Raw genomic sequence first — 144,179 nt, forward strand, 5'->3', positions numbered from 1 at the left:
AAATATAATAACTAACGAAAATATTTTCATTAACTACGTTTTGCCCAGAGTGATTAAGGACAAAAAAAATAGGAATTCTTGTTGCTTTATTATCTGATAAACTGCTAATAAGCTCCCGTTAGAAGTTCTTTAGACATTACACCAAGTCGTCTTGGTCTTCTGATCATATATATATTCACATATATATATGCATTTTTTCAAGTAAAGAAATGTTTAACAGATGTAAACTATTTATTGAATATTTGCCACCAAATATTGTTAAATACATTATCTTGCAGCATATCGCTTTCAAGTTAAAATGTCAGAAACAAACACCAATATTTACAATTCTTTTAAGGAATGTTATATAATGACACATTAAGGCGTAAATTCTTTTGGCTTATAATTCTTAAAAGAATGATAATAGCAAAAGTGATGCAAAATCTTCAGTGTGAGATTATGATTAAGCTACATTTTACAAAAATATGGTGTAAGATGGCAATAATCCCATTCAACATCCTGGATTATTAGATCCCTTCAGGAGGGACTGATAATTTATACAGTCAAACTTTAAAATTTACAGATAAAGGCAGTCCAATACTGCCACTGAGAAGTACATCTCTTAACATATACAACTTTCAGGCCACAGTTTTGAAGGTCTGAAGTATCAAGTTGGTTTGATGAATTAGTCGGTTGGCACTTATGAACACATTTATTGCCCTGTTTCAAAAAAAAAAAAAAAAAAAAGAACAATTAATTTTATCCCCCAAAAAATCATCCTTTAAAAATATTTTATACTTAAAATGCCCTACTAGCAGTAGCAATAAAATCAATTTAGGGGGAAAAAAAGGCAAGTTAGTACTGAGTATCATAAATTTTATCCCAGCTTGGAACTGAAGGGTCCTACATCATTTGAAACTATCTAGGAATTACTGCCCCCTAGTGGTTCTGGCTGGCAATAAGGTGTTGGTGGGCTGCTAATGATGGGTGGCACCTCAACAACCAGAGTTCACTTATAGGTCGAAAAAATAACTGGCCAAAGAGGATTCAAACATAGTCTCCAGCTGCAGTTTCACAGAAGTTACCAAAATAAGATCTGCTAAAACATTATACTCAGTCTCAAAATCTGTATATCAATGGGCATGATAAATACTTAAGAAAAAGCTCATTACTTTGAATCTGATTCATCCCAATCTCTCTTACCTTCTTTCAAAAAAAAAAAACTGAGAATTTTAAATTACTTTTAGAATATACTTTTAAAACAAAATAATCATGTGGTTTCAATATTTATGAGTCGACAATATATAAAAATATGCTCTTAAAAATTACTTCACGTGCACCGTATTTCCTGTCAGTCCATCTTCATATGATCTGGAGCACAGACGTGACGCCCTAGTCCCCTTGCGGGGCCTTATCAGTTTCTCAGCAGCAAAGCTAAGTTTGTACAACTGTCCCTTGGTATCCAAGAGGGACTGGTTCCAGGACCCCCCCACAGGTACCAACATCTGTGGATGCTCAATGCCCTTACATAAAATGGTGTAGTATTTGCACATAACCTATGCACATCCTCCAGTACACTTTAAATCATCTCTAGATTCTAACCTGTAATACCTAATACAATGTAAACGCAATGTAAATAGCTGTAAATACAATATAAATGCTATGGAACTTTCTGGAATTTTTTTCCCCAAATATTTTCAATCCGCAATTGGTTGAATCCAGGGATGCGGAACCTGCAGATACTAAGGGCTGACTGTATCTTCATCCTAGACATTCCTCAAAAAAGGGGGACTAGGAAGAATTAGACAACGAATCAATGTAAATTCATCCTCCTACTGAAAAATGGCTCAAAGATCAGCCTCTATTAATAATTTTCAATTTTGAGGAAACAGGGACAAAACTTGTGGCACATTATTCATACGCAAATAATGGTAATTTAAACAAGCTGCTGAATGGAGAAAAAGTAGTAGAGAGCTTGAATAATCCACATGCCTGTTTAAACTGTTAAAAATCAATATGGCACCAAGGCACCAGGATTTTTAAAAACTGAACCCAAGTGATTCTAACGTACAAACAGGAACGAGAGTGAATAATTTCAGATTAATGAAAATGATGCTCCAAATGAATTTCTACCTTTCAATGTGCTTATTCCAGGATAGTTCTCGATTAATCAGTATCATAAATAATTTTCTTAATGCAAATTATTCTTTTAATGTGTTTTCTGGTTATTTGGGCTTAGCAGGGGAGACCAAGGAAAAATAGATGTAAGTTTATTTTCAGAACACACCTGCTAGCTTATTAAACTAAGTCAACAAGGTACATTTCCCCTAGACAACCTGAATAGTAGTATGAAACAACACAAAACCATTAATAATATTTAGCTCAATATCTTTTAATGTAGAATAAAATGTAAATATTTCAACCTGTTTGAACTATTTAAAATAACTATGAAAATCAATATACCATTCTAATGTATTTTTATTATTTTTTAATATTACTACAGTAATATTGTAATAGTTTGACATGGATATTTGGATCTTAAAATGTCAATGGTGGTATAGGATGTTAGAGGTCCCTGCCAATTAGAGCTGAAATAATCACCATTTATTCTTCTGCTTCAAGCACTGTAGGAAATTGGTCTTGTCCACAAATCTCTACTTGAGGTACAAAGAATTCTTGATAAGGTATGAGGCTGCAGAAGACATAGCCTCTGCATCAGTTTATACATTATAGGTACATGTGTATCATACATAAATCACATAAGATTACTCGGCTTTCTAGAATGTTCTACAGCCAAGTGTATGTAAATTTTAAAATAATGTCCTATTTACCTTTTTAGTATACTTCCTGTCTTACAGAAAGTCCTCCCTATTTCAGGACAGTGGATCACAACCGTTTACAGCATTTTAAAAACATGTGAAGCACTTTTACAAAAACACACCTGAACCCTGACCCCACTCCAAACCAATGGAGTCAGAATCTCTGAAGGTAGGGCCAAGGCACTGGGATTTTAACACACTGAACCCAAGTGACTGTAATGTGCAAACAGTATTGAGAAACACTGTTTTAACAATTGAGCAGCAGTTCTTAACAGACCTGCAGGATCCATGACATCTGGAAATTTCTCAGAAATGTAAATTCTTGGGCCCACCCTAGACCTACAGAATCAGAAACTCTGGGTGGGACCCAAAAGCAATCTGTCTTTAACAAGCCCTCCAGGTGATTCTGAGGCTATTAAAGTTTGAGAATCACTGCTTCAGGGGTTGGTAAAGTAGGCCAGTAAGCCAAATCTCACTCACTGTATGGTCTGCGAGCTAGGAATACTTTTACATTTGAAACAGTAAAAAATTTTTTAAAAATCAAAATATTATGATGTGACAGTTGAATTATATAATTCAGTGTCTATAAGTAAGGTTTTGTTAGAACACAGCCACAAAAATGCCACTTGTTTCCACACTGTCTACAGCTGCTTCTGCACTACAAAAGCAGAGGTGAAGTGCTGCAGCTGCAACAAGCCCACCAAGTCAAAATATCTGCCATCTGGCCCTTTTCAGAAAAAGTCTGCATGCAACTCTTGCTCCAGACTAGAGTTACGGCTGGATTATCAACCATTCCCTTTCTATTTTTAACAGTCTATCTTAGTAAGTTGGTGTAAGTATTAATAATATAGTAAAAGGGTTTAATTTATATGGTTTTAGTATCATATAAAACCACACAGTTTTCTAATTTTTAAAAGAAAAGGATGATAAATGACAATACTTACTTGCCATCTTTAAAATAGGTTTTCAGAGTATCACTGAAACTTTTGGAGTACTTTACAAATTCTTTCTTTTGGTGTTCAAGTGCCTGCAGACATCAAAAATAATTTTAAAAAATACTAAATAAGAAAAGAGAAGTAACACAAAAGCCAAAGTCAAAGAAAGGAGATTACACAGAATACGAACGTACCTTATATTACAGATAAGCATTTTTAGGAGTATTTACTTAAATATATGTAACAGCATATTTAAATGCAAGGACAAACCCAGTCATTAATGATACAAAACCATTTCCAATAGTTCAACAGTCTTATTATTTAATTCAGTAGAACGACTAGGTGTAAACCAGTATCTAGGGTGGCAGCTTGCAAGGCTTCTACTAAACTTACCCTGCGGTTCTGGTATTGATATTTCTTGAAGACACTGTTCACTGTATCAAGAAGTTCTTTTATTGCACTAGCTATATCCCTGTTGGGTGAGGAAAAAAGAATCTTCTTAAAATCAGTTTCATTTGAAAGAAGTCTACATTTTTTTTTAAGAATCACTGCACTGTTAACCACCATATGAACACTGCATCAAGCACAAATACTTGACTGGCTAGCTGAATGGGGGTTTTAGCCTGTACCCTCCTGTGATCCCAACTACTCTTGCACTGCTGACAAAACACTGCACAGCTAACATCAGCTTTCCCAAGTCAGTAACATTTCATTCAGCATTACTCACTCAGATTTATAAGAAAATACCTCTGCCTCTCACCTTTTCCGGTTACAATTCTTCCTTTCTCTGGCCCATGTAGGTGAATTCAAGCAACCATATCATCCACTTTTGCTATTTCATGAACAATTATATGAAATTTTGCTATTACATGTAACTCATTTCTGTACTTAAAACACCAAGTTACAGACCTGATGTAGTTTTGAAACATAGTTTCAAACATAGTTCTGATGTTTAAAATATTTCCTCCTCAGATGTAGCTCTTCTCTCTTAAGACACATCTGTTCTCTTCCAAACCTTTGCTGACACTATTTCCTTTAGAAAATATATTTAAATTTCTGGGAGACAAGATCAGAATATTCTTCTACCTTAACCTTTTCAGCAATCATCCTTTGAGTATATATGTATCAGCACTTTTCTCCCCTTTCTAAAGAGAGAAGAAATCAATAATTCTCATTTGACTTGACTATTCTTCCTATCCATGTACCATTTTTTAAAAAGTCTTCTTATCTTTTGTATCTATGCCCTTTTCAATTTCCATGTTCTAACTTCATAGTAATATTTTGGCAAACTGAACTTAACTGTAATTCTGCATTCTCAAATAGCCTCTCGGTCTCTAAGGCAAACCTTCTTCTTTTCACATCCATTCTCTTAGCTGTTAATTGCTACAAAAACTTTCACTGTTCAAATGCAATGCAAGCGTGAAGATATGAATTAGTAAAACATCAACCTAGACCACCACAAACATAACCTTTTACTACCTACTTTTTAATCACAAATCTCAGATTTCAGTTATTTCACACCTAAAACATTTCAGCTATACTATTTAAAGAAAACCAAAAAGCTCCGCGTCCAGATTTTTGTGTGTACGTGTGTGTTTCATAGCTTATTTCTAGTAAATAAGCATATGGAAATTCTAAAAATTACAAATATACAGAATTTTGGTATAAAAAAGTATTTTAGCCTATTCTGAAGGAGTAATGATATTTTTATTAAATATTTCAATAACTATTTCCTTATTACCTCTTTCTTGTATTTCAAATATCGGCATCAGGCTGAAACATTAAAACATTAGATATTCAAACAGGATAATGAATTTACATAATTACATCTGTCCACTCTTTTTTGGTTTTTGGCCTCTAGTAATAACAATTTTAAGTTACATTAACTGTTCCTTTCATTTATGTTTTCGAGAAAGTTGAATCCTTCTGTATTGCTGTGATGGGCGTAAGCCCCCTACTGCTTAATAAAACAGTGTCATATGACCATCCCATTATGTGAGAAAAATTAGTTTCAACAAATAAAAAATGTCAAATCTCTGAATATGGAAGATTCTTCAAACCCACAGTAAGCTTACTCAAAAGGAATACAACGAAGCAAATTATAGTGATCAGACAGCTGTTTATACACAACCATACCTTGTTGTGTACTTTAATGAATATTGGGAGTCTGTATGTACTTTAAAAGAAAAGGGAAAAAAAAACTCCCCAGGTGATTCTGCTGATGAACCAGGTTTGGAAACCACTGCTTGGAAACCCAGAACCTAGAGCTAATCCTTGATCCACTATTTGCCACAGAGCTTTATAAAGACCAAGGCTGTTTATCCCTAGGCCTGGCCTTTTCTAAAACAATCTGCAGCAATTTATGTCAAATATTATGTCATCTGTATGTACACGGAACAGCATTTTCATTTATGGCACTAAGGTTTGCACCAGGAAAGCTAAATTATTTTAGTTAACTACCCGAGGGTTTGTTTCCTATAAGAGAAAATACCGGCACACACACAAAAAATACTTCAGACAATTAAACAAAATAAAGAACTGTGGAAAAACTGAGGATAAAATAATTATAATGCAATTATATGCAGTTTGGAGTTAATGGATTCTGTGATACGGGACATATAGTATGTGTAAGTAGAAAGGAATTTTAGCAACTTGCAGGTTGCTGAAGGGGTTAAGTGGGCAACTCTGGGGAACATATACGCTGAAAGAGAGGACCACAGGCATCAGAAGAAATGTAATACGTCTTATTAGAAAAACTGCATGGAATAGCAGAGCTTCTAACTGTATCAAGCAAATTTGTATAATTATGTTTATACAAACACTCTAAAGGAAGGAAATTCCTACACTGTATGTTTAGTTTGGTCTAGACTGGACACCTCTGGAAAAGCTATTTTGAGGCCAGCATCAAAACCAAACGCTGGTTTTTCACCTCTGAATATGCAAATGTAGATTATAAAGAGTAAATAGATAAATGCATAGCTTTCTGGACTATTAAATCACCAGTTTCCACTAGTCATCCATTAATTGGAATGTATCCTAAGAATTAATTTTATAAAATATTTGCATAAGCTCAAATGTAGTCAAACAGACACATTCATTAATCAAAAGTACTTTTAAAATAATTTGTTTGCTGGATCATTTTTCCTAATCAACTTCATAGAGAGAGGGAAAAAAAATCTTATTTCACAATGTTTTAGGTGCTGTGAGTGTATGCTAGGTTCTGTACTAGGTACCATGTATATCATTTCAGTTCTCACAACTATTACCCTCATCTTCACAGGCAGAAACTAGAATCACAGAAGCTAAGCAAATTATCCAAGGTCACACAGCAAAATGCTGGAATGGGGAGTCAAACCTAAGTCTGCTGATATATACAAAAATATATGAATATTTGTTAGCTGACAGGAATCTTTTCTCCTATAACATTTTGTACAGTACTTGGTATAGTAGGTATTTGATCCATGCTTATTGAAAAATATTGTTAAAATATTTTGAAAGAAGAGGATATCCACCTTAAATATGAGAAAGTAAAATATTTTAAAGAAAAATAATAACTGTACAATATGTTGTGCTTGAAGGATAAACCATTTTATATTTTGGTACAATTTTATCCACTAATTTGTCAAACAATTAACACTGGTAACAATATATATCAGAAGTTATCAATATATGTATCAGTGATACAAATATACCTTAGCCATCCATGCTAATGCACACATGGTTGAATTTCAGTCTCGGAAACAATATGTATTAACAACAAACTTTCCATGGCAAATTATCCCTCCTAAAATGGATACGAAATAAATTTTAATTGCCAATCATCTTAATTCAGTTGGCTGAGTACACTCCAGAGAACAGAACGGAAATATTACTACTGCCCCATAAATGAGAGACAAGACCCTAATTCAGCCTTTGTCAAGACTCTTAGGCTCTTGACCTCAACTCCCTTTTGATCAAAATGCGGCTATTAATAAATTGGTTTTCAAACTGTATCTCTTTAGAGCCACACTGGGTTTAGCAGAGACGTCTCCAGGACTTCCTAAGATGGAAAGAGGGTATCAAAATAGCAGGATGAGGGCTCCAGACCTACCATCTCTATCTGAGCTTCAACTACAACACCGTTCTGCCTCTTTCCTACTGACACCCTAGATAGGATGTCCTTCACCACACCTCTTCCAAACAGCAGAAACATTCTTTTTTTCAATCACCAGATTAGATCAACATTATGAATCTATGATTGGGAAGCAGCAGAGAAGTCCCTGGAGTCAGTCTGCTTAGGTTCAAACCAAGTTATAGAAATGTAGCATATGATCACCAAAATAAATTAAACCTTAAATTATCTGAAAATTTTAGAACTAAGTGTTTAAACAGCTGTGTTTGAGATCACTGATCAATTTATCCTTTTATGGGCCAAACATGTTCACTTTATACCAAACTGAAAATAAAAAGCTGTATTAAAAACTGTTAAAGTTGGGGCTTTCCAATAAAGGTAAAATATTTACCTTAGGGTTTATCCCCTGTGACATGGATTTTGGCTAGTCAGTGAAGTCTTTTGTACTTTCTGATCCTCAATTAGAGGACCAAAAAGAAGAGGGTCACTCCTTGATAGCTGGGTTGGTACCTATCACCGTTATTTTCTAAAATGGGTCATACTCCTCCCTCTAACCCACTCAAAATAGGTGGCCAAATAGCTAAAATAGAAGTTTGCAATGTGAATTACAAGGAATACTCTTCCCCTGAGATGTATGCTAATATTTATTCCAAGGCGGCCTCCTTCAGTTCTTTAAAGATACAGTGTATGATGCAGCTTCTTCCAGAAAAAGATCTGTGCTAAGTTCTTCCTTTCTAGCAATTTCTACTTGTGGTTTCACCAAAAGGTTGCATTGATAGTGCCACTACAGTTATTCCCGGCTTTCTCTGTTTTCTACCCATTGAGGCTGAAGAAAATTACCTGACTCTTTAGTTTGAAAATAGTTATCTACAAATTATGCTTGGAGCTTCCCCCTCATTCCTCCGCCCTCTCACCCCCGAGGAGAGTGCCCCTGGGTTGAGGCACTCGTGCCCCTGCTCGATAATGACCCTTTTTGCTGCTGCCCATCAACCAGCCTCCTGGCCTCACACAGTTCTCAGTCTTTTTTAACCTATATCCCAAAGGCAAGGATTTTTGGAGGTTCACCATTTGGTCAACATTAGAAAGTGCTATTCATCACTAAGGGTACATTATTATGCTAATGACTTGTACCATTTCTGAAATAAAAACAATATTGGTATCCTTCGTTATCAATCTCTATAATCTATCCAACTCCTCTCTTCACTTTAATCTAACATTTACATTTTTCCATTTCTCACGAAGTTCAAACTGCATTCCAGTTTATGCACATTTCACTCTGTTTTTAAACATTCTAAAAAATGTTACTGTACTCAGAAGCCAAAGGGACAGTTTAGAAATTAATAATAAAAATGTAGCAATTAAAATTTTCAAATATTTTATTTCAAATTAATATTTCAATTTAATATTAATATCATACCAAAGTAAAACATACAGAATGAGTGGTTCCTTTGAAGTACTTAAAAAAAAATAAGAACCAAACAAAAAGTTGCTTACTTGATTGTCTGCAGAAACCTCACTCTGTCATTGATCTCATCTGGGATCTTACTGAGAATTTGTTTAAGTGCTCGTGCCTTTTCGTTTAGGTCCTGGAATTCTGGCTCCGGTCGTTCAATCATATACTCTGATAAAATACATAATAAAAAAAAAATCATGCAACTTGCTGCCAAATTCAAGTCTAAGAATTCCCAATGTGTTGGTCAAGGAGGTGGGGTGGGGGGTAGATAAAGGCCAGATAATTAGGGAAGACAAGGTTGCAAAGCAGAAGTCATTACAGTTCAACTTAGTTCTGTAATTATATTAGGGCTCCCTCCAAATAAAATATCAGAAAATGAAAGACTGAACATCTTCAATTTGGGGTAAGTGGAAACCCATGAAACCTTAAAAATTAAAAAAATTAAAAAATAAATAAATAAATACAATTTAAAAGGGAGGCTTAATCAAGTTTTTCAGGCCTCTCAAGCTACATTTCACAAGGAAACCTTAAAGTAAGTAACATTTGTAACAAATACAATGGCAATGGGGAATATGAGTTTAATAAAAACCTCTATACTGAATGTACTACCAGATTCATTATAGACTTGGAAACATTACAACTCTACCAACTCTTCAATACAACCCAGCCTAACAGGCTACAGATGCTCAAATCTAGAATAATGATGAGGACTTTCTCATAATTTATGGAATCAGTTGAAAACATCTACATCTACTTTTCTTCTCCCTTAATAAACATGGGAAATTATACCTCTATGTTTTTCTAAATTAGTGGGAACTGAATTTAATTCAGTTAAGCTAAATTTAACTGAAACACATTTCCAATTATTTAAAAAAGCAAAAATGTGAAAAGAGGCCAAAAGGATGATTATTACATTGTTCTCTCAAATCTGTGTTTGAAAAAAAAAAAAACGCAATACTAAAGTTTAAAAAGAAGAAACTCATTACTTTCAAACTGGTATTTGCATAAAGTCAACACAAAATAAAATAACCATTCCAAACAGCTTGTCTCTTGGTGAAACTAGAACTCATCAAACGTATTAATTAGTAGGGGAAAAAATTAAAGCATGCAGCATAAACAAATGCTTTACTTCAAGTAATTAAATCTGACAAATATAAAGTAAGAACTACATTTCTATTGTACATGGGTTTATTTTTTCCCACTTTCAAAACAATAATAATAACAATAACAATAAGAGGGAAGGGAGAAGGGGAGGAAGTCCCTTTTATCAAATAAGAAAGATCTGGAGGAAGAGCTTTTCAACAACTGTAAGGAACTAAACAAGACTCCTTCTGATTACCTTCTACATCATCAGCTGCCATTCGAAGAAGGGACTCTGTGAAGTTGACTTCTACACTTTTTTTCTCTAAAATTTTCATAATGATGTCTTGTGTGAGTCCTGGATTTTCTTTTTCAGCCTATAAGAAAGAGAAAGCTAGTTTTGAAATATAGAAACTAAATTAGCCATTTCAAAGCCAAAACCTAATTGTTTAGAACCTGTTGGGACCTCCTTAAACTGATCAACTTATAAATAAGAGCAGAAATCTTTGCAAAGCAGGTGTCGTGATGGCACTCACTTATGTTTGGGTAGAGCTTGTGCATCCGTAACTTCTTCTTACAGCCATGGTCCCATTTTCCATTTCAACATAAAGTATTTAACATTTCCTACTTCTCATTTACACTCTCTTGCAATCAAACTAATAACAAACGTGGAAATAAAGATTATATATATACTGGTAGTTCTTCAATTACTTTTTTCAATAGATTAAAGACACTGAAGATTTTTAGCTTTTTTTTCATTACGTAAATATTTCGACTTGAGGATCAAGCAGTAACTCATCTCACCAAAATTTTGCAGATTCTTTGCATTTAAATTAACAGAATGTCAGGAAAAACAAACCAAAACAAAAAAAATAACCCTTCCTTTGGAGGATTTATTGAAGCTATGTGATCCCTTAACTACATTCCCACACAACGATTTTCATTTCCTATTTTTGCAGCAAGAGTATTTCCTTCACTAGCTTTCAGAACATCATTAATCCTTTTACTACCTCCTGAGCTTGTTTCACTAATGAGTTTGCATTGATTCATGTTACTTAACACTCCCTTCGGTACTAAAATCTTCTCGTCATTTCAAGATTGAGCATAAAGACTTCTGAGTTTACCAAAGTTAATTTTCGAGATTTTGGTTTTCCTTTGTAATTCTGTCCCATTTTATTATTTTGGAAAATTTTATAATCACATTCAGTTTCTTTTAGGATGCCTGCCAATTTTAATCATTATGCTGATGATTTCCTATCTTTTTTGCCCGGATATTAAATAGCAAACACAAACACAACTTATGATCTATCAGATAGCAATCTATTTGCTTCCTGATGTGCCTAACCTCTGCCTCCTCCATTCCATTCTGGTATCACTGCAGATTCAGCTTTATTTGGTTCCTATTGCTCTTCACATGGTAACACCTTGCTTCTCATTAATTTCAAGTACCAAAAACCGAAAGCTTATGGAATGAAAGGAGAAAAAATATACACATTTATCTCAGTCCTGGGATCATTTTAACTGCTGTCAAATGCTACACAGGAAAATCATTTTGATAGTTGATTAATAATAATAAAATACGTCCTACTGAATTCCATTTCTTTTATAACCTGTTTTGATTTTTCCTCTCATGAATATATTTAAGGAAGAATCTACTTTAATAAATAAGATTTGCCATTAAAAGAAAAGCTGTACAAATATGGCTTAAGACGGTATCAACATTACTGATCTGGTAAACTGCCACAAAATAACATAGAGTATACTAATTAAATAAGCCACTATTTGATAACAGTGGTTTATCTTCTCTAAGTAGCATTAAATCTACCTACATAATGAATTATCTTGGAAAGCAGGGGAGCATTCTCTATGTGCTTCCAGAGAATGGAAACAGAAACAGAAAAATAATGCCTCTCTGATTAAGTTATAATAAGCTACTGAAAGAATTAAATGCTGAAAGCCTGAGAACAAAGTTTTCAATACCAAGTTCATCTGCAGTCCCCAAATGCCAAAGCTGGAGCGTTACAGAGTTCTTACAGAGGTCCCTAACTTTCTTAGTTCACAGTGTTCTTAGTACCAAAAGAAATACCTGACAGTTTTGTGTATTAAGTAAAGTACAAACAACTTAATAAATACTTACATCCTAACAACTTAATAACCTTTAAAATTACATGAATTGAAAGAAAAGTATTTTATTTTATTCTTAAATAACCACAATCCCTAACGAGATGTGTGCACCTGTTGGGCACTGCACAATTTCTCAAATGTTGGAATTAGACCCGTCTACCCTCATTTCCTGTTGTACATTGATTTTCTTGTGATACTTGCATTCTGTCAATAGCAGTGGCCAAAAGTCCAGTTTCACAAAGATATGACATCATTGAAAGGAATGTAGCCCAATCAAATATGCTGAAACTGCAAACTATTTCAAGATAGTCATTCATACAGTGTCAACCTAATGTTGAGTATCACTGTGTTCCTTCAAATTTTTAAAATATCTCACGACACCACTGAGTTTGCTGCGTGGTCCTGGAGTGCCTCGGCACATACTTTGGGAACAGTAGTCTAGCATCTTAGCTATTTTTTTATCTTAAAAGCCTTAAATTTAATCAGTGACTCTAGTTGACAAAACAAATGTATCTACCCTTAAATCAGAGACTCTATCTATACCTTCAAGATTTCCCTCAGAATACAACCTTAAACTCTGCTGTCCAACTTTTCTGAAAAATCCAAGAGTGAGAGAAAACTATCCCAAAGGCAGTAACATCCACTCTTGTGGAGCAATGATTCTCAACACTATCAGAACCTCCCAGAGGGCAAAGGAATCAACAGCAGGATAGATATCATAAAAGACAATATTAACTAGTATTGTTTTATCTTTGGAAGAATTATTTTAATCCTTTTTCTCCAGATAAGAAAACTAGATATTAAAGCTTGATAAATATCACTGTTGTTGTGGACCAAGAACTGGAAACATGAATATATATATATATATAGATATATAGATATAAATATGGATATATGGCTGGGCAAGAAACATGAAACAAGGTTTTTTTAATCTTTTTCAAATAAGTTATAGTGTAAAAATTACAAAAATCTTAATCTTTTTAATGCATGTCCTCCTTTAAAGTCATTTGAAATTCTAACAAATATAGTAATTAAGAATAAATCAATGCAAAACTAATATATTTTCTTCCAAATAACTTCCACTATCCCCAATTAAGAATCAGTGCCGTGGATAAAATTATCCATGTATTAAACCAGATCTATAATAACCACATACTTTAAACACAGTTTGCTTTTTAACTGTACTTTAGAGTTAAAACATCAGCTTATATATAAGGATATTATAAGAAAGAGCTTAATGAAATTCATTATTTTATCTCTTTTATGAATGTCATTGAGTATATACCATATACTACTTCAGAGAGGGTCTTCTTTATGAGGACACACAGGAGAAATTTCTCTCTGTTCCTGATATCAGAAAAGCTAAAAAACTGACTTTTGCCTTATCGATACTACAGTGTGCAACAGATCACTTTTCCTTCTTTTCTTCGGCCACAAAGATGCTTAAAATAGTCCCCCTCCTGCCTCCCTAATGACCAAATATACCCTTCCAAACCACACTGATACTTAATGGAAAGAAGAAAAAAACACTCAGGATGGTGCTGCTTCACTGATTCTCTTCATTAACCCAATGATTTGGCAGGATGTATTTTAATGAAATTAGTATGTATGTGTACACAGGCACTGCATTTTAGAGTATTAAACACATCAAAATAGCTCTAATCCAACACACACAATGTAATTTCTTCTAGTGAAATACGTAGATGTCTAATGACATTATTTATGCTATCAGTTAAGAGTGGTATCTATAAACTAATCTTTGCCATAAAAAGAAATCAAGCTGGATGGATTTATAGTTTCAACTCCAATGAGGCTCAACTATAAACTTTTTCTAGATTTAAACATTACAATACTTTCCTTGAAATATAAGTTGTTTTAGCTATTGATGGGAGCAAACACACAAAAAGTAAATAAAAATTAAGACTTTGGGTATCTTGATATGCATTTAGGTTGGGATGGATTAAGTTTTATATGAAAGACTGTACCCAATATGTACAGTAGGGTTGTCCAATAAATATAATGCAAGAAACAATGAGGAGCCTATGTAATTTTAAATTTTCTAGTAGCCACATTAAAAAAGTAAAAAGAAAAAACATGTGAAGTTATTTTAAGAGTACATCCAAAGGGCTTCCCTGGTGGCGCAGTGGTTGAGAATCTGCCTGCTAATGCAGGGGACACGGGTTCGAGCCCTGGTCTGGGAAGATCCCACATGCCACGGAGCAACTGGGCCCGTGAGCCACAATTGCTGAGCCTGCGCGTCTGGAGCCTGTGCCCCGCGACGGGAGGGGCCGCGATAGAGAAAGGCCCGCGCACCGCGATGAAGAGCGGTCCCCGCACCGCGATGAAGAGTGGCCCCCACTTGCCGCAACTGGAGAAAGCCCTCGCACGAACCGAAGACCCAATACAGACAAAAATAATAAACAAATAAATAAATAAATAAAAGAAAATCCTTTAAAAAAAAAAAAAAAAAAAAAAAAAAAAAAAAAAAAGAGTACATCCAAAATAGTACCATTTCAACATGTAATCAACATAATATACTTATTACTGAGCTATATACATTCGTTTTTTTGGTATTCACCTTCAAAAATCTGGTGTGTATTTTATACTTGGAGTACAACTCAATTTGAACTCGCTATATTTTAAGTGCTCAACAGCAACACGTAGCTAGTGATTATCAAATGAACATCTCAGGTCTAGAGACAATGAAAAAATTCATTCAAGTGACTCAGCTGTATATTCTCAAAATATCCTTAATCTGACATACACAGAGGTCTTATTTTCCCACTCAAAAATACTGTTTTATACTTATGTTCTATAGGTAAACAATACAAAGAAAATCTTTGAGTTGTAACTTTATAAAAGTTTTAATAAGTCAAATAAAACAGAATTTAAAAATATACTCTAAAGCTAAACAGAGAACACTCTGAAGAAGTCAGTTTCAAAAGCACGAAGTGACAAAAGCTGAATGCTAAGGAAACAGCGCCTGTTCCAGCTCACTCTTTAGAAGTGTTTTAAGCTTTAAAGAGTACACTAAAACAAGCACAAGATAACTGAAAAGGTTTTCACTAAAAAACAAAACAAAACAGGTTTTCACTAAAAAAATAAAGAAATAAACTGGCAATTATCACATGGTATTTAGATTTATATATAACATACATTTTAATCATCATAATAAATTATCTGCATCTCACCTTAATGAAAGCCGCTCTCAGTGTCTGAGCTGCAGACAGATTTACTCGTTCTAGCTGCAATAAAAATTTTAAATCATTATTAACATCGATTTTCTTGGAAAAAGCACATTTCTGATATTTCATTCTGTAGTAATCACATTGATACGTTCATCGATTAACAAAATACTTGCTAATGATTCTAAATCACCGTAATTCTTCAAATAGACAGGCCATCTAAAATTTTCATTAAAATCATGAAAAATTAAGGCATGTATGTCAGTCTCTTAATTTATTCCTTTTAAAAAATACTCTACCTTATAGATAGATTTATTTTAAGATAAGCACAGAATACAAAATAACATTAAGTCCCTATAGAAAGAATAAACATATTCACTTAAATTTCTGAAAATAGGGAGTGTTCAAGATTAACTCTCAGTGTTCTGTTGCAAATACATGGCAAATTATGTGTGTACTGACTATAAAATGACCAAAACAAAGAAAATATCTATTACTTAAGATTCTTTGTATTTACTACCTTATTCTTTTAAAATTGCTTTTCAATCCCCTCAGTCAGGCATTAAACTGAGATTAATCTTTTTTATTAATTAGCAAACAGCACTGATAAAAGGTTTGACAGTTAAATTGAAGACCGTGGATCATGTGGATTTCAGAGATGCTTTCATCTGTCCTCTATTTTTTTTTTTTAACCAGGATTAAAAAATGGTTACCTAAAATCATGAGTCAAAAGCTCAAATGCTTTTAATTCTTATATCGAATGTGTAAGGTTTACAATTCTGAAAGATAAATGTCCTTATTAGACACTATATAAGTTGCTTTTCAGTAAGCTGAAGGCGGCATGCAATTTCATTAGAAAACTCTATTTTTTGAAGAGTTAACTGCCAGGCTTAAAATAACTAGCTTCAGTTAAAATCAGATTTCCTTAGTCCCAAAGAATTAGGCCAGTTAACTCAATAAAACTCAACATAAATATTTTTTATTTGGGACAATATTAAATGTTCAAAAACAATGTAACCTTTGTAGATTTTTATGCAAGTAGAATATTTCTACAAAAATCTTATGATTATATATCACATCATACAATAAATATTCCTTTCAATTCCTTAAGGCAATGAAAATGTTTTCCTTTATAAATGACATACACACACACACACACAAACACACACACCCCTAATGAATCTCCAACAGTTTAAATCAATTTATTTTCTAAACAAGACAGAAATGCCAAAAACCTTATCTCCTTACGAGTTATCACCTTAAGCAAAAGGCAAAAACAACAAAATCTGCCAAGATAAATAATTTATCTCCAAAAATAAACAATGGGCCATTTAATTTAGTATTTAACTTGGCTTCTACAAATCTTGTAAAATCTAACATTGCCCTGGTAGGTCAAAGGAAAGACACAAGGGGACCCAGGTAGGCAAAAACAGCAAATAAGCAACTAAATAAGGTAGGTATATTAATTAATGAAGGTATATTTCCCAAAATTAAAATTTTCTTCTTCGACCAAATTCATTTAATCACAATAAGTCCCAATGAATAGTAAAATAACAATACAGCTCTTCTGATCTCAAGTTCATGTTGTGCAAGGGAGGCAGGGGCCGACAGCAGGATGAGTGTTTCCTCCCAGATAGGAACCCATTTCCTTGTTCGGGTTACACCACCCTCTGACCTCTTCTGACAAGTCAAAGGTCTGAGTCAGATGTGTGCCTTCAAGTATCGGCATTATTAACTCATTCTGTACTGCCCTGACTGGTATGTGAAATGGTCAAGGGAAGTAAAAGAGGCCCCAAAAGTCAGTGAAGAACTATAAAATTGGTCAAGATAGACATCTACATCTCTAGATTTCTAGATTAAGTTTACATATATATATACCTTAGGAAAGACAGAAAGGTCAGACTTAACGTACTGAATCAAATCTGTGAGCTGTGAAGCACCTGACCAGAACTCTGCTAGGAGTCATTTGGGGATACATTATTTACCCACACATCTTGCAATAAACCCACCAGGCTTTATTACTCATATGATATCAACATTGCCCAAGAAGTACCAGGCACAGAGGCACATACATACATTCAAAAAATACTCTGAATGAAACTTAATCTTTCATCCGTAAATCTATCTAAATTGTTCTTGAATCTATTTATAATTTCAGCCTGTAATACTCAGGTAGCAAGATATGCTTATACATGCCCTATTAAAAAGTGCTTCTATTTTAGGCCTCTTACATGTGATAGATGATTTCATAATAAAATCATGTTCATCTTACCTGTACCTTTCATGACAGTATCAGGTTCTGGTAATATACTAATAACAGCTACCATTTACTCAGCACATATTATGGACTATTATATAGAGTATTTTTATAGAGAGTATCTCTAACCCTCATAATAAATCTGTAACTAGCTATCAGCAGCCCCATTTTACAGAGAAAGAAACTCAGTTTGCATAAATTTACCCAGCATAAAACAGCTAATAAGTACAGAGACAGGATTCACACCAGATCTGTCTGGTTGCAAAACCCATACACAAGCCACTAATGCTATCCTGCCTCCTGGTACTCACCCTTTCTGGACTGGAGTCTAACCTATTACTGAATCTCTTCAGCTACTTAAGAACGAACAAAGTCCTGAGTTTCTACCATGTGAGAGAAGTCAGTGTGAGAGATACAAAGAAATAGACTATAGTCCTGGAACCCCATAAGATTAATTTAAGTAAGTAGCTACATGGAAACTGATGGGATCACTGTCAGCTAAAGTACAAAGGAAAGTATGAAGGTGAGATCTGAACTGGTCCTTGAAGAATGTGGTCCCTTAAAATCATCTTCCTTAGTGTTTCTTCAGGGTAACACATGGGGGCGTAATGATGCTATGTCAGTTTGGAACAGACAATAATATCCACTTTGCTTCCAGTACTTTTACTAATGGGTCCAGTATTTTTCTAACTTTTAGGATAACGGTCTTTGACTAGGGTATATTTAAAGAGCCAATGCAATCATTTTTCAGTGGTACCTGAGAGTGCATACACCGTGTTTTAAGTCCAAAGAAAGAGGGGACATATGATGACACTCTGCATTAATGGATACTGGGACATGGAGAGGCACTCCTGGGTCTCTGCCATGTAGAACTTCTACATCACAAGTAAAAAGAGGTAAAAAAAAAAAAAAAGAGAGAGAATCAGGGCGAGAGAAAAGGGCGCATAACATTTCCCCTCACCTAAAGAGAGGGAAGTGCAACTGGAGGGAAATGACAGGCTGGGTGAGCCCAACATTAAGGTCTCACCCCAACCTCACGTTCTGCCTACTATCAGTTGTGTGAACTCCTCCTGCAACTGACTCTTCATAGATTTTGAGTGCACTGAACTATTAACTAATTGCAAACTTGTCAAATTTAACATTCTGGGTCATTTATAAAAATATTTTAAAAGCTTATAACTAATTTTAATTCCACAAAGAGCTCATTTATTATATTGCTCCCTCCAGAAATATCAGTTCATTCCTATACTTTATTTTCTAGTATCAAGTTGGTTTCTTAAACCGTAATTATAAAAAATATATCCACTTAACCCTTTGGTTGCTCAAGTTTTAAACAGTCTTGCATAAAATCTTTCAGAAGTTTTTTGGTTGTTTTTTTTTTTTTAGGTCAAAATAATTAGATTAGTTGGTTCCAAATAGTCTATAAATCTTGCTTCCTCAAAATTAGGTATATTTTCCACATGCTGATATCCCTTACCCTTCTTCCCACCCTCCCCTCCACCCCGACGAAGATTATTGATCATATTCTTTAAAAAGAGTTAAACTGAGCCAAGAATAAAAAGAATAAAAACTCCACATACATCTCTTGTGATTCAAATGATAATGAGGTGAGTTAGGTCAAAAAAAGGAAAAAAAAAAAAAAAAAGCCAGAAGAAAAACAGAAGTAGATGGAATCAAGAGGCCACCCGTTAAATTTTATGAGTCCACAGAGAAGGCAAAATGCAACCATCTGTTTTGTACAGATTGATATTAAGTCCAGTAACTGGTTCTAAAAGAATAAGTTCCTGGCGTTGCCAAGTTGTCTGGCAAAAAGGTAACCAGAGTCATCTAACTAGTATAAAAATATTCCACTAAAACATTGCCTACGAATGTGCAAAACTCTAGGGTATGATCCCAATTTTGTCAGAAAATTATGTGGAAGACTCCTTAATAATAAGAGCTAATACTTACTACTAATAGTACATGCCTGGTACTATTCTAAGCACTACAAAACATCAACTTATTTATTTCCCAGAGTTGTGAGTATTAAGTAAAATATTGTTTATCCTCATTTTGCAGATTAGGAAACTAAGACAAGATTATATAGCATAGTAAGTGGCAGAGGAGTAAATCAAATGCAATGCAAAATATTAACTATGATGGCTTCTCGATGGTGGGATTGCAGGTGAAACCCATGCCTTCATTGTGGAGAAGTGTATTTACTATGCTCAAAATTTGAGGTTTGATTTTTTCAATAGGAAAAATTATATTTATAATTATATTTCACCTTAGAAAGTTCCTTTAAAGTCATAGGAAAAGAAGATACATGATATGTCTTTTCCTGGAATGAAGAACTGAACCATATATCTTTCCTCCTCCATATACAAAGAATCAACAAAAGATAATACAGTACATAAATACCTGATCTAAGACTTGGCATGAGGTTTCTATAAACTTATTATTCCATCATGCAACCAGGAGACCTATTTCACAGTACATTTACAACACATGCAATATACTTGGACTCTGAACTCTGCAGCAGCTGATTAAACGAGAAGCTTACTCCTCAGCTGTGCTGGCATAGCTTGATTAAGTTTAGCAAGCATCTAGGTCCCAGAATGCCATAAATAACTTTCCCCTGTGAGCTGCAGTAACAGTACTAAAATTTCCCCAGGTGTAAGGATGTCCTACTACCTAAAAATCTGTTCTGCAAAATGACTTCTGGGCTACCATTGTTACTATTATGAATGTAATGTTAAGGTGAAAATGCAAGCTTTTTAACTCTCACAATACACTGTGGCTAAAACTGAGTGAATCAATTTCACTTCAGAGTAAAACTTTACCCCTACTGTGGTGCTATTTTCTGTAAAATTAACTTGACATCCATTTTATCTTTAAATCTGCAAAGCAGAGAAAAACAGAGCCAAACTAAACTCTAATTTCCCCATTACTATTTATAGAAAAATCCATGTTTGAACTATAGTTAAATATTGTTTAACTGATTAGGTACCTTATTTAAGATGGTACATTAATACACTGGAATGTCAGAGAACAATGCTAGTATTTAAGAAAAAAAAAAAAAAAAAAGCTTGATACCATGACGTTAGATCAGTAAATTCAATGTGAGAATTAGATCCTGACAATTTAACATAGTATCTCTCAGTCGGCCTCATCCAGCCATTTCATTTCCAAATTTCACTTCTAACAATTACTTCGTGAAGCAACTATAAATCATTTGGCAACATGTTCTAATTCTGGGCCCATTAACCCATGTATGTTTTCAGATCTCAGATTTCTGGAAGAGATTTACTAGTCCCTTCATAGCCATTTCTTTTTCTTTCAAATTAATTTTTCATACACATGAATAAATCAGAAGAGGTATACCAGTATTAATCCCAACAGTTCATTTTACCAGAATCCCACATCTTTTATAACAGTTTCCCAAAGTCAAGATTCAAATAAAATCATTTTACCATATGTAGGAAAAGGTCACTCAAATTGTTAGGAAAAAAGCTTTTCTCATTCCTTCCTCATTAACTAGAGGATCAAATTGAAGTTCTGCAATGTAAATTGCCCTCCCTTCAAATGAAGACTCAAAATACCAGATAAATATAGAAAATGCTCCCAAACAACTTGATCCAATAGCCTACAGAGTTAGCTATATAGACATGAAAAGAGGGAGCACCTCTGGGTGGAACTGTCATGATGGTTCTTGAAGAACATGAGAAGTTCAAACACTAAATGTCAAGATAGGTTACTCACCTACCCTTCAGTGACCCTCTCCTTACCTCATACCTGGTACAAGAATAATTAAATAGTTAATAATGTATTTGCTTAAACATCTGTGTTCCCTACAACTCTTGGGAAGAAGTATGCCGACTTTTTCTTCTCCGTATCTCCAGACCCTTGCTGAGTACTTGACAAATAAACAGTTGGCATTTAGTAAATATTCACTGAACAGCACTGAAGCACTTGCTTCCAACAATAACTGTAGTCTTGCAATGACTGGGTAAAGTGTTAGAACAAAATGGCAGAATTACTGGAGCGTTGGCTACAGCTGCCAGAGATGGATATAACCAGCCCTAAAAGAGTGCCTCCAATGCTACCATGGTAGCAGGATAATAGGGACAGGTTTTTCAAAAGATGCCTCCTCCTTGCTTCCTCTTTAGTAAACTTCTAAATTTCCTAACCACCCAGCTAGGTGTGGTCATAAATCTGAATTCTTGCCTATGAGATGTAAATGGAAGTCTTATGTAGGACTTTCAAAAAGGTTACTTTAAGGAAGCTGAATCAGCTGGAAATAACTCCCCAGCCCCTGCTCCACTTTTTACCCCTTCTAGACAACAACTTAGGACAAAATAGCAGCGGCCATCCTACATGCTGAAGTGGCCTTGATAATGGAAGGCAAACACTAGGATGATGAAACAGAAGACAGGAACCTGAGTTTCTGATGATATTGACTCATAATACTACTACTCCTGGATGACTTACCTCCAGAATTTTTTATGTAAACAAATAAACTTTAAAGCAAAATAATTTCACATATCAGGATGTCAGTTCACCATTAAAAGGAGGGGAGTAACTATCTCTAAGGAACTTCCAGTTCTAAAATTCTCTACATACCTTAGCGTATAAACTTAAAAGAGAAACCTAAAATGTATTGGTATTATTAAGTCCTGGAAAATTCCTCAAATAAAAAAGCAACTATATCTTCTCTAGATACAAAGAATGGTATCTTCCATTTATCAGTAAAATTATGTTTGCTGCTACTGCTACTGACTATAACTCATTAGGATATTTTTGTGCCTGCTCTATTGGCTGCCTAAAATGTGCTAATCTCCAACTCTTCAACACTCTAACCCTTATTTATCTCTTTCAGACGTTAGCATATATGTCTCTTTTTCCAGTGAGGCCTGTCCTGGCCCCTAAAATAGGTCCCACCTCCTATTTTATTTAACACACTTTAAAAAAAAAAACAAAAACTTCCTAGCACTTACCACAATTTTTCATTTACATAATTACTTGTATTCTTTTGTTCAATGTCTCTCTCTCCCACTATAGTGAAACCTCCAGAGGAGGAGCAAAAAATCAGGGTTTTTCCCTCGATGTTTTATGTCCAGGCCTGGCACAATGCCTAACACATAGATGGAGTCCATTTATGTAAGTACTTATTATATGAAGGAACAAACGAATGAATAAATGAAGCAAGCATTAAGGAACTGCAGAGATCATATGAAGCAATGTTTACCCACTTACCTCATTAAACACAGGATACATGACTGCATAGAGGGGCATAGAAACCATGGAAGTGGTCTCAGCTTCATTCTTCATCTCTTCCATTGTCATCCTCATTCAAAAGCCAACTACAGTAGAAAAAGCAGTGCTAAAATGCAGAGGACTCTTCATTCACTGCAGCCTTTCTTCTCTTTTTTGTGATAAAAGAACAGGGCACAAAACATATGCTGACCTGGTTAAAGGGGAAGAAAGAACAGAGATTTACTATGTTAGAATTAATAATAAAAACTTAAGCTGTTTAACATTTTCATTAAAATTCTTTTGCTAATCGTTCATTGATTTTTGTCACCTAAAAAATAACCAAAACATAGCAAGCGTCAAAGATTTAAGGCAAAATTTTAAATTCTACCAAATGTGATCTATTTGGGAAAAAAATTGACCTAATTTATTAATTAAATAATTCACTTAATATTATTTAATTTTGCCAGTGGCATTTTTTGAATCTTTGTCCAAATCTGACACAGAGACTAAGAAGAAAAACCCACAGACACTGGTAGTTTGGAAATAAAATATCGAGAATTCAACAACATAAGAGAGAAATTTTGCTTTGAGGAGTTGAAGAAATGTTGCTTTTTAAGAGAATGCAACTGTATTTAATTCCTTTGCTAGGCTGAAATATGAGCCTAATTATAAAGTGAAAGAGTAACAGTAGTAACATACCTATATATTAAATGATATATAATATATATGTTAAACAAAAAGCCATTAATTTTGAATAATTTCTACCATTTATAAAGCATTTTCAGATTATAAAACATATTTCACATGCATTTAGTCCTCCTAATAACTTACCTTAGAGTAACTGTCATTCTAATTTTACAGATGAAAATGTAGACTCAAGAGATGACAAATAACTTGCCAAAGATCACACATGCAGAGGCCTGTGACTTGACCCTGTGCTCTGAATCCAGATCTGACACTCCCAAATCAGAAAATAAAGTATGAAGTGAAAACCCAGAACCTCATCTACCCAGGAAAATGCCCGGAAGTTATTCATTCACTGAATAAATACATGTTTAGCAAGACTACATGCAAGATACAATGGGGGATGAAAAAGATGTGGTCTTAATCATTAAAACATTATCTGAGCCAGACTGTGGAAGACCTAAGCAGTTTGAAAGCTACAAAGGCCAGTACTCATAGCTTTAAAAACTTCCAATAACCTGTCCCGTCTGAGAACTGTTTACTATTCTTCCATATATCCCTACCAGTGAAGGGGAACTCAACACCTACAAAAACAGTTTAGCCTTATTTCTGGTAGTTCTAAACATGGAAAGTCTTTCCTGTTTCTGAGCTTAAATCTGCTCCCTGACTTCACAGAACCAAATAATTAAATAAATAATAAATAAATAAAAGGAAGAAAAGGCCAATTCCTAAATTTTATTCTATAGGACAGGAGAAAATCATTACCTAATGAGACAATTGGTACTTAAGTAGACTGCTTTGGTCATAGCATTAAGGAAAGAATGGAGGAACAGAAGTTGAAGGCAAGGAAAACTTAAGAAATCTAGTGTATCTAGATCAATAGGACCTGAATAATAAGCAAGAGCAAGCAGATAAATATCAATTCTGGCCCTGCTGTTCCTATTTGATTACTTAATAAGCCATTTGGTAATCTGCTTTTCCACTTAAAAATTAACTGTGAATACCTTTTCATAATCAACTTGGAATAAAGAAGAGGGGCTGAAATGCTGTCAAAATGAAAATGATGGATACTGGATGTACAGTATAAGTAGTAAATAAAAAGCATCAGTATCTATGAAAAAAGAAAGTGAAAAATAGCAGTACAGGGCCAACAACAGAACTTGAAGAGCTATTTCACTGGATGACAGAAAAAAAAATCTTTTGTTTATTTAATAAATATTTACTGACTATCTACACAATATTAGGCCTGGTACTAAATAGAGAGCAGTGAACAAGACAAGACCTCAGGGAGCTTATACTATGGAAGGAAAGACAGAAAATGAACAACTGTGAAAACCACACAGGATGCTGTCCTACTACGGGAGAACTGGATGAGAGGACCAGCATCACAAAAACCGGTGTTTCAGAGAAGGTGGTCAAAAGTTTTAGATGCTCTTGAATATGGACAATAACGTAAAAAAATTTTTTAACTTGATTTCTTGATGAGGTCAAGAGTAACACGCAAAGAGTACTGTCACTTGCATACTGGGAGAGGTCACTGGCATACTGCAGGGGCTGAGGTGGTGAGCTGGTGAGAGAGGAGTCTAAGTTCTCAAGGATCTCAGTAAAAAGGAAGTGAAATATTAAAGGAGATAAAACACTGAAGTATGCTCAATGGGATCATTTTTGTCTTTCACTCGTTTGAACACATGCCTATCCCTGCATAAATAAAGGCAGACAGAGTTGAAGGGATCAGTAAAGTGGCTAGAGTCACTTTCTGAATTCCTGCTGATACCCACCTATCTACCCCACTAAACCTGCTCACTTAATTTTCACTTTTTTAAATACTGGCATGGAATTTAAAAAAAAAAAATTTTGTGTAATAAGTAGCATTGTACCACCTCAGAAAATTTTCACCTAAAATATTTATGATTTAAGTCAACTGTCTCTCCCTCTGTATACATATATATTTATTTTTATACATATAAATATATATATATTTATTTCTTGGCTCTAAAACTAACTTTACAGGACTATCAGCTACTATTTGTCATATTAAAAAGACAATATTATAGCAACATTATGGGCTACATAGGTGGCTGGCCCACTCCACACTTAACCACCTTTTTAAATATTGTTCCTATGGGAAAATGTTCCAAAGAACCAATTTACATCTAACCTTTTCAGAACACACGTTCACAAGCTGGGGCCAAACACAGTTTCATTAGTGTTTACATGAGATTAAAAATCAACAATAAGGCTTTTTAAATATTAAATTGTTCTGCCAATTTTAATTCAACTTCAAGTTAAAATATGCTGTCATTCCTTCTACATGCTTCTTCATTTGAAACGGTTTAATGGACAACCTGCCAATTACTCCAAGCCACTCCAATGCCAAACTCAGTCTTAGGAGTTTCTGCCCTGCACTACCCAACCAACCCACAGGAGTCTGTTCATTTAAAGAACTATACTTGGGTGTATCTTAAGGCTCAGAATCAGCATTTCCTGAAACAGCCTCACTTTACTCCATCTGGGCACAACAGAGCCAAAGCTATTTACTCACGAAAAAAATGAGTGAACAAAGGGAAGTTCTTTTTTTTTTTTTTTTTAATTTTTATTTATGGCTGTGTTGGGTCCTCGTCCCTGTGCGAGGGCTTTCTCCAGTTGCGGCAAGCGGGGGCCACTCTTCACTGCGGTGCGCGGGCCTCTCACTATCGCGGCCTCTCTTGTTGCGGAGCACAGGCTCCAGACGCGCAGGCTCAGTAGCTGTGGCTCACGGGCCTAGTTGCTCCGCGGCATGTGGGATCTTCCCAGACCAGGGCTCGAACCCGTGTCCCCTGCATTGGCAGGCAGATTCTCAACCACTGCGCCACCAGGGAAGCCCCAAAGGGAAGTTCTTGGTATTGATGTATGCAGTTCTTGGGGAGAAACAGAAGCTTCCCAAGTAAAGTAAATTCTACACCTAAAAAATATTTGTAGGCAGGTCTATTTGTCTTGTTTTTCTCTATAGTGAAATCTAGTACTTAGCTCCCTTACGTGGTCCTCAGTTCTTAATAATCCCTTTAATTTCCCTCCATAAAGAGGGGAAGTTTTATTTATTTTTGTTGGATCTCCAAACTCCATAATATTTAGCTAAAAGAAGTTTGTTTATTCTAGCAGTAAACAGAACCCATGAGTTCATGTTACAGTTTACAAGTGTAGTTCTTTTTTCCAATGGCCATTACAGTCAGCATAGCAGGTACATAGTAGACACTTTATGAATGTTTGTTGAATGAATAAATCAATGAGATAAGAGATGGGCAATTTATAAGTTGAATCAGTCTTGCTAATACTTCTCAAATATCAAGCCTAGCAAAACAAAAACAGACACAGAAATCTAAATAATTTTATTAACAAAGTCTGGACCCAGTTACATTTACCAGTTTTTACTTCTTTTGGCTATCCCAAGCTCTTCCTACCATAGTAAGCTAAGCGAATATAAGCATCAGATAGCTGCAAATAAAACCAGAATTCCAACAGAAACTTACATGAAAACCAAATAAAACCAAAGAAAATAAAACAGAGATTATAAATTCTAATATCTCAATTTTATTAAGGCTACCAGGACATGATCCTAGGGACATAACTGCTGTATAATTTAATAGTTCACAAAATTCTCAAAGTGCAAGCATTTCCAACATTGGTTAACCTTGCTTTACACATAAGAAAGATCCTAAAAATCACCCAACTTTTAGCAGAAAGCAAAACTTTTTCTATGAGAAAAAGTGGAAGAGTGGTGCAGTTTCCAAATGTTGGATGACCTAAGGCATCACAATCACTTCAGGGCCTATTAAAAATACAAATCCCCAAGACTACTCAATCAGAATCTCCAAGAAAGGGTCAAGGAAGCTGTATTTTAACAGCCAGGCTAGATGATTCTTGTGAACAGAACCGGCTGGAAATCACTGGTATGGAAAGAACAGTGGCTAGAGTCAGAAAAAAGAGCTGCTAAGGCCAGTCTTGAGACATAGGTAAAATTAAGTTTGACTCAGTACCTGAGACAGGGGTTTTTGGTCCTGACTTTGTAGAAGTTTCACTTAATCACTGACCTTGTTTCCTCATCAGAAACAGAAAGGGGGTAAAAATTATATCATCTTAAAGGCCATGGTACTCTAAAATTCAGTGATAATAAAATTTTATTACTGGTATCTCCTACAGGTTCCAAAGTAATCTCGTGGGAAATTTTTAAAAAAGAAAAAGATCTCATCAGATCTTAAAAAAATTCACTAATTCCAATAAGGAGATCCTCTTCAATAGTTGGTTGATTCAGGGTTTCAAATAACTGACAACCCCTTGCTTTCTCTCAAGCATCCGGCATCACGAATCACACCCAGAAACTAATTTATTCCAAAGTGGGTATAGATCAGTCTGGCCACTTGACATAGCTGGAAAAGTGGGCATCTGATATCACAACCTACCTTTTAGGGCCTTCTCATGCTAAAATATTGTAGCCACTTCCAAACAAGAGACAAAAGGTTTAGAGGAGGAAGCTAGGAAAAAGGCAGGCAGAGGAACAGGGTAAGTAAGAGATCCTACTTAGACCAAAATGAGCTTGAACCTTCAGGATACACCTACATCTCTCTCCTTCCTCTGCAAATTATATTTTCTATAATTCAAGGTCCTCCAATCTACAGTTTTCTTCTTGAATAAGGTAATGTGGAACTCAGCCTCCCTGAACATGCACTGCTGTCAGCTTAGTATTGATAGAATTTTGCATTTAGGGACCTCTAGGAACAATCTCTTCTTAATGGTAGGTGTAATAGATTACATTTTGCCACTGTATTTGTTTATATGTATCAATTTTTTCTAGGCTTCTCCAAAATAATAAATGCACAATTTGTGCAGATATGTGAAAGGAGTGTAAGAACGATCTGAAAACATGGGCCCAAATCCTGTCATTATAAACCATCTTGTCTCTGAGCAAGTCACTTGACCTATCTATGCTTTAGTTTTTTAAGGTGGACCAAAACTGAGCTGTATACTTGAAAGTGATATAATTAGACTGAAAGATGAAGTAATTCCTAAATCAAACCATAAAGCCTCTATATTAAATGACTTTAATTTACTAAGTTACTAAGCACTGTATTTTTGCAGTTTTAAGTAACTATTTAAAGAAAGTATACATTCTGCAAAGAATTATCACTTCACTGGAAGATCTGACCTCAGTCAGATTTGTAAAGGCACCTCCTCTGTTATACCACAATTTCCAGGAATCGGATACCACCAACTGTTTTTTTTTTTTTTTTAAAAAAAAACAAGATCAAAAAGATATAATGTCTAATATCTCTGTAAACATGACTGACCAAACAAGCATTTACTGAGTTATTAATTAAGAAATAATAGAGGTTCTAACTAAAACAACATCTGAAAATTAAGATGTTTTAGAAAATAGGTAACACTGGCAAATTAGCACACAATGACCCATGAAGGAAAAATGCCTAAATGTAAAACTTAGCAATTTAACTCCATTTACTTTATCATTCTTTGTTAAACTCCATATAGCTTTCACAGACAAATGTTCCTTAACTATTAAGCAGATCTGGTTCTAAACATATACTTATAAATCAGTCATTTAAAACTTACTGTTTATTTTTCTATAGAGGGTTAAGTGAGGGTTAAGGTTCTAAGAAAGACTTCAAAGTTCACAATGTTACCTAAAGGAAAATAGTAATAGGGCTGTTTGAATTATACAGTGCCCACCCTCCCAATCCAGTTTCACTCACTTGAGGTCAACTGCGGTCCAAAAATTTTAAATGGAAATTTCCAGAAATAAACAATTCATAAGTTTTAAACTGCTCACCATTCTAAGCAGCATGACGTAATCTCACACCCTCCAGCCTGAGACCCCCAACCATAGATATCGTCTGCTCCTAACATGCAACCATTGACATCATCATGCTTGATGATCCTCCTTCTGACGTATCATCAGAAGGTTAATAGTAGCCTAACACTACATCACAATGCCTACATCATTCACTTCGCTTCATCTTATCACTCAGGCATTTTATCACCTTGCATCATCACAAGGGTAAGTATAATACAATAAGATATTTTGAGAGACCACATTCACATAACTTTATTACAGTGCGTTGTTATAATTGCTCTATTTTATTACTAGTTATTGTTGTTAATCTCTTGCTGGGACTTCCCTGGTGGTCCAGTGGTTAAGACTTCACCTTCCAATGCAGGGGGTGCAGGTTCGATCCCTGGTCGGGGAGCTAAGATCCCACATGCCTCGTGGCCAAAAAACCAAAAACATAAAACAGAAGCAATATTCTAACAAATTCAATAAAGACTTTAAAAATGGTCCACATCAAAAAAATCTTAAAAAACAAATCTCTTCCTAATTTATAAATTATACTTTATCACACATATGCATGTATAGGAAAAAACAGTAATATAGAGGGGATGGTACTATCTGAGGTTTCTGGCATCCACTAGGGGTCTTGGAACCTATAGCCAGAAAAAGGGGGGGCCTACTATACTTAGTCAACATCAACAGCACTGTCATTAGTGAGGTAAGTGACAAGCATAGTGATTCTAGAACCAGACTCACTTGGAATCGATCCTGGATCTACTACTTACTAGTTCTGTGACCTGGGGCAAGTTATCTAACTTCTCTGTGCTACAGTTTTCCCATCTATGAAATGAGAATAACAATAGTATCTGTCTCTTAAGGTTGTGAAGATTAAACAAGTTATTACAGAAAAAGTGTTTAGAACAGTACATGGAACATAGTAATTATTTAATATTAGCTATTATGATTAAGTACATTTTAATCTAGGATGACAAGATCTCTTTCTAGAGGTCAGGTCCTCTGTACAATCAACCATCTAGCCAGAGGAGTCAAGAACTCTTGAAAACCAGATAAATGGGGGAAGATAAGTGATTGTAAACCTTAGAACAGCAGAACTGTTTTGTTTTTCAAATAAATTCTTTTATCAAATCCTAAATGTGAGATAAAACATACTAAACTGTTCATTCATTCAATACATGTACTAAGTAATTACTATGGTTTACCAGCCCTTCCTCTCCCAGGAGCCCTTAAACACCTCTCTCCACAATTTGAGAATCACTGCTCTAGGGACAATCACGACACAAGCATTATGAACAAAGCATTATAAGAACAAAGGTGAGTGGTCCGAATAGTAAGGATAAGGACTGGCAAAAGATATCCGGACCCAGATTTTTTCCATAATTCAGATAGTTCCAGATCTCAATTTCTCACCAGTAAATTTATCTGTACTGTTGTCACATGCTCATGCATTTAAGAAACCTAAACGTTAAGACCCTAAAATTTTAAAGCAGTAACAGCCATTAGTATACATTACTATATATTATCTAGTCCAATCTCCAAATTTCACAATTTAGAAATAAAAGTCCCCAGAAGTTCACATTAAGAAACTAGTCACAGATATTTTAAACAAATATGCTATTGAGCTACTATAACCTATTGTACAGGACATCTTAGTCTGCCAAACTGACCTACTTCTAGGCTCACCTGCCCTGCTCTTTGCGTCCTCCACTGGTCCCGCGGCTGAGAGCCAAGACCCCCAGACCCCACGCAGAGTGTCTGGAGATGGAAGCCAGTGGGAATGTGGCTCTGATTCAAGGTCGCCCTAGGGTACTCAGCAGCACAAGTTTGTGGATCTTCCATTTGCTGCTGCTGAGACCTCTGACTCACTCACTTTAAAAGTTACCTGCATCACGTCAGTGTAAGAACTTCCATATTTGGGGGAGTAGTTTCTTAATACAAAAATCATAAAACAGACAAGAAGTAATTAGGTTTTTCTACAGATGGACAGTACAGAGCAGTAGGTTAAGTGCTTAGATTTGAAACAAAGGTCTAAGTTTGAATTTTGCTCAGGTGGGTGATATCATCTGTTATTTAATCTCTTTCTAAACTCAATGAGAAATTACTGGAAATAACGATTGAGGTACTCACCTCACAGGATTATTAAGAGTACAAAATGCATGTGCTCATTACACTGTCTAACACACAATAAACATTCAATTCATATTATTAGTTATTAAAGTTTTATCCAAGATTCTGTGAACCTGACATGGCATCAGGGCTGGAACTAGGATGAGGCAAACCAGGTGCCTAGAGCACAAAATGAAGCTCTTACCTGCCTGACAGAGAGTGAGCGCCTTCTTAAATTTTGTACCCTAGACCCTTCCTGCCTCACCCTAGTCCTGTCCCTGCATAGCACACACAAGGATAGCCTAATACTGATATCACAATGTCATAAAGGCCACTTACATAGCATATTTTTAAAAACTTTTCTCCCCCACTTGCCAAAATGGAGGCATAATATAAATTACTTGGGCCACCCAAAAAAGTTACATATATCATCCAAAGCAAAGTACATAGTTTAGGAATCCTTAAAAGAATGAGATCACCAAATGCAAGCCTGTGTTAAAATTACTTTTTATTCTCTTAATGTACATAGAGCAATTTAATAAAGAAAGCCGTGGCCCAGAAGTAGGCTCAGTAGCAGAGTGAAATCAAGATGTGATCAAAGATTTTCTCAAGATAATCCATAAAGGGGGATAATCTACACAGGAAAACCAAAAGATGATAGAATCAAAAGGCTTGCTACCTCTGAATTAGCTGATGGGAAATGGGAACAACAAAAATAGCAACAACTGGCTTCTAAGACATTTCTGCACAACAGGTTCAGGGAAAAGCATACACGTCTCTTTGGTTGTGACAATCCTCGATTTTTTTTCCTATTCGAATGCCTAAGTTTTTGTTAAATTCTGGTCTGAACAAAATTTAAATGAAAACATTTGTTGGAAGGCAGGAAACAAATAAGTTCCCTTGAATGTGTTCACTTATGCCCATAAAGTTCTTAATCTAGTGGTTCATGAATTAAATAATGCCTAACTGAACAGTCATTTAGTATTTAATTGAGGTACATCTTTGTATTTTCCTTTTTATTAGTATTTGTGATGTTCTAATTTCTCTAATATAATGCTAAAGCTTTCCTTTAAAACCCCTTAGAAATTCAATTAAACTCAAGCTCTCATACTGTCCCTATGTTCTCTATGCTTGGAAGTACAATGAAAGGAGACTGTACCACATGGGTCAGGCTTACCTGCTCTGTAACACTTATAATCTTAGATACCTACTATCTTACTTAATGACTCCGTACTGCCTAAGATTCTCTACAGTATGCTATGTGTTTCTTTGCACCACAACACTGCCACAAAGCACTTAAACGTTGATAAAATTATTAGCCTCAGATGATAAATGGACTAGGTGCTAATAAGGACAAGATTCTATCATGATGATGAACTTTAACCTCACCTTTAGCTCCCAACTGATCTCAAATAAAAATTCTATTAGTCCCAAGAAGAAATAAGGGAGATAGAATGGTATCTGCTTATACCATACGTACAATTCCACCTGACCTTCACTTCCAAAACTGTAATTCATTTTTCAAGGAAGCACGCCAAAATTAAGGTAGGACCTCAGAAATCTCTCAAGTTTTGAAAATACTGCCAAAATGCCAATTTTATTACCGATAAAGGCATCCACAGTATCTACTTCTGAATAAAAGACCATATTCAAAATGCTTTGTAATTAAATTAGAAAGTCTTGCAACAATGTGAACTGGTATAGGGAGCAGTTGAAGCCTGGAGGCCATGTCTGATTCATTTACCATTCCCAAATGCCTTTGGTTGCAGCAACCTAATGAAGTCTAAGAAGGCAGCAGATGTGTAACATCGTAGGATTTTTGTCCTTCCTGAACTCCAAACTCCACTGGAGTTCCAGTTCATCCTGAAGACAGGATGGTTGAATAAAGCAGGAAGGCATGTTTCAGTGCCAGGGACCAGAAGGTAACTTAGAGAAACTATTATTTTCCCCCCTCCTATCAGCTCTGACCCAAAATTATCAAATGAATTGATGCATGTACAAGTACTTAATATATCAGAATGGCTAAATGTCCATATAACGGTCTTTCCATCCCCTACTATTCACCAAATTATAAACACTGTAGAGAAGTTTTATTCCGTTCTCTATTTCCTAGTACCTAGTTCAGTACTCTATATAGTCAGTCTACGTCAGCAGCAGTGTTAGAGATGTGATGATGAAAAGCCAGATATAGTCCATGCCTTCAGGGTGTGCAGTCTTGCGGGGAAGAGAGACAATAAATAAATACATGTTAAGCTGCCACTTCACATAACTCCAGGGAGCATACCTGTCATACTATATATACACTTTTCTATGCAAATTCAATGAGCATGCTGAACAATTTTTTTTGAAGAAAACAACAAAAAAGAAAGCTACTGAAATAGGTAGGTGATCATAATTCCATTCCACGCATATAAGCCCCAGAATGAAAGAGAAAAAGACATGAATCTGCTGCCCGCCCCGCATCAGACTGAGAGCCATAGCTGTCCCTCACAATGAGCAGCTCACCACACTGTGATTATGTATTATAATGTACATATTTCTTTTCCAACATTATCTCTGAATAACAAGTTAAATACCTGACCCAGCACTCAAAGGAAAAGTAATTCTATTCCAATGCTAGAGGAAAAATGATGTGTTGACGCTCTGTTAGTTTCCAATGTGGTAACTTCCTAAGTGTTTTTTTTTTAGAGTAAGCTTGAAGATAAGTAATTTTTGCCTGCCACACCGACCTTAGCATCTAAGATACAACTTTTCTGTAACTGCAACTCTAACTGCCCTCCAATGGCGTTCAATCACTAACATCATTTTACTGCCGTGATTAAAAATATGGTGTCTTAACTCGGCCAGCATGGATTCAAATCCTAATTCCAAGCAATAAGTGGTTCTGTGACCTCGGGGAAGTTACTTAACCTCCCTGTACTTTAGTTTTCTCATTTACCTTGGGGATAATAGTGCCTCTACATCATAGGGTCGGTACAAAGAAGATTTAAGGCAATTTTATACATAACATATATTCAATAAATATTTGATAAATCAATGAACCAAAGTATCATTATTATGCAATCTAACTTACTTCTGGTAAACTTATTTCCAAAGGACTGGCCTAAGTAAACAGTAGTGACTACCACTTAATAAGCTCCACTGCTGTTACCCAATAATTCATAAGCTTGCTGATAAAAAATCCTCTTTTCTTTCTTTCTTTTTTGCAATAGCAACACCTGATTCCAGGCAACTGCAGAGTGAGACTGAATACTTATTTCACTTTTTGGGTGGTTAAAAAAAAAAGAAAAGATTATACATACCAAAAATGTAAGGGTGACCTTGAAAAAGAAGACTGTAATATTACATTACATCCAAGATGCAATTAATTGTGTAGCTAAAATGAGAAAACTGAATTCTTCATCTTCATACAGACGAAAATGGACCACCAAACTACACTGTTTACCTTTCTGCCAATAAATTATTGCTAACTGCTACAATAAAGATGCTTTCACTTTTTACATTGTGTGTGTGTGTGTGTGTGTGTGTGTGTGTGTGTATGCACACGCGCAGATTGCTAAAACATAAATCTCTAAGACTGCAACTTTCTATAACATTTCAAATGCAATAATACACACCATCGATAACACTATTTAACATCTAAATCACTTCTGCAGTTTATATTATGGAAAAAAATTGTTTATCATGGAATTAGCTTAAAATTCTTGGCATACATTACCAATCATATCAACCTTAATAACCCAACAAGATATAAGAAGCAGTACTTCAGTTTTATCTTTCACATATTAGTATGCTAGGTCAATATGAATTTTTTATCCAAGATTCAAACAACACAGTGACTTACTTTTTAAAAATTAAATTTAGGACTTATCAAAGACTTACATTTAATAATAAAAACTGGGAGCATTACCAAGTTTTAAAGCCAAATATCAGCAATCACTTCTTGACAATATCTTGTGGAAGAGTAAATTGGTAAATTCATGAAGGCAGGCAAAGCTACAGCAACACAGAGCTGTTGAATTTATTCTATGCCATTATTACAGTACTGTGAAAGATCAGAGAATTTGTTTTCAGGACCAAAACCTAACACAATTTTTTCCTGTATTTAGTCTGCATGTTTTTTGTTTTTTTTTGTTTTTTTTTTTTTAAAGAGTTAATCATGCCTCGTTTTATTTTTTTTATTTTTTATTTTTTTTTTTATTTATTTATTTATTTATTTATTTATTTATTTATTTTTGGCTGTGCTGGGTCTTTGGTTCGTGCGAGGGCTTTCTCCAGTTGCGGCAAGTGGGGGCCACTCTTCATCGCGGTGCGGGGACCGCTCTTCATCGCGGTGCGCGGGCCTTTCACTATCGCGGCCCCTCCCGTCGCGGGGCACAGGCTCCAGAAGCGCAGGCTCAGCAGCCGTGGCTCACGGGCCCAGCCGCTCCGCGGCATGTGGGATCCTCCCAGACCAGGGCTCGAACCCGTGTCTCCTGCATTAGCAGGCAGATTCTCAACCACTGCGCCACCAGGGAAGCCCAGTCTGCATGTTTTGAAAATAATATTTTTACTCTCCTAAGTATCTAGGTTAAAGCAAACAAGATATTACCGTGAGACTCACTGAAATATGAAAACTTTCAAGAAGCACCAACTATAAGCTCCTTTGAAATAAGTACTACCCAATTTTACAGTCACCTTGTCTAAGGCAGGTGATACTAAAGGTAAAAACTCAAAGGAAGATACTGTGGCTAAAAAATGAAACAAAACAACAAAGAAAAAAGGAAAAAGCATGAATTTTGTTGAGGACAGAATGAGATAACATTAGGGAAGAAGAGAATCCATTGAAAGTTACTTTCTTCCATGTCTGTATTCTGTTATAATGAATGCTGCTTGCAAAAGCAGGATAGTGACAAGGTCTCCAAAATGCTGTTATACAGAAATTTTGCTGTAATAGGAAATGATTCCTTTGCCATGTCCACATAGAAAACTACCCTGATTTTACAGACCTCTAAGAAAGAACAAACATCTTTCTACAATTTATATTAAACTTCTGAAAATAACTCCTTTATATTCAAAGGTAGGGAACATGTCTCCTTTATTAATTTCTGTATTTCTGCCCCTAGCAGAGTGCTGGAGGCACTGTGCATGAATGCACTTACATTTGTTCATAACTTCAGCAAATAATTACTGAGTACTTAACTTTGTATCAGACACTGTATAAGTAGTGAGGTAAGGCACATGACAAATGAGGGCCCTGCTCAGGTAGCTTAAAATCTAGTGAGGGAGACAGACATTTACCAAATAAACACAGAAATAATTAAGTTCCTCTTGTGATGATGCTACAAAGAATTACAGAGTATGGTGAAGATATAGTGGGAACTTACTCTAGTTTGGGGAAGGAGGGGTCAATGGTCAGAGAAGGTTCCCCTGAGAAATAACATTTAAACTGAGACTTGAAAATTAACTAGGAGTGGGCCAGACTTGGGAAGGGGAGGGGAAGCAGCCCAGGCAGGAGGATGTAACATGTACAAAGGTCAGGAAAGAGCTTTTGTAGGTAGTAATTGAAAAGCACGGTAAATGAGAAATGCTGGGGTTAAGGATGGAGAGCTAGATAGGAGACAAGAGAAATTGTGAGGATTAAACAGAGTAAGAGGGTAACAGTATATGAATATTTAAATCATTTTAAGTCTTTTTCTCATGTAAAATAAATAATCTAAGGGAACTGAGTCTTTATTCCACAATATTAAAGATCTATAGTCAGAAGACCTGGATTATGCCTTGGTCCCACCAGTTACTAGCTACATGATCTTGCACTTAACCAATATGAACTTCTTTATTCTTTGTAAACAGGTACCCAATTATTTTACCTACTGGGAAACACAATAACACAACAGTCCTGTTCTTACAGATCTTACATCCTTAAAGAAAAAAAGATCATGTATATGGGACACATCCTAAGCCCTATAAGAGATGAGGTCCAAAAGTTCACACAAGGCTCCTGCAAAACCCAAAATGACAACAAATGTGGACACTGGTGAACTGCAAACTACTATAAAAATACAAGTGTACACATCATTCTGTGAGCCCTAAGTTATTCAGTGTGCAGAGCTCCAAAATGACCACAGTACTCCAGCATGTGACTGAAAGATGATAAATACAATAGAAACATTATCCCACCATTCCGTTACTCACCATTCGCCATTGGTGAAATATCAATACTATAATGAAGCTCGGAGATGAAGAGCAGTTGGTGTAGAGTCGAACCAAGGACAAAAACTAACACTCCCTAGACAAGTGCATTATATTAATTTTACTAATTTCCAAATCTTCCTGACTTTTGGTTCAAAAGTCATTCCACAACCTCCTAACTGCATGTCAAAAATAAGAACTCATTTCTCACTTCCTCCAACAAAAAGCAAATGCTTACACGGCCATATAGAAAATACTTTCACATTCTTGCTTTACCATAACTGATTCATATTCAGTTTATGGTCTATTTAAACTACCCCACCCTTCTAACACAGCACTGAGCCAGTCACCTCCACATAATTTTCCATTTGTTCAGTCGGTCTTCCTTCCTTGTCTACTGCATTACTTACTTATGGTACTAATTATTTTTTATTTTACTTCATTCTATAGTATCATACCTCTCTTTCATTTTAAAAGTCATATTAATTTCCAGACCATCTTAGTTTCAATCAAAGGGGAATGTAAGAGTACATCTGATCCTATAAAGTGTTTTTGCATTCAAAAGTTAAACACATTGTGGATAATTTTAATAATTTCAGAGTACATTCAAAATGCTGCATATTTAAATGGTCAACTTATACAACAGTAAACCATGACTGATTACCTGCTATCAGTAGATACCCGATTTTTAGCTATAAACTTATCAGGAAGAGATCTTGATGTCAATGAACATACTCCTAAAATTCTATTAAAGAACTGTCTAATAATAATATTTGTGAACTGTAATTATAATTGGTGACAACAGTGGGTAAGACTGGAACAAGCACACAGCTTTCTGCTCAATATGAAACACAAATGTCCATTTTTCCATTCTTTAACGTAAAATAAGGATGAGTTAAAACTCATAGATGATGCTAAGAAAAATAAAATATACAAAAGCCTGATGTTATTATTTACACACACACACAACACACAAACGAGCCAAGAAAATGAGGGGAAGTAAATAAAAATTAACAAAAATGTGATGCTACCTCCAAGAAATGCAACGTATCTTCTTTTCTAGTAATAAGCACAACTAGAAATAAACTCTCTCTTGCTGCTGTATTATTTGAAAAAGTGTAAAATAAGTTTCGTGAAAGAATCCTAATCCCATTGTTCTCAGCTGAGAGTAAAAAAACAGAGTAAAGACTAAGGTAGAAAGGGAAAGGAGTATCTTTCACCAGTAAGGGTGAGCTGTATTGTTACCTGAATTTCTCCTGTCCCATCAACTACGCTTTAAAATGGTAGCACAGTCCATCCCTTAATATACCTCTAATAAAAGGAAAAAATAGGTAAGCTGAAACTGATTCTTCTTATTTTTCCAACAGGTTAGAGTGCGTGCTTTTCTTTTGCTGAGGAATTTCTCTCCAGCTCAAAAAAACTCTTCACCTCACAGATGGCTTCTTAGAAATACCTAAAATTCATTACTTTGCAACTTCCTCCACCCTCTTCAAAAAAAAAAACAAACAAACTCCCTACTCCTTTCTGGTGCGGCAGCTCCGATGCAGAAGCTGGATTACAACTAGATTAGATTCAGACGATCGGTCCCTACGTGTGTGACCTTGGGTACGTCATTTATCCCCTCAGTTTCCTCATCAGCATCCAACTGTGAATGCTCTTTGAAAACAGTAAAGAGGAAAACAGTAAATACATCTTAGGAATTACATCTTTACAGCGTTAAGCTTTTCTACTTAGGGCAAAATTACCTCCTTAGAGGGACCACATCATGAAACTGGTACTGAATCCGTAGGTCTCTTGTCAACATTGACTCTTTCTTCTACATTCTCCTCTTCCCTCAAAGGGCATAACCCGAGTCACCTCAAAAGCACACTCCAAGCGCCCCTTCCTTCCTCCACTCCTTCCCTATCCTATTTCTAAAGCAGGGGGAAAACAGCAGCCTCATCTCCCCGCCCCAAGCCACACCTTCAGAGGACCCCACCCCAGGCACATCCGCCCTCTCCCTCCTCCGGGGGCACCAGAGGCCAACCTCGCCCTTCCCCTCCCGCCCCCACCTAGAGAAGACTTCCTGGAGGCGTTCAGGCCCGAGCAGGGCAGGCGGCATTTACAAACCCGCTTTACGCCACTCGCGTAGGGTAACCTCGCTTACGCCCATAGGGCCCCGTTCCGAGCCCCGTCCGCTCCGCCTGCCAGAACCAAGCCCGAGTGCCTCAGCCACGACCCCCGTGTGACCCCAGAGCTCTTCTGCTCCGCGCGGGACTACGGTGACTGGGACAGAACAGCCACACCTTACCGGCAACTGAGGCACTGACTTCACTTGCCACCTTTGGAGCCCTCTTCAACTCCCAGATCAATGTACTCCGGCGACGCCGGAAGGACCCGAGAGGAACCAGGCGTTGTCCGGAATCCTGCCCAGCCGGAGTCGCGCAGGGGCCTATGGGGACTCGTAGTCCCACTCGCCGGCGTTGTCGGCAATTCCTTCACATGCAAGACTACAATTCCCGTCAGGCCATGCGGTGGAGCCTAAGGCGATGGGTGGGGACACTTTTAGCCAATAGTAGGAGAGTTCCCTGCCTGTGCGGGAGGAGGTGAGAAAAAGAGAGAGGGTGCACGGAAAGAAGAGGAAGGGAGGGGTCAGCTCTCACCTGCGCCAATCAGGATGCAGGGTCGGCCCGGCAGGCGACTCACCCATTGTGGGGGCGGGCTAGCGGAGCCGAGGAAGGAAGGGGGGCGGGGGAAGAACTCCAAGTGGGGAACGTGGGGCGGCCGAGCTGCGAGGGCGGAGAGGAAGCCGCGGGAGAATAGCCAGGGTGGAGGGAGGGCGCGGTGTGAGGATGCACCCTGGCTGGAGGAGCAGTTTCCCCGAAAGCGGCCAAGCACCAGGCACACCGAGCGGCGAGACCTGCGGCTCGGGCAGGGATAGGTTGAGCCTGGGCTCCTCGCGGAGGTGCCCGGACGGGGCGGGAGGCTGCTCTAGGTTCAGGCCACTGAGTGAAGGGAGAGGGGTCCCCGGGGAAGGGAAGCGGCAGAGCAGCTGCAGAAGTGCGGGGAGCGCTAAGGTACCAGGGCAGCAGCTTCCCGCCGCCTTCAGCCAGGGCAGCAGCCGGAACAGCAGAGGGAGGAGCAACAGCTGCCGAATTCGCCAACTAGAGGAGGGGGAGGCGGAGCTTAGGTCCCTGTAGCAGCCGAAGGCGCAGCCTGGACTGTAGTTTCCCGGGAGAGAGGAGAGCAGGAACAGGAGAGGAGCGCAGTCCTCGGAGCCTCTGCTCCAGCATCCCGCCAGGGGTTGCAGGTGTGTGGGAGGTAAGCGTGGGTGCCTCTTTGGGCGTCTCCTCTGCCCGGGAGAAAGCGTCTTCCAATAGGAATTTTATCAAGGCACAGCTAAAAAGAGTCTCTGACTCGGGTTAGGGAACTGGTGCAAACCCTTTTAGGTGAAAGATGTACGTTTTTGGAGTTTGAGGGGGGATGAAAAAGCAAAAGGTGGCTTGACTCAGGGTATAAAGGGCGTGGTTAGTGTTTTTGGTTTGAGTTGTACCATTAAAACTATTCTGGGAAATTTTAATATTGAGGAAACTGCTAATTGAGGACAAGGTGGATGATATTTGGATAGGTGCGTAGCTGGTAAAAAACAAAAATTTTGTCACTGATAGAGAATTACTTCAGAACTGTTTCACTAGGAAAATAACTTAGCATTCTTCGTTACTATCTATCCTTCACGTTGTTGTATCAGATTGCCCTGCTACCGACCTGTTTTCCAGGGTGGTTATACTGCAGGTTCCTAGAATTGAAAGAGATCTCTATTAAAGAAGGAAATACAGTCAGGAATAATCACGATGACTGAACCTATCAGAAGTATAACTTTTGCCAGCAATAATGTAAAAATGTTTTTTAATAGAGACACTTCGCTTTCCTCCCAGTGGCTTTAAACTATCGGAACAAAGACTAGGACTCAGCAGCCTACAGTGGGAACGTGTGGTGTACTTAACTGCTGCTCCTTATTCTCTCATTTGTGTCTAGTAATATTTGTACTTTTTAAAAAACAAAAGTACAAGAAAAGCTGTGCAAGGATCTTTTCTGTTTAGATAGTGTATGCTAAATTTCCCTTAGTATGTGTTATGATGGGCTCAGACTTAACACATGTAATAGTGTCATAAAATAATAGTTTATTCTTAGTATTAAACCATGTGTGATTTCTTTGAGTGTAATTAAACACCAATAGATGAAAACATGTTTTAATACTAAGATGAAAGTCGCATCTACCTTTGTGTAACTATGACAAAATTACAGCCTTTTTTTTTTTTAGAAAAAAACTGTAAAAAGCTATTTGCCTAGTTCATTTTCTTTTTCTTTTTGTTAGAGGTTCTCCAGATTACATGGCTTTTAATCATAGTAGCATATTGCAGCACATTTTGCTCTGAAATGCTTTCCTTGTGACAGTTGTATATTTCAGAGTCTGCCTGGATACTTTAATCTGGGTTTTGGTTTTTTTTTTTTTTTTGAACTAGGGTCAATAAAATGGAGTAATTACCTTCTATTCTTGTTTGTTTTGTTTTGTTTTCATGGTTTGCTGATTTACTCATGATTTGGGGATTTTATTTCTGTAATACACACAAAATTCCTTTTTGAAAAGAAATGGCTGGAAAGAATTCTCTTCATAGCTTCAAGTTCAATCCTACTGAGTGCTACTACTGATAAGCCTAAGTGACTTATCAATGTATATACTCCAACACTCCCTCCCATACTCTCACCCACTAGAGGAATATATAGGGGGACAGATCTTAGAAAAACAGCTGCTTTTCCATTGTCCTCAAGTAGATCAGGTAAGTATTAGAAGCAGCAAAGAGCTTAGAAGAAAGAAAAAGCAACAGTAGCCACTAAATTTAGCAGCCATGGTAAGGATGGGATTTTATCTTTGCTACATCACCGGGGAGTCTGTTAATCCACGTAGCTGATATGACCCTGTGAAAATGATTTTAGGGGGAAAAATGGGTACTAGGGTATAGTTAGGCTTGGAAAAGATTGTGTTTGCCCTTGTTATTTCTGATTAAATAGATCATCCTGAATCAGAGTCTCAGATTCTCTCTCAGGCTCTGCTACTGATTCATTTTGTGAAATTGAATACTTGCTGTCACTGGGTCGTTTCCCCCATGTAATAATTAATAATAATACTGGCAATGAAGTTCTTTCAGGGCCTTTATCAGAAGATCTTTTTGAAAGGGTTTGATTGGGAATCAGTTAATAATCAAGTAAGTGAGATAGAAAATAAATACCAAAACAGTCGAAATTCAGATGTACTTTGAATCCCAACTATTTATAGGTCTTCTGCTTTGAAGTATCAAAAAGGATAGAATCTCATTAGGAATGAATGAGTCTGTGGTATTAAAGTACTGGATTTTTCACCTGTTTCCAAGATATGGATCTTTTTTATTGTGTCAGTGAAAGAGATTGGCCTCCTAAAGCATTTGAGAGTAAGAAAACCATGTTTTTATAAGGAAGAAAATCATTGGCAGTATGTGGCACTTAAGTATTTGTTACCTTGAACTCTTGACACATTTTAAATTGGTGTTCACATTAAATCGCAGATCATCTGAAGACTTCTTGTACATTACTGGTGTTGAAAATGTTCACCATATGACAGTTTATAATTTTATGTGAAGTACTACCTAGGTTAAAAGCATATTATTCTGTGCTTGATTTTTACTCTTTGCGTATGGCTATCAGAGTATGTATGTGATGAGAAAGAAGAAAATCAATGGAGTGCAGAATGTCTCTCAAGTGGAAGATGCTCATGAAATTAGTGTTCTTTAGCTGAAAGACTTGGTTAATTTCAAATTACAATATACTTTGGATTTTTTTTTAATTTATAATTCTAACTCTAAGCCTATTGAGTAAAAATAATTGAGTGGCATGGGTTTCTCTTTCTAACAGGAGGATTCACTGATGCATGCAGTACAAAAGAGCAAGACGTAAAGGTTCAAGATCAAATGGTTTTTGGGGGGGCGGCGGTGGGGGGAGAGGTGGCGTACAAGGGGGCATAGATATGAAGAAACCTGTTTGAGACACATACTCTTAGCAAGAGAGAAAGAGATTTGCTCTTTTTTTTGTTGTTGAATGCCTATAAGTGATTTCATGACCTGTTTTCCCAGTTATTAATTTCTAGAGGCCTATCCCCATAGTGGGAGACGGTACTTTTCTACATTGTCATTTTAACTGGAGTCGGACTGACGTTAATTCATTAGGTTTTGAGTAATTATGGGTTACTGAAGCAAAGTGAAAAGGATCCTGCATGTATACATTCACTTCTAAGTGAAACTTAATATTATTTGGATATAATATTAAAAAGTAAAAACTGAGGTTTTTCCCCTTAATAGCAAAGGTACTTGAACCAGACACTAAAGTTGAGCAGGACCCTCCCCTCCCAGCCCCTGCTGCCTTTTAAAGTCATCTCCTAAGGTTAAACAGTGCTTTGGGGAACAAGATTAATTGTTATACAAAGGTAAAGATTTGTTTCTGTCTTATTTTCAATCTAATGTTTTCAGAATTTAGTCCTTAAAGTTTGGATCAGTGTGTTTTAAGTAACAATTATTAGTTCCTAGAGACTATGCTTCTTTCCTATCTCCTATTTGTTCTCAGCACCTTATATAATGCTCAGCAGGAAGAACTTGCCCTATAACCTTACTGAATTAGAAGTGGGGACCAATACTTCTTTAATGTATGCATTGATACATCTTGCACTTTGACAAACGAGAGTCAGTTGCCCTCACAGAATAAGTACTATACATTAGGCCTTCTGAGAATGCCCTTGTGCTGGTTAGCCTTTGCAAAAGTGTTACTTGAGCCCAATTGGATTCAGACTGTGTGGACTGCAAAGACTTACCTACAACTTCATGTGCCAACATTTCTAAATTCTTCCAGAGACAGGCAGTTATAGGTAAGGAAAAGGGCTCTCCCACCGGTGGTACTCAAGGTCTGCATTCTACAGCCAAGGAAGCCTGTGGCTCACCACTGTTTACTTCAAGTGAGATACCTTTGTAGATGCTTATCTAGTAAAAGCATACTTTATTCTATAAAAATTGAATTTGCTCTTCCATTTTTCTAATTGTTCTTTTAAAAAAAAAAGAGCCAGACTCATTGTATTTAAGCATATGTGGAATTTGGCATTTATTCCAGAAACAAATTAATCTGATTAATGTTAGAATTAAGAATTCAAATGTGATTTTTCTTTTATTATTACAAGACCTGGAGAATTCTAGTTAATTGTAAATAGTTCTTTAGTAGTAAATTTAATAATAGCAGATATTTAACTATCATTTGCTTGCTTTTTTAAATATTTATTTTTATTTATTTATTTTATTTATGGCTGTGTTGGGTCTTCGTTTCTGTGCGAGGGCTTTCTCTAGTTGCGGCAAGTGGGGGCTACTCTTCATCGTGGTGCGTGGGCCTCTCACTATTGCGGCCTCTCTTGTTGCGGAGCACAGGCTCCAGACGCGCAGGCTCAGTAGTTGTGGCTCACGGGCCTAGTTGCTCCGCGGCATGTGGGATCTTCCCAGACCAGGGCTTGAACCCATGTCCCCTGCATTGGCAGGCAGATTCTCAACCACTGCACCACCAGGGAAGCCCTGCTTGCTTTTTAATATGCTTTTACTAGCATGCTGATAGATACACTTTGGCTTAGAATTGATGTTAGATTAATCTTCCTTCTTTATGGTTCATTGGCGTTACTCTTAATGCTTATTAGCACAGTGCTTTGTATATAGTTAGCTGAGTTCCTGTCTTCTTCACCAGATGCTTAGTATCTTCAGAATTAAGACTGAGTTTCATTTACCTTGGTATTTACTTTGAGAGCCTTACACATAATAGTTTAACAGTAACATTTATAGTTGGCAACCTGTAAAGAAGCATCATTTTACATTTTTCACAAGTATACCTAGAAAAATGAATTTTTTTAAACATGTCTTTTAGCACTAAATTCAGCCCTCTGCCCACAACAGTTGCTTATATTGAGCTAAATATAAATATCACTGTATTTTGTTGGATTTCTGAATGGAGTAAACATTGCTATTAACTACAACCTTGCATGTGTGTATACTTTAAATATACATTTATTAATTCAATGCCATTTGAAATTTGTGTGCTCTCTCCTTGTCTCTAGAACTTTGCTGACTTAAAGATGTACTTTTAAGTAACATTCCGTACTATATGTATATACACACACTTTATGACTTTTTTTCTTGACACATAGAAAGAGACTTAGAGAAAAGTATATAAACGTAACATGAGGCTTTATCTTAACTAAAACTTAACTGCTCTTGAATGTTCTATTTTCAGTGAAATGGTTACAATGGGAGACCTTATTCAGGCTTATTAAATCTAAATTATTCAGGTATTTGTCATCTTCGAGCCAGCATGGGGAAGAGACGAGTTCTGAGATTTGGCATTGACAGTACTCAGTGCTGGCCTTCCGTACAGCATAGCTGCTGAGGTGTGCGTGGGACCTCCAGCTCTAGCCAGTGCTTCAAGGCCCCCTTCTGGTTCAGCCTAGGAAAGGAGCCTTCTGAGCACACAGCTCATAATTTAGTGTGAGAAGAAAGGCAGATGGAATTTACTTTGATTTAATAACCTCATTTGCCTAAGTGTATTGTTTTTCCCAGATATACCAAAGTTCCCAGTAACAGTAACTCAAGTGTCAGAAAGTGATTTCTATTGCACAATCTAGCAATACAGTGAGTCAACCTGTCAACCTGTAGTCTGTTTTCCCCTTAGTGTCTTAGCTTCTTTTGAACGGACCCGAAAGAGCTCACCAAGATACTTTTGATATTTTGCCCATATTGGATTGCTTCTGCCATTTTCTTGATAACCTAAATTTTGTTCTGAACCTAAGTTTTATTTGAGGTCTTTTAATCCTATGTAACTTGAAGAGTTAATTTTATTGTTTTTTCACCTTTTAGTAGTATGCTATAAATACTGTATTATGATGTAGAATTTTTGCCATTCACTTGAATTAAATCAATTATCAGAGCATTTAATTGTTGTGTACTTCACAAAGCAATTTAAAATCATTGAAGCAATTAATGTTTTTTAGATACATTCAGCCTTCCAGTTAAGAAACCTTCACAAAGTATCCTAAATCTCTTGTTCTATGTCTCAGGCAGGTTAAATTTTATTTATACCATACGTCATTTGACATATAATACTGGATGAAATTTGTACAATACCAGGATTCTGACAGCTATGTGACAATGGTATAATTTTTGTCCTTGCTAAGTCGGGGAACTTTTAAAAATTATATTGTGAGGTATTGCGCACAAGGTACATTAACTAAGTCAAAGCCAGAAAAGTAACTTTTTCTGTATTTCAAAGTTTTTGATTTGTTCTTTTAAAAATAAAATGTCAGTAACAAAATTATGAAAACCTAATAATAATAACTATTCATTTTTTAGTATAACAGCAGATTTAGTTAATAATTATTAATATGAAATTAAACATTTTGAAAGAGAAAGAAATCCTATTGTCCAAGGTTATCTTAAAAGCCAATTTTTACTCACATTACGTGGCCCAAAAGTAACTGACAATTTAAAAAGTAGTTTTCAAGTATGTATCAATTAGAAATGCTTTCAGCTGCAAGTTTTATGTACAATGACATAAAATAATAGGGATTTATTTTTTCCAGGACAAGAAGTCTAGAGGAAAGCGGTTGTGTCCTTTTTGTTTAGAGGCTTAATGTTGTCAGGGTGTTGTCCTCGCAAAACCTTGTGCCTGATGCAAGATGGATGCTTCTGCAGATCGAGACATCATATTCTAGTTCAGGGCAGGAAGAATGAGGAAAGGCTTGTGCCTATTGAGTCTTTCTCTTTTAATCAGGAAGTAAAAGCTTTCCCAGTGACCTCTAGCAAATGTCGACTGTGGACTTACTGGCTCATGGCATGTAGCTGTCCCTATTTTTAAGGGATGTTGAGATATCAAGGACTTTGGGCCTTGGTGGTGGAGGAAGCAGGGGAACAGTGGTTCGAGTGTGATTTTGGGGTAACCAGTCAGTAGTTTCAGCCATAGTCTGATAATTAAAACCATGCTAACTTTAAATTGTATTCCTTCTCGTTCCGACTGATGTTTATGTTTCCTGTTTGTTCATTTGTTTGTTTGTTTTCTCCAGGTTAGAAAACTCTAACCTTCTTACAGCAAGTTTTCACTTCTGTGACTACCAAATTTCAAGTCTCTGGGCAAAGGCATTTCTCAGAGACTGATGGCATCTCTAGTTAAAAGACCTTGTAGCCCATACCACATATAATCCTTGTCCTGTACTTTTCATTACAGATGTATTCAGTAACACTTGAAAGGACAATTCTGTTTTAAATCTGCTTTGAGCCTCAAGGTACCAAAGTATCTTCTTATAGACTGAATTAAAAATATGGGTATAATGTAAATGAAAGAACAATTGAATATTAAAAAAATCTTAAAACAAATGCTATCTGCCCAAAAAAGCCAAAAAGCCATTGTTTCATAGAAAGGAGCTCATTCTAAAAAATTTTAATCCTGGAAAATGGTGTTATTACCCATTTCTAAAATGTGAAAAATATTATCAACATCTATACCTGGATTATTACCTAAATTATTACTCATTCTTAGAATAATACATCACGGACTTATAGTTTTGAAAAATTAGGATTCCTTGAGATAGGAAAGTCTGAGAAGAAAATTGAAACTGAGAAAATGGAAACAAATATTTTTTCTACTTTAAAAAAACTCATGATCAAAGATGTTGACCATAGAACCTTGGCTATACAGCAGTTGTCTGCGATTCCATATCAACATCTTTATTGTCCAGTTTTTACATTTCTATTATGTGAACTTAGATGAATGGCTTTATAGAGGCAAAACTCTCCAGATACACTCATGTAAATTTCTAAACTACTATAATCTGTAGCATGGGATTGGGTGTTATAGAGAGGTACAACAAAATATTGCGATGTATAAAATCACTTACTCCTTGGCATAAGCTTTTGTCAATATAGTTAACAAAAGAAGATGTCACAAGACATATATATATAAACAAGGATATATGGTTTAGGATGATGGTATTACAACAGTTACTATGGTAGATGTCCAGAAGCAGAAGAAATTGATCTATGTGGTAGTCAGGGAAGGCTTTGAGAAGGAAGTAGGCCAGTGTGGTGTGCTGGTGAGAGCAGGGGACCACAACCTAGGGCCTATGGCACACTAGCTTTTTTTGTAAATCAGATTTCTTGGAACACAGCTCTGCGCATTCATTTACATATCGTTAAGACCGCTTTCTTGCTACAACAGCGGAGTTGAGTCACTGTGGCAAAGCCCACGCGGCCCACAAACTTAAAATATTTCCTATCTGGCCCTTTAAAAAAAAAGTTTATCAACCACTGGTTAAGAACGTGGTTTCTGTTGTCATACAAAACTGGGTTCAAATTTGGCTTTGTAATCTGTAACTTGACTCCAGGGATGTTTATACTGATATAGGGAGATTTCACATACAGTTCATTGTAATACCTGGTGTGTGTTATATGCTTATTAAATGTTATTTTATTAAATGTTATATTTTTATTTTATTATGATTTATTATTTTAAGTGAACTATAACTTTTAATTCAAATGGGGATTAGAATCTCTGAATTTAAGTACCCCCTACCCCTAAAATAAAAGTTCAGGAAACTGGGAAGGGTATCATCTTATTGTAAGAAATTTTCAAGAGTTGCACAAAATATTGTATAGGGACAATGATATTGATGTAAGAGCCAAACAACATAAATGTACTCAATAGTAAAGCCCAGACTTTAAAATACAATTAATAAAGACTGAATAGCGTATTAAATATTATAGGAAGCCATGACAGTCAATTAAAAGTGAAATTAAGATACTTTATTAAAACTTAGAGGAAAATCATATTTAAAAGTGAATATAATAAAGAGGAGACATCACTACTAGCCTTACAAAAATAAAAGATAGTATTAGGGAATACTATGAACAATTATATGGCAATAAATTAGTTGACCTAGGTGAAATGGACAAATTAGTACAAAAACACAAACTATCAAAACAAGAAATAGAAACTCTGAATATAGGCTCAAAAATCCTTATATCAAATCTGGCAAGAAATAAAAATTATATACCACGATCAAATGGGATCTATTCCAGGAATGCAAGGTTGGTTAAACATGAAAATCAGTCAGAAAATCTATTGATATACCGTATCAATAGAACAAAAGACACATGATCATCTCAATAGATACAGAAAATCATTTGACAAAATCCAACACATTTTCAGGGTGAAAACATGAAACTCAACAAACTAGGAATAGAAGGGAACCTCCTCAACTTATAAAGGACATCTGCAAAAAACCTACAGCTAACATCTTTCCTAATGGTGAAAGACTGAATATTTCTCCTTAAGATCAGGACATAAGCCTAATAGAATTGGAGAAAAATAGGTCTACGCAAGAACATGTACACAAGTGTTCATAGCAGTGTTATTCATAATAGCCCCAAAATGGAAACAGCCCAGTATCCATCAATAAATGAATGGATAAACAAAATGTTGTATAGCAATGCAATAGAATATTATTTAACCATAGAAAGGAATGAAGTACTGATAGATGCTACAACATGGATGACTCTTGAAAATATTATGCTAAACAAAAAAGTCAGACACAACAGGCCACATTTCATTTTATATAAAATATCCAGAGTAGCCAAATCCATAAAGACAAAAAGTAGATTAGTGTTAAGGGACAGCGGGAATGGGGAGTGACTGCTAATGGTTATGGGGTTTCTTTCTGGGGTGAAATGTTCTAGAACTAGATAGTGGTGATGAATGCACAGCTTTTAAAAACCACTAAATCGTACACTTTAAAAATGAACCTGTAAAAAGTGTAAGTGAATATAATATAAAATGATTTTAAAAAACATAAAGAAGAGTTATAGAAGATTGAATTATAAGGAACCCAGATAAACCCAGAACTAGCAGATAAAAGGAAATACTCTCATTTTATATCTTTTGTCCTCAGAACACCAGGAAAAATTAATGGAGACCGCAATCTAGCCACACTTTGGTAAAGTTGTTTTGTTTTGTTTTTTTAATTTTAAAATGAAGGGGAAAAAGAACTTAAAGAACTCCAAACATAAAAAATAAAGGGAGTGAAAATATCAGCTTGTGATCAGACTTCTGTGGCATTTAATGGCATAAGGAATAATGGAATAATGTATATGGAATTGCAGTGGAATAAGTTTACAATTCAAACTTGCTTTTCCAGCTGAGCTAGCATTCAGTATGCATAAGAACAAAAGAATGATCTTCTCAGCCATACAAGGGCACACATACACATACCACCACCGCTGCCAACGACAACAACAAAAAATGCATACTTTGCTGCCCAAATAATCAAAATCAAGAATTCAAGTTTGAATTCAAGGAACTATAAAATGATGAAACAAATGACATTTACGTAAGTTGTTCCTATTTTGTTTTTAAACAATTCAGATGTTAAAAATAATTCTTATAAGGTGCCTTATGGTAGAAAAAATAATAATATTCTGGGTCCAATACCCCAGATCACTTCAAAAACACAGAGAGAGATGTATAAGAAAGAATATCACATGCCTTATTTTACAGATTGTGGAGTCAGTAAATGTTGTTTTATTCTTCACATTCATAGAAAAACTATATTTAAGAAAAAAGGAAAAAATGCGATCAACGCAAAAAGAAAAGAATAAGCATGACAAAATGCTAAACAAACATATTGCAATTATCAATAGTTTTAGTCTCTTATTGAAAGGTAAAATCTGCCATGCTGGGTGGAAAACAAAAACTATTAAGTTTTTTAGAGACAAAGCTAAGCAAAATAATATCAGTTAAAGTAAAAGGATGGCAGTGCAATAATAGACAAAAATAAATTTAAAAGTGTAGGTGGCATATTTGTAAGACGACAGAATTCAAAGTAAAAAGCTTTAGTCTGGTCAAAAAGGATAATTTATATTGGTAAAGATGTAATCCACACTGAAGTGTTAATAGCCATGAATCTGTTTGTACTGGTCATATAGAATTAAAATACATAAAACAATCTGAAAAAGAAAACATGGCCTTTGGTGTCAGATTTGGATTCAAGGGAAACATGTAAATAAACATGTGATGTTAAGAATAAGGAAAGGACAAAAGTGGACTTGGGAAGAAGCAGAAGTGATGACAGTGGCCCGGGGTGATAGCAACGATGATGTAGATTCAAGATTTGGGATACGGTATCCACAGTTCTTGTCCCTTTATTAGCTATAGCCCAAGGATTACAAAACAAGTCAGAAGTCAGCCCACAGGTACGTGTCTGTGCGTGTGTGCGTGTGTGTGTGTGTGTGTGTGTGTGTGTTTAAATGCCAGTTCTCCACAGTCACCGCCATTCTCTATTGTCTTATATTGAGCTCATTGGGGCCATTTACCTTGCCTCTGCCCGCCCCACACCCCAGCCTCTGTAGGCATTTCAGTGTATGAACCCTGGGATGAGGTAAGGGAGATGGCCAAGGAAAAATGGCTAAAAAAGTTGTGAGTCTGAGTAATAAGAGGAGAATGAATAATTGTAATAGTTCAAAAAGTAACAATTGTATACACTTAAAAATGTTAAGATGGATTTTTTTTACCACAATAAAAAATAAGTTCAGAAACCTAAAAAATGTAGTAACAATTATAAATCAGCTGAAGCATTTAAATGTCTTAAGAGGATTGTGTTCACTCACCTGCATTCAGTTTGCTTCATTTTATAATAAAAAGTAATGGCTTATTGAGACATTGATACATCACTATGTAAAAATTGTCCCCTTGCTTTTAGATTAAGGAAATCAACTTTAATTAAAATACTGTCTCATTTCCTCTCTTTTCAGTCTTAAAATTTTTGTAGTTGCTCTAGTTTACTTTCATATCACCTTCCTTTTTCTGTCACCCTAATTGGAAAATTTTAGTTTTTGGTTTGACACCTGCTTCTTAACTGCCACAAAACATATTAATTATGCTTTTTACTATTATAGACACATAATGTTCAGCTAGCTAACTAGCATGAATAATCCATCACTAAGAATCATTAACTAAGATGAATGGATAAAGAAGATGTGGCACATATATACAATGGAATATTACTCAGCCATAAAAAGAAATGAAATGGAGGTATTTGTAATGAGGTGGATGGAGTTAGAGTCTGTCATACAGAGTGAAGTAAGTCAGAAAGAGAAAAACAAATACAGTATGCTAACACATATATATGGAATCTAAGGGGAAAAAAAAAAAAAAAAAAGGCCATGAAGAACCTAGTGGCAAGACGGGAATAAAGACACAGACCTACTAGAGAATGGACTTGAGGATATGGGGAGGGGGTGGGGTGAGATGTGACAGGGTAAGAGAGTGTCATGGGCATATATACACTACCAAATGTAAAATAGATAGCTAGTGGGAAGCAGCCGCATAGCACAGGGAGATCAGCTCGGTGCTTTGTGACCACCTAGAGGGGTGGGATGGGGAGGGTGGGAGGGAGGGAGATGCAAGAGGGAAGAGAAATGGGAACATATTGTATATGTATAACAGATTCACTTTGTTATAAAGCAGATGCTAACACACTATTGTAAGGCAATTATACTTCAATAAAGATGTTTGAAAAAAAAAAGAATCATTAACTATAGTAACTGCTGTCTTTAAACAAGTAAAGACAGTCTTCTGATTATGTGGCTGATAACTTAAAACCATAAAGCCAGTTTCACTTTAAATATAATAGTGTGCCAGCTGGTATTTCAAGAAATGTTTTCTTCTTTCTCCCTTTTAGAATAACTTGTAAGTGAAAACCTTTAACAGAAAGATCTCATTTATCAAATGGATCCAGAATCCCAACCAAAACATACCTTAGAACCCAGCTTTCTAATCCAGCCAAATTTCTTGCTGTAAAATTCACTTTATGCATTCATTAGCCCCTTCAGCCCTTATTCAGAGCCTGTTTACTTTTTTTTTTTTTTATAGTAATCTTTTTAAATTTATTTTTATTTTATTTTAGTTTTTGGCTGTGTTGGGTCTTCGTTTCTGTGCGAGGGCTTTCTCCAGTTGCGGCGAGCGGGGGCCACTCTTCATCGCGATGCGCGGGCCTCTCATTATCGCGGCCTCTCTTGTTGCGGAGCACAGGCTCCAGACGTGCAGGCTCAGTAGTTGTGGCTCACGGGCCCAGTTGCTCCGTGGCATGTGGGATCTTCCCAGACCAGGGATCGAACCCGTGTGCCCTGCATTGGCAGGCAGACTCTCAACCACTGCGCCACCAGGGAAGCCCTGGAGCCTGTTTACTTTTAATAAACTGTTTAATTTGTATGTTTAGCCATGATTCAATAATATAAACTCTCTCAATATAAATGGGAGGGGGAAAAAGAACAATGGAACTAAAAAAGCTTAGTTATCTGAAAAGTACATGTCTTGAGACCTCAGTGAAGTCCTGTGACACATGAGCCCTAGGACGATGGGAGATGCTCAGTGGGTATTAGTTGGATGAGTGAAGAACAGTAAGTTCAGAGTGACAAAGAGGATAAATAGTTACGTTCCAGTTTTCTGAGAAAAAAAGTAGATTACATGTTTTCTTTAAGTTTCATGCAAATGGTAATAGAAATTTTGGTGCATAAGTAGTAAATTCACATCATTGGCAAAACACCCAGCCAGGACAACTTATTTTCAGAGAAATTAAGAAAACCAAAGTTTTGCTTTTTATAGGTATAGTTACATATATGTATTTATCTGAATATCTAAAATAATGGTTGTTAATGTTGGGATATTTACTTTAGAGATGTGCATATGACGGCGTTCTCTTTTCCTGGTTGGGTTTAGAAAGCTCTCCAAGAAGTATTATTTCATCAGCACAGTTAGGTGTGGGAAAATAAGAACAGGATGACTGCACACAGAAATTAATGAAATAGAAAAGGCCACATTGAGCAATGGGTTTGCAATCGTATGTTCCTGATGCTTGTTTGCATATCGTGTAGAGACTGTTATTAGTGTGTGAAGATAAGGTGAAAGCTTTGAGGGGGCAGTGGGTGTTGTGCAGAGGGAGATCCAGAGTACTTTACTGTTTTCTGAGGCTAGACTTTTACCTCGACCTATGCACTGTGCTAGTATGTTTATATACATACACTATCCCCCTTAATTTCTATAATAATCCTATGAGACAAGTACTGTTTTAGTCCCCATTTCACAGATGAGGAAAATGAGGCACAGAAAGTTGTGTAGGTTATCTCAGGTATCACCACATAGGACCAAGTTTGCATTTTTTTTTTTAGCCTAAGCGTGGCTTATATTCATTACTTCAGAAGTGACCAAAATCCTCTGCGTATTTCTATAGACTTCTCCACAGTTACTGCATACCGTTTGTGTCATGCACCTTGCATTCTGCAACTATAAAGTCTCCAGCATTCTTAAAAAAAAATGAGAACATTTACAATTACAGGTCTTACCCTTTTAAAAATAACAAAAGCAATATTTTAAAATTCTAACTTCAGACAAAACTGGAGGATATCCAGTGATAATACCAAAAACTCCACTGCGAGGTTACTTTAAATCAGATATCTCAAACTTCCAGCTGAACAGACTGAAATCCTCCCCCCTCACCTCATCCCTACTGAATTGTTTTTGCAGAGTTTATGTTTTAGAAAAAACTTTTTTTTCTTTATTTGCCACAGATGCCACTCCTCTCTATTACACTGGCCCAATTCACATATCTGACATCTAAGTTTGTAATCCTGGCTTTAAATCATGAGTCCTTGGTAAATTGAAAATGTATTGAATTATTAACATTTTTTTGGAATATGTCTGGTAAAATGAGAGAGACCTGTGATTATACAGAGTAACTCAAGCTATATGAGATTAGTTTTTCAAAGCATAGTCCCTACAAACCAAGGTTAGATTATAGAGCTGTCAACCATGTCTATTAATTTCCTATTAATGTTTTTTTCCCTGTAGAAAGAAGTAGGAAGTCAGAGATTTTTCTTAAACCAGACAGAAAATTTGAGATGTGTGAAACTGCAAGTGCTTACCCTGATGGATGTGTAGATTTCCCAGGGAGTAGTAGTATTGGGGTTGTCAGTAGTCAGAATACAATGATAAATTGTCAATGGCATTTTCAGGCTGTCAGCTTGATTGACAGGGTAAAATTATTTGGTTAAGTGCTATGCAACATTACCATGTATGATTTGTTTTAATATCTTTCATAATATATAAGGTAATAAAGAAGCTTCTAATGTTAGCAAAAGATTACTCTTCATGTGTGAAAGGGCAACATTTTAGAACTGTATACTGTCCTGTGATACAAACGGATTTTCTTCCAAATTATGTTTGTATAAGATTGAACTTTATAAAAATGCCAAAATTTGACTATTTTTGACCTACAAAAAAGAAAAAGACAGTTCACATGGTTTAACATAGTACATCAGCTATTCCAACCTAGATATAATTGTTTCAAACTGGGAAAGTGTTTTTCAACAGAAACTAAAAGATGGTTTTGTTTCTAGGCTAATAATAAACACGCATTTTGTCCTTGCTTTCTGCTAGGCCCGGTGCTCACGTGGATGATCATTTTCTTGCTCCATCCTCCTAAGTCTTACAAATATTGGAATTTTCCAGAGCTTGGCCATAGGCAGGCTATTCACCACACTCTCCGGGAAACCTCATCCATCCTGATAGTCTTAAATGTGCTGACAACTCCCAAATGTCTCTCTATCCCAAACCTCTACTCTGAACTCTAACCTCGTTTGTCTAACTGTACTTACTTGCCTCTTCAAGTGAATATCTCATAGGCATCTCAGATTTACCTATCCAAAACAAAATTTCTGATCTCCCTCTCTCACTCCTCTCTGTTCTTAGTTCAACCTCTCCATCTTGGTGAAGGGCACCTGCACCCACCTTTTTGGTCCAGGAGAAACCAAGGAGTTGTCCTTCCTTTCCATTACCTATGTCCTATTCAGTCTATCTCTTATATAAGAATATTGAGACTCTGTCTACTTCTTTTCTATCTCCATTGTAGCCACCTTAATCCAGCCACTAACTCCCTTCACCTAGATTGTTGCAATAACCACCCAATTTGTCCTTAGGCTTCCACTTCTAGACTCCCTTGAAATCCATTCTGTAAATAGCAGCTTCTTAAACTGTTCTGCATTTAGGAGAGAATGCAACATCCTTGCTGCCTACAAGACCCTGTATGTTCTGGCCCCTACCTACTTAAGCCAGCCTCTTCTCTCCCTTTTGTTCAATGATTTCTATCAGTTCCTCACAGTCACAAAGCTCTTTCCTGACCTCAGGGCTTTGTGCTGTTCCCTCCACCTAGAATACTGCTTTCCTCTTTAACTCTTACTGATCCTTCATTGCTCAGCTTAAATGACACTTGCTCAGAAAGGCCTTTCCCGGTCCTCTCTCTAAAGTAGGCCGCCATGATTCTATCATATAGCACATTGTAATTTTTTCTTCATTGCACTTAGCACAGTTTGCAATAGACATTTATATGCATGTTTATTTGGTTAATATAAACTCCATAAGGCAGGCACCTTGTGTACTATGTCCAGGGCCCAGTACACAGTAGTTGCTATCTGCCTAAAGTGAAAAACAATCTATCTTTGATGTTGGTGCTTGAAGAAAACCAGATTGTCCAGAAGAGGAGGCAGTGATGAGGGGCCTCTGGAAGTGTGTTGTATAATATGTGAAACATGGACTGGTCTCAAATCTCATCTTCATTTGGGGTGAGTTAACTCAACTTTTCTGAGCCCCTAGATTGTAAGCTTTTGAAAGCGTATACTTTGTCTATTTTGTTCACTGCTGTATCCCAACAGTGATAAGAAAAGTCCCTGGTGTATAACAGATGCTTAATAAATATTTGTTGAGTAGATAAATTTCTGTTTCTTCTTTTGCAGAGTTCCTTTCTAGTGACACTCTGAGAGGGTTAATAAAAAAAACATAGGAAGTACCTAGTACACAGCAGGTGCTCAATAAATGCCGGAAACCCTAATGCCTTTTTCAAATAGTAATTTTGATTTTTTTTTTGCACAAGTGATTCTGAAAAGCCCTGGGCCGCCATGAATATTGAGAATGGGGAGACAGTGAGGTAGGTGCATTAGAATAACTTCTGTAGTGTTTTTCAAACTCCTGGCACTTGCACCTCACCTCCACTGCTTACTACAGAGTGGCTATTTTTAAGTATATTATATTCCTTAGGTGTGTTGAGGCAAAGGTTGAGAAACATGTCTAAATCTTGCCTAGAACCAATGTCACTGGAATAATAACTGATAAATGAAGCCTTCATATCAGAGGACTGTCAATTTTAGGCAAAAATATTTTTAAAAAAATAAAAGAAACCGTGCAATGATTGTTTAGTGATGCTACAAAACGCACATTAAGCGGTAATTTTTAAATAATCAAGTTAGTGAATTACAATATCAAATGACTTCAGTGCTGGAAAGAATCTTAAAGATCAAAGAGCAACTCTCCCATTTTACTGATGAAGCCCAAAGCTTTCTCTAAGACCACCTGGAACATTCCAGCTTTTTGAAAGGACCTCAGTTCCACTGAACTGCAAGGTCACTGAAGACAGTGTTTAATTGTTGCTTATATCCGTGGTGTTTGCACAGTGCTAGGAACATATTAAACATTCAGAGTGTGAGTCTGTGTGATGAATTAATAAGTGATTTTATGAACAAACATGATCACCTGTCTGTTGCACAGGGATTTGTGTTACACAAATCATATTCAAGGTTGATCTGATCTGTTTTCAAAAAGTTCTCTCTCATTACAGTGGCCTAAACTGGTGATATCTTAATCTCTCCCCGCACCCTGCCCTTTCACACTTGCGCACACACGCACACACACACCCATGAGTTAATGTTATTGAACTTGTAATTATGGCTTCTGGCTGGCCTCTGTATATTCAGATGATCCAGAGATAGAAATATTTCTTAACACCCTTCTTACCAATTGCCAGGTGGTCAGATCTCCAGCCAGAGTATAAATGTCAGGGGTATTCAGTACCCTGAGCTTCTGTATCCTTATAGGTCTTTTGTCTTTCATTCTTGGAGCTGCCAGGATCTAGATTCAGTACCCTTTGTCCTTTGTACCCCAGACATTTTTTCCTTCTCCAGCTATACATTTTAATTTTTTCTCCTATGCCACATCTCAAAAACAGGCATTTCTTGGGGTGGATTGATTTTTAGCAAGGCATTGATCTATGTGAGTTGAACCATCTAAAAAGGCCATAGTAAATCTGGGACAATTTGAGAAATAAAATAAATCATGATAGCAATGGACTGTAATGCATATAAAATAAATACCCATGAGTCCATATTCATACAAATAAGTAACTTGAATACATTACTAAAAAATAGAGAAGGGATAGCTCTTCCTTACAATAGAAGTCCAATTGATGAATGTAGAAAGAATGACAGAAGTAAAAAAATCACCATTTGGCAAACACCATGTTCATTGTTGCAGATAAGAATAACACATGGATGTTAAAATTAGTGGCCAAAAGTATAATGAGAAATAGGATATTTGCATTGTCTTAATGTATCCACCCATGAGATACTTTTCTAAACATTGGAGGATACTAAGGGGACATGACAACAAAATGCAAGGTGAGAACCTGGATAGAATCCAGGACCAGGAAAAGGACATAAATGGAATAACTGGAAACATTTGAGTAAGGTCTATAGATCAGTTAATAGTATTATATCAATGTTAATTTCCTGGTTTTGATTATTGTGCATCAGTTATAAGTAAGATATTAACATTTGGGGAAACTAGGGGTATATGGGAATACTTCGTACTTTTTTCAACTTCTTTCTAAGTCCAAAATTATTTCAAGAGTAAAATTTAAAAATTTAAACTTAAAAATAAATAAATAAAAAATTTCTAACATTTTCTAACATTTGAATGGCTCTTTATTTAAAAAAATGCTAAGAAATAAGGAAGTTTTTATGATCCTCCCTTGACACAGGAAATAAATACCCATCATTTCTGTGATTTGCCCAAGGCTACGCATTATAAAGCCATGTGTTCTGTTAGATCCTCACCACGGCAGCTTCATTCTCATAGCTACTTTACAAAGAAGGAGAAGACATTATGATTTCCATTTTATAGACTTGGAAACAGAGTTCCAGCAAGAGTAAAAGATTTACTGCTAGTGAGTGGTGGAATGAGAGCTAAAGTTCAAGTCTTCTCATACTTAATCCAATTTTCTTTTCATTCATATTCCATAAATATAGTTCTCTCTCTCTTTTATTCAACAAATATCTATTTAGAATTTTCTAGTCAAGGCACGGCCCTGAGCACTATGCATACAGAAATGAAAATTACTTTTTGGAGGCCACCTTCCATGAGGTGAGTTTTGAAAGAGAAGTAGAAGTTAGCCAGGTAGAAAAAGCTAAGGACATCATTCTGAGCAGGGAGGGTGGTAACTTGGCCTCTAAAGATGGCAGCAAGAGTACCACAGAACTGGCCTTGAGGCCCAGCCTCCTCACCGTTCCTTTTATTCACTCCTCTGTAAGCATTTAGTGCCCATCTACCAGTGAAAGGCCACTTACAGACTGCGGTTTAAAAGTAAACTTTATTTTCTTCACGTTAGCTTTGCTTTGGGAATTGTTGTAGAATTTACTTGCATTCTGCTTCACTGGCAAGCTTAAATTAGTCTTGTTGCCCGTGTATCTCTGCGGTCCAGCTGGCTGGCCTCCACAGTTCCTCTGTGCAGTGCCATCAGTCGGATCTTACCAAAGTTATAATGCTACTGGAGAAGGGTGGCCGGATAACTGATGTCAAGGGAAGATACGCCTGCCTGGCACCAGGGCAGCAGAAAGCAACTGACCAGAGAACAAGTGTGGCCTCCGATCCTCTCACACTATCTTCCTGGGTTGAACATAGTGTCTCCGCTTAAATTCTCCAGCTGGCAACAGGAGATTCTTCAGTTCTGGTAGCCTGGCTCCAAAGTGTGTATGTGTGTGTGTGTGTGTGTGTGTGTGTGTGTGTGCGTGCGTGCGCGTGCTGTTGACTACTTTACAACCCTTAACTTGCTAACCCCTCCTTTTTTTTTTTTTAAATTACAGTAATTTGTAATTTTTTGATTTATTTACTTTTTGTTGTCGTTGTTTTGGCTGCACAGCACGCGAGATCTTAGTTCCCCAACCAGGGATCAAACCCATGCCTCCCGCCGTGGAAGCGTGGAGTCTTAACCACTGGACCGCCAGGGAAGTCCCAACCTGCTAAACCCTTTAAGTGAAATATCTCTCTTCAATTTATCTCATCTGGCCACACATTACGCAGTTCAAATTGTCTGAGTTTGCCTTTCCTTCACTGGTTTCACACATGTGCTTAGATTAGTCCATGAGGAGGATGAATTCCACATTGTGGGAACTTAAGGCATTAAACTCTAAGATTCATTCATCACAGTTCTGCAAATAACTGTAGCCAAGTTCAGGGAGAGTAAAACCCAATGATTATTCCCTGCATGGCGGATAATTTTGGATATTTAGCTTTGGAGTGCCGTTGTTTTGGTGGCATATGTAATATATGCATCTGCATTTGAGCAAGATTTAATACTAGTACAATAGCTACTACTGATGCACAATTAGGGCAGATGAACTCTTTGCTTGTACAAGAACCCTCTTCAACCTGACCTGGAGGGGGAGAAGACAATGCCTTTTATATGGTTTATTCAGTTGTGATCTTTTGTTCTGAGCCTGCCTTCAAACATCGGAATGATAAACTTTTGGGATCACAGGTGTTGTTATGTTTATCCATTGCAAGACTAGCCACTGAGTTGCATGAGCTTTGAGACTTTAAGAATTGAGATAACAAGCTGAAAATTCAGTAATGCCGATTTCAGTTTGTTAAACCATTCATTGGCCCCAGGTTGAAAATTTTATGGGCCTCTACTTTATGGCTGAGGAATTTGCCCAGATTCTCTGTTAATAAAACTAAATTCCCCATTGTATCAGTTTCCAATTGTATTGGCATAAAAACTTCAAGCCATGTCAGCCTTACAGATTTGATTGATATGGTAGGGTGGAGGAATGATGAGTAATACCTTTATTATCTGACATGTATGTCTTTAAATGGTATGCTTTCAACCAAAATTACTTGTTTTTCATTAACTCTCTAACACTTGTATATTCTACTGATGTCCTAATTTCATGACATTAGAGTGATTTCTGTTGCATAAATGATAGCTTGCATTGCTTATAAAATGTGCTTCGACACACTCAATGTCTTCTTCAAACTTATACTGCATTGATTACATCTGGCAGCCCTATATGGTGAAAGTTATGACCCTTCCAATTAAATTATGGTTGGAAACCCACTTCTGCGGTGTAGCTCAGCGATCTACTAAATTTCTCAGTGACATTCAGAACATGAAATAATTTTGAGAGAATATATTTGCAATACAAACGGGAGCAGACAAGAAGGTTTTCAGTCTGTATTAATTCATTTTTCAAAAGTCATTACTTGTACAGTTTACTTCCCAAGCTAATTCTAACCAAAGATGAGTAATGCTGCATTGGCAAAAGTATGTGCATAAGATATTTCCGTATGCTTAAGCAGAAATATCAAGTCCGGTGCTTATGCATGAGTAGATTTGCAGTGAAAGATGTTCTTAAGGCGGGTTCTCTAGCACCTGCTCCCAGCCTTGTTCTCAGCTAATGAACCTGCATCCTATTTCGTGGAGAAAAGGGAACCCATCAAAAGACTTGTGCAACCTCCCACTACCACAGGCCCCCACCTAATAGCTCTGTACCCATATACTTTACCTTTTCTCCTGTTTCTGTAGGTGAATTGTCTGTGTTTCTAAGGCCACCCCCTCCCTGTGCACAGGTTCTCAGCCTTCTCACCTCACAATCCCACTCCTGCAACGCCCTTCTCTCCTGAATCATCAATTCCCCCTTCTCCCCTGGAGCATTACTACCAGAAAACAAGCATCCTGTTTTTTCTCCTACCTTAAACAAACAAAGAAAACTCCCTCTTTTTTTTTTTTTGTTTTGTTTTTGGCTCTGTTGGGTCTTCGTTGCTGCACAGGCTTTCTCTAGTTGTGGCAAGCGGGGGCTACTCTTCCGTGCGGTGCGCGGGCTTCTCATTGGGGTGGCTTCTCTTGTTGTGAAGCAGGGACTCTAAGCATGTGGGCTTCAGTAGTTGTGGTGCATGGGCTCAGTAGTTGTGGCTCGCGGGCTCTAGAGCGCAGGCTCAGTAATTGTGGTGCACGGGCTTAGTTGCTCCGCGGCATGTGGGATCTTCCCTGACCAGGGGCTCGAACCCGTGTCCCCTGCATTGGTAGGCGGATTCTTAACTGCTGCACCACCAGGGAAGCCCAAAGAAAACTCCCTCTTGACTAACCCCTTGTCCACCCAGCTGCTGCCCAATTTCTCTGTTCTTCCAAAGAGTTGTCTTTGCTCAGTTTCTGAGTCCTCTCTTCCCGTTCTTCTATAGCTCACTCTGATCAGGTCTCACCCCCTCTCCTCCTCACCCTCTCCATTCTATCTGTGTTGGCTTCTTGCTGATCTTTGGACTAAACAGGCACACTCATTCCTCAGGCATTTGCTTTTGCTGATCCCTGGCCGCCAACCCCAGGTATCAGTGGCTTGCTTCTTCCTTCAACACTTTGTTCAAAAAATCACTTGTTCAGTAAAGGCCCTCTAATCATTTTATTTAAAATTGTGATAGTCCTTCACACTCCCTCACTCTCTTATCCCCTTATGCTGAGTTTTTTTTTTTTTCCAGGATATTAACACATTCTAAAACACTATAAAACTTTTTATTTTCTAAATAAACTCCATTATAGGGGTTTTTGAGGATTTGAGTGTTTAACCGGCAAAGCTGATATAGGTCCCCTCTACCACCACACTGAATGTCCCATGACAAGGAAGGGGCCTGGGTTTGGAGCCAGTGAGTGGCTATCACTGAGTGATCTGAGTTGTCACTCAGATCTCTATCATCTGAGTGGTGTTGGGCTGTCTACCCTCTTCAAGTCGCAGTTTGCTCACCTGTAAGTGGGCACAATATACTTAAATCATTCACTCAGCAAATGTTGAGGACAGTCTTAGACCAAGCAATGGGCTAAGTCCAGCCAGTTCTGAGTGAGACAGATGTAATTCGTGGAGCTTGCAGTCTAGGGAGGAGATAGATATTAAACAATAGTCCTAGAAACAAATGTAAACAGTGTTCCTCTCACGCCACCACTGCCTTGTTTTAACCTCAGTTTTACTGACAGGTATATCCTAGTTGGTATCCTACTAACTTGGTTTTCACACTTGATTGTATCCTGAAATATCTCTTAAAAATACAGGCAACGGAGGCCCGTGTCTAGAATTTCTGATTCAAGAGTTTGGTGACGTGGCCTCCAACCTGCATTTTCACCTCATCCTAGGAAATTCTGATGCAGACCACACCCTGAGAAGTACTGATTTAAAGAAATAGCTTTATCATCTTTCTCTTTAATAACAGGTAATAATAAAAACATTTTAAAGTCATGTCATTCTGAATAAATTATGCTCTCCTAGAAGCCGTTTATTCCAGGACTTTTGCCTCACATTAATGATATTAATTATCCTTAGAGGCTACACACACACTATCCAATCATACTAGAGTCTCAATCTTAAAATAACTCACCCCCCTGAGGACACCTTTTGTTGCCTAGTAGCTTTATTGCAAAAAACACAGAGTTTTAAAATGCCATCCATTTACATGGCTAAAAATTACAGAATAGCAAAGAGAGCCACAACCAAAAAGAATATTGACCTCCGAGAGCCTTCCTGCCCCAGACACTAAGGAAAGCCATCAACAGGGTGCTGACTGCTGCCATGATTAAGCCTTGCAGATTCAAACGTGAACATAATTTCACTCCGTTGACATAATTATGCTAAGGCAAGTAATTTTGATATATGACATGTGGCCATGTTCTACAATAAGGTCATAAACCCACAAAACTATTCCTTTGTAAATAATCTTAAGGTAAGTTAGATATTACTCAATTCAGATTGATTGAAGCCTGGAAAATCTGACTTGTGGGTTAAAAACAAAAGCACACCAATGATGATTTATTATTTGTCTTTTTTTTTTTTTTTGGCTTCTTCTCGTGACTTGCGGGATCTCAGTTCCCCCACCAGGGATTGAACCCGGGCCACAGCAGTGAATGCCCAGAATCCTAACCACTAGGTCACCAAGGAACTCCCTATTATTTGTCTTTTAACCTACAGTAATATCATAGTTAGCTGTGTCCAAGGAAGATTTTGTTTTCCTGTGTGTCTAGAAAAAGACAATTGAAATGTACCCTAGTAAATATCCCAGTATTTTGTTTCAGATGCCTTATGGTAGTTTGCCTAACTGTATGTTATTTGTATCCCTCCAGAATCTACCAAACAGAATAAGTTAATATTTTTGAGATGGTTCAAGGTCATCATCATGAATATCTAACACTGGGCACTACATTAATACCCTGATCTTCATAAGAAATGTGCCTGTAGTAAGTGGTCCTAAGACTTTAAGGCCTTATTGTTATATCTGCATAGTTTAGGCCTTAATATTACTTTTATCAATCTGATAAGTAAGTTTGACCATATTTTTATGTGTTTAAGAGCTTTTTAACATTCTTTTGGTAAAATGTCTATTCATATCCTTTGCCTATTTTTCTATAGGATTTTTGTTGGGTTTATTGATTTATAGAGGTCTTGTATAGAACAGAGAACTTATCCCTTAGTCCAGCGGTGCCCAACCTTTTGGGCACCAGGGACTGATTTCGTGGAAGACAATTTTTCCACAGACATTGTGGGGTATGGTTGAGGCGGTAATGTGAGCGATGGGGAGCGATGGGGAGGGCAGATGAAGCTTCGCTTGCTCACCCGCTGCTCACCTCCTGCTGTGTGGCCTGGTTCCTAACAAGCTGTGGACGGGGGTTGGGGACCCATGCCTTAGTCTGTAGTTTAAGATTTTTCAGTTTGTCACTTGTCTTTTGACTTTTCTCATATGGCTTTTGCTGTGCAGATTTTTATCTTTATTTAGTAAAATTTATTAATCTTTTCTTTAATGGCTCCTAGGTCTTTGTCACACTTAGGCCTTCTCCATTTCAACACTTTGTGTATAATACATGTGTGTATAATATATATATATTTATATATATGTATAAAGTATACAAATTATACATAGTACAATATAAATATATGCAACCTATACATATATAATGTATACATATGTACATATGAACCATATGTATGCATATATATATATATATATATTTACTTATGAATGTATATTTTAAAATTTCCATGATTTCTCCCTGGAATTTTCAAGTTTCAGTTTTCACTTTTAAAGTTTGGTCCATCTGGAACTTATCTTGATTCAAAATAATAAATTAGAATATTCATCTTCTTTATTTTTTAATACCTGGATATTCTGTTCTCCTAACACCAGTTATCACTTACTGAATAATCTCTCTTACCCCACTTATTTGACATGCTAAGCTCTATCATATACCAAATTATATTTCTCACCATCCCTATTCTAATTATTATAGCTTTTTATTACATTTTAGTGTCTTATCACTGTTCTTTTTTCCTCAAGAGTTTTTCTTGCTGTTCCTGCTTTCTAATTTTTTCTACATAAACCTTATTTTTTATTTATTTTTTAAGAATTTATTTTATTTATTTTATTTTTGTCTGTGTTGGGTCTTCGTTGCTGCGTGCGGGCTTTCTCTAGTTGTCTAAATCTTTTTAAAGCCATCTGCCTCCCTGCCTCCCACTGCCCTTCATTTCTACATTTTATTTGTTGAAACTGAATCAGTTGTCCTGTGGAGTTTCCCCGCCATCAGGATCTTGTCAATTACACCCCCACGGTGTTGTTTAACATGTTCATCTGTCCTTATTTTAGGAAGAATACCACGTAGCAGATTAAATATTCTATTCTTTTTTTGTCTATTTCTCAGCGACGTTTCAGTTTTTCTTTAGGGTATACCTTCCTTGATTCTTTATGAGCATATTCCTAGGATTTTTAATGATATTATCTCTAAGAAGAGTAGTTTAGCAACATTTATCAAAATTATGAGTACATGTGTCTTGTGACCTAGCAACTTAACTTCTAGGAATTTATCCTGCAGAGATAATTGCACACCTGTGAAATGATGTATTTCTGAAATTACTCATTGCCTCATTATTTGTAATAGCAAAAGATTGCAATAATCTAAATTCCCATTGGTAGAAGACTAATTAAGTAAATTATAACATGCCCATGCAGTGAAATGCTTTGAAGCTGGTAAAAGAAAAAATTAGGAAGTTCTTTATGTAATGATGGGAAATATTTTCCAAGATATGTTGCTAAATGAAAAAATTAAGTTGCAAACCAGCGTGTGTATATTATGTTATTATTTCCGTAGGAAAATGGGAAATATACATACTGAATATACATAAGATATTTCTGGAAGATAACATTGGTTGGTTCCACCAGGAGAAATTGGCTGACTAAGGGACAATAGAGTGTGGGAAAGAGAATCTTCACTATATGGCTCTTCATACCTTTTGAGTTTGTACTCTGTGAATGTTTTACCTATTTAATTTTTTTTAGCTTAAAAAATTTAAGTATTGTAATGTATTATATAACAGGTTAAGATCCCAATTAACATACGTTATGTTTAAAGCCTGTTGTAGCATTATTTGGCACACAGAATTCAAGCAGAGTCAGTCTTGTAGAGGGAATTCCTGCCCAACAAGGGCAGCATGACACAGTAAAATTAGCAAGGGATTTGAAGCCTTCAGGCAAAAGTTCAGATCCCTTTTCTATTCCTTAGTAAACTTATGAACATGGTAAAAATATCTTAAACTTACTGGGTTTCAGTTTCTTAATCTACAAAACGGGGTTACCTTCACCTACCTTCCAGCTTGTTATGAGGATTAGCAATAATTTGTATTATGTCCAGATGCCTGGTCCATGATGTTATTATTTCAGCTCTAGAATTCCATGAATTAATTGGTCCCTGGGGAGAAAATTGAGGTCAAAGGATATATTTTATGGGAATAATTTTCCTTTTCATTTGGAAACTTAAATATTCCAATCACGGGCTTCCCTGGTGGCGCAGTGGTTGAGAATCTGCCTGCCAATGCAGGGGACACGGGTTCAAGCCCTGGTCTGGGAAGATCCCACATGCCGCGGAGCAACTGGGCCCGTGAGCCACAATTACTGAGCCTGTGCGTCTGGAGCCTGTGCTCCACAACAAGAGAGGCCGCGACAGTGAGAGGCCCGCGCACCGCGATGAGGAGTGGCCCCCACTTGCTGCAACTAGAGAAAGCCCTCGCACAGAAACGAAGACCCAACACAGCCATAAATAAATAAAAAATAAATTAAAAAAAAAATTCCGATCATATTCTTGAACTTTATTAGCTTGAACCTAGTCTTCAAGCTCCTAACCAGTCATATGTAGACTCTCAAGCAATCCTAGAAGTGAGAAAGCAGGCAACATATCCCATTCTATTTGGGTGGCCTCCCATGCACTTGTCTCAAGTTGAGCTTTGCCTCTCATTGTTTTTCTCACTGGGACTATAAAACTGTATATTTAAAATTATAGTTCTAAAGCTCTGTTACAGTGTAAAATCTACGAGGCTCAGGATGCCCATCATTCAGTCATTCTTTGCAAGGCCAATTATGTGAATTTTTTAAAAAAGCTACGTTGAGAGAGCGATTTCATTTTATTCCAATTTATTTATAGACAAGTCTCATCTGCAAGATAGACTCTGACACATATCTTGGAGTCATAAAAATACACTCTGAAATTTCTCTGACACAACTAGCTTTAACTTTCGACAATGCTTAAGACATGTAAGAGGCAGCCCACAAGTTAACAAAGCGAAAAGCCAGTATCCTTGCCTGCATTTCACCAGACTCTTCTGGATCCTTCAGTAGTTAACTCAGAGGAAGAGAGCTGCACCCTAACAGGTCAGGGCAGTGAGCGCTGGTGCTCACGATATAAGACCCATGAGAAATCCTTCCCATCTTACCTGTCCAATAATGGGAAAAGCCTTAAGCTGCTATGCAAGGAGATTGATGGGGACCATTTCCTATCAGTGAGGACTATTAAACTTGGAAGACATTCAGAAGAAACGAATTAAACCTATATCTCTACAGAGCTCTGAATATAAGAGAGGTTGATTACCATTTGCAGTAGTTTAACTCTGCCTTGTGGAGAAGAAGTACACTAGCTCCCTTTATTTTTATTTTTATTTTATTTTTTTGTCTATACAACATTTACATTGGCTGATTTCCTTGATTCATCTTTCTACACACTTCCTAAAGCTGTTACTATATTGTAAATATTTTTCTGAAAATCACAGGGAAGTGTACTAGAATACTTTCATAGAGCCCTTTATATCTACATACTTATGTTTTACTTGTTTGCCCACAATCAGCAATAAAAATTACAAGTTGCTTTTTCAGTCATTCACAGTGATGAACAGGAAGAGGAAACCAAAGTACTGTTAGAAATCCCCTATTACAGTGTGGCAGGTTTATAAATAGAGTTAACAGGTGGATATTTTCAAGCAGCATTAAGACAATGTTAGTCAATATCAGGAAAATTTTGTATTTTAAGTTTATAAGAGTATTAAAAAACAAAGTAGTGAAATTATTTTTTGACATGTTCTTTCTCGCTTTCACTTTCCCCACAGTCTGTAGTCCAGCAAGAGGCCATTTAAAAAGGAATGTATGTAACTAATTTCCACAGGGTACAGAAAGTATGAGCCATGAGGATTTTGTATTTTTTCTTTTAAAGAAAGAGACACTTAACTAAGGTTGGTGTTTTGTATCAGTTGGAGAGTTCCTTCTGTCAGTTTCTAGCATTTCTAGCACAAGGTGAAGAGAAAAGAATTCTAAGACAGAATCATAATATTTTTTTCCAGATTTCTTAAATAGGATGCATTTTTAAAATATGAGATATTGTGACCTCTCAAAACAGTGAAGCAACTGTATGAAATATTAAGTAACAAAGCAGCCTATGAATGTTCCAATCTTCAGCCTGGCACACAATAGATGCTCAGTAAGGAGTAGGTTGAAGCATATGAAGTTGCTGATATCTGACCACTTTGACTTACAAAAATGGCAATTTCACAGGATTCAATATAATACTAATATCCTTCCTTATTCACCTTGGTGTCAGAATCCCATGAGCCTAAACCGTCTTACTAAAAGAGCAAGCAGATCTTGGTAATGTTATAGTTATTAGCCAAGATAAGGAAGTATATTTGTGTGGCCTTAACAGACACTGAGGCAAAGTGACCCTATGCATTTCGCCTCAGGAGAGTTTAGATGTCCCCACACCCTCACACACAATCTTATAAAATAAGGCAAGAGGGTAAAGCTAAAGGAGCAAAATAACAACAGCCGTGAGGGCTGCATTATAGTGGGGAGAGACAGAGAATCTGAAAAGGAAAGAAAGAAGGAAAAGAAAGAAAGAGAGAGGGAGGGAGGGAGGGAGGGAAGGAGGAAGGGAAGAAGGGAGGGAGGGAGGGAGGGAGGAGGGAAGGAAGGAAGAAAGAAAGGGAGGAAGGGAGGAAAGGAGGAAGGAGAAACAGAAACACTGTAATTATAACCCAAATATAATTTAATAAAAATACAAATATAAATACCTAGTATCTGGTATACTTTGGTGTGTCTGGCCAGGAGCCCTAACCACTACTGTCCTCTGTTAGGATATCATCACATTACAATAGTGTATTTACACTTCTGACTGTAATTATCAAGACAAGTTTAAAACTGGCTTTGAGTGCTCTGAAAGTCTTTCTGTGAGAATTTTTTCTTTAGGTTGGTGCACCAAATAACTTCTCTGGATATTTTACCTCATTTCTCAGCCTTTCAGGGTGTACTCAAGTGTTAGTGAATGACTGCAAGATGAGTCAGGCTACTACTCCCTCCACTGGCAAAATAATTGAGAAGCAACCTTACATCTGGGTATTTTTAGATTTTTAGGGACACATCCAACTTTTAAAAACTTTATTACACAAGCAACATTTTAATATTGAAAAATTAGAAAATCGAATATTTTTGAAGCTCTGGATAAAAGCTGAATATCTCTTTGAACAATGTAGACCTAACACGTGAAGGAAAACACCCCAAAGGCATCTCTTGTGTCACCCTGTTCTCCTCTACATCCCTAGTAACTAGTTGTCAAGGACAAATATTTATTGTACGAGTGAATGAAATTCTGTATTCACATTTGAAGTTTTTGTCTTTTTTTTAAACATCCGTAGTAGCTCATTAAATATCCTTTGTGTACAAGATGTTCTGTATAAATGACTTCCCTTCCTCGTTTATAAAATGAGCGGCTGGACAAGGTGTTTCCAGCAGAAACGTACAATCTTGTAAACAGCTAAACCTTCAGGCCAGGGAAGAGAGCAAGCAGAGGCATTTCTTAAAACATTAATGGGTAAGCTAAGACCATTAATGTATGGCTTAGTTCCAAAATGGCCTTGGGCCATGCATGACCTTGATAGATGATGACTTTTTAACCTGTCTCTCTGAAACTGTTCACTGAATTTTGCCTAAGGGCTTGTGTGTCACTTGTTTAGCTTTCCCGGCAGTATATTCCAAAGGAAGTCATTCACTGGCCAGTACGAAGTCTCCCCCAGTTGTGCCAAGCAGAATCATTACCATTTAACGGAGAGCCCAAATCATAGTTCCAGGAGGGCTAAGGACCTGCCAGCTCACTGGTTCTTGCTGGCATTGACTTTGTTTTCCTCAGTAGTCACCAGCAGTAACCAAATGCCTTTGGAATTCCAAAAGGAGCCTCCTTATCAGTTCAGATCTCTCAAAGAAACAGAGTATGTTTTTAAAAAGAGATGTGTTTTGTGAGGTTCACGCTACTAATTTTCTGTTTTTGATTCAAACACTTGTATTATGGTCAGGAATCAATGTTATTGAAGACTAAATCTGTTTAGCCTGCTTCTAGCTCTGTACTTTCAAATATGGTAACCACTAGCCACATGTGGCTGTTTAAATTAATTAAAATTTAATAAAAGTAAAATTCTTGTTCCTCAGTTGCATTAGTCACATTACAAAACCCAATAATTACTAGTGTCAAATGGCTACCTTATGGACAAGAACACATACGTAATATTTTTATCATCGCAGAGAGTTCTGTTGGACCACATTTTTCGAACTTTCCGAAGGATACAGAGTAATCAAGTATTTTGGATTTTAATTTTAGGAATTTCTTATGGCCTAAGGTAGGAAAAGTTTTGGCCAGAGATTTATTTATCCAGCATTTATTTATTGAGTCAAAACAATTTCCCAAGAGGCTGTTTTTGTTGTGAAATATTCTTGAAGGTTTATAGCCCCTATCTCCTACCAGGTAGATGATGTGGCCCAGGGAGGTTACTGGGAAAGCTCAAAAACTCCTTGGAAGCCTTCGGTGCTGCCAAAGAAAGGCAATCTTCTCAGTTACTGTTCATTTTCATTCCAATTAGCCTGAGGACTATATATTAATTATATTAATATATACCAAAGCACTTTATAAATTCTGCGAAGTTTTGGCACCATAGCTTCCTTTGATTATTTCTGCACATTCCTAGGACTAGTTAGTCCCTAAATGAGCAGCCCGCCATAGACTCTTCCAGCCCTAATCTACCTCTTGGATGCATGCAAAATACTCAAGAGCTTTAAACCTATAGCAGAGCCAGCTCGCTGCTGGCTGCTATATGATCAGTAATTCCAAGCCACAGAATTCTACCAAATCACTTTGGGATACCACTGGTACAATACTAATTCAACCAGTAATTAAGGAATATTCAGTGATTAAGAAAAGGCTAATATTGCAGTTCTTTCCTATTCTGATTATTGGGGCATCCCATGAAAATAAACATTTTTTAAAAGAAAATTTTCTAACTTTGATTTAAAATATTAAAGGAAAATTATTTTTTTAAAGGTTATAGGCTTGATTTTAATACAAATATAAAATGAACAGATGTCAAAGATTCTATTTAGCTCATTAATTAGTGAGAGATCCAGTAAGATGTTACAAACAATTCACGAGAGACTCCAGAAAGCAGATGAATACGTAAGTCTGTCAGGAATACTGAAATATGTTTGCTTAATAGGTGCAAAACTGGTCAATATCCACAGGACAATAATCAGTTGCATCCCACCATCCAGGTACACTGTGCATTTTTATAGACATTTGCGTCACTATCAATTCTCTGCGATTTAGAGAATTGTAAAATTGTTCAAAGGCTATGAAGGGCCCAAACCCATAGTCAGATAACTTGGAAGGGTATTTCTAGGTAATGTATAGTTTTTCATTGAAGGTGCCCAGTAATCATCTTGGTCCATTTCCAAGCCTTTTATAATTGTTTTAGGGTAGAAATCTTTATAGCTTACTCTCTCCCTAGTTCTGCTCCTCTGATTTGCCTGGCCATTTTCTCCTTGTTTGAGAGATACTTGATGAGCTTTCTTTTTTGCTTGATTCAATAGAACAGGAAAAAGAACATAAAGATGTATCTTATTGAAAACTCTAAGTTAAGAGACTACTGAAAAGGGTCACAGTGGGCTGAATAGCTGAAGGGAGAAGCAAAAGAAAGAAAAAGATGAGAAGATTAAATCATTTACATCAAAATCTCATAGATGTTGCAATTACAGAATTAAACCTCTTTGTTTCTCTTATTTCCTTGTTTCTGACCTCTTGGCTTTCAGACACATCTCAATTTAATAACACCTTTTTTAGGACAAAGAACATTTTAAAAGGAAAAAAATGTACACTTCTTTTTAAAAATAGCACAATGGAATATATTTATTCATACCATAGCATATTATTCCCTTAATAATCAGAGTTTAAATCTGAGTCTTCTTATCATTCTTCTGAATTACATTGGGCCATCATTTATCATGCATATGACATTATACTTTTCATAATGTATTTTCTGATCAAAACTTTTTAGTGCTGTTGTGATTGAAAATGTAATCTTAAGGCATTTCAAAGAATAGTGATGTGTTCTCTACACTTCCATTTGATTCTTTGATTAGTCCATCCCCATGTACGTATACAGCTAATTTTGAAAGTTAACAGCAAGCTTTTGACAGCTTAGCACCTGAACAATAGTCCTTCACAAAGCATGCATAGGTAATTCACCTTTTCTTGCTTTGAAAACACTATGATTTATCCTGAGAAATCTGGCAAATTCTTCTGCCTTTAATTGTACTGCTTGGGATCCAACAGACAGTTCTTTGTATATATCCCAAGGACAAAAGATTTATCTACTAATGCAAATTAACTCTTACATGTGTCTTCTGTTCTTGGGTGCTTTAGAAAAAATCTGGTTTTTGTTTTACAAGAAAATCAGTTGGTTCATTTCTCTAGTGATGAATGCTTGCATCACTTACAGTAGGTTACATTCTCCTTTCTGTTCTCGTCCCTGTGTGTGGTCCTCTTTCTTTTAAGTACTGCCATCATAGTATGGTCCTGATAATTCTAGATCCAAGTTGAAGCAAAAAACTTAATTATGGGAGCCAGCATCAGTGGAAATAAGTCAGCTGAGAGAATAAGGATAGACAAATAGCCTAAAATTCACACTTTTTCAGGCTATGACACTTATACAGGCAATGGGAACAGTCTCACAATTTGCCTCTCTGTCTGAGGACCAGCTGGACATTGATTATAAGACTTACTCCAATTTCAGAAAAGGTAAAATTGGGGGTGGAGAGGAACACCGTGCATGTTACAGTTGAGGAAATTTGCTAAATTATAGGTTGCTTAAATACATATTGTTTCACAAGGTAACGATTTTTTTTATTATATGTGACAAGTTCTTTGAAAAATTTCCCAGCTTCATTGCTGCTGATCTAGGTTAACACTTTCTCTTAATAAATCAGGAAACACAGACCTGGAAACTTCAACTTGTTCCAAATTTCATCAAGTGAGCTACTACTAACCAAAATTAGAGTAGTGATTTCCAAACACTCAGTGCCTACCCATGAGGGAAAAAAAAAAAAAAAAAACCTTCATGAATTCAAATATATCCACTTTAAATGACTGTCTTATTTTCATGTTGAAACGTTCACTCTTTTATGTGATTGATGTGTTCAATCTTTCATGTGATCGATGTGTTCATTCTTTCATGTGATTGTAAGAGTCATTATTCTTGTTAATTTTTTTTGCCCCCATCCCAATATATTTACTTGGTAAAATAAAAATTTAGCAACCCTATATCGGTTCACTCATTTAAAAAATTACTAGTCCTTTACATGCAAAAATCTGAGAATTAATAGGCCAGAGGGCTTCAAGACAGTGTTCTTTTCATTAGGCATTTCTCCTTAGTTATTTCCCATGGCTGTTTCTTGCTGAAGAAAGGACCTTCTTCAGCTATTCGTCTCACCTTCTAAAGAGCACCTCCCTTGTTTTCTCAACTCAAAATTATGAAACCGTTCTTTAAAAATTTCAATTAATTGGGTTATCTAAAAAGAAATGTTTCATATATGAATAATCAGCCTCTCTATAAATCAGACTAACTAAGGAAGTTAAAAAAAACTATCTTTTTTTATTGTTCTAGCTTTAGTTCTGTGATTCCTCATACCTCGATTACCAGAAGATTTAGTTCTCTGACCTGTTTCAATGAAGTGTTTTCTGAAGCAGGATACTCACATACACGTGCCCATAACCTACCTTACTACTGGCAATGGGAGGAGAATTGCAAGAATGAATGTGGTTTATTCACAGCTCAGCTGCCTTTGCCTTTTCTAGCACAACAACACAGTCTACTACTAGTCTGGTACTGCAGCCACTTGCTTTTATGTAAAGGCATTTTATTCAGTAGCTTGAAAGTAATGGATCTACAAAGTAATGCTCCATGTGAGAGTAACATATTTTAGAATGCGTTGATTATTATGATTAATGGTGGGGCCCTGGCATTTTGTAGATGAATGTTAATACAGTAACATTTGGGTATCACCTTTTGCAATTTTTCAAGGTGGTATACTTGTTTGTTAATGCATCCCATGTCCAGCCATTGCATTATGCCAACATTGGTGACAGTGCCACTTTGTCAGGCTGGAAAGACAGTCTCATACTCAATAAGGAAACACTTTATCAAGGGAATAAAAAATGGAAATGAGCTACTACCTGTGGGCTCAAATTAAATTAGCCTGGAGAATTTAGAAGCAGCAGCCCCTCTTGCAGTTCCTTCTAATGCAGTTGTGTGGGCCTTTATATCTCATGCTGTATTCATTCAACAAATATTTATTGGGCACCTAGTATGTGTAATGCATTACGTATCCTAAGATATAAAAGATGAATGCAGGGGCTTCCCTGGTGGTGCAGTGGTTAAGAATCCGCCTGCCAATGCAGGGACACGGGTTTGAGCCCTGGTCCGGGAAGATCCCACATGCAGTGGAGCAACTAAGCCTGTGCACCACAACTACTGAGCCTGTGCTCTAGAGCCCACGAGCCACAACTACTGAGCCCACATGCCACAACTACTGAGCCTGCACTCCTAGAGCCTGTGCTCCGAAACAAGAGAAGCCACCGCAATGAGAAGCCCGCGCACTGCAATGAAGAGTAGCCCCCACTCACCACAACTAGAGAAAGCCCGTGCACAGCAACAAAGACCCAATGCAGCCCAAAATAAATAAATTAATTAATTTAAAAAAAAAATGAATGCACTTCCATTTGTGCCTTCAAAAAGCTTAGGAGACGAGATGACACATGTACAGAATTATCTGTAATAGAAAGAAACAGTAGTACATGCTATTGGAGAGGTAGAGATAAAATATGCCAAGATTTCAAAAAAGGGGGAAATAGTTGTTTTAACTGAAGAACTAGGAGGGTATTCATAAAAGAAAAGGAAGTGGAGCAGATCCTTGAGGAGTGGTTGGGATTTGAACATATGGAACCAGGTTGAAGCAGTTCCAGAAGGAAAACTCCACAAGCCAGCAACAGGAGAGGGAAATTCTGGGATATGTATTGCAAAAGGGATTCTGGCTAGAACTGCAGGATCCAGGAAGGAGAGTAGTGGGTAGAAAGAAATGCTGGAACACAGTGCAGTGGGTTATGTTCAAGATTTGGGGCTTTAGTCTCCAGGCATAAGGGCAAGCCTAAGGTTTTGTACATATAAGAATATCTGTTCATAACAGCACATCAAGACAGTTCATCTGGAGGATATGCAAATGTTGGATTTCAGAGAATGGCTGAGAATCATTGATGGAGTCCTTGGGAATGCAATGGCCATGGACGATGGCTAGGAGAAGTGTCAGGGGTGCGGTATGGAATAAGGGTTGACATTCATTGAACATAAGGGAAAAAGAGATGGGGAAGAGTCAAAGACTTTGATGTTTTAAGGAAATAAAAAAGAGTGGGTGTGATTGATAAGACAAAGATTCTTATTTGAGCCACCTTGAATTTAAAGTGCTGGCAAGAGTAAAAGACTAGATATCGCAAGATCAATTTGCAATGCACATCGGAAATGAAGATAAAAATAAAGCCGGAGCTAGAATTTTACTTATTTGGGAATAGTATGAATAGGGATAATAGTTGAAGTACCTTTTTGTTTTGAGAGAAATTCACCAGCAGGAGCAAGAAGAACATTACAGAGGAGAGCACCAGGAATAGATCCATGGAGGATACCTGTACTTAGAAGATAGAAGGGGAAAAGAAAATCTTCCCCTCTCCTCTGAAAAAAACAAAACAAAAAAACACTCATAAGGAGGAGTCTGGGGCAGCAGAGGTGAAGGGGGCCAGGGACAGGGGTGGTGTATGTGGGATCAAAAAGGCTGGATCAGGGCTTCCCTGGTGGCGCAGTGGTTGAGAGTCTGCCTGCCAATGCAGGGGACACGGGTTCAAGCCCTGGTCTGGGAGGATCCCACGTGCCACGGAGCAACTGGGCCCATGAGCCACAACTACTGAGCCTGAGCGTCTGGAGCCTGTGCTCCGCAACAAGAGAGGCCGCGACAGTGAGAGGCCCGCGCACCGCGATGAAGAGTGGCCCCCGCTCGCCGCAACTAGAGAAAACCCTCGCACAGAAACGAAGACCCAACACAGCCAAAATTAAATAAATAAATTTAAAAACATAGCAAATAATAATAACTCTATTAAAAAATGGGCAAAGGACCTGAATAGACATTTAAAAAAAAAAAAAAAAAAGGCTGGATCAGACTGGCAGAGGTCATTTTGCTTGCACATTGTAAATCTTGCCTTCGAAAGAAGGAAAGATCACTTAACCATAGATCAAATGTGTGTTTCCAGAGCAGAGTTCTTTAAATCTTTATTAAGGAGTTTCCCAGTATGACTCAGTGTCCGCTCACTACCTTGGGAAGAGCCCTGTCTCACAAACATACGGGTGTTCTTTCCAGGAATCCTCTAGAAGCTTGAAGAGACATGAGTGGTTTTGACATCTCTTTCCCCCAGTAAGGCAATGTTGCAGAGCTGTGGGTCCATCAAACACTTCTTCTTTCTGCATTGGACCATCTGCTGTAGACCAGGGGTTCCTAACCCGAGGCCAGCAAATATCCTGGCCAGTGAATGTAATGTTCTGTTCCACATGTGTGCATTTCTTGAGGAGATGATTTACCCTTCACCTGATTCTTAAAAGTATCTCTTTTCTTAAAAAGATAAGAACCACTGTAATGGATCATGCCCTGCTGCACAATGATGTAAGTTCCCTAAAGACAAGAGCCTGTCCTTATAAATTTTGGGATCTTCATGATACCTCTATCAGTCTTGGCTGAGTGAATGGGTAATGGTGCTACATTCCATGGGCCAACAGGAATCATAAAATACTCATTTTGACTCTATAGCCTCTTGCTTGACTTAGCAAGTATACAAACCTAGGAAACATATTTTTTAATGATAATGTCCTTTATTAGGATAACCTGTAGCTTAAAATGAGTGCTTCAGACACACACACTATCTCCTTTATTTCTTTAATAATTGTGCAGAGTAGGGATTGGTATCTTCATTTCATGAATGGCGCCAAGACTGAAAGAATGCACACGACTTGTCACAGGTCATACATCATATGCCAGCTATTATTATTATCTCATGGTACATACATAAATAAAAACGCCTACAAACACAATAGACTTGGCCTTACTTCCTGAGATGCTTATTGGTTGGCAATAGGTTTTTGTTTTATATGAATGAAACCTTTTTATTAGCTTAAAATGTAATCCTCACGTTAAATGCAGCGGTTTCACAATAGTTGTGTTATTGAATGACAGATACTACTATCATACAGTGAGTTTAATTTCTTGGTCTTGTACTAGATAACATTAAGTGAAAGCGATGGGTCTTTGCTTGGTAGAGTGAAGATGGCATGTCAGATAGCACGATAGTGTCATGATGAAGATCAGGGGCTTGGATTTCAGAGTTCCCCTAAACACTATTATTACATCTTAAGTATTAAATACTGGATATGTTTTAAGTTCTCTTTCAACTTAGAAGAGCACGTGCTCTATTTCTTCCCTCTGAAACTAGAGAGAGAGAGAAAACTCATCTCTTCCACTTCACGTTCCCTGGAGAGGACAGAGGAAGAGAATGTCACAGCAGCCTCCTGTCAATGGCCTAAGCCAGCGGACCAGCAGGGCAGCTGTGCTTTGGCATCTGGCTTCTGTCCCGATGCTGCCTGCACTGCAGACTCTGTTCTGCAGCCACGTACTTGTCTCCCGCCAGGAGCCATTCTCGGCCTCCTCATAGCGTGAGTTGTGAGAGTTCATATTTACATATAGGCTGAGCTTTACCTTCCTAAACAAGCAAGAATTATTTAAACCTTAATACAAAAGTGGGGGGCAGGATACAGGGGGACTTGGAACTTCTCAGAAAAAAAACTGATACCTGAAACTGAACCCGAAAATGTGAAGGACTTGCAAAGTGATCAGGCAAAGTCCTCTGAAATTGGAATCAGAAATATTATAGGGCTGATTGGGACATTCTGACTCAAAAACCTGTAGGAAACACGCTGCTTTTAGGTTAAACATGTGTGCACTCTGTTACCTGAGTAGTGGGGACTGTTAATGCTTCATACTAACAAAATACAATTTTCCAAATGTGTTTGCTCAGTATCACTTTACCTGTTGTTTTTTTTTTGAATTTTTGAATTTTTTTTTTATACAGCAGTTCTTATTAGTTATCCATTTTATACATATTAGTGTATACATGTCAATCCCAATCTCCCAATTCATCCCACCTCCCCCCACCCCAACCACTTTCCTCCCTTGATGTCCATACGTTTGTTCTCTATATCTGTGTCTCTATTTCTGCCCTGCAAACTGGTTCATCTGTACCATTTTTCTAGGCTCCACATATATGTGTTAATATACGATATTTGTTTTTCTCTTTCTGACTTACTTCACTCTGTATGACAGTCTCTAGATCCATCCACGTCTCTACAAATGACCCAATTTCGTTCCTTTTTATGGCTGAGTAATATTCCATTGTATATATGTACCACATCTTCTTTATCCATTCGTCTGTCGATGGGCATTTAGGTTGCTTCCATGACCTGGCTATTGTAAATAGTGCTGCAATGAACACTGGGGTCCATGTGTCTTTTTGAATTATGGTTTTCTCTGGGTATATGCCCAGTAGTGGGATTGCTGGGTCATATGGTTATTCTAATTTTTGTTTTTTAAGGAACCTCAGTACTGTTCTCCATAGTGGCTGTATCAATTTACATTCCCACCAACAGTGCAAGAGGGTTCCCTTTTCTCCACACCCTCTCCAGCATTTGTTGTTTGTAGATTTTCTGATGATGCCCATTTACCTGTTGTTTTAATGATGGTTTTTTTTTTTAAAGATCAAGAACAAGGAAGCTACTTAACTGTTTGAATCGGCAGTTTACCTTTCAGATGCCTAGAGTGACAAAGTGTGAGAATACGAGGAAAGAGGGAATCCTGTCCCCAGTGTGTGCCAGTCAGACTGTTTGTGGGGAGACAGAGCGTGTGGAATGCCCGTGTGCCAAAAGGCAGGAATATTATTCTGAGATATCTGGGCACTGACACTGCTTTCTCTTCCCAAGAGAAAATGGTTCAAGTACCAGATGAGCTTGCTATTTAGAAACAGTCATTTAAATAAAATCACTGGAGTATTGGTGTAAGCTGAAATGGTCACATAAGTCTAAGAATGAAAGGACATTGTTGTAAGAGGGAGGCGTCTCCCTGCGCAGAGATGGTCACTGAGGGCAGCAGCCTGCTAGGGAACAAATAAATAAGGAAAACCACACAAGGATGTGCCGAATCTGCTTTTTCTCTGGGTTACCACTTCCTGTGGGTTCTGCAGCCTGGGATGAATAAACTGGGGCTCCCGGCAGGTGTGTGTGTGATCTCTCCCCACTAGTTGGTAACCCAGTTGCATGGTACATTAATTTCATAAATTGTAGTAAATGGGTAAAGGAGCATTTTCAAATGCCTAACTTCACTAATTCTTCTTAAACCCTGTGAATACCTTTTGGTTTTCATTTTAATTGTCCTGCACCTGTGTAGTTTAGTGTACGCTAGAGTGAATTGTTTCAAAGTCATGACTGAAATATGCATGATAAGGCTATGAAAATTGATAAATTAGCCTCACCAAACATTGTTGAATATATATCTATATATACTCAGCCCCATGAAGGTGAGACCAGGGCTATCTTGTTCTTGGGAGTATCCTCAGGACTTAGCAGTGTTATTCGCTCATTTGACTATTAATTGACTTAATAGGATCTTCCAACAAATCCTTTAATGGGCTTTTTGTTATAGAGACAGTAACACTCCATATGTTTAAAAACTTTTGGTTTACTTACAACTTTGCCATGAAATTATTATTTTTTTTTACCTTTCACTCCATTTCTCTGAGGTAATTAATAATTAATATGTAAAATATTGTTCTCCAGGCTTGAAACTATTCCAACATGGCTTTCCTTGGACTCTTCTCTTTGCTGGTTCTGCAAAGTTTGGCGTTAGGGACCACTTTCACTGATGAAACCATTGCTGAGTTGTCAGTGAATATGTATAACCATCTTCGAGCCACTGGAGAAGATGAAAATATTCTCTTCTCTCCACTGAGTGTCACCCTTGCAATGGGAATGATGGAACTTGGGGCCCAAGGGTCTACCCTGAAAGAAATCCGTCATTCAATGGGATATGATAGCCTGAAAAATGGTAAGTGTGCTTAGATTTAATTTCTCAAGATGGTTTGACATTAACATTCAACTCAGTTATGTTGCCTTATGCCTGAGGCAGCAGTATTTACAAACAGTAAGAAAGAGGTCTCACTGAGGTGATATGGGTAAGAGAACCATTAGGAAACGCAAGAAAGTTCTTAGTTCCTAGCTGTATCCCTGGCTGAGTTAATGTAAGGAAATTGTATCTTTTATTATCATTGTTTAAATAAACCTCACTGTGATAAACAAAAGCAAACATGGTTCTTGCTCTGTTGGAGTTTCCAGTTTAGAGGGAGAGGCATATATTAATCAATTATCACATAAATAAATGAGAAATAATAACTGTGATGAGTGCTATAAAAAAACCATTATTCTCTAAGAATATCAGAAATTTTTACTTAAAATCAACAGTACCTTCATTATTTAAATGGCATCCAAGAATTTTTTTTAATAAATTTATTTATTTTATTTATTTACTTTTGGCTGCGTTGGGTCTTTGTTGCTGCATTTAGGCTTTCTCTAGTTGCGGCGAGCGGGGGCTACTGTTCGTTGTGGTGCACGGGCTTCTCATTGTGGTGGCTTCTCTTGTTGCGGAGCACGGGCTCTAGGCGTGCGGGCTTCAGTAGGTGTGGCACATGGGCTCAGTAGTTGTGGCTCGCGGGCTCTAGAGCGCAGGCTCAGTAGTTGTGGCACACGGGCTTAGTTGCTCTGCAGCATGTGGGATCTTCCTGGACCAGGGGTCGAATCTGTGTCCCCTGCATTGGCGGGTGGATTCTTAACCACTGCGCCACCAGGGAAGTCCCAAGAGTTTTTTTTTGAATGTTGTATTATCATGAAAAATTTTTGTACTGGAGAAAATTTCTAGCCAAAATGTATTTTGTAATCACTTTTCAATGATGTATAATTTCTATTTTAATGTTTCTAATATACATGTGAATTAACTCATTAAAAAGTTGAGAACTAAAACAATTTCAATTGGATTTTCCAGTTGTAAGGTTAAAAAAAGTCTACTTAAAGTAAAATTTAAAGCAATATTTTGATTTTTAAACTAGAAAATTAAACTTGATAACAGAAACAGATTATTTCTGATCATCATAAAATAAGACTCATTTAATTAAAGTAACCTAAGTACTTTGAAAGAAAACAATCCAAGTATCTCTACTTTATAGATTTTACCGAGAAAGTCAATTAAAATGAAAGTAGTATCAGTTGATAATACTAAACTGCAAAAAGTTAATTTGAACATCTAGAAACAGCACAAATATTGGAACCTCCTTAGCATGTCAGTGTGGGGAATAAGCCAGTGCTTTTCCTTTGGGCCTCTGTTCTATTAATCCCCCTTGCTGTGTTTTCATGCTCCTCCACTCTCCAGGATCTTTCACTGTGTTTGTTCCACTAATAAACTTATCTTTTGTCATTTTGCAGGTGAAGAATTTTCTTTCTTGAAGCATCTTTCTCACATGGTGACTGCTGAAGAGAGTCAGTATGTGATGAAAATTGCCAATTCCCTCTTTGTGCAAAATGGATTTCATATCAATGATGAGTTTTTGCAAATGATAAAAAAGTACTTTAACGCAGAAGTCAATCATGTGGACTTCGGTCAAAATGTAGCTGTGGCCAACCATATCAATAAGTGGGTGGAGAATAATACAAATAGTAAGTCATTTGGTTCCTTTCTTTCTCTAATAGCTTAGTTTTAACTCTCTTTTACTTCTGAAGTTATTTGTCCCCTTGTTCCTTTTACATTTTGAATGTTAGATTGCATTTAGTTGAGTATCTATTAATTATTTTGTATAGATTACAGCCTATTTTAGAAGTGTTGTTTATGAATAAACATTTGAGAAAGAAGTTAATTCTTTTGGCATGTATAGAATTTGGCACTGATAAATTAATATGAAATCTGTGCTCTCCAGTTGGTGAGTTTCATCTGAATAGTAGTCTTAACTACTGTATGGAATTTTGCTTGAGCTGACCATTTAATAAGTTAGATACTAGTGAGAAGAATCACAGTTGCTGGCTCTCTTAACAATATGATTAAAATAGAGTAAGAGAGTTTAAAGATATTTGTTCGCTTTTAAACCACAGAACTTGATTGCTAATCAAAAAATGTGTACAGGATTCCTTTAAAAAAAAAAGAGCAGCCCATTTTAAGCCCAAATAAATGGAGAGGAATTAGAAAAGGATGCATTTATTTCAAATCTTAATTCTAAATCATATTTTTAAAATGTATTTAAGCTCTCCAAATGTTTCATATTTTACCATTTTATTTTCCGATTTTACCAACAAAATAATTGAAATTAGAATAAAAAAATGAGACCAAATTGAAAGTAGATTACTATGGCTGCTCATTAAATTAATTAATTCATGTTGTCAAAACTCCCAAAATAATGTTAATCTAATACATTTTATGCTGGAACAACAACAACAAAAGACCCTCATCCCATACCCTTTGTCCTATATTCCCCAAAATGCTGAGGCACCTTCTTAAGTATCTAAAGAAGTGCTATGACTGATAAAATGAGAGAATACAGAGTGAATGTTGGTCCTATCTTTTCTAACTATGAGATTAAAATGTAAGATAAAAGAAACATGGTTATTTTTTAACATTCAAAGAATAAATTAAGAATAATAATTCAGCTTCATTAGATTGGATTATTGAAAGCTGTTTATTTCCAAATTCTTCTTAAACAATTTCAGCCATTAATAAAGTCCCAATGTCTTTCAAAATGGATTTAGAAAGGAACATTATAAGTGATAAAAAATAAGGTATCATTAGTTAAATTGGCTTTTACTCATCTGTTTTCACCTAATCAAAAGCAGTTCTTACATCTGATAGATATCCAATGTACATGGGGGAAAGGTTTGAACTGGATGACATTTTAATCATGTACATTGTTCAAGAATAAACTTAGAAATATTTGTTGAATGCTTACTCTGTGTTGAATTTTACATGCATCATTGCAACCAGAAAGTAGTAAAGCCTGAGATTCTGTTGTATGTGGTTCTATAGTTTGTGCAAATGTCAAGATGCTACTAGTTAGTGTTATTTTAGGTGGTGTGGGTATTTTAGATGCCCTTAGTCTGTAAGTATGTGTGTGTGTGTGTGTGTGTGTGTGTAACATTTTTTCCTTTGAAAGATACTTTTAATTTTTATTGTAAATTTTATAATGATATAAAGTTCATCTCAAGCACTCTATTGGATGGTAGTTTGATAATCTTTTGGTTTCCTTTCACCTTCAAATTTAATATGAATTTTCATCCATTCATTTTTTCCTGAATAGGTCTGTTGAAAGATTTGGTATCCCCAAGGGATTTTGACGCCGTCACTCATCTGGCCCTCATCAATGCTGTCTATTTCAAAGGGAATTGGAAGTCACAATTTAGACCTGAAAATACCAGAACTTTTTCCTTCACTAAAGATGATGAAAGTGAAGTCCAAATTCCAATGATGTATCAACAAGGAGAATTTTATTATGGTAAGACATTTTGGCTTTTATTTCTCTCTTCTTGCAGTATATCAACAAATTTCTAAGAAAAAACATGAAATATTCGTTACTCAGATTTCTCAACAGTCTGGTTTGGGCTACAATTCAATTTTCTTGGCCCCATTTTCAAAGGCCTCTAATTAGATCCTCAGTGAATGTTATATGTTTTGATAGTTTTCCAATATGTTTCTTAATTTATAAAGTTGATTACACCTACAGAGTGGCTTTATTCATGTGAAAATATCTGACCTTGTGTAAGGATGTTCTGAGTTACTCCAGAAAGTCATTTGCTTTGGGGTGGTTTTCAGGGAACCGTATGTCCCACCCAGCTCTTGATTTGGACACCTCATCACTTCTTGAATTATAAGCATTCCTTTAAAATTTTGCTTTCAGACTTGTTTACATATGGTCAGGCATAATTATTCATTCATAGTTTCACTTACTGAGAGTATATAATTTGTGATACAAGTCAGCATCCTTGGCATTATTTTCAGGGATATTTCATTGGCCTTTTCAGAAGTTTAGGGTGCTAATCCTTTCTCCATACCATACTGAACTGTAATTATTTATTGTCATAAGCAGAAATGTAATTGCAAGCTAAGTATATGTTAGAACTAATATTTTATTCTATTTAAAGGTACACAGTAAAATTAAAATATGATAATCATGGTTACTCAAATTAACAGTCAAAATAAGAAAGGGAAATACCTATTTATTTGAGAACCAAAATGTTTAATGTGACATCTAAAGGACCTAGATCAGTTAAATGAAAATATTCAGAACAAAAGCATTACGTTTGTTTTGAAAATGGGGGAAATTTTAAAGTAGTGGCAGGACCATTTGTTTTAAAGACTTTTTTTTTTTTTTTTAATGAAAGCCTGGTCAATTTAGCTAAGTTCATAGAACACAAAGCCAATTACCTAATTTACCTAATTATCTAACTTGGAGATTTTAATCACCACAAATGCTCTAGATAACTACTGCCGAATGAAGTAGATTTCATTTTGGCTGTGCTACCTTGGCCTCAAAACTTTTAGCTGTGGTAATAATAGAGTACCAGGTATGATGTGGTCAGTTTTTCCCTTCTTAGAAATCAGGTGGATATTGGTAAATGTGATTTACATCCGACTTGGATCCAGGGCTTTATTTTTCTAATCATGACTTTTCATTTTTTTAATGGTATCCTTAAAATATATTCATTTGAGATATCTCATTTAAAAATAAAAAGTAAGTCTAGAGAACATGCTATGAGAAATGTGAAACAATTCTGGGGATCCTAAAATAAAATAAATTCTGTAGGGCTGAGGATTCACTTGAATTTCAGGGCTTACTTTAAAAAAACCCTCTTCTCAGATGCCTGAATTTTTTATATTCTATACACTATTTTGGAAGAAAGTTATAACAAATGTAAACATTTTATTTAAGCCTTGATAGGGGCCTTTTATCACCTTTCTGTTCTTTTTAGGGGAATTTAGTGATGGCTCCAATGAAGCTGGTGGTATCTACCAAGTCCTGGAAATACCCTATGAGGGGGATGAGATAAGTATGATGCTGGTCTTGTCCAGACAGGAAGTTCCACTGGCCACTCTGGAGCCATTGGTCAAAGCACAGCTGATTGAAGAATGGGCAAACTCTGTGAAGAAGCAAAAAGTGGAAGTGTACCTCCCCAGGTGAGAGGTTCCTGTGTGACGCCCTCTGATGGCATGGAGGGAGGGTATCAATGGAGGTTCTGACGCAGAGAAACTCTTGCCACTGCTTTTGAATTTTGTCTTGTGTTGCTGTCTTCTTCCTCCTCTTCTTTCTCCTCCTCCTCCTCCTCCATCTTTTAAAAAGTATTCTCTCATACTCATTCAGTCCTGCCCAGAGACACAGGCTGACTCATTGATCATTCTATACTACTTATCAAGACCTAGTTTCAGATATGAGTCAATATTCTTAGCTTCATTTTAGAAGATTTTTCAATAGATGGTCTCTGAATATCATTTGCATCTACAGTCTTCTGTATTTCATTAATATTTAAATGGATAATAGCTGGAGAAAAAATAATCTTCTACTTTGTTGGAAGAAGTGCAAACAAGTCATGGGCTAGGTGCCAAGATGCAACCATAAATAAGCAGGAAGAAGCTTAAAATTCTCCCTGTGGCTGAAAGAATAAAATCCATGCAGGGCCTTGATGTTCTGACTACCATCCACTTCCTCGACCCTATCTCTGGCCACTCACTACGTTCAATTTTTGTAGTAGGTACTATCCCTGTGCTTGTGGTTATGCCACAGACACCATATGCTCTTTTATGCCTCAGGGTCTTTATGTATGTTTTTCATTGGCCTAAAATGCCCTCCTCACATACCTTTGCCAGATATTATTTACTTAGCCTTCAGGGTACAGGTCTGGCACCAGTTCTTCTAGAAAGCCTTCCATGAACCACGTGATGGAGCAGGTGACCCTCACTTTGCCTCACTTATGCACCTCCCTGTTATGACAGTACATTTACATTACCACCCCACAACAGAATTACCTTTTTTGTAGGTCTTGCTTTCCTTCTGTAAATTCTTCTAGGGTAAAGTCAGTTCTCTCTCCTATCCTAGCGATACAGTGTGTTTGCAAAATCAAACCCAACCGAAGATATTATTTCTGCCCTTGAATACCTTAAAACGTAATAGGGGAGCTAGGCCAGCAAACCAAACAACAAATTTATAAACATAGTGTATAAATTCTAGGCTAGAAAACAAAACACGCAAACAGCCAATAAACATATGTGTGTGGAAGTAGAGTTCCAATATTCATTCCATGTAAGAAAATTACACAAATATGGTTAATTAGTGTGAATATTGTAGGATGATAAATAAGATATTAGTATTAAAATTGAATTACTAAAACCTCATTGACTCATTTATATTTATTCTAATTTTAGGAAGTGTCATTTAAAATTACATCTTATATGAATGCTTATTTTTCCAAAAACTTAGCTGTTGTTTGCTACATTATGTTAATGAAGGAGAGCTATTTGGAACTGTAGACATTTTTGGCTAGAAATATGCATATATTGATGCATTATGTTAATGTTGTAGTTCATAATATATAGCCATAAATAATATATAGCCATATACTTCTCAGTCTACATATAAAAATTAAGGTAATCATAATCCAAATGTTTTTTTCTTTTTAGCTAAGATATTTAGCTTGCATAACTTTCCATGACAATACATTTATGGAGAAAGATTTCACTGTAAGTCTATTCTCAGGGAGAGGTAGCCAATGAATATCTAACATACACAACCAGGGTTTTTTTTTTCATACATGATAATTGACATCTACATATTTAATATATGAACAATATATCTTAACTCTAAAAGAACAATTTACTTTTAAATATTAATAATTAAATGTAAATAACTAAATCAGATTTAAGCCTTCATCTAGTGACCTTTTATCATTAATTTTGTATTTTTCCCTTGCGTTTTTATATGGAATTCTTTTTGATAATATGAGAAATTCAGTAGAGAGTTAATGCTTCTCTTATTAAATTCTATGAATTGACTGCAGCATCTCCAAATGCCTTAATTCTGTAGGGATGCAAAGTTATTTAAGAGTATTTTAAAAGAATTCTAAAGGAATGTTTATTAAGTATCACATACTGTAATTCAACCACATTCACTAGAAAATGTGGCCTTCGGGTCCTGTCCACTGAGAAATTGAATGCGGCAGCAGAAGAAAATTAAATTTTCATTTTCTAAGAGATACTCTTCAATTATGAAAGAGTTTAGCTTGCTTGCTCATATTAATACCTGTTACTAAACTAGGCATGGTTAATTGCCATGTATCCATTTCTCCAGGAGTTCCATGAATTCTCCTTCTGCATGGCTAATGCATAGAGTGGGAGGCTAAGTAGCTAGATAAGATAAATTTGGTGTCCCTTTTTTAGAGATTGACTGTTTCCAAATACCAATGTGTTGGTAATAATCAACGGGAACTATCCACCCCTCCATTTTACAGCATTATGACCCACCAAATGTTCAGTGAAGGAAGTGATTTATGTGACTCAGTTTTAGCAAAGGTAAAAGTTTTCTAACAGTTGTACTCCAGCTTTACTCGTCTGTCTTAAAGGGTTTGTATAGTTTTTTCACATGGAGACATTACTCTAAAAATGCAACTTTGCATTTCTGAGTTTGACCACATTCTTGTCCTGCTTCACAGGTACTTTTACTTTCTATTATACCAGATTTTATACAAGTTGCTTTAAAATACTTTCCCTTAAGAAGCATAGGGTACTTGGGGGGGGAGGGGGAGGGGGAGAGGCAAAATTACTTTTGTATTAATATTTTTTCCCCTGAACAAGAGATCCTACAGGAATCAGATGCTGAATTGAAATTGTATTTTTATCCAAAATACAAGAATCTATTCAGAAGAGGGTAAGGTTGCTATCTCTATGTGATATCACCAAATCCAGTGAAATACCACAAGGTTTATGCACAGTCATACATCTCTAAGATTTAAATGAGATTGACAAATATTCTTCCAATTTATCCATCGTAGAAAAAATAGTTTGGCTAATATGTAAAAATATATATTATTTATATATATATATAATATATGTAAAATATCTAAAAAGCACTTTAGAATGATGCCTGCCATAAAGTAAGCATCATATAATTATTATCTAATATTACTATTATTGTTTATTTTTAAGTCCTAGTATTTATCTTTTGTTAATCAATCTTTTTATATACTTTTCTCTAAGTAGGATTTTTTTAAACTTGGTTCTAATGAAATTACCCTCTTCACTGTATATTCTTACTTTTCAGTCTTACTGATACAGCTTAGGTATAAAAAGATCTTTCTATTGGTAAAATCAAAATGAAATCTCCAATACCTGGAATGCAGATGTACCTGGCTGTAGTATCTTTCCACTGTTACCTTTGTAGTCTCAGGTTTGTCATTTGTGATCAGAGTACTAGAAATCAAAGGATAAGTATTCTCTATTTTGTAACCAGAAACCATCCTGCTATTTTGAAGAGACTGTCTACTAATAAAGCACTTCAGTTTCATGTCTGTTAAAGAAAACCAGTGCATAAGCCATCTGATTTTATTTTTTATCATGAGTGCTTTTATTAGGTTTTTCTTCAAAGAATTTGATTAATTCTTATACATTTTTGTAAATCTCCTTATATGTAATATATATTTGTTCTTTTCTAACACTTGCTCCACACCGTCCCTGCTCAGTCTCCGATGCTTCTGCCCTCCGCATACCTCTTTAATTTATTCAGATAGAAAATTGCAAATACAAGGTTACATCAAATGCCTTTACAAAAACAGCCATGCCTTTTGGTTTTAAAGAAGTAGCATTGTGGCTTTTTATTTTTAAAATCAGTGGGTGAAATGTAAAATCTTCCTGTAGTTTGTTTGTTTTTAAATAAGCCATTGTTGGAATTATAGTGATTAAGGGTGGGAGGACTTCCCAGTCAGAAAGATCTCAGTTCATATCTTTATTCTGCCACCTACTAGCTGTGTGATTAGGGAAGTTGTTTAGCTTTACTGAACTTCAGTTTGTTCTTCTGTGGAATAGAGGTAACAATACCTGTTTCACAGGATTGTGTGAGATTATCACAGGGATGATTAAATGAGATACTAGACGTAAAAGGATTTGCATAGTGCCTGGGACATAGTAAACACTCAGTATATGGGAGATGATAATGATTATTTATATTAATATTAGTCTATATAAAGAGGAAAGAGAGAGTATATGGATAATAGCTATTTTTTAATAGTTTGATAAGGAACAAAGACAAGGAATGGATAAGTGGAAATTGTTTACATCTTGTCTTCAACTTTAAACAAACACTCTCGTGGACACGTAGATTTTATTTCAGTTCACCCTACGTATTTGATCTTATGCCAGATACTACAAATATTAAAATGAATAAAACACTAGATCTGACAAATTTACAGTTAAAGTAGCAGAGATTAGTATACCTATTTAATCAAATTACTCCACCACTATGAAAATGCAAATATTCAACACCTTAACATCGATAATAATGTGAATGTTACACATAACTGCAATATGGTAAGTACTATTAACATATCTGCCCTTTACTGCATGCCTCCTACAAGCCAGCATCATCCTAAGATGTTTAGAAAACTTATTTAATCCCCTCAACAGTACTGTGAAGTAGGCATTATTATTGCCATTTTCCATATGCCAAAACCAAGGTTCAGAAATTAGGGAACTTGCCCAAATTCAATCTAGCTAAAATATCACCCTCACCTAAAAAGCCTAAAAAGTGTGAAACAAACCAAGCTGCTTTTAAGAAGTAAAAAGAATCCCTACTGACATCTTCCTTCACTTTCCTGTTTTAGGTGGATTAGGATATATATAATACTACCTGGATCCATATCCCAGCTCCTCCACTTACTAGCTGTATGAACTTGGTCGAGTTATTCCGTCTCTCTGCCGCTCAGTTTCTTCAAATATTAACTGAAGATAATAATACCTACCTCAAAGAGCTGTAGTGATATTTAAATTAATCTGTTTTTGTCAAATTAATCTGTTTTATAATGTTGGAACAGTTCCTATTATATAGTAAGCTACATGTGACCAATAAACAAACAAATAAATAACAAAGCACACAGAGAAAACTAAGAATTCATTCAAGTCATTGAATATATTCTCCAATGTATTTCCCTACTCATCCCCCTTTTCTACTTTCACAGTCAATATCTGCTTTTTGTGGAAAACAAAATAAACAATGTTAAGTGCAAGTTAAAGTGTAGGATATAGATAAAATTTAGTACTTAGTCTAATATGTTTGTTATACCTTTACTCATCTGTTGGTTTTCCCCTGATTATTCTTCTTGGTGTCTGAGTCTTGTTTATAGCAATCATTCTCTTTTCATTCTTCTTAAAACCAGACATCAGAAATGATGCTAAAGTAATGTTTAGTGACTATTACAGACTTAGCTTTTTTAAGGACACAGCCCATTGCCTAAAAACTTATATTTATGATCTGTATTGATTAGGAGGCAACATCTTTTAAAAAGGAAATATTTAGTTCTAACCAGTTGTTTTTCACTTTTTATAAAAGAGTAATAAAAGCCTTTGCTTTTAAAAACTGCACTTGTTAATACAGCCATGCTCGGTCCATATCTTTCACTGGAAAGATGGGTAATACAATTCATTGGTTTGATACAATCTCATTGGGAGAGATTCCATATTAAGACCAATCTGGCTTCCGACTTAATAATTTAATACTATTCTGTTATGTTATTCTTTTCGATGCTCCCTTTTTTTACAATAACAATCAAATACTACTTATAGTCAAAATCCAGTTTTAGTATAATTTACCCTCTATAAAACAGACTTTTAAAAATCAAAATATCTAACATTTTATTCCTGTCCCAGGTAGCAGGATGCTGTAACTAAATACTTTTTAAAGGCTGTAACTAAATACTTTTAAAATGCTGTAACTAAATACTTTTTCCCCTCTGTGTTCTCCAGGTTCACAGTGGAACAGGAAATTGATTTAAAACATGTTTTGAAGGCTCTTGGAATAACTGAAGTTTTCATCAAAAATGCAAATTTGACAGCCTTGTCTGGTAGGAAATAAACACCAATTTAAAAAAAATGTTATTCTATAAAGTTTTTTTAAAATGGTGGTGGTGAGTCCTCTATTTATTAAGGAGTTCTGAGGTAAAATATAGTTATCAGTTGCCAGATAAATATAAGAAATATATTTAACTTCTACAAGTAAAACTATAAATACAGTCACAACATTGTTTGTATTATTCTGCTCCATGTCTATCTTTGATAGCAGATTATATTCTCCAGAAGACCTGTCTTATGCATCTTTGAATTCCCCATCACATCTGACAGAATGCCTTGTAGAGCAGATAATCAATAAATGTGTTGATTGAATATCTCAATATGTCCGGTTATAATAAATCATATGGGAAAGAAAGAAGGAAGAGAGGATAAATGAGTGCCTGCTGTGAGAACTAGATGCTTTTAAAAAGAACACCTGTGAGATGACGTAAATATTATCTTAAGCCTTCAATAAAAAACAGTGGTTTTGAAGAAGTAGCTTCAAAATATACTTGACATATTGGGTGTTGAGTAATTTATTTAAAATATCCCGAGGGAAAACAACCAGTTAAATTATTTGATTCAGATGCCCTAATTTGGTCAGGATAAAAATCTTAACATATTAGTAACATTAAAGTACTTAGAAATGTAAAATCCTTTTGGAAATATTTTTAAAGCAGTTAATCCCAAGACACGTATAGAAATAAGGTACCTGTGAGTGTAAGATTTAGTTAGCTTAGATAATGATAATTTTCATCATTTCTATAGAACATGGGAAATAAAACAATATGTTTTCTGATGAGACAAAGACAGATTTATATCAAGATAAAACAAGAGTTCAGAGCCCTAGGAGCTTGGATGTGAGCCATGAAGGTAGAATAAGTGGAGATTCAAAGGGTAATGGGTACATTGTACTTGAGGCAGAAATATATACATATTTGTGGTTCAAGCACAGGATAATTTAAAGTTCTTATACTCCTTTCCTTAGGAATTCAAAGAATGCTATACTGGCCAAATTCCAACTAAATAATTATATTTTGCTTTCTTATCATGGCTCTATTTTCAGTTTGATTAGAGATTCCTCAGTGTGTCACCCAAACGTCTAGGCAGTTATTTCACACACAGAATATTTACTGCTTTTCAGTCCTGAGGGAGTATCACTGCAGTGGCAAATCAATTATTACGGTCAGTGTAGGTCAAATTTTTTGACATATCTGGAAGGTTTATAAGGTAATATTTAATTGCCTTTACTATGTACAGAGACAGTAGAGCATAAATGTACATATGAATGCAGATTTGAAATCACACTAGGCTCTCTCAGAGTTCATATAGTCTATAGCGGAAAGTCTTTGCTCTTTGATCAAACCTGCATCAGAACTGAATCCTTCTCAACATCCTGCTCACAGCTGCATTCCCAGTACCTGGCCCAGGGCTGACACGTAGTTGGCACACAGTAGATGTCTGCTAGAGGATAAAACAAGGGAGAGAAGGAGAGAAGAGATTTACCCAGGGCCACCTTGTACATTATATTTCTTGAAACATTTAACTCCTTAAAATATTAGTAAGAGACCTAGGATTGGTCATCCTCAAACACTACCCAGTTCAGGTCTTCAGGATAACTGATGTAAAACCAACTTCTCAAGTTTTCAGTGGGAATTCTTTGATTCTTAAAATTCCTAGTTTTGCCACAGTCTTAGAAGTCCCGGCATGCCAGCCACCCCAACCAATACATTCTTCATTCTCTTTCTCTCTCTCTCTTTCACTCACACACACACATACACACAAATATATACATTACTTTATGAATCATTCATTCAAAAACTTTCTAGTGACACAGCTATAAAACTTTCCTCTCTGCTTCCTCTAAATTCAATAGCCTTTATTCCCTGCATCATTTTGGGGCACCATATGCTCTGCCTTACATGATTGGTGTCCTGTTCACATGTATACTTCTTTGCCTCCCCAAATTACATGAAAACCTTGATGATTAAAGTGTTTATGACACTTAGTAACCCCACAAGTACCCAGGAAAATTATTAGCATGTATTTGGTTATTACTTTCTACTTCAGTGAGAATTTTCATGATGTTTAAGATACACAAATTAATTATATTCAATGCCATGTCTATTCCTTCCATTTAACAACTCTTTGTGAGGCAGATAGTGTAAGCAAAGTACTAGGTCATAAAAATGAAGAAATAATTAAGATATCATACCTGTTCTGAGGAAACACATAGACTCGTGGGGAGAAAGACATAAACAGCTGGATTTAATAAAAGGAAGAGTAATAGAAATGTTTTATTGTAGTAGTGGTTCTTAACCAGGACAATATTGCCCTTCAGGCAACATGTGACAATAGCTGGAGACCTTTTTGGTTGTCCCAATTAGGGAGAGCTACTGCCATCTACTGGGCGGAGGTCAGGGATGCTTCTACATCCCTGTGATCTACACAGCACAAGGCAGCTCCCATGACAAAGAATTATCCAGCCCCAAATGTCTGTAGCAATGAGTTGAGAAACTCTGTACTAGAGAAAGCATTATGGAAGCAGAAAGGAAAAAAATCAAAGGGGAGAATGGGAGGGAGCATATTGGGTCAAAAGATGGAGGAAGAGACTATATGTATTTGTTTTCTTTTTTTTTATTGAGGTAAAATCGGTATCTAACATTATATAAGTTTCAGGTGTACAACACAATTTGCTATTTGTATGCACTACAAAGTGATCACCACTGTAAGTCTAGTTACCGTCTGTCACTGTACAATTGACCTACTTCACCAATTTTGCCCACCCTCTTCCTCTGGTAACCTTCTCCTCTGGTAACCACCAATCTGTTCTCTGTATCTCCATTTTAATGGGTCTTTTTCTGGGGTTTTGTCTTGTTCTTTCATTTGGAATACACTCCTCTGTTCCCTCATTTTGCTTGACTCTCTGTGTTTGTTTTTGTGAATTAAGCAAAACAGGTACCTCTCCCAGTCTTGATGGAGTGACCACGTGTAGGAGATGAACCTTATTGTTCAACCTTTCCCCAGCTCTTGGTTGACTCCTGAACCCTTGTGATTGTCTAAGTAGCCTGGTTCATACTTGATAAATCCCAGTTGTGGACAGTGTGTGAAGACCCAGCAGTGTTCCAATAAGAGGGATCTCAGTCAGCACCTGGTTTTAGGCTGATTAGAAGCCAGCTCTTCAGGCAGCAGCTTTTAAAGTATGCAAATCCATGCAGCCCTGTGGGTCCACAGTTATAAACCCTGCTGACTTCCAGACCAGATCTGAACATGTTGCTGGGTGACAGTTTGCAAAAATCAGGGTTTCAGATAAATGAATAAACTCTGGGGAGGTACCAGTAAGTTGTGGCGAGGCCAAGGGAGGGCTGAAGGATGGTATCTCCCTGCCTACGTTCCCTGCGAGTGCCTCTGTAGCCCCTAGATGTGTAACAAACCTGTAGCCTGTCCCTCAGGTTGAAGCTCCAAGACAAGGAAATGGACCTTTTTCACAGGCAGACTGGGGATGGTTTTAGTCTGCCGTCTGTGCAGTGCCCTGGGGGGTGATAGCCTGCACACGACTGTTTCTCTGATCGTTACAGTCCTTTGGGGCCCAGAAATGCAAGCCCCTCTGGCCACCAGGGCCAGGCAATCAAGGGGTGCCCCCTGTGTGGGCTGTGCTCACCCCCAGCTTTAGCGATGCAGGTGAAGAGCGTTGGGGGAAGGGCACACCCTTGCCTCTAGCGAGGTGGAGGAAGAGCGCTGGGAATGGGGCACACCCAAGGCTACAGCAAGGCTATGCTTGTATGTGCCCACCTGCACTAGCAAGGTATAGGGAGAGGGCAAGAACGGCGCTCACCCATGCCTCTGTCCCCAGAGAAAGTCCCAACTTGTCCCTGCCCCTCCAGCCGATGCTTTGAGATTAGCAAATGAACCTCCTTCACATAAAGTCCAGGCATTTCTCTAACTGCTGCCTTTGTACTGGGTCCTGGGATGAGTGAGACAGTGTGCAAGTCCTTTCAAAGGAGTATCTCAGGTCTCTACACCGCCCTGGGTGCCCTGGACATAAGCCCCTTAGGTTTCCAAAGCCAGATGTTTTGGGGACCTCGTGTCTCCAGCGCAGGTCCCTAGGGTTGGGGTGCCCAACGTGGGGCACAAATACCTTGCTCCTCAGGGTGTAGCTCTGGACCTGTGAAATCCCTCCCTGTTGGAGGTCTCTGCGCCGGGGCATGGAGTTTTCGGTGGGACTGACCCTCTGCATCTCCTACCTGTCTCCATGAGGCCCTTTTATCCCTTGTTGTGCCTCCAGTTGGTCAGCTAATTATTAGTTCTTTTTCGACACTCGCTGTTCCATATGTAGCTTTAGATTTGGTGTGTCTGTGGGAGGAGGTGAGCTCAGGATCTTCCTACACCACCATCTTAGACCACCCCCCTCATAAGTATGTATTTAAGCTTCCAAATGCGTAGAACATTTTTGAACAACATCTTAGAAAATGATAGAAGTGGTTGCCTCGAGAATACTGGACACAGGCTCTTAGATGCGAGAAGGGGTTTCGTTTCGTAGATCACTGTGTACTGTTTGGAAATTTACCTTGTGTATGTATAACTTCTTTAATTAAAAGCCTTACGGGGAAATCTTTTTAAACTAACATTATTAGTAGAATTTGAAAACTCGAAAGTACCCAGAAACCAATTCAGTACTATTGGGACACTGCTACATTCTAAAATCATGTAATGAGATTTTTATCTTTCTTTAAAAATAGTTAATGTGATTTAGCAGTGGACCAAAAATACCCTACATGACATTCTCTTGCTTCTGGAAAAACTGAATGACTTGAGAGTCTTTTGCTAAGACCTCTTGAATCCGTGCTTTCATTTTCTGTTCCATGGCGTCTACTTTCATTTCAGACTCTCATTACTGCTGCCCTAGACTATTTCAATAGCCTCCTAAATGGTTTCCAATCTCTCCACCATCTAATCTGTCTTATCTACCACTGCCAAGATTAATCACCTTAAAACTCACTCTCTAATCACTCCAGTTCCTGTTCAGGGCCTCCCTTCGGTCTGCTGTGCACCGTCCGCCGCTCGGCAGGGCGTTCAGACCTCAGCTCCCTCCAGCCTCATCTCTGGCTGATTCCTTACACACAGCGTGTGCTCCAGCCAAACTGAACATTCGCTCTGCACCTCACATCCCCCCAGCCCTCATCTTTATGAAATTTCTCCCACCTGAAATACCTTTTGAACTGAGCCTCAGGTCAGATATCTCCAACTTTATTTAGCCACCATGATTACGCCAACCAGAAGTAATCACTCCTTTTAAATACTACAATATTCTATTATTTTTCTTATGCCACATACCACATTTAATTTCATATTATCATTATTTATGCATTGGATATCCCCCACCAGAATTTAAACTTCCATATAATTGATCCTTATGTGTGTTTAAGAAGCACCCAGCACCGTGCTTTCTGCTTCGTACTCCCTGAATGAAGGAAAAAATAAGACGAGATGCTCTGTATTTATTGTGTTTATTTTTTCACCTCAGTTTGATGTCCATTGCTTTTGACGCTAAATTCCATGAACATAAAACACAGTAAAGACTCATGCAATAAACATGGAATCTAGAGAGTGCTGAGAATAATTTTCTTCTCAGGCTCTATTTAAAATGCTCATCTAGTTGCAGCGAAGATCCTGTCATAGAGTCGGGCTATTTTTGTAATGGAAATGAAGGACCATCAGCATTTGGATTAATAGATAATCCTCTTGGAAGGTGTAAGGGGAAAGAGAAAGAGAGTACTAAATCCTTCAGCACGAAGTATGAGCTTTAATAAAGGAGCCAATGAAATAAAGGAATTAAGAAGACACAGCAAAAGCCATATTCAGGTCAGACTCAAGCGCTTAGATTTATGCTGGACTGATTCTTACATCCTGCCCTTGTTCGTTCTCTTTCTCCTTCTACCTGTAAGTCAGAGAGCTGTCTTTCTCTTCCAGCACCGTAATTCCAGTTCTACCCCACTTTCTTGCTTGGACTGTTGCAACAGCTGACACAGTTGATCTTCTTGCCCCCAGCTGATTGCTCATCCAATTCACGCGTTACAGCTGCTGCCACCGATACCTTCTAAAATCAAAGCCATCATGTCCTGTTACTTCTGGACGAAGCCCGGGCTCTCTAGCATCATGGTCCAAGCTCTTAAAATCAAGCACATCCCCCGCCACTCCCCTCCTCCTCCTAGCCCCAGCTTCAGTTGGATCTTCAGGTCATCACCACTGCTTCTCTCCCTTTGCAGATATAATTCTCTGTTTGGAATGCCCTTGTCCTCTTCTCTGACTTTCACTCTTCTACTTATTCTTCAAGAACCAGTCCAAATGTCAGCATCCCTGAGAAGCTTCCCCTGACATCTTGCCCTTCCTAGATGGTTTACTTTCCCTTCTCTGGATTCTGATAGTGCAAAGTGCTCTCACAAGTTCTACTTTTTCCTTGGATTGTTTGTTCTCATACCTGTCACTGAGCTCGGAGCTCCTCAGAAGCCTGGACTGTGTCATAGACATCTTTCTGTCCTCAGAGCCCAGCATGGTGTGGGGAGCAGGATAGATGCTGGGTGGGTGCGTGCCCGGAGAAGATGGTGCTGGGCTCCGCCTTGCTCCAAGTTGGGGGCTTCTCTCAAGCCTCTGGCCCTCGTCACTGCCCATGCTCCAGCCACACAGGCTTTTTCTGGGTCCTTGAACACACCTGGCTTGTATCTGCCTCTGCACTAGCCTTTCCCCCCCAACTGCTAACTCTACCTTTAGGTCTGCCTGGGACTGGCTCCTCTGTATTCTTTAGGTCTCAGCTCAAATTAACCTTCTCAGACAAGCCTTTCCTAACATCCAATGTCAAGTAGCTCCTCTTCCCTCCCCTAGTCACCAGCCAACCCATCACTTTATATTATTTCTTATACTTACCATACCCTGAAATTGTGGTCATTTATTGATTTGCTTTTTTATTGTCCTTGTTATTTAATGTCTTCTCTCCCCCATTAGGAAGGAACTATTTAGCTCACCATAGTATACCCAGTGCATCAACAATGTCAGGCACATAGGAGGTGCTCAGTACAAGAATAAATGAATGAGAGAATAAATGAATGAATATTTGCCGGTCTATAACAAAAATCTATGCAGAAAAACAAATAAGCAAACACTATTCCTACCTTGAAGGAGTTCAAATTCTAAAACCCTTTCTAAAGTTCATGGGTGGGGCTGAAGCTAAAAGTATTTTAGCAACTAAAGTACGGAGACAGATGTTTTTGGTATCCTAGGGTTCTGTTATGGAACTCCGTTCATTCTGTTATTTTAAGCATGTCCTTGAAGCGTGATGCAGAAATCCATTAAAATTGGCTGTTTAGGAACAGTGCCACAAAGGAAGTAGTGGCATACTCTTGCATGATGGCCATCCGGCCAGCGTTATGTCAATCACAGGTACTTAGAGCCTTTGGTGCCCTGCACGATACCTCATACGGGCAGGGTACTTGATAAATATTTGCTCAGTGACTGAATGAATGCCTTAGTATTTTGCCCTGCTTTTTTCAGAAAAGCTTGAATTACTGCCCAGCTTTTCTCTGGGGAACCTAAGGTTTGCTGGCACTGTTTCCATCTTATCCATTGTGAAAAGCCTTGCTCCACGCTGCCTGGAGAAAAGTAGGACCAGTTATTTGGCAGCAATGTCTGCTGTGGCCAGAAGGAGAAGACTGCTTGGGACCAGCGTGTGGGTTTTTTGTTTTTTTTGGTTTTTTTTTGTAGTTCTGTTTGCCATTGATTTATTTATTTCCATTTTTAGAGAATAGTTAACTTTTCTCTAACAAATAAGACAAACTCATCAGTGTAAATCTCTAACTCCCCTCATATTATGATTCCTCGAATACCTGAGTGCATACTTCGTGGCTGGAAATGTGCAAGGAACTGGGGATAGGGACGGGAGATAAATAGGACAGGAGGGTCCAGGCCCTCAGGGAATAAGTGCATGGCAGGAAAGATGGCCTTGATTGACGTATAATTGCACGAGAATGAGCAATACTGGAGGGCAAACATAGAAGCTATGAACTTGCCTGTATCCTGCATGATCTGATCTCCTAAGATGTGGCAGCAGACACATTCTTGCTTAAACTACTTTCAGCTTATATTTTATTTTAATGTGACAGCTTGCAGTTTGTGCCTAGAGAAAAAAAGTTTCATTTTCTTTTGTTCCCTCAGTGTTCATGATGTGATCTCTTACTTGTTAACATTTTCTCCTACTTGTATATCCAAAGGGGTGGTGTTTTGCTGAAGGTTAAGTGTCGTGAAGTCTTGTTTACAACTGCAGACATTTGCTGTCCTTGGTGTAGCAGTTAATCACCCCTGGGAGTTGGAACACTGGATTCAATCTTTATTTTGCTGTCTTTGAAATATATATGATGACAGTGGTCTGTTGGATCCCATTCCCTTTGCTCTTCTACTCAATTAGATTTTTAAGTTTTCTAGTGTGTGTGTGGTCTTTGTATTCTTTCTCTCTCTGGGGCTGTTTTCCATCAATTTTCCTAGACCATCTACTTTGGATTAGTGTCACATGTTTTATTTATTACAAGAATAAACTTTATAGCTATAATTGTGAACAGAATTGTGGTCATGGTGCCCACAGAGTGACAACACCCAAAGTCTTACAATATGAAATAACTACCCCCTTTCATTCAGCAGTTACTAAATGTTGGATTAACTACTGGAAAATTACACATTACCAGGAAACTCCCTCTACTTAGGTTAGTTCGTTCATTAAGCTCCCTAAATGCCAGAAGCCAGGGGCACTAAGGGGAAGGACACAATCCTTGCCTGAAGGAAGTGGACAGTCCAGGAAGAGAGAGATAGCAATGTGAATATGATATATTATGAAGGCTTAAATAGAATTAGATCCTGGGTTCAGTGGGAAAGAGTGATCAGTTCTACTTTAGTGGGGGGGGTGGTGTTAGGAATCAGGAGAGAGCAGAAAAGTCCTGGTAGGGTTCGAAGCTGAGCCTTAAAAGTAGATTAGGTGTCTCACTGTACAAGCGTTCAGTGAGTTTCTGGGGAAGCAAAGACACAGAAGTGATAAAGTGTGGTATGATCAGGCCATTGCCATTCAGATAATCTGGAGCACAGTGTGTAGAGTGAAGAATGCTATTTGGAAGAGGCAGAGGCAACCTCATGGAGGCCCTCATATTACATACTGAGCAGGTGTGCAAGTGTGTTATATACTGATGGGGAGATGGGAGGTAGAGCTAGCAGGAGAGGTGATAAAGGGTTTAAGTAGGGGAGTAGCATGAATTGGTTTGTATTTGATGATCATCCCAGAGGAAGCTTTAATGTGAACGGGAGGCAGTTAGAGTACTTTTAACTGCTGTGTCATGATACACTGACATCCCCAGAAACTCATTTAAAAAAGTTATTTGTATGTGTTGCTGGGTTTAATTTTCTGATTTTGAAGAACTTTTACCTCCATATTAATAGGTGAGTTTGGTCTATGATTTTCTTTTCTTAGACAGTCCTTTTTTAATTTTAATAGCAAGTAAGACAACCCAGAGATGACGTAGATTGCTTTTATTCTTTTTCTAGAGTCTGGAATAGTTTTATCTCAGAAAATTCTGTTGCTAGAAGGTTTGGTTAAAGTTCCCTAGAAAACCATCTAGGCTTGGAGTCTTTAATTTTGAGGATGGGGCAAGATTCTGTCTACTGATTCAACTACTTTAATGGTTACTGGACTATTCATTCTATTTTTTTCCTTGATTCAACTTTATAATTTAAATATTTTTATAAAATTGTAGTTGATGGCAAATCTTCTATTTCAAAGTTATCTGCATAAAGAAGCATAAGAAACTTGTGGGGAGAGTTGGAAATACTCTTTATCTTATTTGTAGAGGTGGGGTCATAGATATATACATCTATCAAAATTTACCAAATTGTGTATTATAAATAGATACAATGCATAGTAAATAAAATATACCCTTTAAAGTTAACATTATCTGCAGAAAATTATATAGTACTTTTCGTGATTTTTAAAAATTCTCTTCTGTTATCTTTAGGTATGTTCTACTTTTTTGTCTTAACATTGTTTACTTGGGTAATTTCTCTTTCTTCTTTGTGAATCTCATTATAGGTTTGTCCATTTCATTATCTTTTAAATAACTAGCTCTCTGGGAAGAACCTTCGGCATTTTTGCTTTCTTGATCTTTCTGCCATGATGTCTTGCAGCATCCCTCCCCTAAAAACCGTTCTGTGGAGGTAAATGAGAGCACATGCAAGGTTTGGGGACTAGAGGAGGGTATACTTGGGGCAGACGCCAGGGTTGAAGGGATGAGAGTCCTTCTTTCAAGGTGCTTGGTACAGTAAGCAAATCAGGCTCAGGGGATATTGGAGGCAGTTTCCTTTGTGCAAATTAATGTGTCTGAAATATCATTCGGTGTTATTGAAAACTCCCCTCAAATTTCTTTTTCTTTTTTTTAAATAAATTTATTTATTTTTGGCTGCGTTGGGTCTTCGTTGCTGCATGCAGGCTTTCTCTAGTTGTGGCGAGCGGGGGCTACTCTTTGTTGCGGTGCGCAGGCTTCTCATTGCGGTGGCTTCTCTTGTTGCAGAGCACGGGCTCTAGTTGCGTGGGCTTCAGTAGTTGTGGCACGTGGGCTCAGGAGTTGTGGTTCATGGGCTTAGTTGCTCCGCGGCATGTGGGATCTTCCTGGACCAGGGATTGAATCCGTGTCTCCTGCATTGGCAGGCGGATTCTTTTTTTTAAGGAACGCCTTTATTTATTTGTTTGTTTGTTTGTTTGTTTGTTTTTGGCTGTGTTGGGTCTTCATTTCTGTGCGAGGGCTTTCTCTAGTTGTGGCAAGTGGGGGCCACTCTTCATCGCGGTGCGCGGGCCTCTCACTGTCGCGGCCTCTCTTGTTGCGGAGCACAGGCTCCAGACGCGCAGGCTCAGTAGTTGTGGCTCACGGGCCTAGTTGCTCCGCGGCATGTGGGATCTTCCCAGACCAGGGCTCGAACCCGTGTCCCCTGCATTGGCAGGCAGATTGTCAACCACTGCGGCAGGCGGATTCTTAACCACTGCACCACCAGGGAAGTTCCTCCCCTCAAATTTCTGAACAGGGCTTACCTGGCAATATGGACACTCCTTATCCTTTAGGAACTGGGTACTGTCACTTTCGCATTTAGGGCCATTGATGCATGACTCTACCTTAACTGGCAGACTGATGAAAATGGGCAGCAGAATCTGAAAATAATATAGCATCTGTTAACTACTAAAGAGTTATATTTTACTGTCTTGGAGTTCAGTGTTTGTTTTGCCTACTAAATTATTTTGACTAGTTACTTAATGCAATTGATATTTTTCTTTTCATTTGCTAAAAAAACATAGTCGTCTGGATTTGAGAAAGCTAATTATACTTAATTGTTTGATGTAAAACATTATAGCTTTTAATTTTTCTTCTAGTTATCAGATGCATTCTAGAAGAAAATATCATAATATGTGAGATGAGATGGACTATTTCATAATGCAGTGCTTCTATCTTAATGCTAAATATGAGCTGAGGAAGGAATATCCCTATTAAAATATAATCAGAGATGCCACCAGTTTGTCTTGGGGCTTATTCAAAATAAGCAGGTGCTTTGCAACAGGTGTACCAAAAATGTTGTTGAACATCATTTTCTATCGGTATCAGATAATTATGTGTTTTTGAACGTATTACTAAGTAGTTTAATGGGAAGTCAATTGTGCTTTTACTGAATAGGGCTGGGCATCAGCAACAAAGTTATTTATCTTAAATATGAAGTAGACCTCCTGGGATTAGAAAAAAAAATGGTACAAACTCGAGTAATCCTTTATCTTGCTTCTTGTGCTATTTTCCTTTTTATATATTTGAAGTATCTTCTGTTTGTTTTGTTTTAATCTTGGGGAAAAGTGGGAAACCCAAGACTGAAGGCTATTGTATTGTATGCTTTGCTAGGGCTGTCGTAACAAGGCACCACAGACTGAGTGGCTTAAATAACAGACATTTATTTTGTCATAGTTCTGGAGGCTGGAACTCCAAGATTAAGCTGTCTTCAGGGTGGATTTCTTATGAGACCTCTCTTCTTGGCTTATAGATTGCCATTTTCTCCTTATGTCTTCACATGTTGTATTAGTCAGGGTTTTACAGATAAACAGAACCAACAGGATGAATGGATATACATATATATATATATGGAGAGAGATGGATATATGCATTTGCATGTATATATATATGTAGCGAGAGAGAGAGAGATTAAGAGATTTATTTTAAGGAATTGGCTTGCACAATTGTGTAGACTTTGGAAATAGAAAATCTGCAGGGTAGGTCAGCAGGCCAGAGACACAAGGAGGAGTCTGAAGGCAGTCGGCTGGCAAAATTCCTTCTTGCTCAGAGGAAGCTAGTCTTTGTTTATTAAAATCTTCAGCTGATTGGATGAGGCCCACCCACATGATGAGAGTAATCTGCTTTACTCAAAGTCCACCAACTTTAATATTAATCTCATCCAGAAAACATCTTTGCAGAAACATCCAGAATAATGTTTAACCAATTATCTGGGCACTGTGGCCAAGCCAAGCTGACACATAAAATTAACCATCATGCATGGTCTTCCCTCTGTACCTGTCTGTGTCTAAGTTTCCTCTTCTTGTAAAGAAACCAGTCATACTGGATTAGAGCCCACCCGAATGACTCATTTAAATTTAAGACTATCTCCAAATGCAGTCACATTCTGAAATCTTGGGGGTGAGCGCTTCCACATACGAATTTTTATACAAATTCAGCCTATAACAGCCATTAATTTAAAAGTAAGCATAACTAGAAAGACAATTGAAAGGGAAAAACAGTCCTCCTAATATTAAAAATGTGTTATTTCCTCTGACTTTAGGATAAAGCATGTTTTTGAATCCTCAGATAAACCAATTAATTGGAATGGGAAATAACTTTTTAATATATTCCTGTTTCTACAACCTAGAAGTCAATTTTGTTTTCCTTTGCCAAGGATATTTCTATTATCACAGTAATTAGAGATTAGATTTTAGAAAATTTTTTATTCTGGTTATATGCGGATTTCTGTTTTCATTTTATGCTTTGAAATTTCAAGTTAGTGAGAAACATGTAAGATGTTTTATCTTGAGTTATGAACTAATTTGAGGTTGCTATTAAAAACAGAGCCACGTTTCTGCTTTTCCTGGCAATATAAGAAATAAACGATGGGAAAATTCCCAATAAAAATGAAGGAGAAAATCAACAAGAGAATATAAAATAAGGACAAAACAGAAAACACATCTTCAATGGTTCTTTCAAATCATAAATGTAATCTTACAACATTATCTCTTATGTTTTATATCAGTATCTTATATCACTTATATTTCTCAAATCTGTTTAACTAAAGATAAAGTGCTTCCCTTTCTCTGATACCGAAGAAATGCTTCTGTTATCTCTTTTTTTTGCAGATAACAAAGAGATTTTCCTTTCTAAAGCAATTCACAAGTCCTTCATAGAGGTTAATGAAGAAGGCTCGGAAGCTGCTGCTGCTTCAGGTGCCAAATTATTGTTTTCCAAAATCTTCTCACTTTTTTGAGATTTGTATTTTTAAAGCAATCTTGGGTGGGGAAAGGGGGTCATTTAGAACTAAGCCAAAAAACTGACGCTGCTCTAACTTAGAAGTCAAGCTAATGATGAACCTGCTAGAATTTTCCAAATAGGATATGAAGCATGCACTCACTTCAGTGCCCCATACAGAGTAACTCCCATCTCTAATGAGAGGCAGGAGGAGATTGTCAGCTCTGCAGAATAGATTTTCCTGCTGTGCTGCCTGTTTAAATATTTTAAATATTTCCCTGCTGCCCAGTTAATCATTTTTCTTTCTACTTAATTATTTTTGGAAGTTAGTTCTTAATTTTGTCAGTGAAGAGCTTTGAGTTTTTAAAAAGCACATGCACAAACAAGAGTGCATGATAGCATGCAACACATAATTTTAAGTTAATAATAAAATAATAATTTTAAATACAAAAATTTTTTTAATTTACCTAAATTACGTGTCCAAAGCAAAATGGTAAATGTCCTTGGTTATTTTGAATGTTCTGACTTCCTTAGTTAAGCAAGAAGGATTTTTCTTTTTTTTTTCATTTGTTTGTTTGGATTTGTTTCAATATCATGTTCAACAGCCATCATCAAATTTTGGTAGGATTTTTCCCTTCTCCGGTAAAATGTAACATATCATATTTGCACAAATTATTTTTAACTTCTGCATACATTTGTCCATTAAAAGGATCTCATCAGTTAAAATGGTGTTTTCGGGAGGATATAGAAACAGTAGTCTCAGGCATCGAGAAAGCTTAAAATCCTACATAATTTAATCTTGGCCTTTTCCTGACAACAAATCACCCTGAAGAAAGTATAAAATGATTATCTCACAATAAGGATCTCAAGGGAATTCAATTTCCCAGCTGTAGGAAACACCATTGCATCTCTCTCTGCTGTATTTTCTCTTTAATCACTGCTGTTCTGGCCACTTGCTAGAAGCCTGGTGACTTGCTATGTAAAAATCCCCATTTCATATAAAAGAAATAATGATTTGAGAATATAAAGAAGCTGTTTTTTGTTTGTTTGGGGTGTTTTTTTTTCCCCTTTCCCTGACTCAAAGCTCATTTTAGTAAAGCTGTAAGTATTTATCTGAGACTGAGAATAAAAATTTGTAACATGCAAAATAAATTGTCCTACATTTTTGGTGGGATGATGGGAGGGAACTGTGTGTGTGTGTGTGTTTGGTTTTTTTTAAGATCAAGTAGAAATGTTAACACATTTACAATTTTTCTCTAAGTCTTTAAAATCTTGTTTCGTGTAAGTCATTACCTTTGCGTTAAACATAGATAGTCTGGAGAAATTACTCATTAGTTCCCGCACATCCACAGACATGTAATTACTTTCTCTCTGCGTTACAGGAATGATTGCAATTAGCAGGATGGCTGTGCTGTATCCTCAAGTTATTGTCGACCATCCATTTTTCTTTCTTATTAGGAACAGGAGAACAGGTAAGTCTGTTATGAGAACAGAACTTTAATAGGCCAAAAAGAAATCATTTTTTTAATTGAAAACATTTTCCGCATTATTTATCAGATGTGTTCAAATGATTTTTTAAATGAAAATAATTTACTTACATTTTTATCTTTAGAATTTATGAGTATCCAAGGACACAATACTTATCACTGAATCTTTTACTGCTTGTATATTCAGAAGACTTATAGTTTATTCATAAAGCTGAGGTTATTGGAGACCAGTGTTCTTGCTTTCATTTATAATGTACAATTAGAACATTGCTAATTGTAAGCAAGAAAGAAAATAAATATCTTTTGTTCAACTCCTCTTTTGTTCATTCCCAACCCAATGTAGGTACAATCCTATTCATGGGACGAGTCATGCATCCTGAAACCATGAACACCAGTGGACATGATTTTGAGGAACTTTAAATCATTGTATTTAAATAATAAGGAAAATAGTAACTAAGCACATTATGTTTGCAACTGGTATATATTTGAGACTTGTGTTTTACAATATATCTTAAGATAATACTTAAAATAGCTCCCGATAAAAACGATGTATGTAAATTATAAGCCAACTTGTCAAGGAATGTTATCCGTATTATTGAGGTAATGATCCTGTCATGTCATTGTGTTTGTTGTGCTAGTGTTTAAAATAAAAGTACATAGTGAACATGCGAACAGCTCTGTTTTTCATTTTAGAAGTTGTAGTATAAAGATACCTCTAGGTGAAATTTGGAAACAATGATGTTTCTGGACATCTTAAGTCTTTTATAATCATGCAGAAACAAAGCACCAAAGTAAATTAGCATCATACATAACAAGCAACAACAAGTGAGGTGAAGACAGGTACTCTGCAAAAATTCTAATTGCTGATTCTCTGAAGACAGTGTATAGTGTAATATAAAAACCTGCACACTGAACATCTTCTGTGGGGCTCCATGACAAAACTTGTTAGAAAAAAATAGGGCTAGGCCAACCCATAGATTATAGCTGTAGCTTATTGACTTTGTCTTTAAAGATCATTGGCTTCATAAGGGTGATGTAGATTATGAGCCTGATATATCACCATGTTTTGCTGTGGCAAGTAAAATCTGAACTGTAGCATAGTTCCCAAAAGTCCCCCACTAAGCCAAAAGAGCAAATTAATGATAAAAATATGCCCTCTGGTATGTCACCAGAGAATTAACTAGAAAAACCCTGTTAGTACAGATACTAGAAACTAGCAGATCATAGGCTGAGAGCTGCCCACAGGGATGTTTTTGTTTGTTCTGTGCAAGAGGTTTTCATGTTTTGAACTTGAATGTCTGTAACTGGAATAACACATTCCTTGTTTCTCCCATTGGTTACCTGATGGCTCCGGGATGCATTTGTGTTTGAGACCTCTTGAGAGTTGTAATAAGTCCTTTGCATAATATTTTGGTCTTATTTTCTAGTACAAGAGTAGTCGATTCCAACGGGGACAGTGTCAATTTCTTAAGTTCTCCAGTAAATTATTTTGTTAACCTGTGGCTGAAATAATGGCATTCCTTTGGGGGGAAGAAAAAAAAAGAATGGTCTTGCCATGTTCCATGAATGGAACCAGGTCCATTTATTGCCAAATTTTTGATTCTATGATTAACAATTTCTGAAAAAGTTTGAAACGTTTCAAAATTTAACAGAAACAGTTTGTATGTGACTCTCTTGTGTGTTAGGTATTTTGCTATGCTTTGGAGCTGTTAAGAAGAATTGATATTATTATTAACTTTAATTCTGTTCAGGAGAGTTGTGGTTTGAAGCAACCAGGCCTGCCTGACCCTTGACATACTGAATTCTAAACTTGGAGAAAAAACTTGAAAATTTGCATTTTAAACAAGTTCCTTTGGTGATTTTGTTATACACTATATCTTGAATATTGCTAAAATAAAGGATACAGGTGGAACACTTATACACTAGTTGTTTAAATATGATTAATTTATAGAAAATTAGGTCAATCAATGAAGTATCCTAAATTAGTGCTTCTCAAATTTATCTGTAATGGAATCACTTGGGGATCTTATTAAAAATGCAAATTCTCATTTAGTAGATCTGCGGTGGGACCAGAGATTTTATATTTCTAACAAGTTCCCAGGTGATGCCATGGCTGCTGACCCACGGATTCAGGTTGGTAGCAAAGCTCCACTTAACATAGGTTTACATGTTTGATATTTTTACTTATGGAAACAGAAAAACTGTATAATTTTCATGCAACTTGGAGAGATTCAGGAGTTGGGGTTGTAGTTTACATTAAGAGTGCTATGAATTTATACAAAAAGAAAAAAATGGTTTTACCCTAAAGCTTTTTTTTCTGTTATACATAGAAAACTGCAGACTTCCTCTGCGTATTAGAACACTTGAAATACAGTTTTTAAAAATATAAAGACATTTATAGGCAATGCCTATGAAAGAATTTCTGAGTATCCAAGGATACAATACTTATCACTGAATCTTTTACTGCTTGTATATTCAGAAGACATATTCATAAAGCTGAGGTTATTGGAGACCAGTGTTCTTGTTTTCATTTATAATGTACACAGATTGGGCTAACTAATGTTGATTCAGCATTGATATTCTGAGTTTGTGATGTTCTTTATTACCATATCACTACTTCTTAAGCATTACATATATTGCTATACCTGTGTAGCCATCAGTCAACTAAATGAGTTACCTATAAGGAAGAGTAAACATTATTAGACAAGCATGTGGCTTTTATAAAGCCCAAAATGCAATTTGTGTTAGCTGACATAAGATTAAACTCTACCATTCAGAATGTTTATCATAAAATATTTCAATACAATTTAGATGTCCCTTAAATGAAAATGGATTCTGCCTTGTTATTAGCATGTTTGTGGAGTGCTTAAAAATAGAATACTTGATAGTACCGAGTTTTCCCTATTGTTTGATTTTGTTTATAATTTCTTCAATAATTTCCTTTCTATTGAAAAAGTAAATCTTTTTTTTTAGTTTATTTTTTTTAAATTGAGGTATAGTTGATTTACAATATTATATTAGTTTCAGGTATACAACATAGGAATTCAAAATTTTTATAGATTATACTCCATTTAAAGTTATTATAAAATATTGGCTATACTCCCACTGCTGTACAATATATCCTTGTGGTTTATTTATTTTGTACATAGTAGTTTGTACCTCTTAGCTCCTTTACCCTATCTTGCCCCTGCCCTCTTTCCTCTCCCCATTGGTAACCACTAGTTTGTTCTCTATATCGGTATTCATTTGTTTGTTTTATTTTTTAGATTCAGCCTACAAGGGATAGCATACAGTATTTGTTTCTCTTATTTCACTTAGCAGAATACCCTCTAGGTCCATCCACATTGTTGCAAATGGCAAAATTTCATTCTTTTTTATGGCTGAGTAATATTCCATACATATACATGTACCACATCTTCTTTATCCATTCATCTATCGATAGGCATTTAGATTGCTTCCATATCTTGGCTGTTGTAAATAATGCTGCTATGAATACTGGGGTGCATATATCTTTTCAAATTAGTGTTTTCATTTTCTTCAGATACATACCTAGGAGTAGAATTACTGGATCATATGGTAGTTATATTTTTAATTTTTTGAGGAGAAAAATTAAAAAGTATAGTTCAGTTCCATTTCCTTTAAAATGTATAAGTTAGCACAGATACACACATGCACACACACACACACAATGTGCACAGCCAGCTTATGAAAACTTTTCTATGTATCTTATATTTTGGGGGGGAAATCAACAACAATTATACATCTGCTTTTATTTTAAATCATTTTTCAGCTTCATTGAGGTATAACTGACAAATAAAATTGTATATATTTAAAATTTACAATGCAATGATTTGATATATGTATACATTGTGAAATGATTACCACAATCAAGTTGATTAACACATCTATCACCTCACACAGTTACCTTTGTATGTGTGTATGTGTGTGTGTGTGTGTGGTGAGAATGCTTAAGATGTACTGTCTTAGCAAATTTCAAGCATGCAATACAGTATTCTTAACTATAGTCACCATTCTGTACATTAGATCTCCAGAACTTATTCATCTTATAACCGAAAGTTTGTACCCTTTGATCAATATCTCCCTATTTCTCCCACCCACCTGCATCTAGAAACCACCATTCTTCTCTCTGTTTCTATGAGTCTATTTTATTTTTTTTGGTTTTGCATACAACTGATACCATACAGTATTTTTCTTCCTTTGTCTGGCTTATTTCACATAGCACAAGGCCTTCCGAGTTTATCTCTGTTATTATAAATAACCCCCTCAGCCCTGGCAACCACCATTCTATTCTGTTTCTATGTATTCTACTATTTTATTTTATTTTATTTTATTTTATTTTATTTTATTATTTTATTTTTAGATTCTGCATTATGGGTGAGTTCATACAGCATTTGTCTTTGTCTGGCTTATTTCACTTAGCATGGTATCCTTCAGAGTCATCCATGTTGTTGCAAATGGCAGGATTTCCATCTTTTTATGGCTGAATAATATTCCTTTGTGTGTGTGTGTGTGTATACATTTGTGTATATTTATATATATGTATATATACATATGTTACACAGGAATGCATATATTACATTTCTTTATCCATTCATACATCAGTGGACACTTAGGTTGTTTTATGCCTATTATGAATAATGCTGCAATAAACACGGGAGTTACAGATATCTTTTCAAGATACTGATTTCTTTTCCTTTGGATATATATTTTAGATATCAACTCCTTGTCATATATATGGTTTGCAAATATTTTCTCTCATTTTGTAGGTTTCCTTTTCATTTTGTTGATAGTTACCTTTGCTTTACAGAAGCTTTTTAGTTTGATGTAATCCCACTTGTTGCTTTTGCTTTTGTTGCCTGTGCTTTTGGTGTCATATCCAAAAAATTATTGCCAAGACCAGTATCAGGATATTTTCCCCTATGTTTTCTTCTAAGAGAGCAAATCTAGAGAATCTGAAACTTAACTCAGCTGCTTTGTTTCATGTCTGCCAACTAAGTGATTCTTGAGGGAGTTTGAAGCCTCTACATGCACATAAAAATAGCTAATGAAAAAAACTGTCTTATGAAAACTGGGAGAGATATTTCCACAAAATGATCAGTTTACTTATAGAAGATAGTTTAACATTAATAAGCTAAAAGCTAAAGGTGCATTATATATATATTGGCGTCTGATTTTGATGAGACAAAGATGCATGGATTTGTGAAAAAGGTGTTTAATAAAATAAAATAAAACCAATGCAAATAAAACACGTACTGTCCTTTGTCCAAATTTACCCTTTATTATGTCTTGAGTATAGACACACTTTTCCACTCTGAAAATTGCAGAGGTTTTTGTCTATTTGGGGGAAAATTACATGGTTATTTGTGACATATGGCATGTTCCAGAAAATGTTTTTTCAGCAGTCATCCCAGCTACTAGCTGATATAGCAGTTTTTTCTCTTTTTCAAATAGGAGACAGTGTTTCATCTCTCCCCTTTTCTGAAAATTTTGTGATAATTCACAAATATATAAATCTGACACTTGTTCACGCAATTGCTCTTTATCTGTTATTCAAGGAAAATTGCTGATGGAGAGATCATCTTTTTCTATATGATTGAGTTACCTCCCTTCAAGTATTTTCTGCTTAAATATTTATAACCAGGTACCTATGGAAAAACATGGGCTGTGTGCATGAGACAGAATCAAGTTTAAACACCAGATCTGCCACTTACTAGATGTCTGTCCTTGGAACAAGGTTGTTTAATTTTCATCTGTATATTCAAAGAGTAACACCTACTTCATAGGATTATCTGAGGATTAAATGATATAATGTGTATGAGGAATATAATAAGTACTTGACACATAGCAGTCAGTGATGAAAGGCTAGCAATTAGCATTAACATTACCATATTTCAGCTCTTCTAAGGCACATAATTTTTCACATTTTAACATTAAGAGAATGGAGTGATCAGTGGTGTCTTACAGTTGCTGGTGAAGGTAACAACCAAGACTTAGATGGCATTGCCCGCGCACACAGTAATCTTGTTGCATGACGGCTGTCTGACTGTAATCTCTTGGGTTCTCAGTCCACAAACCATTTGAGAAAGAATCATAGTGGCTATTTGAAGAAGCATTGTGAATCCTGGTTATCGTCTGAAAACCCTGTATTGATTTTTCTGTCAGATAAAGTGCCAGTTTCAAAACTTGTGGAATAGTTATCAATAGCTTAGAAGAAAGTCCTAGAGACAAAAGTTGCACTACGGGCATGACTGTGTCACCAGTGCTCTTAGTGCTGTAGGGGATAATGGTGTGGGCAAACGCGGACATCAATCACTGCACAGAAAGTGACTTGGAGCTGGACTCTGTATTTTAGAAACATTTTACTTTGCTTATATTTTCTTTTTAATATATACGTATGATCTACAATAAAATGTATTTAAATAAGTCTAAATAGAAGATATACTTAATGTTTCAAATGAGTTTGAAATAAACATTCTGTTGAACATGTCATAGTTTTACTGAAAGTGATTTTTTTCTTTCTAAGCTGTACGTAAAACAAAGGAGTGTCCTACAACTGATGTCTTGAATTGGATGAACTAGCATATTATTCACAGCAAGACTTGTGAAAGAATCACATTTATTAAAGTACATAGCGAGTGGAAATGTCACGTATAAATTCCAACGGAGATGGCTTTCATTGGCTCTCAGAAGGGTTATTTAGAAGTTCAAATTCAAAAAGAGGGGAGAGGAGAGTGTGTGAGAGAGGAAAGGAAAAAGGGAGTAGAACAGCAAATATTCACAAGCTACTTGCAAATAGTAATTATTTTCAGCAAAATGACTCTACAGTGTCTGAAGTAGACTGAACTTGGTCATTAAAAAACATCTGAAAGAAGAATTTTTCTGACATCCATCACATAGAAGTGACTGTTAATGACCGAAATGCATGCGAGGAGGGCAGAGTGGGAGGGTGGGAATATTGAATCTAGTTTATCTTTTTTTAAAAAAAATTACATCTCTTAATGTAGCTTAACATTCTTGCCTTACATACTGTGCGTGCGAATTAGAGGCAATCCATGAGAAGGCTGATAATTATCAGATTAAATGGTAGAGGTTTAATTTTGTCCTGAAAAATTTTTTTCTTCCGATAAAAATCTTTCCTCCAATAAGATTGTTTACAATTAGCTTGTCTTAACAATTCATAAGCTATAGAAGCTATAATCACACAATACTTCCTTAGCAACAGACTTTTAATTTTTAATTTCATTGTCTTTACATGGATTGATTTCTAGGGCATTTCCTATGTCATAATGATGTCAATGGAAGAAAATTTTAAATGAATGCTAGATCTTGGTATTTCTGAAAGAAAATATTTTTCTAATTGAAATTATTCAGAAATATTTACTTGAACCAAATAAGGTGGAATGCATTTTGTTCATTAGGCTTCTACTTCAAATAGTAGTTTCTGAGTTTTTTCATTAATATCTCTTACATTAATAAAGCTAAAATTCTTTAGCAAGAACTAAAGTGTTAGCTTTTACCTGGGCAAGTTTTAAAAGGGAAAATAACATGCCACAAGATGTCACTGTAATCCTCATAAACTGATAAGTGTAGTAACTGCTTTTATTTCAACATTTAAAGAAGTTAGGTGAGAAAAAAACTCCTCACAATAGGCACAAAGCAGTTGGTAGCTTTACCGTCTATCTTTTCGAATCTAAACATAACTATAAAAAGTACACCCTGGAATGAGCCTCTGGCATTCAATGACAACTTTCATAGAATAGAGTAAGAATCTTTCATTCTTCTGAAATAAAATCATCTTCATTTTTATGACACAATTCTATCTAGCCTATTTCTGAATCAGATTTCAAGTAGAATAATACTTTGGACTCATTGGAAATAAAAACTCCAGGTTAAAGATCCAGTAAAAGCTCTTTATACCAGTTCTATGATGCCTTTGATGTCTATGGAAGACTCCACTGCCAGCCAGAATGGACGTAAAATTGTGAGAAAAACACAGCGTGGGCCGTTAAAAAAAAAAGGAACAAAAATCTTTCCTGGTAATATACTCAAGACAGAAATTATAAGTGAACTACTCATTCTTGTTAACTTCCAGTTGAAAATCTCCTTCTGATTCACATCCTATAGTCAAAGCACACAGATTAAAAGGGAATCTATGAACGTCGTTTTCAACTATAATGAAAAACTCATGGGGAAAAGTGAGTTTAGTTGGTTCTTTCAAGATCACTTTTACCATTACTGGTAGAGAGAACAACCTGTCGTTTATTAAAGAAAGTTCTTTTAATGCTTTGAACATGTAAAATAATATTATATTCAGAAATTTTACGCTGTAGTTACAAGGGACTGATTGTTTTGCATACATGGATTTGGAGGCTTTTTAAAAAAAAGTTGTCCCTTACTTTTTGAAAAGGAATGTCTCATTGAAAACATTTTAAAAAGCAAATCCCGCTGTACACCTGAAACTACCGGTAATATAATACTATACATAACTATACCTCAATTAAAAAATTTTAAAAAGCAAATCCCTATAGCTAGTTATATGAAAGCCTTTGCCACCTGCAACTTTGGTCATCACTTTTGCTTTTACTGAATTTTTTTCCATATTTATTCACTTAATTACTAGTTAATCATGCTACAAAGAGCTACAAAGATGAATTAGACACAGAGCCAACAGACTCTTAAAGCTCTTGAAATCCAGTTGAAGGAGGCAACTGTTTAAGCAGATGATGTTAGGATAGAAGCTCATACTGGGTGCAGCTGGGCATAGATGAAAAGGTGAGTTCACCAGGAGCGGGGGTAAAGAGGTCCAGTCTATATAAATTTCAAACAGGAGGCAACAAAGACGTTCAGATGACTGTTTTTTTCACTAGATATGCTGATTTATTTCCCTCTATACTGAAAGAAAACCTGCCAAAATGCATGATTTCAGTTTTCTTTTCGGTTTGAAAAATTTACTTAACTCATCAAACCAACCATGTCATTGTTAATGTCAAAGAAATATAAGAAATTGTTTACTTGGAGATAGAAAACATTTCTAAAGAGATGTTCTCTGAAGTAATGCTCATATGGCTGCATAATCATATTGAATTCCACACTTATTTGCTTCAGCACATAACTCACTGCAACAAAGAAGTGCTTGTCTATTGATCTCCTGGTCTGTAAAAAAGGAAAAGGTGAAAAAAAATTACAATACTTTAATGGAGAATAGAGATACAGCAAATCCTATGAGTTGATCTTGTCAGCTAGAAGTTCTGTCCCCATTAGTAAAGCATGTTTTGATCCCCAAACCTAGCCTCCGGAGTTAGGAAAACAGCTTCTCCTCTGTGATAGCCACAGCTAGACCTACCTGTGGGAAGTCCCAGCCCAGGCATACATGGCAAACTCCTTGGCCTTGACATTCAGGCTCAGGGAACAGAGATTACGCCAGTGCTGGCACAGAAAGAATTTCTGTGGCCAGAGGTTTTACATCATTACAAGGTGACAGAGTTCCTAACTGGTAGATGGACAGACCTGTAAGCTGATCCTGGGCAATGACCTGGCTGGAAGTAGACAAGAACAAGTTCACAGTCCTCATGGTCTTCCAACCTTGGGGAGACCTCTCTCCAAAAAAATCAGCAGGACCACCAATTCCTGGGTGACGTCTCTAAGGGAGGAATGGAGTACTGCGCCCACCCACCCACATCTGGTGGTGTTTGCATCTTTGACCGGCTTCTTTGCTCTTTGGGGAATAAACTCAAGTACTGGCCACCTAAACTAGGTCCGAGACGTTCCCATACCCACCCTGCAGCCCTAACCATCTTCTTTGGTCTGACCTAGTACCCGCTGTGGCTTCCTCTTAAAGTAAGAATGTCAGCTACTGTCAGACAGAAGATATTTTCCTCAGAGAATTAGATTTTTTTTAAATTTTAAAACAATTATCAAAACAAAAAGCCTCAATAGCAGAAAAAAAAAATCCAAACAATATGATTATAAAATAAGCAGAGGAAACGAATAGATATCTTTTCAGAGAAGACATTCAGATAGCCAACAGGTAAATTAAAAAGTGCTTAACATTACTAATCATCAAGGAAATGCAAATCAAAACCTCTTAGAATGGCTGTCATCAAAAAGACAAGCAGTGACAAGTACTGGCAAGGATGTAGAGAAAAGGGAACATGTGTGCGTTGTTGGTAGGAATGTAAACTTGTGCTGCCACTATGGAAAACAGTATGGAGGTTCCTCAAAAAATCAAAATTAGAACTACTGTATGATATAGCAATTCCACTTCTGGGTATACTTTCAAAAGAAATGAAGTTACTGTCTCAAAGAGATATCTGCACCCCCATATTCATTGTAGCATTATTTACCATAGCTGAAACGTGGAAACAACCTAAGTACCCACGGATGGATGAATGGATAAAGAAAAGATGATGTATATATACAATGAAATATTATTCAGCCATAAAAAAAGCAGGTAATCCTGCTGTTTGCTATAACATGGATGGACCTTGACGGCATTATGCTAAGTAAGATACTGCATGATCTCACTTACATGTGGAATCTGAAAAGATTGAACTCACAGAAACAGAGAACAGATTGGTGGCTGCCAGAGGCCAGGGGTAGGGGGTTGTGGGCTGAAGGTGGTCAAAAGGCACCTCAAAACCCCAAACCTAACAGTTCATAGAAGGCAAAAGACAGGACTAGCCCTTTGGCAAAAAAATGGCTAACTTTTCACCATTTGTTCCTTTTTTATCCTGGGAACAGCAGATTCCAGCTTGCCTTGCAGTGGTGTGCAGCTAAGTAACTAAATTCTGGCCAAAGGTATGTGAGCAATTATGTACGTCATTTCACCTCTTTCTCTCCCCTCATCTGCTGACTGGGTGCAGAATATCTCTCAAGGGGCTCAGGCCCTAAGAGTTGGAAGAACTCCAGGAGGGAAGGAGCCTGGTTCCCTGAGCTGCCACTTGTAGAAGAGATGTCCAGAAGAGCCAAGGGACCAGGAAGACTCATTTGACCTGTGCATGAGCAAAAACCAAAACTTGTATAGTTAAGCCACTAAATTTGAGTTCGTTTGTTTATTATAGCAATTAGACTACTGTGACTTTTCTAAGCATACATATGACTGATTTATTCTCATAAGCGTGCTGTATACCTTTTCATCTTTTTTCTGTTTTTTTCGTCCTTGACGTTTTATCAAAATAATACACTATGTGGGGCCTCCCTGGTGGCGCAGTGGTTGAGAATCTGCCTGCCAATGCAGGGGACACGGGTTCGAGCCCTGGTCTGGGAAGATCCCACATGCCGCGGAGCAACTAGGCCCGTGAGCCACAACTACTGAGCCTGCGCGTCTGGAGCCTGTGCTCCGCAACGGGAGAGGCCGCGATAGTGAGAGGCCCGCGCACCGCGATGAAGAGTGGTCCCCGCTCGCCGCAACTAGAGAAAGCCCTCGCACAGAAATGAAGACCCAACACAGCCAAAAATAAATAATAAATAAGTAATAAATTTAAAACGCACCTCATTTAAAAATAATAATAATAATACTACACTATGTAATATACTTATCCCAGATACAAGGTGGTCTGCAATCAAGACACATTTACTTTACATTAATGCTCGATCTTTGTGAGGTTGCTTTCATTAGAAACTGTTGAATAATGCAGGACATTATTTTCAGGAAGGAGTTTCAAATGCTGGCACCTTATGCAGCTCCCTTGCACAGGCCTACTGTGTCAATTAATAGATATTGATAGGATTTATACCACCTCTCTGCTTCTGACTCCAAGAACCACATACTTGAAACAGCTCTTTGTTTCCCGGACGAGTCACCCTCAGGACACTGCATCTTTTGCCTGATTCTCTCTCTCAGGAACTTTAAACTGCACTTACGAAGAGACCTGATTGATAGATCGCCCTCCCACACGCTCAGGCTGAGGCTGCTACAGGTATTAACAACCCTTATCCCCATCATTGCTTCCCGGATCTGAGCCACCAGGAAAAGAAGTCAGGCAGGATAATAGGAGATCCTGTTAATGAATAGTTATTCATTTTTTAATTTATTCATTACTGACTGAGAACCAGCAGCCTCTGTGAGGTCACAGGGAAGCCAGAGAGCTTGGTTCAGCCCCTATCCTCAGAGAGCTTACACTCTTGTAGAAAGAGGTTGGGGGAGAGACAGACGTGTACTAAGGCAGTTAGAATCCTGTGTGAGGTGTGTGAGAGAGGGAAGCTCAGGGTGGGTATCTATCAAAATTAATTAAGCCGTGCAAACTTTAGATTCGTGTGTTTTATTGTATGCAATATAATATATTTTAAAAATATTGTCTAAACAGGAGCCTATTAAAACATTTTTTAAAAATAGCATTTGTTATTAGTTAGCCTTCTCCCTCTTCTGTTGCAAGGGACACTTCCTTTAGACTCATTTTCATGCTGCATTTATTTAAATATATTTACCTGTTATTCTGATTTTTAGTTTGGGTCTTAATTTTCTCTTAAAAGTCAAGATATTTACTGATCCTTTATAAACTAGCATACTAGGGGTAGGGGTCAAGATATTTATTGATCCTTTATAAACTAGCCTACTGGGGGTATTTATGGCATTCTCATTTCACAGGCATAACACAAATTGAAACAGTGCTAAAATACTTTGAAAATACAACATGCAATGGAAGCTCTAAGTGATAACGGAGCAGATGAGGAAAGACTTGCAGGCAATTTAGCAGTTTTGGGTGCATTTCTCCACCGAGAGAGGAGTTCAAGCTATCAATATAAGAACTCAGCTCTGAGAATAAGTTTCAGCATCAAAACAGAACTGATAAAAGCCCCAAACCCAAAATGGCAAGCAGAAACAAACAAATAAAAGCAATAGCCTAAAACAATCTGCCCCAAATACTACAGTGGCAATGCTAAAAATAGAACAATTTTTTTTTTTTTAAGTATATCTTTTTTTTTTTTTAAATTTATTTATTTATGTCTGTGTTGGTCTTCGTTTCTGTGCGAGGGCCCTCTCTAGTTGCGGCTAGTGGGGGCCACTCTTCATCGCGGTGCGCAGGCCTCTCATTATCGTGGGCTCTCTTTTTGCGGAGCACAGGCTCCAGATGCGCAGGCTCAGCAATTGTGGCTCACGGGCCCAGCTGCCCCGCAGCATGTGGGATCCTCCCAGACCAGGGCTCGAACCCGTGTCCCCTGCATTGGCAGGCAGATTCTCAACCACTGCGCCACCAGGGAAGCCCCAGAACAATTTTTAATAAAAGTATAGGAAAATAATAGATCACTGAATGTGATCTTTGATACATGTATTTTAAACTGATTTTCAAAAATAAATAATTCTATTTTTTAAGAGCTAAAATCCTGACACATTCAGCATATAATACTATGAGTAATATACCAAGTAGTAATGTTCTGCTATTATGACTGTGCATGGCTACAAGGCAGACCTTAAAATTTTGTAAGTATGAAAAAATGTAATCAGTGTTTCCTCTAATGGTGCTAATGGTGACTATTCAGCTTCGACCCTGACCAAGATTGCTTTTTTTTTCACTGGTTTAAAGAAAGTATGACCATTGCTAGGACTTGGCATCAGCCACAGATGTGGCAACGTAAACATTATGGAAACTTAATTTGTGCACATCTCAGGAACAGAATTTTTATCTTTGTGTACTTTGCACTTCCGACCAGCCCTTAAAGACCTCCTGGGATGCCTAATTTATTCTAAGGTAATGGAGGTACAAAAGTTTTGTGCTAGATGCCTCCCCAACCCAGCCCCTAAATAATTAATTATCTGCACTTAAAGAGAACCTGGTTCAATCTGCATTTTATAGTTAAAGAAACAGAGACCCAGAGAAGTGCAGCTCTTGCCCAACGTAACCATCATTATCAATTTCGTCAGCGCGTTGACACTTACTGTGCACTCTCTGTATGCTGGCCATTGTGCTTTATACGTTGTACCATATCATCCTCTTAATCCTGGGTGCTATTTTCCTTTCCATTTATTTATTTTTTTTGTTTTGTTTTGTTTTTTTTTTAAAGGATTTTCTTATTTATTTATTTATTTATTTATTTATTTTTGGCTGTGTTGGGTCTTCGGTTCGTGCGAGGGCTTTCTCCAGTTGCGGCAAGCGGGGGCCACTCTTCATCGCGGTGCGGGGACCGCTCTTCATCGCGGTGCGCGGGCCTTTCTCTATCGCGGCCCCTCCCGTCGCGGGGCACAGGCTCCAGACGCGCAGGCTCAGCAATTGTGGCTCACGGGCCCAGCTGCTCCGTGGCATGTGGGATCTTCCCAGACCAGGGCTCGAACCCGTGTCCCCTGCATTAGCAGGCAGATTCTCAACCACTGCGCCACCAGGGAAGCCCTCCATTTATTAATGAGGAAACTGATGCCTGCAGCAGTTGTATACAGTGCTCAGGGTCACACAGCTAAAATGTCAGTTATGGGGAGTCCTTCTTCAGAGCCAGCATTCTGAATCACTGCACCAATGCCTGTTGGTTATGGAATCATAGAACCCAGGCCTCAGGACAACTAAGTATAAGTCGGTAGGGTTATTAAAAAAACTTGCCACATTTTAGGCACTCCAAAATGCTGGTGAGCAAATGAATGAGTGAAAATGAAATGCACAAAACATAAGGCTTTGTCTTCAAAAATTTATCTGCAGCAAATTTTCACCAACACATTTGAAAGAGTGGCCCCATCCCTATAGTGAGACATCAGTTTCAAGATTACCTTTCGAGATTGCTTGTACATTACAATCACTGTGTTAACGGAAAATAAAACATAAGGCAGTTCAGAGAGGGAAAACGTGTACTGTCTATAAAGAGGTTGTGACCTGAGAACGTGACTGAGATATCTGAATGTATCTTAAAGAAAACAAGAATAAATGTAAACAGCAAAGAAATTATCAATGATAAAACTGAAACTATAACATTTTAAAAGAATTAATATAACATCAACTTTCTGAAATTTCTAATAAAAAGCTAGTCTATATAGAATATAATAATATGTATATAAATATATCTATATTTCCCTAAATGGGGGTTGATTTATATGCCAATATACTGCCATCTGACACTTCTTTATTGAAGCTTTAATGTCATCTAGCAGGTACTGAGTGAAAGGGACAGCAAGGCAGACAAGAATCTATTGTAATCTACCAAAATCATGTCTCAGATTTTCTAGGAAAATACCAATTTAAAAGAGATATTCTGCCCACACTCCTTATTATAAAACACCCAAGTGTTTCTGAAATTTCTACATTTTAACACCAGCATGCCCTCTCCCAGACCTTCTCTCAAAGCCAAAAGTCAATATATTCAATATCAATTTATTTAACAAATATTTACTGGCCATCCATTATATGCCGGGCCCCTAGGATAGAGGAGTGAGAATTAGTCCTAACTTTAGGTTCAGAAAAATAAGTAGCTTTATGTCAACTTGATGGTAAATTGTACATTAAAATTCAGTTGACCTTTAAAAAAGGCTAAAACCATCTCTTTCTGCTGGATGTGTGATTGCCTAGGAAACTTCCATTACAAAGAAGCTAAAATAGGTTTTTATATTTTCTTTTACATTCTTTTTAGTATTTTGGAGAGTAATTAGTCTTTTAAAATTAAAGATGAAAAAATTTTAAGTTATGAGTTTAAACAGAATTTATCTCTATATAAGGGGAACTTATCTATGAATATTTACATTTTAGTGGCAAAATCAGATAATCCCTGCAAGATATTGCAGCCAATGTATTATTTGAATTCCATCATGTAATATTTTTTACTACTGCTCAATAATCTCAATAACTTTTGTGATTTTGTAAAAGTAGTATCTATTTATTGTATAAAATATGAACTAAATGTCCATCAAAACAGGAATGGATGAATAAATTATCGCAGATTCATACAATTTAACACTATGTATCAGTTAAAGAAAATACAGTTTCAGGGATTAATATGAAAAAAATTCTCAAAAACATAGTATTGAACAAAAAAATATATAGTATGATACCATTTCCATAAAATTTTAAGCCATATAAGCCAAACAGTACCATATAGTACTAAATCGATGTACACAGTAAAAATATAAAAACCTGTGTCAATTAAAAAGACTAGAAATGAGATCAAGAAGGGTATCCAAGGGAGGAAGATATCAGATGTATGTGTACTACAGTACAGCAATTACCTTTACGCAGCAAGTATAGGTGACTCTAGGGCTCATCTACCTTTCCTCAAGCATCCTAGTGCTGTCTTTAGTCCAATGTCAGAAAGTGGTTGTTTCCTATAATTTAATTTTTAAGTTGTTTAATCCTCTTATTTCCTTATGGTTTGAAGTGCAAATATTATTTAATTCTGAAAAATAACCAAAAAAAAAAAGAAGGAAGGAAGGAAAGGAAGGAAGGAAGGAAGGAAAAGAAAGAAAGAGAAAGAAAAGGAAAGAGGAGGGGAGGGGAGGGAAGGGAAGGGAAGGGAAGGGACAAACCCTCTGAAATTGACATTGTAAAAAGTTGTTAAGACTTGGCATTTTGAGTTTTCAGTTCTGGGATGTTTGTTTTGTTATACTCTACTTTCCTGTATGTTTGAACTATACCATAATTTTATAAATTATTGAAGATAGAAATAAGAGAACATTTAAAAAATTCTGACAAGCCAAAAGGAAAAAAGAATTTTTCATTACTATACCACCACAAGTTTACCATCTAGAAATAACCACTTCTACATTTTGCTGTGTATTCTACAGTCATATGTGTGGGAAATGGCACCATACTTTTTGTTACCATTTTAAAAAGTATACATAGGGCTTCCCTGGTGGCGCAGTGGTTGAGAATCTGCCTGCTAATGCAGGGGACACGGGTTCGAGCCCTGGTCTGGGAAGATCCCACATGCCGCGGAGCAGCTGGGCCCGTGAGCCACAACTACTGAGCCTGCGCGTCTGGAGCCTGTGCTCCGCAACAAGAGAGGCCGCGATAGTGAGAGGCCCGCGCACCGCGATGAAGAGTGGTCCCCGCTTGCCACAACTAGAGAAAGTCCTCGCACAGAAACGAAGACCCAACACAGCCAAAAATAAATACATTAATTAATTAATTAAAAAAAAAGTTTAAAAAAAGTATACACATATTTTCAGAATATTAAATATTTATCCTTACATCTTTCCTGAATGGCATTTCATTGTGTGTTTGTAACATGCTTTACTTAATCGATCCTACCTTCCTGAAAATGTAGGCTGTTTTAATTTTCATAATTTTAAATAATGCTTTAATGAATGTTCTTGTACATGTATATTTTATACATAACCATGATAATATCCTTGAATATAGTCTTGTAAGTAAAATTTCTGGGTCAAAACTATACACTGTTTTTTTAGGATTAATCATGTTTTGAAATTGCTCTCCAAAAAGATTATATTAAGTTATATCAACAGACTATGAGACAGCCCATGTTCTCAGAGTAGCATTTATTGTTTTTAAAAAATCTCCAATAGTTACAGGAAATGGAATTTTACTCTTTTTACTTTTGGAAAATGTTTCATGCCTTTTGTCTATATGTTAACTACACATTTATCTGTTTTCTTACAGCTCTGTAAGATTTTGATATTAAATACATTAACCTTTTCTCATATGTTGTAAATATTTCCTTCATGTTGTGTTTTGCCTTTTATTTTGGTTTAGAGTGTTTTTAAAGTCTTGAATTTTATAGTTAATCTATCAATATTTCTCTTTATGTTTTCTGCATATATATATATATATAATCACTTATGTAATCTTTAGCATTTCTGTTTCATTTTGCATTTGGATATTCAACCCATATGGAGTTTATTTTAGTATGTTTGGACATATGGTGCTAGGAATCTATTTTATTATAGATTATTACAAATAATTGATCAGCTGTTTCAGAAGCATTCATTGAATAATCCAGACTTAACCTGCAAACTTAAACTTTTTTCAATACTTAATTCTTATATATCCTGTTTGTGAATTGTGTATTTTCTTCCCATATTCAGACAAAACATTTCTCCACAAAAAGATATATTTCTAGTACATTTTTGAAAGAACTTTAAGAATAAGTTTTTCTAGAGTTCACATTGTGTTAAAATTTTTAATGCAAACTATGTAACTTAAACCTTTGCTTTTTCTTACTTTCACTGCTCTCAGAATTCTAGTCTTGCTCATGCCTAGAGAAGAAAAAAATTGAAACATGATCTATTGGTTACTGACATTTAGAACCATTATACTCAAAATCCCAGGAATTTGAACTCATAATCAAAATAATTATAATATACCAAGCACAAAGACGAACAATGCTCACTGGCTAAAATGTTAGTAACAGGAAATCCTGAAGCTGGAATATATTAGCCTTTATTTAAGCTACTGCATATTATATTATTGAAATCTAAGCTTTTACATCTCTGTGATTTGTTCCTCCTCTGGGGCAGTGGATGGAATGAAAATTCACAGGACATGATCTGAATGTTCTTATTCTTATCCTCTTTCTCGTCCATGTACAAGGAGTACTTGCATTTCACACATTACCCCTTCTCAAATTACATGCAGTTACACTGCTATGACCATGGAAAAAAGAATGTTCATAAGGTATTTCTTCATTGGACAAGCCTCCCTGAGCCTTAAGATCTGCATCTGTTTGTTTTCTCATTAATTGAACTGTAAATGTGTACAATTTAACTCATAAAAATGTATGGATGATTAGGCTGAATCCACCCCCAAAGAATACATTTTGGCCCTTGTCTTCCCAGGTCTCTAGAAAACTCAACAGCAATCTTTCATTATGGAAATTTTAAAATACACAAATAGAGAATAATAATAATGAAATACCATGGGTCCATCACTGAGTTTCAGAAGCTATCAACATTCTGTGATTATTGTCTCAATAGTCTTTTTTTTTTTAAAGTATTTAATTATTTAATTATTTAATTATTTATTTATTTATCTATGGCTGTGTTGGGTCTTCGTTTCTGTGCGAGGGCTTTCTCTAGTTGTGGCAAGCGGGGACCACTCTTCATCGTGGTGTGCGGGCCTCTCACTATCGTGGCCTCTCGTTGCGGAGCACAGGCTCCAGACGCGCAGGCTCAGTAGTTGGGGCACATGGGCCTAGTTGCTCCGCGGTATGTGTGATCTTCCCAGATCAGGGCTCGAACCCGTGTCCCCTGCATTGGCAGGCAGATTCTCAACCACTGCGCCACCAGGGAAGCCCGTGTCTCAATAGTCTTTGGTATGGTGACACCTCACTCATTCTGATAACGCTCTCCTAGTTTGCCTCTTCTTCCTCTGGTGGCTGCTTCTCAGTCTTCTCCTTTTTTCTTTAAACTATTAGTTTCCCCTTAAACTCAACCGCTCCCATAGCTTCATTCACCAACTCCTAAATTCCTATGTCCGGCTCAGGCATCTGTTTGGGGGAACATCAAACTCAACGTGACTGAATGTAACACACTACCTTTCATATTCTCCTCAGTCCAACTCCTCGTTTCATATCGCAAGAAATGATATATCCACCCAATTATTTATTCCAGAAACAGAGATCTGATCCTTGATAATCCTTTCTTTCACAATAAATCATCAAATTACTCAATTTAGTCTCCTAAATACTTTTCAAACATGTCTACTTCTTTCCATCTCCATTGTCAACACAATGATCAGCACCGTCTGATGAAATATAATGTAATCCACACATGCAAGTCACCCATAAAGTTTGTATTTTCCAGTAGCTCCATTAAAAAAGTAAAAAGAAACAGGTGAAGCTAAATTTAATAAGATATATTGTTTAATTCAATATATCCAAAATATTATCATTTTAACATGTAATCAATATAAAATATTATTAACGCAATATTTACATTCTTTTTTTCTTACTAAGTCTTTGGAATCTGGTGTGTACTTTATACTTACAGCACACTGTAATTTGGACAAACCACATTTTCAAGTGCTCAGTAGCCACATGTGGCTAAGGCCCACCATATTGGACTGAGCAGCTCTAGTCCAAACTCTGACCAACTCTTTTTGCAGTGTCTGTTAATGGGCTTCACATGTCCATTTGGTCCCCTTTCAGTTCATTCTTTATGGGTAGCCAGAGTAATTTTTTTCTCAATGCAAATCTGTTTTTATGAGTAAGCTTAAATCCTTCAGTGACTTCCCATTTTTCCCTTTGGTTAAAGTCTGAAACTCCCAACAGAAACTACCAGACCTTATATGATCTGACCCCATTTGATATCTCCAATCTGTAGATTGTGCAAAGTTTCTTTCCTTTTCACAGCCTTTATACAAGCTTGAAATATTTTTGCTCCTATCCATCCTTAATTCTTAAAGTACCACTTAACGGAAATTTTCCTTAATACCCCTTTCCTCTTGCTTCCCCTAGAACATTTTAGAATTCCAATTACATAGCCTGACAGCACACAGTACTTTTATTTCATGGCAGAAGTTACTTATTATTTGTTCAACGTAGGCCTCTCATTCTTGTTCATCTTTGTTTTCTGGCACCAAGAACAATGCTTGGCACTGAATAAATATATGTTGAATTTATGAATTTGACCCTCTTAGCATGATTCACCTGAGAAAAAGTCAAGGTTGCCAAGATGGGCTTAGACCAATTCACATCCCTGGGCTAAGGGAGGGACTCTTTGTCCTTGAGCACAAAGCTATCCCATTCTTGAACAAAATTAATGTTCTGGGGCTTCCCTGGTGGCACAGCGGTTGAGAATCTGCCTGCCAATGCAGGGGACACGGGTTCGAGCCCTGGTCTGGGAAGATCCCACGTGCTGCGGAGCAACTAGGCCCGTGAGCCACAACTACTGAGCCTGCGCGTCTGGAGCTTGTGCTCCGCAACGGGAGAGGCCGCGACAGTGAGCGGCCCGCGCACCACGATGAAGAGTGGCCCCCACTTGCCGCAACTAGAGAAAGCCCTTGCACAGAAACGAAGACCCAACACAGCCAAAAATAAAAAAATATATATAAATAAAAAAAAAATTAATGTTCTGTTAACAAGAAAAAAGGAGAAAGAGGTGGCTATTGGGTAGGCCACAAATATCGTCTACCAGAATTTCCAATTTACCATTGTGATAGACTGCTCACCTACTCTGGCTTACATCAGCCCTGAGAAAAGCAAGGCAGAACCATCTGGAGATAAATTTGTGGATGGAGGAGTTTTGTTTTGTTTTGAACTGTAAAGATAAAGTGGAAGAAACACACTGTATTTGTCAGGGTTCGCCAGAGAAAGAGAAACAATAGGATATAGATAGATAGATAGATAGATAGATAGATAGATAGATAGATAGATAGATAGATATGAGGAGATTTATTATAGGAATTGGCTCATGTGGTCATGGAGGCCGAGAAGTCCCACAAACTGCTGTCTGCAAGCTGGAGAACCAGAAAAGCTGATGATATAATTCAGTTTGAATCTGAAGGTCCAAGAACCAGGACCTGCAATGTCCAAGCACAGGAGAAGATGGGCATCCCAGCTCAAGAAGAGGAAGAGAGAATTTGCCCTTCTTCTGCCTTTTTGTTCCATTAGGGCCCTTCAAAGGATTGATGATACCCATTCACATTGATGGGGGCAGGTTTCTTTACTCAGTTTACCGATTCAGTTGCTAATCTCTTTTGGAAACACCTTCATGAATGTACCCAGAAGTAATGTTTTGCTGGCTATTTGGACATCCCTTAGTCCAGGCAAGTGGAAACCTAAAGTTAACCATCACACACAAATTATTATCCAATATTCACAAACATTTTCCTGCATCACTGCATTTGGTCCTCCCCCAAATTCTGGGCAACCTCATTAATTTGGTGTTATTACCATTTTGCCTAATTTACAAAAGAGAAATCCCAAATCAGGAAGGTTAAGTGATTTGTCCAAGGGAATTTGGAAATTAGACGTTACAACTTGGAGAGGGACATAGGTGATCTTATTTCCAAATCCAGACTCTTTTCCCTACACCAGTGGTTCTCAGTATCAGCTTCACCAAGCAACTTGTTAGAAAATCAAATTCTTGGGCCTCACCCCCAACCTAAAGAATCAGAAACTCTGGGAGTCCAGCCCAGCAACCTGTGTTTAACAAGCCCTCCAGGTGATTCTGATACACACTTAAGTGTGAGAACCACTGTATAATACCTGCTACCCATATCACTTTCCCCCAAGCTGATCAAAACATTTTCTGGTTATTTTATGATTTGGTGAAAAAAGAAAAACACTGCCTTTTCCTGGAGATCAACCCAGGAGATCTTGGTATGGGCACTCAGGTACATAATAAGAAGCCAAAGTTGTATTTACCCTACTTCCAGATTCAAAGGGCTCTTGAAATTAAGAATCTACCCAATGGACTCCTTTTCCAAGGTTACATTCCTGAATGAAATGAGGAGCGGCCAGTTACTATCTACAGCTCGAGTTATATTTCTACGTGAGCAGACAAGGAGAGCTAGGGAAAGTCTCTATCTTATAGAACTTATTTTCTTTTGTACTTAACAGTGAGTTACAGTGAACTCTCTCCTCTGCCCAAAACTTTCTAGTTCCCACATACTTCCATGACCCAACCTTTTTACCACACAAAGTGCAATATTTTCTGCTTTTTAAAAAACCAAAAACATTTCAGGGACGAATAATCATCTCTGACAAAGATGCCCTAATTTGAGCACAAGATAAATTTGTCTTCTTCCAACTTTGCCTCTGTCTTTTGCTGTGTTTTCAGGACTACAATAATTCTAACTCATAATCACGAGCTTATGCCCTGCATACTATCTACGATCCACGTTTCTGGCATATTTTGTGAGAATAAAAGGAATCATAGCTGCAGGGTCAATCTCAGGCCCAACGGATATACTGGGAAAGTCTGTCTCCCTCTCCTAGTTTTGGAGCCCTGCTTTCCTCTGTTGGTAATGCCTGACCATAAGGATTATCCACAGGCTTTTGCTGCTGCTTGGTTTCCTCAAAGTTCTACTCTGTCTTACTTTATCATTTTGTTCTCCCCCAACAGCATATCTCATACCTTGGATCCTATTAACATTTACCTCCACACAAGGAGGAAGCACTGTGCTGATTTTGAAGTCATAGCTGATGACCTTGAGCAAGTTACTTAGTCCTTCAGTTCCTTCTCCTTGAAATGGGCATATGCAGTGATTCTCAAAATGTAGGGTACCTTAGAATTACCTGAAGGGCTTGAAAAAGAAAACAGAGTGCTGGGCCCTCCACAGAGATTCTGATTCAGCAGGTCTAGGGTAGGGCCTGAGAATTGTCATTTCTACAAAGGTCCCAGGTGATACTGATGCTGCTTGCCTAGAGACCACTCTTTGAGAATCACTGAAGTAACGTCATTAGGATGAGAAATACTATTTATAAAGTGCTCGATTCAAAGTAACCACCTAGTGAATGTTACTCTCCTGTCTTCCACCTCTATTCTACATGTCCTCAAAGCAAAGGAAATGTATGATAAAAATGAATTAATGACATTGGATTTGAATGAAATTGAGCTAAATGCAATTATCTTTGGGCAAGGCTTTTCTGGAAGCAAACCAAAAGAGATATTTTTGTGGAAATAAACCAAAGGAAATATTTTAAGTAAATGAATCTTTAGAAGCTATTAATAAATATTGGCAAGGGCATCAGACAAAGGGCACTCCTATACGTCGTTAGTAGGAAAATAAAAATTTAGAGGATGATTTGGTAGTACCTACCGAAATGTGAAAGATACATATCTTTTGACCCAGTATTTCACTTCTAGAAATAGATCCTTCAGAAAAACACACAAATGCACAGGAATACAGTGCAACATATTTGCACAGCAGCTTCTAAACTCAAGTAGGCAAGAAATGTTATTTTTTTCCTCTAAGTCAACTTGATTTATACTTCAAGCCCATTGCACCAGGTGGTAAAAATAAATCTAATTCATTTCAGGATTCATTCCCTGACATTTTTCTGGAGTTGCATCTGAGAACCAGGAGGCATGCACAAGAGCAGAGGGGTTGAGGTATCTGTGGATAGTTGGCCTTATGTCATAATCCAGCCATGCTGTCATCTCCTGACTTCGCCATCATTGTGTTGGTACCTGGTAGATTTTATACACAGATTTCTGCTATCTTATCACAAGATCTGCTCCTTGTGGTCCCATCCTGTCTGCTGCTTCTACAACGCCCATACCGTGCTGAGCTGCCAGGCACTTTGGGAGGCTGGGACCCTCATTCCTCTGATGCCACTTTCAGATGCCTGGGATCATTCTGATGTTTTTGTGCCTTGTAAATTCTGAGGTTGTCTAGGGCTCTAATCAACTACATAACTATTTATTTCAGTCCCACTAGTAGAGTAGATTAATAAAGTTCAACTGCTGGTTTTGAAAGTGTCACAGACTGCCATTTGAAATCTTGTATTACTTTAGTTTTTATCAAATACTGATGAACGGAAAATAACCATTTCGATGGTAGAAAATCTTGTTTTCCAAGATAAGCCCCAGATGTAAGCCACTCCTTAATCAATGACTCAGTGATTATAACTTAGCAACATGCAAGTCTGGGTTAATTATATATAGGTCTATTTTTGCGTGCATTGAAATGAGCCTCTGGTGGTCAAAATAGTTTTATATTTTCAAAATGATAGCAGCTGTTTATCCTTAATTTTGAGAATAATTCCGGGAGCTATGTACTCCACTTTTTGCTCAAAAGACAGGAATGACTTCACTGTTTAGATGCAGAAAGAAATATGTTAAATCATTCAACCAATGCTACTTGGAACAGACTTCTTTAAAGCATATTTTGATTGTGTAACTGTTCTAAACTAAACTTGGCTTGCCAAGTCTCTGGCTGTTACATAACCTCTGAGAAAATACAAAAGTAAGAAATAAAGAGTGAATTAAATAAATGACAATAAGGTGGAGGCATTTCAGCATGCATTTTTTAAGCGCCCCTAATGTGCCAGATGTTGTAGATCCAAAGATAGATCAAACACAGTTCGATGAGATCTCAGACTAGGTGGAGAGGTAATCAAGTAATAGAAGGTTCCATCAAACAATAGATACAAAGTACGGAGCCAGATAGCCTTTATCTTATCTGAAGAAAAGCTTCACAGTGGAGATAATATTTAAGCTGTGATGGAAGAGACACATATTCAAGAAGCAGGGACAGAATTTTACCAAGACAAAAAATATCCTATTTATTAGACTGTTAGCTCTGTGTTGAAAGGAAGAATGTCTGATTTTCCTCCTACATCCTTAATGCCTAGAAGGGCGCCTGGATGCATAAGAGATAATATATAATTGCTGAATGAGTGAAAGCATGATTTCAAGCAAAAGTTAGCAGCTCCTGGTGGTTCTATCAGGTTAAAGCACAGAAAGATTGGGGTTAACAGATAGAGGCTGGAAAGCTGGGTACGGACCAAATTCCATAAGTATGATATTCTAAGGAATTACAATTTTGTCTTGCAGACAATGGGAAACCATGAAAAGCCTTTGAGTAGGGCAGTGACACAAGTGAGTATGTAGTAGGATGTTGGGACTAGGGCTGAGTGCTTGGGACTAGAGCTCATAGGTGAGGACAAATGCTAAGTACTTCATATCATAAAAAGAACAGTCAATTATTCAGGAACAGGATTTACCTTGACCTCCCTCGACCATCACCCCCCTTCCCACACATGCATACAAGCAGCATTGGGAACATGAAAAGAGGGAGTACAGCATTCTTGGTAATGTGGAACGTTCCCTCACTTGGCCAGGATGCCTGGGCAACCCTATAGACTCTGCTCCCTCCTCTAACCTCCATGCCCCTTCACAGGAAGCCCTGGGAATCAAAGTGGTCCTCTTCTGTTTTTTCTGAGAGCCACGGACTTGGGGAATGACTCCCTCCCTTTGACTTTTCTTTACAGGAGTATCACGGAACAGTCCCTTTTGCTGGGCAGACTATTACAGCAAGGCTCCTGCTTTCATGCATTTCTAGACTAGAAGGAGAGACCAGTCTCCATGGTTCAGTCCAAGAATCACTTTCAAGCTCTCCACTGCATGCTGATGCATCAGTGTGGTCCCAAGATCCCACCACTGATCAAGCATTCAGCCAGGGATGGAAGCAAAATGCATAGCTCTGTCTCTTGCAGTGACCTTCAAGCCCTTATTCCCAACTCCTACCTCCAAGCCTCATCGCTTGGCTTGAAGGTGGATGAAATGTGCACACAGGAAGGAGGGGGGAAAGTCTCTCTCCACAAACATTGCCCTTGGGAGTGTATTGTTTGGTGGAAGTTGGGATTGTAGAAGAAATTGTTTCCCCACATCTTAGTTTAGAGGGTCGTTGTTTAGCCCAATTTCTGGCTGCTGTCTTTGGAATGTGGAGCTAATTAGCACTTCTTGTCCTGATCTGTAGGTCCTAGAGGCCAATTTCAGGGCAACAGGAAAAGTTTCACTCAACATTTAACACTGGTTCCCAAAAGAAATATAATGTAAGCCACATATGCAATTCTAAATTTTTCTAATAGCCACATTCAAAAGGTAAAATAAAAGGGAATTCCCTGGGGGTCCAGTGGTTAGGACTCTGCACTTCCACTGCAGGGGGCACGGGTTTGACTGGCTGGGGAACTAAGATCCCGCAAGCTGCATGGCGTGTCAAAAAAAAAAAAAAGGTAAAATAAAAGAGTTTGGAATTAATTTCATAACATACTTCACCCCAACCAATCCAAAATATATTTCAACATGTGATAAATATAAAAATATATCAATTAGATAGTTTTCATTTCTTTTTTCATACTGACTTCAAAATCTAGTGTGTATTTTATAATTACAGGACATTTCAGTTTGGGCTAGACTCATTTCAGTGCCCAGGAGCCATTTTAGACAATGCTGTTATAGATTCTCTTGTGATGAAACCTAACAATGGTTCCTTATTGCTCATAGAATAAATCCAAATTTCTATTACAAATATGTTTGTGTTTTAGACGATTTTCCTGAAGGATGAAGGGGAAGGCGCTTTCTCTTACCACAGGCTTAGAGATTTCACCCTCTTCTTATGTCTTTACTTACGAATCAATTATTTAGAAACTCAGTTGTTTTAAAATATCCTTTAGAAAAGGATTTTTTTTCTAACTCAGGTTACTGCCTAATTAAATAGAGGCAAATATCTAGAATAACTTTTCTTTAATCTTTGTATCACAACTTTTAAAAAATTGATGAAATTTATTATCTCTTAAAACACAAATCAAGGCAGCTTCTTCCATAAAGGCAGCTCAATATAGCCCTTTGCAGATGGATGGGTCTACTTCAATGGCCTGGTAACTGAACATAGGCTCGATATGCCCCATCTGCTCTGTTTCAGATTTATTTCTTCAGACTGAGCAAGAAAGAATCAAGAATCAAGAGTAAAATTGAAGTCATTACTTTTTAGTTTTTTTTCTTTTTTTGGTTTGGCAGTTTGCCTCATTCCACAGAGACTTTACGAGGTCCTTATGTCTTAACTTTTTGAAGGTGAGAACTGTGATCTAATCTGTATTCTGTGGGTTACTTAGCACACAGAGGGTGCCCAATAAATATTAAACAGGAAGATGTTATTGAACCGCTCTACACCATACACTTCCTAGTTCATCCATCGTGCCAGCTTCCAGGGCAGAACCATTATGAATAGATCGGTGGTTGGATAGATAAATGAATGAATTTATTTGATAGTTTGCTGCCAAAATTTTGCTACCTATAATTAAATCATATTTCTTGGTCTGTCCCATCAATCACAAGGAGAATAGTCTCACTTACATTAATAAAAAGCCAAAGTCTGGACAAATACAGAGTAAGATCCCTGTCTCTGAAAAGTTTAAAGTAGAGATTAAAGCCTAATAGACTCCATTTCTATCAACCCATAAAACCAGAACCCCCAAATGACCTTCTGGCACCTCAAAATCAAAACACTTTAAGGATATCAAGATATCTGGAAGTCAATGTAATAGACTTCGAATTATTCAACATTGAATTATATGCAGTATAGTTTTAATGCTAAAAGGGTTTTATTTCTCCAAAGCCATTAATTTATTAAACTTATTGATTTTAAAAGATTTTGTAGAGCACCTATTAAGTTCCAGGCATTATTTCCAGATCTGGAAAACATAAAAACTCCTGCTTTAAGCAAGTTTACAATCTATTTGAATATTTAATTCAATAGGTACTCAGTTAAAATAGTTAAAACATTTAATCTGATCAACTATTTAAATTTAATTCCAGTATTTAATGATTTAATTCATCCCTACTTAATAGAAAATCCAAAAGGTAGGTACTGGAACTAGGCCAACAGCCAAGATTATTTGATTTTAAAATTTATGTTCTTTTCACAGCACTGTGACAAGTACTTGTCTTTCTATTCAATTTGTTCAGGGTTAGGTTAAGAAAGCTACACGATCCCTTCCAACTCTAAGACTTTTCTTTTCTAGCTCTGTAATAAAATATTGTAATCCAAATACAATCTCAAGAGATGTGGGTGTTGATTTGATAGTGAAGATAATAAGGCTAAAGATAATCCTGAGAAAGCAACCCATTCCTAAAGCGTTTTTACAAGGGAAGTTTATGAAAAACTTGAGCATAAAAGGGCAGTATAATCCTATCTTTATAAATTTGATTAAGATGACAAATTATATGGTAGGCTGGAACCATTCCCTTTGATATTCAAATATATTAACCCCTACTCTTCCAGAATTGCTCTGAAATGTGTTTCTCAGACTAATTAAGATTTGATTGTTTTCCTATAAATCATATATACGCATTTCATGAATGCCCTCAACCTCCTCAAATAATATGGCCTTCTCCCTTCACCTGAAATCCTTCCACAGCCAAACTTCTTCACATTACTCTTGAAGGCCCATTACAAACATATTTGTGTTTTAAAAGGTTTAAAAGGTGGTAGAGAGGAAAGGTAATATGGGAGACTGAAAAGAAGTTGGGAAAGATAATCTCTTAAATAATTAGAGACCATTCAATTATTTTTAAAAATCACTTTTTTGGAAAAATCATTGGTTTTAAAAATTCTGAAAGACGTGTTATTGTTCCAGCCTCACTGTCTTATTAAAATAAAGGCTAGTGTCTAAAATTAACTTGTCTTTGAAATTTGCATCACAACTTTAAAAAAATTAAATAAGTCTATTATCTCTTAAACCACCTGTCAAGTTTCACTGTGTACTGAGGCAAGTCAGGGCATCCCACTTGTGGATGAGAGGATGGATACCCTCAGCGCCATGACATTCTGAGCCCCTGCATCATCTCCTTAGTTTCACTCTATACTATAACTGCTTTCCCAAATTTTGGCTTCTTAAAGAACCTGCTGGTACCTCAAAATCAAAATGACACCTTCAATTTCCCTTCCTGAACTTGTCCGGACTTCATACCTCCCAATAGCATTTATTCAATAATTTTATGTGTCAGACGCTATTTCCCAGGGATGCAAAAATTAGTGTTTTACTACTTGCTCTCAATTTACTCATAATCTGGAAAAGAAGGGTGATACAAGAAAAAAATGGAGTTAGTATAATGATAGAGACATGCATAGCCTAATGGAAGTACCATGAAAGGGTCTCTAGCCTAAACTAGGACTCAGAGAAAAGGTTTCCTGAGGAACATGATGCCCAAGAGAATCAAAAAGAGCAACTGGGATTCCTCAGTGAGTCATAAAGGCAAATCGCTTCTGCATTTTTCTGGAATGTATACTCATCGTGAAGCTCATCATGAAGCTCATCATTAGTACATCCCATATGGCATAGCTCCCATTCTAGACAGTGAGTCCTATGAGTCAAGGCCCAAATTAGTCATAGATTTCTCTCTTTCACAGGGTCTAGAATAATGATGTCTTTAAGACATCAGTTCTCAGTCAAGCACTCCCATTCTGCAGTAAACAGGTGATTTGGGATTAAGAGATGTACGAGCCCAGTGAAAAGGTTTATATTAATTACATCAGAACTACATCTTGCAGGACTTGACATTTTTCTCATATTGAAGCAGATATAGACATTTGAAACCTTTTAAGAAATAACTGAGTAACTCCCAATTTTTACTTGCTTACTAGGCCACGAAATAACTCTAAGACTCCATTTTGAACAGTGTGCACATTTGTCCAACCTCACCTAGAACAGGGTAGGCAGCATAAGCGAACACTGAATGGTGCTAAAGAGGGCAACTTGTCATACCACATATCAAAATGATAGCATCGAAAATCAATGCAAGACAAAGCAACTTCAACCAAAAGAGACTGGTTGAATTGTAGCTTCCTTATCCCTCTTCTGTCTCCTCCACAGTCCTGGGACTCCAGGAATTCGCAGTAAGATACCAATACATGCATTTATATTTGAATATAAATGCACACAAAACCCTGGCAAATATAGTCCTAAATGCTTATAGCAATTGTCTCTGATTAATATGTTAGAATCAAATAGCTTCTTTTATTATTTTCCTGTATTTTCTATTTTTTGGCAGTGGATATGTATTACATTGATAATCAGAGGATCTATTATACTGTTAAAAGTTGAATCCCAGCTTTTCTCATTCTGTGTGTATGTGATGGGTATCTTGATATGGCCTGCAAGTTTCTCTCCATCCCCAGCCCCGTGACATGGACCCTGGTCTTTAACCAGTATATTTGTCATGGGTAGGACATCATCCTGAAAATTTTTTTTAGCTAGAAGAGAAAGAAGGTATTTGAAATTAGAAATGCTGGAAAAGGCATTTTGGAGTTTATCTGCACACAGATGCTGGCTGACATTGAATTTTTTATTCCCATACCCACATTCACTGAGTACCCTGACTTTGTTTATGTGGAATGTTCAAGTCACACATTACGTATGCAGATTCCTACAGCAAGTAATGGGTTCTCTCTTCTTTGACCTTCAAGCTATGCAGTACAACTATGTGATAATATTCAATTTTCTCTATTTTGTGGATGTAACTCTAAACTGTACACTGAGAGAGGCCTTGTTTTTCCTTTTTGTGACTCCACAGAGATGAGAATTCAGCTGGTTAAATATTCACTTCTTCAGTATCATGGTGAGAAAGTTGAGTGCCTTGGGGAATTTGAAAATGTGATGTTTAAAAAGATACTTTTCTGGTCCTTAAAACTGGCCTCACCAAGCACATGTATATAATAGATATCTGGAAATCTTCCTCATGATGAATGGACTATTTACCAATCTATACTTCACTGTAAACAAAATGATGATTAAAGTGTATGCTGTTATTGTTGAAATCATGCCATAGAAATATAATAGATTGTCTAAGTCAAACCTAGGAACATTAAAAAAACACAAATAAAATTGCCCATTCCTGAGCAGTTAATTTCTGCATTTTTGTTAAATCTTGGCTTGCTTATAAGAGATTGGTACCTTCGGAAGAAGGGAGATGAACAGGTCACATATCTGACAGGTCACTGTAGTGTAGGAAACAGAAGCACTGAGTGTAAGGTGGTGTTTCCTAATGAATTTAGAATATGAAGCCCTGACATTTTTTAAGATGAGAACTGGTTCAGGGTTCTGAAAAGGATAAACTCATCAGGAGCAAGTCCTTTGCTATCCAACTGAGTGGCATTTACATTACATTCTTCAAACAGCAGGGCCCCAGAGAACACTGAGAACTACAGACATGAGAATCAGATTTGGGGCTGCAGGTAGGAATGAAACAAGCACATATGCTGACAGCAATTCTCAGTCATCCATAGGACCTGGCGTTCAAGAGTTTTTCAGGAATTTAAGCCGGAGAGAAAGATAGAGAGCTGGCAACCACACACCACTCCAAGATTTTAGCTTTACAACAATTTCATACCTTTTCTTGGCCTGATTCTGACTTAGACAGAAAGGAGACGGTCTGGTAGGCAGTTCTTCTCAAGTCTGTACATGCACACGGGACACCTGGGGGTCTTGTCTCCGAGGACGCTGATGCTTCCGGTCTCGGGACTGGGTAGCAGGCGCCTGGCGTACCATAGAGCCCTGCAGGGTACACTGAATCTGTTGGGTTCCAAAGGATTGGAAGAGCTCTGCCTCTTTTCAAAGCTGGCTGTTTAAAGCAGTGGAAGGTGGCACTGTGTGCAGCCCTTGATGTGATGGGAAGCTCCAGGCCTGTCCTGGGCTCTGCACATGCTCAGGCCACGTCTGATGCATGTGATGCTAAAGGGGAGGCCAGCTCCATTTGTTCCATGGCTGGAGGCCGAGGGATCCCAGAATCACAGCTCAGACAGTGGAGGTCATCTTCACACCTGCCGGCAGTGCCTCATAACACCTGCTGGCACAGCATCGTGACTTAAAAGACCGTGTCCTCTTTTAGAGGAAGCAAGGTGGAGCACAGGAGGGAACGCTAAGCCCCTGCCTTTGTGGCTTCCCAGAAGACATTGTGTCCCTTCTCTCGGTCCCCACCTCTTTGTGGGAGGTTGAGCTGGACCGTTGCCTCAGTTCAGTTTTTCAATATCCGTATGGCTTCCTAAATTCCTCTCTGGGACCAGAAGGGTGGCAGCATCTGACCTGTACTGCAAGCTTTGACTATCACCACCACCCCGGCTGTTCTTTGTCCAAGACACCTTTGTGCAAATCAGAAGGTGACTCTTCATGTGGGAATGAAGATGTGGGCAAACCAAGGGACCACTTGGCGGGTGGAGTGGGGCTGGATTGAAGGTCCGGCTGGCTCCTGGTGGGCACTGGTGCAAGGCACAACCTGCACCACTGCATCAGTAACTTTCCTCCAGCAGCTCCCCAGCCCCGGCACCATCGTGCTGAGAACCACCCAGATGCCTGGGTGCGCGTCCAGCTGCCAGAGTGGTGATGATGATTTGGGGAAAAAAGTGCTTGGAGCTCTTCCAAAGTGACCTCATCCCTGAATCATCCCTGGCAGCATCTGGCCTTTCTTGGCTCACATGGGGCTCCACCTTTGGGTGAGGCAGCTTCTCCCAGAACCCTGCCTCCTACCTGGAAGTCTTGCAGGGGCCCTTGAGGAGAACCGGGAAGTAGGCCAAGGCTGCTTGTGGTTCAGGAGCAGTCAATGTGGGGTGATGCCCTAACAGTCCCCACACCGGACTGAGACACCTCTTCTGCATTCCTAGTGGGGAATCCACCCTGGGCTCTGCAGGGCCAGAGCAGCCTGACTCCTTCTGCTGCTGGCACCAGAAAAATCGTCAAAAATAGGCCTGAATCCTTGCCAGGCCTGCCTCGCCATGAATTCTGTGTACTATGACCTTAAATATACTAGATAAACCAGAAGCCTAAAATTGCTCAACTCTCAGAATAATAGAATTTAGTCTTCTTCTCCTTCCTTATGTTGAATTCTTAATTGTTAAATTTCAGGCTTTCTTTGTTGATGTAAAAATGTTCAAGGCCACAATACTATTAATTTTGAAGTGAGGTGCTCATAAAATTAATTAATTTGCCATTAATTACCATCTGATTTATACTCTAATCTGGTGGTTGTTTAGAAGAGTACTTTTGGTTATTTATTCATGATTTTGTTGTTGCTTCCTAGTTTTATTGGATTGACTGAAGAATATAGCCTCAATTGCTCTCTGTGAGATGAAATATGATTCACAATTGTATATGCTCTATAATATGAGAAAAGAATGCGTATTCTCTGTCAGTAAAATACAAATGTTTTAAATATATGTGTGTGTGTGTGTTTGTAAATATTTGAAAAGGAGTCTGCTGACCTTATTTTTAATGCATTGCAGCTTTACTTGATTAAATTATCTTTGTATTTGTGAAGGATTTTGCTTTATGTATTTTTGATGCTGTGTGCCTGGTGAATAAAGATATAAACTTTGCTTTGGACTTTAGCTTTTACCATGATAAAATAATCCCTTTGTCTCATTTAATGCACTTGTTGTGTATCTTGCTTCATCTGATATATCGATACTGTCAGCCCTTCTTACATTTTTATTTGCATTTGTCTTTGTGATTCTGAACATCCGTTTCTTTTCAACTTTTGTCTTCATTTTATTTCAGGTGTGTTTCTGACAGACAACATATATCTGTGCATATTTTAAAATTCAGTTTGATATTCATTGTTTCATGACAGGGAAATTTGGTTCACTTGAATTTATTATGAAGATTAATAGTTTTGTTTTAGTCTCATCATATTTAATATTTACTATTTATTAATTTTTCTATTTTTACCTCTCCCTATGTTCTGGCTCATCATATTAAGCCTTTTGCTAGTCCTCTTAAGTTTCTCTTCTATTCTTTCACTCTCACTTTTAAATTAATGTCATTTGATGATTCCCCATGCCTCTAAATATTACCTTACTATTGTAAGAATAATATTATAATCTATGTGTCTTACTAACACATAAAAATTAATATTTTATTTGCCAATCATCTCCTGTCCCCCGTCCCAACTCTCTTGAAGAGGAGACATTTCCACCTGTACCTGCTGTTCCATTCTAAACGAAATCCCCACCCTTGCCAACAGGCAATGCTTGGGTTTTGCAGCAACAGTTTCATAGTTCTAATGTTTCATATTCTGGTTAAATATTCTGAGACAGCATTTTCTTCAGTTTAGGAAAAAGTACTCAAAACTTGAATATATCCCACTCATATCATCTTATCCATTTATTTTATCTCTATATTTTAAAATCCATCTCATGGTTCAGCATTAGGGAATTCATCACTATGATTCATTAAGTAAACCAATTAAAGGTGGAACAACATATTGCCTATTTATGCTTTTGGTTTTAGTAATATCCTTTCACATTCATAATCCAGATCATGAGATAAGCAAGATTTTATCCATCAAGGCTCCCCTTCATGACTGCCAAACTGAAAAAACATTGCTGCCATTTGAGTCAACAGTTAAACTTTACTATAAAATATTCAGACACTAAAGGAACCTGCAACTCACATGGTGATGCTCAAATCGCATTTGCCAATTCACCAAACTAGCAAATTCTGCAACATGGAATGCTATGAGCGGGGTGTGGATGTGTCCAGGCCCTCCATGGGAACTGACCTTAAATACCTCACAAATACCATACCTTCCAGGAATTCACATTTTCTCTATTGAATGTAGAATTGTGAAATCTGTAGGAAATAGTTGAATCATTATTTCTTAACTATCTCCTGCCTATTAAAGCAGGAACTATGAAATAGCTCGAGGGAAGCCCTAAGAAATTTCTTCCGTTACATTCAATAGCCTGCATCTGTCGAAATCACATATGAAGGATGTAGACAAATAGAAATTAAAACTGAATTTTGCAGAAGAGGTTGAAGAACTTCCCCAGGATAAATTAAATGTATAAACTGAAAATTGATGTAAGTCATCAGTTCAGTCCTAAATAGACTGAAGGATCACAACAGTTTTGTGGACATTTTTCTTTTCTTCTCTTCCTGCTTTCCCAGACTTCTAAAAAGAGATCTGCTAAGAGTAATAAAAAGATAGATAAACTTCAGTGATGCTGAAGGTCTATGTAAACAAATTCCCTTCACTAATGGTAAGGGTGTAAATTGGTATAGAATTTCAGTAAGGCTGAAATGTATATACAGATCTTTCTCAACTAACGATAGGATTACATCCCCATAAACCCATCATAAGTTGAAAATACTGTAAGTCGAAAATGCATTTAATACACCTAAACTACCGAACATCAGAGCCTAGCCTACCTTAAATGTGTTCAAAACACTGCATTAGCCTACAGTTGGGCAAAATCATCTAACACAAAGCCTATTTTATAATAAAGTGTTGAGTATCTCATGTAAGTTATTGAATACTGTACTGAAAATGAAAAACAAAATGGTTGTGTGGATACAGAACGGTTGTAAGTATATTGGTTGTTTACCCTCATGATCACGTGGCTGACCAGGAACCGTGGCTACTGCTGCCCGGCATCACAAGAGACTCTCATACTGCATATCGCTAACCCAGGAAAAGATCAAAATTCAAAACTTCAAAGTATAGTTTCTACTCAATGCATATAGCTTTTGTATCATTGTAAAATCTAAAAATCGTAAATTGAACTACTATAACTCGGGGACCATGTGTGTTGTTTTTTTAAAGTGCCTACACTTTTAAAAACTTAA

The 144,179-nt window shown here is 37.0% G+C and overlaps 2 protein-coding genes across 3 annotated transcripts; one reads left to right on the forward strand and one right to left on the reverse strand.

Annotated features, from left to right (window-relative positions):
- Nucleotides 1-212: 212 nt before the first annotated feature.
- On the reverse strand, nucleotides 213-40,414 carry PDCD10 (programmed cell death 10). The gene is made up of 8 exons (XM_007197550.3): nucleotides 40,266-40,414; nucleotides 23,179-23,389; nucleotides 15,693-15,746; nucleotides 10,637-10,754; nucleotides 9,339-9,465; nucleotides 4,127-4,205; nucleotides 3,743-3,825; nucleotides 213-699 (listed from the first exon to the last, which is right to left on the reverse strand). The coding sequence occupies exons 2-8, from the start codon at nucleotides 23,272-23,274 to the stop codon at nucleotides 618-620; spliced, it is 639 nt and encodes a 212-aa protein (XP_007197612.1). The 5' UTR covers nucleotides 23,275-23,389; nucleotides 40,266-40,414; the 3' UTR covers nucleotides 213-617.
- A 742-nt stretch (nucleotides 40,415-41,156) lies between these two features.
- Nucleotides 41,157-108,896, forward strand: SERPINI1 (serpin family I member 1). 2 transcript variants are annotated; one of them, XM_007197548.3, is made up of 9 exons: nucleotides 41,157-41,275; nucleotides 81,838-82,105; nucleotides 83,533-83,763; nucleotides 85,389-85,583; nucleotides 87,058-87,262; nucleotides 93,089-93,186; nucleotides 106,629-106,715; nucleotides 108,120-108,209; nucleotides 108,568-108,896. In XM_007197548.3, the coding sequence occupies exons 2-9, from the start codon at nucleotides 81,856-81,858 to the stop codon at nucleotides 108,642-108,644; spliced, it is 1,233 nt and encodes a 410-aa protein (XP_007197610.1). In that variant the 5' UTR covers nucleotides 41,157-41,275; nucleotides 81,838-81,855; the 3' UTR covers nucleotides 108,645-108,896. The 2 variants fall into 2 exon arrangements, with proteins under 2 accessions (XP_007197610.1, XP_007197611.1); XM_007197549.2 differs by having other exon boundaries at nucleotides 41,170-41,264.
- The last annotated feature ends 35,283 nt before the right edge of the window (nucleotides 108,897-144,179 follow it).

This window comes from Balaenoptera acutorostrata, chromosome 4 (genome assembly GCF_949987535.1).
Source record: "Balaenoptera acutorostrata chromosome 4, mBalAcu1.1, whole genome shotgun sequence".
In the NCBI taxonomy this organism is placed as follows: Eukaryota; Metazoa; Chordata; class Mammalia; order Artiodactyla; family Balaenopteridae; genus Balaenoptera; species Balaenoptera acutorostrata.

What these genes read in the sequence shown, in the direction of transcription:
- PDCD10 (XM_007197550.3), bottom strand. Translation starts at nt 23,274, where the DNA reads ATGAGGATGACAATGGAAGAGATGAAGAATGAAGCTGAGACCACTTCC. An exon ending in TGAGAGCGGCTTTCATTAAG is followed by an intron (nt 10,755 to 15,692) that starts GTGAGATGCAGA and finishes TCTTTCTTATAG; the next exon opens with GCTGAAAAAGAAAATCCAGG. An exon ending in AGGTTTCTGCAGACAATCAA is followed by an intron (nt 4,206 to 9,338) that starts GTAAGCAACTTT and finishes CTCACCCAACAG; the next exon opens with GGATATAGCTAGTGCAATAA.
- SERPINI1 (XM_007197548.3), top strand. Translation starts at nt 81,856, where the DNA reads ATGGCTTTCCTTGGACTCTTCTCTTTGCTGGTTCTGCAAAGTTTGGCG. An exon ending in GTGGAAGTGTACCTCCCCAG is followed by an intron (nt 87,263 to 93,088) that starts GTGAGAGGTTCC and finishes TGTGTTCTCCAG; the next exon opens with GTTCACAGTGGAACAGGAAA. An exon ending in AAATTTGACAGCCTTGTCTG is followed by an intron (nt 93,187 to 106,628) that starts GTAGGAAATAAA and finishes TTTTTTTTGCAG; the next exon opens with ATAACAAAGAGATTTTCCTT.